The sequence below is a fragment of the Phragmites australis genome, chromosome 2, assembly GCF_958298935.1.
Source record: "Phragmites australis chromosome 2, lpPhrAust1.1, whole genome shotgun sequence".
Taxonomy (NCBI): Eukaryota; Viridiplantae; Streptophyta; class Magnoliopsida; order Poales; family Poaceae; genus Phragmites; species Phragmites australis.
In genome coordinates, this window is record NC_084922.1 from 9,578,719 (window position 1) to 9,719,426 (window position 140,708).

The window sequence follows — 140,708 nt, forward strand, 5'->3', positions numbered from 1 at the left end:
AGGAACCCAAGATCGGGGTCCGGACAGAGTGGTATCAGAGGGTCAAGGGGCCGTATGAACACACAAACGAGCACATACTGGACACAGGAGTTTTCTCGCTGCCAACAACTTCTAATGTTTATTTAAACAACAAAAAAACCAATAGCTACTAACAATCTTTATTTGGATTGAATCATTTACTGTCAACAACTTTTAATGTTTATTCAAACAAAAAAAAAAACCCTATAACTACTCACAGACTCTATTTGAATTAAAGCTCATCCAAAGGTGTGAATTACAAAAGGGTCAGCCCAATATGCAGGCACAACAATTGTCCTACTGTAGCTACAGACCTACTGTTGCTACAGTGCGAACACGGTGGTTATCCTACCAAATCCCAATGAGTAGCGTCGATCTATATCCAAAGCTGGGCTTCATATGATGAGTGTTGCTATGCGCGTGAACAAAATTTTCTAAGAAATTTTCATAGCATTTGCTGTTTAAGTGTGTGACCCATATGTTTGATTGGATTTAAAGGTGGCTTGCGTACTGGCAATTTTGGAGCTTCCTTAAAGAATTGTTCATTTGTAATGCAGAGCGATAGCAGATCCATATATGTACCTGTTCATGGTCTGCTTCAATTCAGGTAAGGTGTCTTTGCTTTTTTTCCTCTTGTTTTCACTTCTTTATCATGAATGAAGCTTGCTACTTTCCCGAGTCCAATCAATTAGAACAAATCTAACTTAGTGGAAAGGAAGATTTTGAAACATAATCCACAGATCTTCTAAAGCATAATTCCAAGTGCAGAATTAACACCTTTGCACACCCTTGTTCACCAATGGATCTGGTCAAAACCAGGAAAAGTCCAACTAAAACACAAGGTGATTTCTCTGTGGCCTTTCCTTCGTTGTTGCACTACGCTTCCTGAGTGCGAGGTTCCACCTATTAACCTAGACCAACTAACCTATCATGCCTAGATTAACCTAAGGTTGTTAAGTAGAATGGTGAACCCTGGTTTCCCCCTGAGCCAGCGAGGTACCCTAAAATTAGGTCAAGTACTGACTTGTAAGCTGCCTTAAAGCAGAATCAAAAGCTCCAATCCCTGGCCCATCCATTGGCGCATGACTGTGTTAATCAAATTACTGGTGCAAAGCTAGAAGAGTAGAACTATGCTAGAAATCTAGAGGTGGGACAGGTTGAAAGAAAAACATCATTGTTGTGATCTCACATAAGCATAGCTTAGTTCCTAAGCTTTCACAGAAGCGCCTGAACAATGTGGAGTTCAATTGGGTTCCATTGTCGAGGGTCACTTCTCGGGGGACCCCAAATCGGCATATAATGCTTTGCCAAAAGAAACGTTGAACATTCTTTGTTGTGATGCGGGCTAGCGGGGTGGCTTCGGGCCACTTTGAGAAGTAATCTACAAACACTACTGCACAGTGCAGGTCCTCTCGCTCAAGGGAAAGGACCAATGATATCAATACCCCACCGCGCTAGCTGCCACATCGGGAGAATGGACTAGAGGGGGCATTTTCGAAAGTGTGTCTGTCGTCCCAACCATTGACACCTTGGGCACGAGCGGACTAAGGCCTTCGCATCTGAAGTCGTTGTGGGCCAGTAGAAGCCCTGCCGGAAGGCCTTCTCCACTAGGGCCCTTGGTCTTGAGTGAGATCCACACAATTCTTGATGTATTTTCTTCAGGAGCTCCATTCCTTCACCCTTCGGCACACACCGGAGTAACGGTGCACAGACTCCTCCTTTGTAAAGCACTCCATCAATGACTCGGTAACTCTGTGGCCAATAGGCGATCCTTTTTGCTGCTACGTCGTCTTCAGGTTGTGCCTGCCCTTGCAGATATGCTACCAAAGGCTCCTTCCAATCTTGTTCTGCTATCACGACGACGTTGGATGACACTTCGTCCTGCCCTACCGTTGGAGTTTCGAGGACTTCGAAGAAAACTTCAGATGGCAACAGAGTGGCCTAGGTTCTGGCCTTTGCAAGGACATCAACCTCCTGGTTCTCCCCCTCGGTATGGACTTCAGCATAAAACATATGAAGTACTTTTGCATCTTGACTACCATCTGGAAGTATTTGGCTAGCTTCGAGTTCTTTGCTTAGTACGTCTTGTCCACTTGGCAAGCTACTAGCTGTTAGTCCATCTTCACTATTGCGTGCTTAGCTCCAAGGGCCCTCGCCTCTCGGAGTCCTGAAAGGTTGGCCTCGTACTCTACAATATTATTGGTGGCTTCAAAGCGATGCCGAGTCGCATAGAAAAGCTTTGACCCTTTTGGCGATGTAAGTATTGCCGCTACTCCTACACGCAAGAGTCCCCAGGCTCCATCAGTATGTATGGTCCATATCTGGTCAGGTCGTGGTTCCTCTAACTCCTTTGCTCTGGGCGTCCAATCGGCGACGAAGTCCGTCAGTGCCTGTGACTTTATGGTTGTGCAGGCTGCGAAGGTAACGCACAGTGGAGAGAGTTCGGTCGCCCACTTACTGATGCGCCTGGTGGATTCGCGGTTCGAGAAGATCTCCCTAGGGGATACAGGGACCGTATTCATGATAAGGTGAGTTGTGAAATAGTGTTTTATCTTTCTAGAGGCCATGACCACTGCATACTTCAGAGTACTGCTCCTTCGTGTCACTCAGCGCCTCGAAGTCGAAGTAGACCGGTACCTGCTGAAGTCCTCCTTTGTCCTTCTTCTCTTGGACCAAAACGATGCTCACTGCTAATGGTGACGTAGCTACATATAGCAACAATCTGCTCCTAGGATTTGGGCAGGCCAGAGTGGTCAACTTTACCAAATAGCTTTTTGGAGCTTTGAAGGCTCGTTTCTTTTCATATGTCCAATTAAAGGGGTTCGACCCTCGGAGAATCCGAAGGAAGTGCATGCTCTTTTCTGCAGATTTTGCGATGAAACGATTCAACAAGGTCATTCTTCCTACCAAGCATTGTGTGTCCTTGATTGACTTCTGAGGCTTCATATCGACGATAGCTTGAATTTCCACCATGTTTGCTTTGATGTCTCTGGTGGACACCAAGCATCCTAGCAATTGGCCTGAGCGAATGTCAAAAATACACTTTTTCTAGATTCAGCATCACACCTACCTTCCAAAGGTTGGCAAATGTCTCATCCAAATCTGTTCTATGGTCCTCTTCGCATCGACTTCGGACCACAATGTCATCCACACACGCGACTACATTGCGGTATAGCTGGATTTGAAGTACTTTGCTTACCAATCTTGCGAAGGTGTGATGAAGTGGCATCGACCAGCTGGTCTATTCTGGCCAATGGGAAGTCATCCTTCGAGCACACCTTGTTCAAGTCTGTGAAGTCAACATACATGCGCCATTTGCCATGTGCTTCTTCACCAACACAGGATTCGCCAGCCACTTCGGGTGCATGACCTCGCAAATTACCCCTCCTTCTAGAAGTTTCTTAACCTCCTCCTTCGCAGCGTCCTGACGATTAGCGGACATCTTTTGAAGCTTCTGCTTCCGTGCCTTCACACTTGGGTCACATTTATGTGGTGCTCCATTAGCTCTCTTGGCACCCCTAGGAGGTCCCTCAGTGACCATGCAAATATATCTTTGTTAGTCCGAAGGGTAGCCATCAACTTTACTTCTTGCTCGAGCGGCAACTCCCGCCTATGCGTACACACTTATCCTCGTCTTCCGAGCGCAGTGGAACTCGCTTGATCTTGCCTTTGGGTTTGGCCCTCAGTGACGCGCTCTCTTGCTCCTTTATGTCCATCTCAGATAGTATGCTCACCTTTCGCTAACCTAGGGCATAGCCATGTTCTATCTGGCAAGCCATGCTTTGATCGCTCCAGACATCTATAACACCCTCCGGGCCGGGCATCTTCATACATAGGTAACCATGATGCACCACTGCATCAAACATGGGCAACACTCCTCGCTAGAAAATGGCATTGTACTAGTAAGGAACATCGACCACATCAAATAGGATATCCTCTATCCGAACTCCTCTTCCTTCGCTGAAGGACACCAGGAGTGAGATCCTTCCAAGAGCTTCAATGGACATTCCTCTGAATCCTTGCAATTGGGTTCTAGCCGGTCGCATGCAGCTTCTAGGAATTCCCACTTGTCAAATGCCTGGACAAAAAAGAGATCAGCTGAACTTCCTCCATCGATTAATACCCAGTGTATCTATGACCTGGACAAATCCACGAAAATAACGAAGGCGCCTGTATGAGGATAGTTGTGAACTTGGAGGTCATCCTGAGAGAAGGTGATTCGCTGGTGCGACCACAGAGACCTGACCACTAGCGAGATGGTTTCCACGTGATTAATTTTGCGTACACACTCCATATGTTGCCTCTTGGACTCGTAGTCATAGCTGGCGCCCCCGGAGATAGACCTCGCTCTAGTTGGGGGGGGGGGCTTCAATAGCCATTCTCAGCCAGGGGGGCAGTTCAGGTGCCTGTGACTGGAGCGAGGGAGGGGCTCCAATCCATGATGTGGGGTAGTAAGATGGGTGGGTGTACACAGGGATTGGCCCAAAGCTAGGCCCATTCTCACATCTTTACAAGGTGCACTGTCTGAGGATCATGTGAAGACCCCCCCCCCAGGGTCTAAAAGATTGCTGGTTTAGCCCTTCCTTCAGAGCCACCACGTGAGGGTGCAGCTTGGTCGTGTAACCTGCATCTTCGATGTGCACTGCGTAGTGGCCGGGATCGCCCAAAGTTGTGGCCCTGACCCCTCGTTGAACCTCCACCTCTTTGCCTACTCTTATCTAGGCTCTCTCCGATGTTGTGCACCCTTCGCTTATGGGCCCTTGGTTGGTGAAAATGATGATGGTTGGTTTTCTGCTTGTCTGAAGATCCGTGGGCTTCCCTCAGACGTTTTCCCTTGTCCTTTCCTTGAGGTGTTTTTCCTTCACCTGTCCTTTTGCTCTTGGTCTCGGAGGTTGACCTATCTGTGTGTCTCCAAAGCTCACCCTCCTCAGCCCTTGAGTACTCTTCCATCTTGGTGAACAACTCATCCACGTCCCTGACCATTTTACGCGCCAGGCGCAAGGCCAGGACCTCTGGACGAAGGCCATGCCTTGCAGCATCTATCACTGTATCATCTCCGAGACCCTACACCTAACACTTCACCCGCATGAAGTGTCAGGTGAAGTCCTTCGGCATCTCGCCCTCCTGTTGCTTGACTACAAACAGATCTCCTACGGTGACCGGAGCCGCATAATGATCCTGGAAGTGTGAGAAAAGTGCTTCCTGAAGCTGCTCCTAGGAGAATATCGTTCTCGTCGGCAGAGATGTGTACCATGAGAGCGTGATTCCCTTGATGGCTAGGACGAAAGCCCTAGCCATGGTGGCTTCGTCTCCCCTACGGACTCTATCTCGGCCTCGAAGCTTATTACAAATTCCTCCGGGTCAATTTCTCCGTTATATTGGTGCAATCAAAGCATTTTGACCCCAAGGTCACGATCGCATATGTAGACTCGTAGCCAATAGGGAGGCTTAATCTACCGCCCGTAGTCGATGGGGTTCCTCCGACCCTCGCTGACGAAGTAGCTCCAGGTCTCCATTGCTGCCGAGGTCTCACGGCGGCCCTTGCTGAGATGAAAGGGATTGGTAGATGGACTTGAGTTTCTCGCGTAGCTCTTGGATTTGTTTGTTACCTTCATCCACCTAGCTCTTGTGCTGCGTGTCATTACCATCGTGATCCCTTGCTCCATGGTCCCTTAGGAAATGTGGGGGGAACCCGATGATGCTTCAGAGCGTCCGACACGGTCATCCGATCCTCGTGGATGTTCGGACCGATTGCCTCGAATCCCCCTGTTTCGCACGGGACAACCACGCCAACTTCGGGAATTTCAACCTCGGGGGCCTCGACCGAAGCCCTAGCCCCCTCGACCGCCGCTACTCCTTGTCGTGAAGGGACCTCAGAGCCTCCATCACTGTCCATAGACACTTGTGCCTTCTCTCTCCTGGTCTTCAGTGGCATGAGACCACCACGTGGTTGTGGGTTTGATTCTCATGGACGACGCCAAATATTGTGATCATGGTCGCAACACAGTGATCAATGTCATAACCGTCTATGTAATAATTGTTTCTTTTTTCCCTTTATTACACCAAGTGGGTGGGGATATTTATAGGCATACCTCAACCACTCATGTCGTCTTTACATCTTTACTCCTTATCCACAGGAATATTCCAGCTAACACTAGGGAATATCATGTAATATCCTAGGGGTATTACAATCATTGTCTACTTATATTGCCCTAAGCAACCAAATCTCGACATGTGTCTTGGGGACCTATATTGGATCCTCCGTCGAGATTACTAGTGATCTCTCTTCAGCCTTCTCCTCCTCAGGTTCCAGCTAAATTGCGGGTTCCATTTAGGTTAGCCTTCGCTCTATCACCGAAGACCCTCGTGTCGCCTCCCTTTGGCCTCGAGGCTTCGCTGGACTCTTAGTCCTTCGGGCTTCGTCGCACCCTTTCGGCCTCAGGGCTTCGTTGGATTCTTCGTCTTTGGGCTAAGTCGCACCCCTTCAGCTTCTGGGCTTCTCCTCTGAGCTTCATTCATTGAGTTTACTACATCTTCTCAAGCCTAACGCCTACAGAGCATAAAAGGAATTATTCCTACCTTAACGTTAGCCTCTCTATTTTGGTTTTTAAGATTTGACCATTGTAGCCAAAATCAACGAACGGGCCCAAGCGATACTATTCCCTCAACAATCATTAAGCAAGTGATTGGAGTGTGATGTGCATTGCATCGTTTTGGTAGCGTGGGGTTTGGGTTTGGTCACATCCTTACTTGATACCGCACTGCCCAAGAATTTATGCTCTTTTCACATTTTCTGATGGCAAAAAATAGCAAGCTGTGGGCTATGGTTCCAGATCGGGCGGTAATCGGTTGTTTTGAACCAAAACCAGAAATTGCAGTTGGTATTGAGGGATCATGGTGAGAGTATGTCATTTTGATTCGAAGTTTTTTTGTTTTGTTATGGACTCTACATTGCTAATTAGACACAACGTTAGAAGCTGAAATATGTTAAAAGCTTAAAGAAAAATTAGATAAAATTTGAAATGTATCGGGATTGGATCAGTTCATGGCTCGGTCAGGAGCTGCACTCTTGCACTCTCACCACCGGGCACTTACCCAGCCACCTCAAAGATTAGGAACACCCTTTAGTTTTCATCTAGAACACGGGAAACAATCATCCTTTGGAAGCTGAATTGTTTCCTGTGATATCTGCAATAATTCCTATCGGCCTCCATCGCCCCAAACAAACCATTGATTTCGCTTCGCCACCTATTGCCTAGTCACCTCGAAGTTTTTGCAACTTCGGTGGTGAAATGCTGTGAGTGACCTGATATTTCCGAGAGGATCTTGCTTTCGGTTCTCTTTGACCTCCCTTAAAAAATCTCGTCGGAAGCAAGAGTACCACTACGCTTAGATGCAACTCCTTTCCATCTGTGGGTTTCCTTCCACTGCACTCGAAGTTTCTTTACTTCTTTTTGGAAAGTGGTTTTCCTTCCATTTGTGGGTCTTACTGTTTTCATTGCATTAGATTCTAGAGCGAATTATCTCTGTGCCATCAAAAAAACGTAGCTCTTCTCTCTATGCCATCAAAAATTTCAAACGTAAGTCATCGTTTTTACACAAGACAGGGTACTGTTCACAAGGTGCAACAGCCTCCGGTTCCTTCAAAATTAGTGACCTTTTGTTTCTCTAAAAATCTTAAATTTTTTTTATATATATTGTAATCTATGTGCGATCCATTTTAATTGGATTCACTAAAAAAATCTGCGTAGAATTTAAATTAAAATTCTAAAAAAAACTATTTTTATAACTTGTAACAATTGTTACAGCCTTAAGTAAAATCCTAAAAATCTTGTAAAATTCACTAATATTTTTCTTATATGATGAACTAATTTTCAATGAATCAAAATAAAATTCATTGCACATGAATTATAGAACATGTATAAATTTTTTAAAGAAATAAAAGACCACTGATTTTTTAAAATAGAAGGCGGATGTGTCTTATGAGCAGTAACACCTATGAACAGTGATTTTTATGGGAGTTCTACACGGGTTGACGGAGCGGAAGGAGGGGAAAAAAAGATAAAAATGATGGTAAATAAGAAAGTTCGAAAAGAGCTTTTTTTTTTATGGCACAGAGGGAATTCGCGCTAAATTCTTCGTGGGTCCCTATTCGTTTGCTTTTCTGATTTCTAATGCTATTCATATATGTAATCAACTGCAAAGCCGCCTCAATCAAATCAACCCGCCACTCATGCATGATGCTAGTGATATCCATGATCACGCCTCATTCTTTTGTATTGGTCGGTTGTGTGCATCGACCTTTGATCACCTTGAAGTTTATAAATTTATACTTTCCGCTGTTCTTGATTGCGTCAACGGCATCTCTGTTTGTTTTAGATCAGAGGCATAATGGCATATGGATCTTATCATCGTAAGGGGTTAACTGCAATTTAAACTGTTCTGCCGTCATTTTTTTTTCACGAGTCGGCAGCCTGCATAAAGAAAACGATATCACATACACATAGTGGATCAACTGTGAAGCAATGGGCACCACATGACATGCGTCGTTATCTAAGGTGGACCAAATGCTAGATTACAACCGGCGAGACAAACACATGCTGAGCAGTGGTGGATCGGGTGTTAGGATTCCCTTTTAAATCCTTGCAAATTGCAAAGGTCTGTTCATCGTTGTTGTTTGTTAATTTTTTCTTTCAAAATCAAGTAGAGCTCTTAGCAGCAGATAGGGATAAGCACTGGTTGCATTCGCAAGTCTTTACAAAGCACACGTGTGCACAGATTTGTCGTGGGACGTACTTGTACTGTGGTATAATCCATCAAGACTTGCTAAGTCTGCCACATCACAAAGTGCTAAATTTCATTTTCCTCTCCAATGTGTAACACCTCTTTTCTCTCAAGATGAGTCCTACAACATACTATAAAAATTCCTCCAATAACCCTTCTCTCTGCTCCGAATTCTCTTCTCTCATTTCAATTATTTATTTAATGCTAACACTTGTGCCTAAACAAGCACCTCTTCCAAGATGTTGCTTGCTAGCACCCTCAAGAATTCAAAGCTGTAGCTCCTCTTAGCCAGCGCTCCCACACACACTAGGAATCTTTTTGCTAACGTAGCTTAGCTCAGGCTCACTCTATTCAAGAACTTGGCCTCAACTCCCGGTGCCAAAAAAATTTCAGTAGCAGTGCTGTGCACCGATCAATAGATGTGCTACCGCCCCCGGATTGACCAGTGGTCCAGCATCCGAGATGATGGGCCCTTTCAAAAGAGTCAAATATCGTTTTGAACATTTTCTTTCAAAATTCCTTCTTATCCTGTCGAATTCAGGAGGAATTTTCGGCGTATTGACCAGAAGTTTTCGTCAAAAAAGAAAAAAGAAAACGGCATGGGGTCTTTTATGTGTGTGGACCCCACGCGTGTGCACGAGGAGGTGAGCTTCGGCCATCACTCATCAGCAGCTGAGCCCTGTCGCCTCACCTCTGCTCGGGACTCTCAATTCTCAATCCTCAAGAAACAACAAAAAAAAAACAGAAAAAAAGTAACAGTAGGACTGTGCCACGACACACAATCATAGACGTGGGGACTATACACAAAGAAAAATTAAACTACTACTGTAAATCATCAGAAAAATTAAACTACTACTGTAAATCATCAAAAAACTATTAAAAAATAAATTATCACGACATACTAGTTTAAAAATTCCCTCGCCTCCTCTTCTGTAGTAGTACTTTGCACTTGCCGATTCCATCCCCTTCACATTCGCGGCATATAAAGTGCCTCTCCTCCCTCGCCCTCTCGTAGCTTCACTCGCTGCTCGGTGGGTGCAAACACACGCGAACACATATCTTCTTGCCATGTCGACCACCGCCGTTCCCTGGCCGGCGCCGGCGTGCTTGGCCGGCGTCGCGCTGCCCCTGCTTGTCATGGCCACGGCCCTGTGGGTGCTGCTGTCACGCAAGCTCCTGCCGGCCATGGCGTGGCCGAGAGAGCGTCCCGGCAAGGAGGCCCGGCTTCCGCCCGGCAGCTTCGGGTGGCCGCTCGTCGGCGAGACGCTGGACTTCGTGTCCTGCGCCTACTCCTCCAGCCCGGAGGCCTTCGTCGACAAGCGCCGCCTCTTGTAAGCATCTAAACTTGGCTCGCTTGCAGTGCTTGTCTCTTCTCTCTCCGGCGCCACACGTGCGCGCACAGCTAGGTACTAGTAGCTGATAAGCGAACACCGCACGTGAGGTGAGGTGAGTTAGTACGTGACATGACGGGCATGGCATGCGCACGTGCGCGCGCAGGTACGGGAGCTCGGTGTTCCGGTCGCACCTGTTCGGGTCGGCGACGGTGGTGACGGCGGACGCGGAGGTGAGCCGGTTCGTGCTCCAGAGCGACGCGCGGGCGTTCGTTCCGTGGTACCCGCGGTCGCTGACGGAGCTCATGGGCAAGTCCTCCATCCTCCTCATCAACGGCAGCCTGCAGCGCCGCGTCCACGGCCTCGTCGGCTCCTTCTTCAAGTCGCCGCAGCTCAAGGCGCAGGTCACCGCCGACATGCAGCGGCGCCTCGCGCCCGCCCTCGCTGCCTGGCGCGCCCAGGGCCCCGGCGCGCTCCTCCGCATCCAGGACCACGCTAAGACGGTACGTGTACTCCCTTCTCTCTGCCACCTACAGGCTATATATACGACTTGGGACGCTACTCTGCTGATTAGTGATTACTCCCCTCCTCCATGGCTGCCTCTTTGGCTTCTTGATTTCACAAGGATTACGATTAATTGGATTAGCAGGAGCCTTGAAGAGAGAGAGAGAGAGAGAGAGAGATGGCATGGCGCGCAGACCAAGGGTGAGGCCGGCGTGCACACGTGCGCGGCCGTGTCACCACATGGAAGTAGCTATCGAAGGCCGGGAAAGGGGGTCCTCCCCGCCCCTCCTTCTCTCTCCCTCTCTCTCTCTCTCTCTGATCTCAGTCATACCACCACATACTTGTATGTGACTGTGTGAGCGTGGTATCTTAATGAGATCGGGGGGAGTTGGGGCACTGCTGGTGCCTACCTTTTGTTCTCCCCCATTCAATTCCGCACGCGCACACCTTAAATACATCCGATGGGGCCCACGTACCGGATCGAATTACCGGCAAACCTTACATTTTCAGACCAAATGTACAGTACTACCACAACTACTATGTTCTGTCTACGAACCATTACAAGCGGCTCTTCTTGCACTCATTACTGTCAGTCATACGGTCTTGTATAGTCGTCGTGCATTCTAGGAGGCCTGTATACATGGTCTGCAGGCTGCTAGTGATGGCTTACAGTTACAGAAAAGTCCAGCTGAATCAGTAGTACTCCAGCAGTCTATTGAATTCTGGCATTTCAAGTAATATGAATTAATGAAATGATAGTCTAGTAGGAGTAGCATTGGTGCAGAATAGAGAGAGAGATAAAAAGAAATGGAAGAAAGTGTGTGTGTGTGTGTCACTATGTTGTACTCAATAGCAGTGAGTAATGAATGAATGTGTTGTGGCAGCAGATAGTGTTCCAAATCCTGGTGAGGGGTCTGATCGGGCTTGAGGCAGGGCCAGAGATGATTCAGCTCAAGCAGCAATTTCAGGAATTTATTGTCGGCCTCATGTCCCTTCCTATTAAACTGCCAGGGAGTAGGCTCTACAGATCCCTTCAGGTATATACTAGTACTACTACTACTACTACTACTACTACTACTACACTGCACGCGCGCAGACTGTAGCAGCATTAGTGTCACTGCTAACATTATCAGCCTCCCTTTGTTCTTTCTATTTGACTCGCTTATGGGGCGTACATGTACCTTCTGTTGCCAGGCCAAGAAGAGGATGGCGAGGCTGATACAGAGGATCATACAGGACAAGAGGAGGAGCATCCTTGAGGGGCGGCGCGCACCTCCGCGTGACGCCATCGACGTGCTCATATGCGACGGTAGTGACGAGCTCACGGACGAGCTGATATCGGACAACATGATTGACCTGATGATCCCGGCGGAGGACTCTGTGCCCGTGCTCATCACGCTTGCCATCAAGTATCTCAGCGAGTGCCCTCTGGCTCTGCAACAATTAGAGGTAAGTAGTGTATGTGCTGTGCGCATCTTTGTTTAGATTTTTAGCCTTTTCCTTTTGTGAGAATTCCCGCAAAACATTCTAACGAGTAACGACCAGGCACTTGCAATTACATCGAGCATAGCTGCATACTATGGTTGGTTTCCTCCTAATATAGAGAAGCTGGAGCTAGATTAAGAATCATGCCAACCTTGGTCCATGCCTTTCCTGTTGGCATCTTAAGCATTGTTATTGTTGTTATACGAGTTCAAAGAAGAAGAAAAAAGAAAGCCTAGTCTTTGCGAAAGTCATGCGCTATTGTTAAGGTCAGGTGCATACATATCATTTGGCTCCAAAAAGAAGGTTCAGTACCATGATGTGCCATCTACTTGGTGGATTAATAGTCATGTCGTTGTGCATTTAGTCACTTCAAATAGACATTGCCATGCCACCTAATTCTTGTTACCTAGCTTTTGGAACTGGGTTGTATGATGACAAATCTAATTTGTCCAGTTAGTGCATTTGATAGTGATGCACACCTAAATTCGAACACATGTACCATGATTGTTGTCCCGGAGGCTAGGCCATTTTTCTAGTAGGGATGCATTTTGGACATATAGCTCATCAACTGAACAGTGGTAAAAACTCGTTCTTTTTCCCTATGGAAATTAGAGGACATAGTATTCGACTAGCTAGCAAGCATGGCCTCTTACTGCAACCCAAGCAGCATCATGTCATTTACTAGTTTCAATTTACAGCGCTACAGTGCTAAGAAAGTACTCTTCTGTTTTTGATGCCACGTGAAACAATGAACTCACTGAAATCTCTGCTTGCCTGTTACTGTTAGAGAACATGCCTATCTATTTTGATTTTTTTTCCCAGCAAAAAGAAATGAAATTAACTTCAATGATCATTAGCTACAATAATGACACCGACTAAAATTGCGATGGTACCAGGAGGAGAACATGCAACTCAAGAGGCGAAAAACTGACATGGGCGAGACCTTGCAATGGACGGACTACATGTCCTTGTCATTCACACAACATGTAAGTATACCCAATTGTCCTAATAACTTCTAAATTTCTGTGTCATCAATGGTCATGTACCTTTGGAATGTCCAGTTTTCTTTCCTAATCAAACCTTGCCTGGATCAAACATTTGATCATAGGTGATAACCGAGACACTGCGGATGGGCAACATCATCAGCGGTATCATGCGCAAGGCAGTGCGGGACGTCGAGGTGAAGGGGCACCTCATCCCCAAAGGTTGGTGCATGTTTGTGTACTTCCGATCGGTCCACCTTGACGACACGCTCTATGATGAGCCCTACAAGTTCAATCCATGGAGGTGGAAGGTAAGAATGAGCCCCACATTGTGTAGAGATGTTCATCCAATTTCTACTCCTTTAGGCAACACCAGCATAATAGGGATTTGATGATCGTGGGGTTTGTGGGACCCCTAACATGTGGATTTACTCCTGTATGGGGTAAGCTCATCATGGAATTGCCCTGTACTAACACCTAGTATGGCAGGAAAATAACAGAGACCCTTTTACATAAAGTTTTCAGTGCTGTTATTAGGCTCAATTTTGTTCAGTTTTCAAAAATGACAGCGCTGGATATTTAGTATTGAACTGGAAACTTGGATCAATGCGTTGGCCGAGGAAATGAATACACATTTTCACTGACAATTGCTTAAGGTCTCAAATGTTATGTGCTAGATCAATCTAACCAGATATTGTTGACAATGATGTGGGGCAACTCGTGAAGCTTTATCATCATTGCGATTTGATTTAGAAACCTAATAATGTGTTAATTTGGTCAACAATCTAATCATGCAGGAGAAGGACACGAGCACCAGCAGCTTCACTCCTTTTGGTGGTGGGCAGAGGCTGTGCCCAGGCCTGGATCTGGCCAGGCTGGAAGCTTCCATCTTTCTCCATCACTTGGTCACCAGCTTCAGGTATGGATCAATCTCTTCCATCCATACACAACCAAATGAAAAACATTTTCTCTAACCCTTCATTTCCTTGCATACATGATCACATCACTCACAAAATCATACCAATACTTGTTCATGCATGACTAGTCGAGCTCTCGTCTTACCAAACCGATGATAAAGACATGGATTTCACCTATAAGTGAATGGAAAGTAAGCTAGGATGGAGTCTCCAATAATTTGTGAGTTGAGGTTTGGATCTTCAGTTTTTGCCGGAACAGGCGGATGAGATACCTAGGGAGGTCCAAGCCTAGCCCAAAGGAAGGGGACCCCTACACTACACACTTGCACAGCTTAGTCGTAGAGGGGGGGCTCGGCTTGTCCTGTGTGGGGCCGCACGTGCGACATGGCCGCCAAGTACTACCAACTCATACGTGCACGTAATCTAGGGCGCGCCTATGCTGCAGCATTGGCTGCCGCACGCGTGCGGGAGAGCTGGTGGTGTGCACGCAGCGACAGGTCGCACGTGTGTGCATTGCGATTGCGTAGCTGTGGGCTGTCCGGCGTAGACATGGGCACCCCTACGAGCACGTGTAGGGGCGCCTTGTGCTGCTACAGAGCCAGCAGTCGCACGTGTCGGCCCCTGCTACAGGAACTTCGTGCGTAGTAGGGCGCCAATCTGGAGAAGAGAGAAGGAAGCCGTCGTCTTGTAGGTGAACGGTCTTGCATGCCTTCGCCAAGAATGTACCGTCGGACTCTTGGGCGTAAGCCTGTTGACGATGATGACCACAGCGGCGGAGGCAGCCATGACTGCTCGAACCATCCGTAGCATACTAAATTTGCACATCAGTGGCTCGGATCCCGGTAAAATCCAGCCTGGGATGCATGGTGCGGAGACTGTGTCCATGGATGCATGGCCAGCGTGCTTTCATGACGATGCAAGTGGTGGCGGGGAGGGAGAGGGGCGGTGGTCGGAGGACATGACCGTGACTCCGCGACGGTTGCCCTCCCGACCCATCCATCCAGACGGGCTCGACCAGTTCGATCAGATCGGTGACATGCTCTGTGCCTGGTCCGGCCCGTGATTGAGCTGAATCCCACGAGACGCAATAAGATAGTAGTATTGTGCTCTCGCCAGTTTGACACTTTGACCAGTCAGTCAGTGCCTCAGCGCGACAGGGTATGGCCGCTGTCGAGAAGAATAAACATATCGCCATAGTGCTACTGCTTACTCTGCTATGAAAAGAAACCACAATAGTAGTACTGTTTTTAGAGCAGAAATTCGTGTCTGTAATATGGCAACTTTTTGTAAAGCGTATGCAGTTGCATTTGCATGCATTGGTTGCATAAACAGTTGCACATAGCAAGCTACATATGCATACATCCACATCACATATATATTATTACTGCTCATGCGTGCAAGTGGTCATTGAGAACCAAAACTTGAGCAGTGCACACATGCGGATGCACAAGCACGGGTCTTTTTCATTGTGATGAATCACGACATGGCATCGCCATCGTGTTGTTATTTGTTGCCTGAACGATGACTTTGAATGGGTACCCTGCACTTGTAGGTGGGTGGCGGAGGAGGACCACATCGTCAACTTCCCAACCGTGCGGCTCAAGCGAGGCATGCCCATCCGGGTCACCAGCAAAGACTAGGGCAAATTCCCCAATGCAACTCAACAACCTACATAAGTGGAGTATACACTATCATAGGCTCATAGCAAGGATGGAGAATCCTTCAAGGTGGCAACCTCAGAACGTACATCTAAACATCGATCCCGGCAAAAGGCGTTGCGGTTCTACATTGCTATATATGCAGTGGATACGAAGGTGTACAGGGAGAGGTAGCGTATTAAGATTGATCAGACACTACTAAATATAAATACTAGTATCAGTGGAGCAGTAGTTTATTATACCAGCCATGGATGGACCTTGATGGTGTTTATAGTAGTACTGTATGTGACAAGGGATTGGGCTGGTCCACAATGCCCAACTAAAATGAAATGAATCAAGGCAAAAATGCAAAAAAAAAACCCCAAAAGTCACTTGGATTTTGACTTTTCCCACCAAAAGTCACTTGGATTTTGACTTTTCTCACCAAAAGTTGTTTTGTTGAAAAAAACCCCTAAAGGTTTGGTTTTGTTGAAAAACATCCTAAAATTTTAAAAAGTTTTTAAAAAAATCATAATTTTTTTTTAAAAAAACTAGAGACAATTCTAAGATTTTTGTTAAAAAAAATTAAAAATAATATCCTTTGCATCATATTTTATGGAGAGGAAGTTTGAAAAAAAACGTGTAGCTCATTTATTAATTCGAGTTAAATGTATAGTTAATTATTTACTAATCCAAAAACCATGAAATCATTTTTTTAGTCTTCTTACATGATCCTCTATTTTCTAAAAATACGTGAAATCTTGAAATAATTATTGTAATATGCAGGATTGAGTAAATGTGTTGCAGATAAATTAAATCATAACTAATTTTATAACACCCCAAAATTAGTGAAACCACTTTTGTTAGTTTACTTAAACAATTATTTGTGTAAAAAAATAATGGTAGATATGACAGTTAAAATAACATGAGTTAATAAATGAGCTGCATATTTTTTTTCTAAACTTCTTCTCCATGAAATATGATGCAGAGGATATTATTTAAAAAAACCATAGAAGGTCTTAGAATTATCTCTAGTTTTTTTAGAAATTTTTTGTGATTTTTTTGTTTTTTAAATTTTTTTAGGGATTTTTTGCAACGAAATCAAATTTTAGAGTTTTTTTTAACAAAATAACTTTTAGGAGAAAAGTCAAATACAAATGACTTTTAGGAGGATTTTTGCGTTTTTTCCATGAATAAAAGATGTGCACAAAGGAATGGGTCCTATCCTAGTATAGTACTATATGCTGATAGGAAGCCGGGGTTTTGTCTCTGGGACTGGGGTGGGCATTCTTCTGCGACTGCACCTGCATGCTTCTGCTTGCTTTGTGGCAGGGGAAGAATATACTATATAGGACCTAGAGAGAGAGGTCCAAGAAGAAAATGACGCATATGTACAGGAGGAGAGAGGATGGAAATGGATGGATGGACACCGCTGAGTTCCTTGGGAACTCCATCCAGCCCGATTCCTGCAAGCTGCAGCTGAAGAAAACGTTGGCCCTCCCCTGCAGTGGAAGAAAGGGAATGCTTTCATGAGGCAAGCGGTATGGCATTGAAGAACAGATGCAGTGCCTCCAGGGACCCAACTCAAGTTGCCAAACCATAAACCGTGGCTAATCCACCATTTCAATATCACCTGTTCATTTCTTTTTACCTGTTGTTTCTAGGATAATTTCTTCTCACGAGGCAAAGCCAGCCATATGTCGTACAAGGTAGATTCGACGAGGAATCTATGTGTTGTACAAAGTTCGATTGGACGAGGAATTGTGTTGTTCCTTGAAGAACATTGTACATAGGTATCCCACTGAGGTAACGTTTGTAGGCTATCAGGAGCATGCGTGTCGGCCTGGTGATGTGAAGGCTGTTTAGCCTCCCAACCCATCTGAGTTTGAGTACTAGGACTGACTTGGTGCTCATGGCCCATTTCCTGCATTAGCCTGTGCTACTGTAAAGCTTCTTGATCTCATTTCAAGCCTCGCCACGATGATAAGTCTTGATGCCCCTTGCAAGGCAATAATGCCGGTCCAAGCTCGAACGGTAACTGCAACTTCAATCTAACACAATATCTGACCTGGACCTTGGCAGGGTGAGATTAATGACACTAGCTTTTGGGAACACCAAAGACGGAGCATGCCCGCACGCCTGCTCAGCCTTAACCATCTCCAACCATATTACTTATCATTTCAATTTCCTTTCTAATTCCTTTTTTTTTCCTCATATCTTTTATTTTTCCTCATCTACAATAGGTTCACTTTAAATGAATTCGTAAAAAAAAACTCAAACAGAGAAAATGAGATAGGAACCTTTCGTAAAAAGAACCGTAAAAAGAAGTTATTAAAGCACTGAAAAAAACAAAAATCTCCTCACGAAACAAACATGACTCATCAAGAAAAGCCGTTAGAGATAATGCCTGATTGATGGTCCAGCCACATGTGGGCGTGTTTGCTCCGTATGCTTTCCACTAAAGCTGCACATTTCAAAGGCCTGCATCTCTCTCCCTCGATCTTGGAAACTGCTAGGTTTTAACATGGATTCCGGAGCAATCAAAAGATGGCTCCAGAAAGATGAGGATGATCTTAACAAGGTCAGAAAAGTAGGTGTATCATTTCTACCCGTAAGCCCAAGTTTTGCTAGCTTCACCTCCAGCTTTTGCGAACTCGCAGCAGCAGCAGCAACAGGAGCTCACGGGCAACCAGAGCCATCTCTGACGAACCAAAGACATGCCCCACTACCAAGTCACGAGACGATTCTGCAACACCGATTGTCATCCCCGCAGTACCAACAGAGCAACGAAATATCTGCAGAAAGTCTGAGCTAGATCACAGATAAAATGGCGTGTGCAGTATTAGGTGAATAGCAGATCGAATCTCCATGTTTACTTCTACCTTTCACATTCACATTGTACTGAGGTAATGTTCAGATAAAAGAAAACTTGCAAGGACGATTAAACCCTGCAGATTTGTGCAACTCTAGCAGATCGAGAGGTATATTACTCCAGCAGCTAAACATCGCATCATATTCAATGACTCCGCAACCAAATCTTGAGCTTTACTCCGTTTTTTTCCTTCTCGAAGTAGATGTAATACCAAAAGCAAATGGGAGACAAAAGCAATCAACAGCACAGAATATGTAAAAACTCAGCTAATGGCTTCTTTAGCAGTTACTTGTTTAACAATATACTCAAATGAACCCATCTCTAACTTATTTCTAAATATGAACCCTTTCTAAGTACACCAAAAAAAATCCACTTGTGGAAATAAGTCCGAATATACAAGCAGTGCGGCAAGGTTTATAATAAAGGATTTCCAGCTATAGCAAGAAAATTGTACACAGATGGTATCACCCAGATAACAATGGATTGCTGTATCCAGATAACAAATAAGATTCACCCGATCGGGCAGGGAGGATTCTAAACAAGTATCCATGGACCACACCGCAAGTCTGCAACCATCAACTGAACAAGTCCCTCCATACAAACAAAATTTAAATTTTTCAGGTAGCATGGCAGATAGCTCCAATTGATAGATGTATTAGATACGCGACAGCAGTGATGACCACAAACCCATCTTCTGCCATATCCTTGTTTACCACTTGCTCGTTGGTTAGTACATAATACAGCAAAAGCTGGTGAGAAGCTGAAGGCCGTACTAAGATGTGGATATATCGGTAGCAACCACTACAAAGAGAGCCAAATGCCAAACAGAGCTATTAATTTCAGTCTGCAACGCCCCAAATGAACATTGATTTGTGCTGCATCAAAGTAAAAGAGAAGCAGAAGAGGCTATTGGGACAAAGTTTAAAAGTTACTGTCTTTCTGAAGTTCACAGTCCCAGCAGACAGGGACGTTTCTTAGATCTTGTGAAGAAATTTAAGTCAGTAATATGCACATCAAAAGCATCCTATGTTGGGCGGACAGCAAATCACACGACCTGTATGGCTGTCCAGCAGGAACCATGTTCATGACCACAACATATTTCACATAGACAGAAAACCCCTCAGAGAAAGGGCCATAGCATACCCTCTCCTTGCCATACCAGACAACCTACAAGTTACCTGTACTACCATAACGAGGTGTGCATGACCTGTTGGGCTTGACTATCAGAGAAAGGGGAAAAAATACTGCTAAACCAGAAGAAAAACCATTCCATCTGACAACCACGACATGGTAACAAAAGGAAGAAGAAAAAGGGAAAAAAAACTATGTGCAGCAGAGATACTTTATTTTGCAAAACTACATAGCATGTTAAACTTATCAACATTGTTCTGGTAACCAAAAGAACAGGATAAAGCGGCAGAAAACTAATTGATGTTTGCTATAAATTCATCTCTGGAACCAAAACTAATAGAAAACAAACAGGTTCCATGCTGACACTGCTGGAACCAAAACTATGACCTACGCTGTCACTCTGAAAACTACAAAACCGAAAGAAAAAAAAACTAATGAATTTGTAGGCATCATATCATGCCACATTTCTCATACCGAGAGATTGGTGAAAATGGCTTAAGTCAAAATGCGACATGGTATTCAAAAGTATATGAATCCATCTTTACTGGATACTAGTCAAAACATTAAGTGAGCATACATAGCTGATGGCAAAAGAAAAGTAAATATTACTCCTGGCATTAATTAAACATGCCTGTCAGCTCCACAAACGGCCACCCCCATACCCCCTATATCTATCACGGTAACCTGCAAAATGTGTTAATAGTCCAACTCATTTAGAATGACGACTGAGTCAATAATACCTCAGGACTAACAAATCTTGCTTAGGCAAAACTTAAACAAAAATGGATGATCCAATGGCAAACTTACCTGAAGAAGGGGGTGGCGCACCATGACCCATTGCAGCTAATTCAGAGCTGACCTTTTGTCCAGCTTCTTCTAAAATATTGATAAGTTCCTTGGCAAATCTGGCATTAGCTGCAGTGAAAAAGGTGTAAGCTGTTCCTTTTGCTCCAGCCCTGCCAGTTCGACCAATACGATGGACATAATCCTCCAGTGAACCCGGAAAGTCATAATTAATGACATATTTCACATCCTTGACATCTGTTTCCCATGGGAATGAAACATGTATCAGTTTCTCCAGACAACATAACCTGTATCACATCTGAGAGAAGTTCTGCATACCTAAGCCCCGAGCAGCTACATCAGTAGCTGTCATAATAGGACTTTTCCCAGATTTAAATTCAGAAAGAACCCAATCCCGTTCTGCTTGGCTCTTGTCACCATGGATAGACAAAGCAGGCCAACCATCCATTCGAAGCTGTCTAGTGATCTGATCACATCCCTTCTTGGTGTCCATAAATACTAAAATTCGGCTGCCATCCATTATATCTTCCAACAAATTAACCAACCTTGTACACATCAAAGTAATTCATCATTAAGACATATTGTTTGAATTATGTTACTGTGGCATGCAATGAAAAATGCTATGGAAATCCTACTTGTTATACTTCTGACTCTCAGATAAAATTTCCACATGCTGAACAATGGCATGGTTAGCTTTCAACTCTTCAGAACCAATAATCACCTGCATCACATTAAATTCAGTTAAGTTGATGTGCAGTAGAAAGGCAAAATGCAACCAAGTCCACCTGTAAAATGTTGGGTGGGCAATGGTGTGTACCTTGTACGGGTCAAAAAGGAAATTCCTTGCTAGATGCTCAACTTCCTTTGGCCAGGTAGCACTCCAGTAAAGTGTTTGGCGGTCTGGACGAATCTAAAATTTTGACATCAAGTAAACCAATATTCATTGTTTATTTGCCATACTTGATTAATGAAACTTCACAACACCCTAAACATAATAAATACAACCATCCAGTTATTGACAATGTGCAAGATACTGAACATGCAGCAAAAGTTTCCTGAAGTAGCAGAGGATTCAGAGAATGTAGACTCAACAGGGAACAGGGATCCATTATGAAATGCAACATTTCATGTAGTAGCAAAGGAAGGAGGTATACCTGAGAAACAATTTTCTTAATCTGAGGTTCAAAGCCCATGTCTAGCATCCGATCTGCTTCATCTAAAACAAGATATGTGACCCTTCGCAAGTTTGTATGATGTGATTCTATCATATCAATTAGTCGTCCTGGTGTGGCTATGACAATTTCAACACCTGGCATAAAAAACATAAAGCAAAATTAATATGATTACTGAAAGGCACATAGCCCAGGTAAAGTTACCATTAACCTCCTCCTTCCCTACCCCAAACACTCAGTTACACCTCATCCAAGAATCTGTAGTATGATATGTTCATTATTGTGATGACATGCTTGACAGCTATATCTATCCTGAAGAAACCGCAAGCAAAAAGAAGGCTATTATACAATGAACACTTTGACCTATAGACCAACAGAAGTTTCCTTTGAACATAGATAGAGAGGGAGGGAGCGAGAGAGAACCTTTTTGAAGATCACGAACTTGTGGACCTTTGGGAACACCACCATATATGCAAGTATTTTTTATCTTTGACGATGCACCAAACTTGGTTGCCTCTTGCTGTATCTGAACAGCAAGTTCACGTGTAGGAGCTAACACCAGAACAATTGGACCATCACCAGGAGCTTCAACAACAAGAGATTCAAAAGTGTTCAAATTTTCGGCCAGGATGTTCCCAAAAGATGTCTGAGAAGGAAAAGCATCAATGCAATGTATTCTCACCAAGAATAGGCTGAGCATTCACATGAACAATGGCAGGTAAAAGATAAGCAAGAGTTTTCCCTGATCCTGTCTCTGCGATGCCAATAAGGTCACGACCCCTCAGTGCCATTGGCCAACCTTGCGATTGGATAGGAGTAGGTTCTACAAAGCCAGCTTTTGTGATTTCTTGCAATACGTATTCTGCAAAATGAAAGTGAAGCCACTAAGGTGAACCTTCAAAGCAATAAATATGCAAAATATGAAGTTCCCAAAGCAGAAAAGTGTACTGACTGCTACATGTGAAAGGAGCACTGCCTGATTTAGAGGGTCCTATTATGGACAACACAAATGTACAGTATCTTAAATATAGGAACTAATAAGGGAATTTCATACAAGATAATTAGCGCTGGGAGATGCTAAGCACCAGCTAGCTACAAGACTACACATGATCCAGTCAGTACAATCAAGTCAACTCGAAAGCTGTATCGCTGATTTTTTTCCCCAAGCTAGGTTATCTTCTTTGTTGTACAGTTCTCTCTCTTTTTAATATATTTTATGCAGTAGGGGTCTCCCCTACTGTTTTCCCCCGTCAAAAAAAAAAGCTAGGTTACCCATTTTCACACAATCCAATTCCGGTGCTTCCCTAACGTAAGACAAAGATTGCTTTGAGCAATTTGTGTTCGCAACTCGTTAAAACTGCAGAATCTAATAAATAAGGAGTCCTTCAGTTGTCAGTATGTCAAAAAGAATCCCGCCTCCAAACGGGTTTGCCCTCGTCCCGCCTCCAAACGCCCCCTCGCTGCAACACAAGCGGAATCACAACAAGAGGCATGGCATGGCCGGGGCTTAGGGTTTAGAGCACGGGCGCGGGCACGGGCAGGGCGCGGCGAGTTACCTGCGGCGGTCACGGTAGGAGCCCGGGTCCGCGGCGCGGCCGTCGAAGCGGCTCATGGCGGCGGTCGCCGGCGGCGAGGAGGACGGCTAGGGTTTAGGAGCGGGACGATACGGCTCGAATTGGGAGTCCGCGAGGCGATGGGGTTTAGCTCGGTGCGTGGCGTTCTCGTCCCGAAGAAGGAGCAACCAAACGGCGGAGGTGAAATGGTGGATCAAGTTGAAGGTTGAAGCCAATCGGTGGCGGCGAGCGGAGGGGACAGGGGAGCCGTGTGCCTTTGCGTGGAAGCGCTCGGCTCGAAAACGTATTCTATGGAATACGCAAACCTGCTAACTTAACGTATTCAACGTAATACGCTAACCCATTAACTTTACGTATTTATTGTAGTATGCAAACCCGTTTACTTAACGTATTCCAAAACAGTATGCTTCGCTTGCGTTGGTAGCTACTAGTACTACACGAGAAAGCGGGAAGTGGGGCTGACCGGCTGAGGGCTGAAACTGACAGGTGGGGCGGGCTGGGGCCACCCAGAAAAGGGAGAAAGATCTACGGTGGGAGGCCGTGTTATCCGGTCTCTTCCGTTACCGCTCGACGCCGGCTCGGTGCAGTGATGGCCATCGCCGCGGCTACCATGGCGGTCCACCACCCCTGCGCCCGCCTCCGCGTGTGCGCCGCCTGGGACATGAACCCCGGCGCGGCAACCGTGGCCGTGCCCAAGCCCTCCAAGGCCAAGCCCATGCCGCCGGCGACCGAGACCACCCCGACCCGGCCGCCTCCTCCAACCCACGCCGACCTCTTCGCGCGCGGCAGCGACGGCCAAGGTACTACCCTCCCCCCCCCCCCCCCTTGCGCCCAAAGCTTGATGCTTTGTCTAGCCACAAGCCTTTGCGGCTCGCTGTGCTTGTTTCTGTAGTACGAGAACAGCGTCGAATACATTCGGCCCCCTTGCCCCCTCACCTTGTTCAAGAACCTCGAGGATGGCGCCTCCGCATCCTCACGATAGGGCTAAGGCGGCGGGAACCTGCAGAGGCTTTGACCGCCGTAGGCTACCTGCATCGCGCGCGCGGTCGCGTTGCGGAGCCTGTGTCCTGCAGAGCCACGAAGGCGTCCATCGTCCATCCTCGTCACCGGTTGGAACGACGCCTCTAACAGTTCATTCTCCTGTTGTGTTAGTCTATGGCCGGCACTAACTAATTCCCATTCCTCGCAAAGGGCCGCCGGAGCACGAAGGGGGCTTGCACTCAAATTAATTTGGTTCCTTTGGAAGCCAGGGGTACAAATGCCCATTTCACCTTCTAGTTTTGCAAAGAAAAAAAGAGAGAACAGTAACGGAAGTGGATGGAATAGTATATAACTGAACGGTATTAAAGTGAACCTGGAAACTGCAGTGGTATATTTCGGGATCTTTTGATGCTACCAAACCAATTTTCCCAATCTGAAACGCAATCACATACAGCTCTTGAGTTTGAAATGAAAGTTCGATCGGACAGTTGGGTCATTGGGAAAGAAGAACATAATTTGATTGGTTGCATTTGATGGAACTAACTAATTCAATGGTTCACGCTTCTGGTGCAGTGTATTGAACTGTTGATGGTGTGTGTTTCTAGCAATAATTCCTCACCAAAGTTTGGCGTTTGATCAATGATTTCTTCTGTATGATACAGGAGGAATAAAGAGCACATATATGGGCTTTGAGAAGTGGTGGTTACCACCGCCGCCAGCTGTGAAGAAACCCCGATCGCTCTACAGCGCAGCATCGTTGGCTTACTTGGGAGACTGCATATATGAAGTGAGGATTTGGTCCAATCATGTGCATGATTTTTTACATTCCAATTACTGTTATTGTATTTTGTATTTTATGATATATAAAATGTACTGCTTGTCAAGCTCAAGCTTTCTTGCTGTTGGAAGATCTGATCCTTTCTCTTTTTATGTACAGCTTTATGCTCGGAGGCACTTCTTCTTCCCACCTCTGAGCATCAATGAGTACAACAAGCGTGTGATGGAGGTTGTAAAGTGCGAATCACAGGTCTGGATTTCGCTCTACTTTATCTTATAACCAGGCATCCTTGATAGCCAAATTCTACACATGCTACTCATTGTGATGTAATGTAAAATTAAAACTCATGAATGCCGATGCTGTATTGTGGGTTTCCTCGCTAACATGCTCTTTCCTATATTTTGTTTCACTTACTAACTTGTGATTTAGAGGCTAGAATTCCAGATTTCTGAAAGGTGTTTATTTTTTTGTTGTTTTTCATTTCTGCTTTCTAAGTATGGGTAGTTCCATTTAAAATTACATTGTAATCATAACTGACGCTTTTCCTTGCTTCAGGATCTTTTGTTGAACAAGCTTCTTGGAGAGGATTTTCTAAATCAAGAAGAAAGGTGAAGCATTAATTATAACCTCAGTGCCATTTATACAAGAATGTTCTTTTTTCACGATACCATTTCTATCAGGAAATGGTGTGTTTGTAGCCTTCACATACACGATTGAACTTATATGAGGTCTTAGTTCTTTGCTATTTGTCAAGATTAGTATAGCCGTTTGTGAAGTATCATTTGTGATTTGGGGCAAATAGTGTATCTTTTTTACTTTATCTCCCCTATTCATTGTTCAATTGCCTGGACCTATGCAAAGTGAGTCCTCAACAAGTACTCTTAACTTAATGATCATGTTTTGTAGGGACATACTTCGTTGGGGAAGAAATATTGTTAGCAGCAAAACTCGCACCAGAAAGCGTGCAGGAATTGCAGTCTACAATCGGGCATCTTCACTTGAAACATTGGTGTGTGGTACTCTACAAATGTGTATTCTTCTATTATATGTGGCAATTTGTGTTCTACTCCTCAGTAGTAAGGGCTAATCCTCACGTTTTTTTTTGTGTTGTCTTTTGTTAGATTGGATACCTTTACCTCACAAATTTCAAGCGATTGGAGCAGTTGATGTTTCAATTAGGCTTCACGAGTGGTGCTTCTTCACAACATATTGCAGATGAGCTGCGCTCGAGTTTCCAGTAAAGCATTTGTTGATCTATACTATGTTTTTAGCCTTTTAAGAGGAGCTGCCATTACTAATGGATGATCTTTGGCAGGAAAACAACCTCCACATCCTCCTAATCTCCGCAACCTGCAACGCAGTGAATAGTTTCAAGGTGTAATGAACTTGATAGCACTTGCGCAAGGATCTCTTATGACTCAGCGACCGATTCGAGCATGCATGACTTGTGGAAATTCAGATCCAAGAGTGAGACAAGAATCACATGGTTGGCATATGCTGTACATTTATCAACAAGTTTCAGATAATGGAGCAACGTGAGTCATGAGTCACACTAGAGTCCGTGCACCAAAAGAGATAAAGGACTGAATGTGGGGGTGGATTTTGGGCTTGTGTGGCTATGATAAAAGAAACTCCAATTTGGGAGAACTAAGCCTTTTGTGAATGACAAATTCATTAAGGCCCGGTTTGGGGCGATGGAATCTACCTAAATTCATGTAGGAAATGAACTGGTTCGTGGGAAATTGTTTGCAAAAACTTTGAAAATACTGCTTCCTTGCATGCCTTATGTTCTTTAATCTCTTTAGACAAATCAAGCTGTGAGTTCTAAGATACCGCGAGAGTAGTCTAGGCAATAGGGCGGTTTTACGCACTAGGCATGGTTTGTGGCCCATATGTGTGATCAGGCCTTGTTCATGTGGTTGAAGCGACTGGGTGTTCCTTTTATGACTCGAGTCATTTCATCCCTATGATGGTTTTTTTTTTAAGTCGGATTCTCTTCCCAAGGCCTACATTAAAGATCTTAAATAAGGATACACGTCTGGAGTAGAACTATAGACCAACTAGATCGCACTTATGTGTCTTACCAGTGAGCGGTTCGTTCGCATGCAAAAACTTAACCAAACCTTCTTGCAAGCTGGATGTCCCCCCTAATGGCCGGCCAGCCCGTATGAGCCAACATCTCCTAAATACAAAGACTCGGGAAGAGAGTCAGTGGCTCAATGTAATCGTCTGATCGCAGCCCAGATGCATCCACCGTGAGTGATCTACTTGAAACCGGGGTCAACTGGTACCAAAAGCCACGAGGGCCTGTTTGAAATCTATAGGATTTACTAGTTAAAATTTAAACGAAAAGATTCAAATCCCCATTTCTATACAAACCATTTCTGTGAAGTTGTCATCCTTATCCAAAGGCACGGAAGCAGTTGTGCACGTGCGCGGGTAGTCCGCCGCAACCACTCCCCTCACGCACAGGGATTTCAAATTCGTTTTACAATTTTTTTTTATCAGCAAAAGGATCAAAATTTACAAAATTTCAATTATTTTTCATCTTTGCTCTGCAAGTCCAACATGTCTGTAAAAGAATCCGAAAATAGATATTTCATTCTCCTCCAAAATACTCAAAATTCATAAAATTTAATCAAATTTTGAACGAATTTTGCTCACGCATGCCCACGCCTCCTCCCGGTTCCCAAGGGCGTGTTCGGATGCTTGCATCCGCCCGTGCTTGCGTCGGTCCGTGCCTTCCTCAGCGTATACGCTCTCGGAGATGAGTGTTTGGTTTCCAGGACAGAGCGTGCAGGCGTGCATCCGCTCGTGCAAAAATACCAGCAGCTACGGGCGTGTTTGGTTGCCTGCATGGGGTTTTGTAGAGCTGCATCGTATATCTTGGATGAGGGGAAACAGGCTGAGAGGATCCGTATTCTAGAAAAGAAGTGTGTTTGGTTGGCTGCAGCTGTGGATGCAAGCTGAGCTGAGATTCAGTTTGGTTGGTTGTACCTGAGGCTGTATGAGCAGGTGCAAAGTGCTAAGATTGTGATTGGTTGCCCACATGAGTGAAGTATGGTGACCCTGCATCTGAGGAGTGGTGTGCTTACCCTCCTGAGGTTGAGTTTGTTCGTATTGGATTTGACTAAGTCCTAAAGCTATTGTGTGTAGGTTGTGTAGGTCAAATTTGTGTAAATTTGAATGTGGCTTAAATTTCTAGAAATTTTGAAGTGTTGTTCGGGTAATGTACTTGAATGAGGTAAGTTTGGATGAAGTGTTATAGGTTATCTGTGCTTGAGCCGAATTTTGCCAAGTCCTCCCGATGATGAGCATATTTTGTTGTATTATCTCTTGGAGACCGCATTTAGGCATAAGGCTGATGTGCAATATAGAAACAAAAAATAACCTAGAATAAGACATTACATATGTTCAGTTCATTCTTAACAAAGACAAGAATCAAATTGAACGAAAGCTGGCCAACTAACTTGATTTGCACAATAAACACATGTCCATATTGCACCTAAGCATGAACCCCCCAACATATACACAAAATAATCACATGAGCAGCCAACAGTTTATAAGTTTTAGAGCGTTTCATCATCACAACCCATAGTGCCACCTCCTGTAGAGGAATGTCCATCAACCACCAACTAAGTAGGCAAAAGGTTAGTGGTTAGATGAGAAGCACACTAATCACTGAAGTAGTGCTTGGCGATCCAACGATTCATCCACTTACAACGATGCTCAGCACTCATCTGCACAAAACCAATGCTCTGTGGCTTGTGGTTGTAGAGCCAATCGAGAGCGGCCAGCAATGCATCCCCGGAGAAGCCATGGAGGTTCATGACCGCATTGTACACATCGGGATGTGCCTCAGCATGGACGGTTGCCTTGATTGCACCTGCCATATCCTTGACAGCATCGGTCATGCCGTTGAAGATGATGGCCTCATCCTCTGTGATCATGACCCTCTTCCTCTTCGAACTAGCCCCACTGGAGGAGTCCTTTCCCTCCCCCCCCCCCCTCCCACCGATCCAACAGCAACCTCCTCAGAGGCATTCGGGGGAGGGGTGTTGGTGTTGGTGTCGTCATCCGCGGACTCTCCAATAACCTCAGGAAAGATAATCCTCGCATTGGTGACAATCGAAATCGGGTCCGCCTCGCCTTCGCTCTCCACCTCATCAGGAGGAGGTCCCAAAGGCTCATTGGAGCCCATAGCATACCTTCCAGTGGCCTATCCAATAGAGAAGATGGCAACCATTTGCTCATAGTTCTCGAGAGGAACGTTGAGGTAGTCAACATCAGCAGGGTGATCCTATAATAGAAGAGGTATTTGTCAGAAAATAGATTAAAGTGTTTGACACTGAAGTCAGTTGTGATGCATCAACCTTGATGTGGCCTTTGTAGTGCTCATCCTCTAGTACGATGGAGTGTGTGTTGTCATCCCACAAGGCACCGCTGATGTCCCGCAGCTTGCATATTTTCACCCACCTTGATCTCCACTTGCGGAGGTGGTTGTACACCTGACTCCCGCTTACTTCTACACCGCACTGCTCAGTTACTTTTCTTGCAACTGTGTTTAGGTGCGCCTCCTTGAAGCCCTTATCAGTCCGCACTCCACCCTCAATCAGCGCAACCAAATGGCGCAGCATCATGTTGGACATGTGGGCTGTCCACCTCAATTGATTCCTTGCCCCACCGACACCCCCATGCTCAGCCATCACCTGCAAAACTCAGCAAGTATTGCACTTAAATGAGCTTCAAATTCAGCTGAAAACAGCACTAAAAACTGCACTTAAATTCAGCTCAAAATAGCACTAAAAAATACACTTAAATTCAGCTCAAAACAGCACTAAAAACTGCACTTAAATTCACCTCAAAACAGCACTAAAATCTGCACTTAAATGGGCTGCAAACAGGACTACACACTGCACTTTAATGAGCTGAAAACAGGACTACAAACTACACTTAAATGGGCTGAAAACAGTACAAACAACTGCAATTAAATTACCAATAATACATAGTCAGTTACATATGAAATTAGTCTACAAACCATTGCAAAATTGGAAGTACCAATTATTACACGATGCCATTCATACACGCATGTTACACATATTGTTCTACATAGCTAGTGCTCACTCGTCCCTCTTTGCTACCCAAGAGTTATTGTCATATGCAATATCATTATGTGCTTCGGGCTCCACAGGGTTTAGAGTCCAGTCTTGTTCCCCAGGGACACACTCATCAGGGCCGTGTGTTAGGATCCAGTTGTGCAAAATACAGCAAGCTAGCACTAACTTCACATGGATTTTGTACGGGTGAAACGGCTTGTTGTACAGAATTTTGAAACGATTTTTCAATGCACCAAAAGCCCGTTCTACTGTGACTCTAAGCGACGAGTGCCTCAGATTGAATAATTCCCTATGGTCACGAGGGTTGTTCCTTTGACCACACTCCTTTAAGTGGTATCGGCAGCCACAATATGGTGGAAGGAACCTAGGACGAACAGCATATCCTACATCGACCAAGTAGAATTTACCTGAGAAGGGGGAAATTGTGTCCAAGTAAGCATATTTTTACGTTAACTTAAACTTTTATTGTTACCTAATGACCAACACTTACCCGGGGGGACTCTTAAGCCATCATCCCTCTCTAATGCGTCTGCTAGAATGATGGCATCATGAGCAAATCTCTCCCAGCCAGCTAAGACAAAGGTGAACTTAAGATCAAAATCAACAGCAGCCATAATATTTTTGTGTGGTCGCCCCCTTTCTACCCCGAAAGGCGGCTGCCATGCTAGTTGGGACTCTAGCTAGCACATGAGTTACATCTATAGCACCAATGCAATCCTACACAAGAGTAAGAAATAATGATAGTTAACCACTACGGCAGGCACAAATGGAACCAACAACTACGCAACCTAACACTAGTACCTTGAAATATGGGTTGAACCTGCGGCTGTTTGCAATTTTTGGGTGCACATCGTTGGACGGTGGCCGAATCATCTCTCCACGTAGCTCCCCAATAGCATACAAGACTTCTCGGAAGTAACAACTAATTGTTTTCAAACCCCTTCTAAAATTCAACTTTATCAACCTAAATCTACAATTGTGGCCAACCACTTGCAGGAATATGGCAACTTATTCCTCAATGGAGCTATGAATTGTATCTTTAAGCAACCGCCTTGTCCTGAGTAATGTGCATAAGTGAAAAAAGGGGGCTCTCCTCATACGAAGCTGTTCTACACAGTGCCGATCATCATTGTGGAAAATGAATCTAAGGTTTTCCATTCTAATTTGATCTCTTTCAGCTAAAGGACCATAGGTAATGGGTGCTTCACGACCTGCACGTCTATAAAAAACGACGTGTACGCACACATTGTAGCAACTACTCCCGCAGCATGAGCAATTATTTTTCGTCGCTTGACAGCCAACTCATCCATCTAACCATTATAAACAAGAACAAATTGTAATTATATTTAGAAATATTCATATGACCAGCAGTAGCCTTTCAGCTTCATCTCATACAGCAACATCTCAAACCACATATACAAATTACCTCGTTTCTTGACAGAGACAAGCAGCAAGATCCACTCTTTCACCTTCAGAATTCCCTTTTGTAGATGTTACTCCACCAAGATTACCTGAAATTTACAGGCGTATTAAGAACCTAGTTGTGCAGCAAAATTACAATAAAATGCATTCATTCCACAAGATAGCAGGCTACACAAATTTTGCTGCCTCTCTCGGATCCCCCTCCTCCATTTCCCGGCCTCTCTCTAAACCCCTCGCGCTCCCCCGGCCTCTCTCGGATCCTGCCTCCATTTCCCCTCCCACTTACCTCGGAGCCGAGCTCCCCCGACGCCCCGCGCTCCCCCGGCGACGCGCCCACCCGGCGGCCCGCGCTCCCCCGGCCCTGCGCTCCCTCGGCGACGCGCTCCCCCGGCCCTGTGCCCCCCCGGCTCCCCGCGCTCCCCCGGTGACACGCCCCCCAGGCGACGCGGCCCCCCGGCACCACGACCCCCCGGAGCTGACCTCCCCCGGTGGTCTCGCCCCCCCCCCCCCCGGCGACGCGACCCCCAGAAGCCGACCTCCCCCGGCGGTGTCGCCCCCCCGGTGACGCCCCCCCGGAGCTACGCTCCACTGGCGACGCCCCCCCGGCGACGCGCCCCCAGAGCCGCGCTCCCTCGGCCGCCGCCCTCGACCCGCGCCGCTATGCTCCCCCGGCGGCCGCACTCGCTCCGCTGCGCTGTGGATCGAGCCTGGACTTACCATAATCCGCTCGTAGCGGTGGAGGCAGTGCCGGGGAGGGGGTCCATCTGCTCCTAGTGGATTCGCTTGTGGGAGGCGGCGCAGGGGAAGGTGCGCGAGACAGGTGGTTGGGAGGGGGTAATGGGAGCCTCGTTCTGACTGGTGGACCTCCCGTGGTGGTGCTGCATCCCACCTACGCTCGACCTGGCCTGGGAGCTATGGGTTGTGATGACGAAGCTCTCTAAAACTTATAAACTGTTGGTTGCTCATGTGATTATTTTGTGTATATGTTGGGGGGTTCATGCTTAGGTGCAATATGGACATGTGTTTATTGTGCAAATCAAGTTAGTTGGCTAGCTTTCGTTCAACTTGATTCTTTTCTTTGTTAAGAATGAACTGAACATATGTAGTGTCTTATTCTAGGTTATTTTTTGTTTCTATATTGCACATCAGCCTTATGCCTAAATGCGGTCTGCAAGAGATAATACAACAAAATATGCTCATCATCGGGAGGACTTGGCAAAATTCGGCTCAAGCACAGATAACCTATAACACTTCATCCAAACTTACCTCATTCAAGTACATTACCCGAACAACACTTCAAAATTTATAGAAGTTTAAGCCACATTCAAATTTACACAAATTTAACCTACACAACCTACACACAACAGATTTAGGACTTAGTCAAATCCAATACGAGCAAACTCAACCTCAGAGGGGTAAGCATACCACTCCTTAGGTACAGGGTCACCATATTTCACTCATGCGGACAAACAATCACAATCTCAGCATTTTGCACCTGCTCATACAGCCTCAGGTATAGCCAACCAAACAGAATCTCAGCTCAGCTTGCATCCACAGCTGCAGCCAACTAAATACACTTCTTTTCTAAAATATAGACCCTCTCAATTTATTTTTTCTCATTTAAAATATACAATACAAATCTATAAAACCTCGTACAGTAAACCAAACTCGCCCCCGAGCGACTAGTATCGGCACAGAGACGGAGGACTGTGCCGCCCAGAGAACCAGAGCTTTTAATCCAAGTCGTCCTCTCTTTCCTCGCACCGCGCGCGTACCAACGAAAAGAAAAAGGGCAAAACGCGAGCAAAAAGTAGGGAGGCCAAGCACTCGCAGCACGCCCGCCGGGGGATGACGCGCGCCCGCCCCCGATGGCCGTACCGCTGCAGACGCTAGTCCTCGCCGCGATCCTCATCCTCTGCTTCCTCCTCTCCGCGGCCGCGCTCTACCTCCGCGTCCGCCGCAGGCCCCAGCAGCGGCAGCGGCAGCAGGCACTCCCGCCGCCCGAGCACGAGCTTGCGGGGGCGTCCCTCGAGCCGCCCGCCCTAGAGGGGGAGGAGGAGCCGGCGGACGAGGGCGGCAGGGAGAGGCGGCGGCGGCGGCGGAGGGCGCGGAGGAAGCGGCAGCAGCAGCAGGGGGAAGGGGAGGGCGCGGAGGGTGGTGGCGGAGACGCTGCGGCGCCCTCCGCGAAGGCGGGTAGGGAGGGGAAGGGGGAGGCACAGAAGGAGGCGCTGCTGCCCCGGCGGCCGCAGTTCCCGCTCGCGTCGGTGGCCGGCGCGCTGCAGCGGCGGATCAACGCGCGCTACGACGACCTCGCGCGGGCGAGTGAGGCACGGTGCCTCACAATTGAACAGGTCGGTGCGTGCGTACCTTCCACTCTCTTCTTCCAGAGCTCTACTTGCAGCGTCAGTGTGTTTGCGTGCTAAACGTAGCCTCGCTGCTTAGGCGACAAGTGTCGCTACAATGTGGGGGCATTGGACTGCATAACACAAATACCTTACTTGTCGTTTAGGACATTGATGCGCATCGACACGACCCCAATACATATGTTTTAATATTACTTTTTATAATTACCTTTATTAAACATATAATGATATGAAAGTATGTTTCATGGCGGATCCATTCATATCATTTGCATATGTCGAATCCTAACAATTTTGTGTCCATTAATGGTCAGAGTTTTCAAAGTTTGAATGTGCGCATTCTAAATGACATCTATTTGAGAACGGATGTAGTATTAATTTCTAGAGCTGTTTTTTGCTCTGATTGCAAGCTAGGGATAGAGTTAGTATTTCAATTGACGATGTTTCATGACAAAGCTGCTCCTTGGTAGGCTGGTAAGCGCTTGATTTGTAACCGGATGGCTAGAGGATTTTACTAAGTGCTTTGACTTTCACGTTTTTGCGGCTATAGCAGTTAAATGAGTGGGGATTTTTACGACGCTAAATGGCACAAATATTCCATTCTGGACGGCAAGAACTGAGTCCAATTCTAGTATAGGCTAATTGTCATCACTAGCAGACTGGCTAACTTTTATCATGAATTGTTATGATTCTTTTCGCAACTAACAGCTTGTTGCAATTCAAGTAGCTTCCATAAGCGTGGAATCAGTGGTTTTGTTCGATCTATATTTAAGGTTTGAAATTACACAAAAAGTAAAAAATAATTGTTTCCTGGTTGTACCGATGCTCATATATAGAACTGCTCTCCAAAATCACTGTGTATCTTGCTAAGAAACAACCCATGTTAAGGAGATTTGTTTTTCCACATGTACATGCTGCCACATGCACCATCAGAACCATTAGATATGCCTCGAGATTGATGAACTTTCAAAATAAAAAGAACTGACCCATCTTCTGTTCATCGGAATTGCGTTTCTTCAAACTAGTAGTTTTCTGATTGTAGGGGTGTATACGTAACCAAGGTTAGATGTTGAATGACAATAGACAATACAAATTGGACTTTCTTTACTTTGAAAGACTTTGGCATATTTTAAATTCTTCTTAGGGGTAAGTTTTCTGTAAATACAAAATTCCATCAGAATAAAAGGACATAGTTATTTCCCATTAAAAAAAATAGGGCCACTTTCCCTCAAGTAGATCTTCCCCTGCTTTTATATTCTTGATTTCTACATTAGCTAGAAGAGATTAGTACAAAGTGTCACTGCTTGACTTATGTGTTCTTTGTCAACTCTGGGGGCATGTGGAATTGCTATAGATGGCACCCACAGTTTAATATTGGCGTTGGGAGTTTTTAGAAAGAAACGGAACCCACAAGCTTCACCCCCGTTCGCTTAAACATGCCCACCCCCCCCCCACCCCCCTCCTCTTCCATGCCTCCTTCCCTTTTTCCCCTTCAATAGATAACCTACAAGAAAAAAAAAACTAGCCCTAGCTTGGCCAACGAGTTCCCGGCAACAAGGGTTCCATCCCAAACCTTCCACCGCAACCTGCAGCCATGGAAGTTTCCTATGTTTGCATCCTCCTTGCTATCACTGTGGCTCAGTTTCTTGAGCGCCGCCACCAGAATCCTTACTCCCCACCATCTGAATCATCCCAACCTTCAACTCCATCTGCTAGTGAGAGTGGAAAGAAGAGAAGAAGGGCGAGGAAGTAGGAGGGAGGTGGAGACAAGGCGGTGATTGTTGAGAAGAAAAGGATGCCAGAAAAGCCACCTCTCCCCCTCTCACTGTTGAGCTGTGCCATGAAACAACGGATCAAAGCGATTTATGAGAAGATCAGCCATCATAAGACTACAATTGAAGAAAAGGTTGGGAAAATTTTCTTGTAGTTTTTGCGATGTGACTACCTTGATATATTAGTTTAATATTTTAGGTTCCAATTGAGTTGGGAGGTTGGTGTGAGTTGGGTATCTGCAAAAGCAATTCTAGGAAATTTTGGTAATTGTGTGAAGTGTGTACGACACTTAATGGTGCACCAAAATGGAGTTTTGTGCAATCCGAGCAGAAGCTAAAAGAAGTGGTCTTTCTAATCTGTGATTTTGATGAGAATTTAAGTTGTTGCATTTGTTGGCTGATGAGCATGATTTAAATATTTTCATTTTTCTCCTTGGAGAATTTTGTCCAACTGGGTTAACTCTAATGCTCCTCACCAACTTGGTGTAGATTGAGCCCACAATTTGCAGCATAAAAACAAGCAAACTTAGCCCCCGGACAGTGACATAATTCGACAATGCCATTTTTTGTGCTTTTTTGGTTAAGGATTTAGGATGTCCAATGTTCAATTTGTAACAATTTGTTGTGTTTAATAAGATTGCAGAACTGGTGTTCTCTTGATAGCTTTGTCGGCATTCGAATTGTCAATGTAAATGCCTGTTGTTTGCTTGTTATTTTGATTTTTGTTGAGACCTAAGACCGTATATGATGCTTCAGTTGACAGAGAGGTGCACTGTGACCATTGCAGTGGGTGATTTGAGATTTTGAGTGAGTAATCATCTATATTGTAATTAGAATCTGAAGTACAGTACGGAAACCTATTTTCTGGTTCTTGAGTGTGCATTGAAGCACAGTTTTCTGCTATATCTTTGCTTGGTGAGTTGAGTTGCAAAACATAACATTCAACATTGCTCCATTCACTAATGGCAAGAGAAAAAATTTATATTCCTTTCCTTGACAATATTATTTGCTATTCTGAACTGACAGCAATTGTTGTATACCTTTATGGATTACATTTGCTCGTTCCTATGTACTCAGTACTACCCTTTGTTTTTAGATGATGATATGCCGACTGAAAGATCAACATTTGCTTAAGATCTAATAAATTTACAATATTGTGAAACTATTTTGTATGAATGTTTGGCCAATCCTATGAAGATATTGTAGGTCAGATTAAAATAAGTTGACTACACGTATTCGAAAACGTCACTTACATTTGACTGTAGCATTTCTTTGATTGATTAAAATATTTCAACTTGCTGGAGGTTGTTTCATAGAACTAAGGGGAATGAAAGGGTAAAGTGTAGCATGTTGTGAAAATGAAAGACCTAGGAATGAAAGTGTAGAGTGCAGCGTTCTGTTGAAGATGAAAGACCTAGTTGTAAGTTCATAACTAATTGTTGTGTGTTTTTTCAGCTTTATTCATTGCTTGCTAAAGGTAAGTTTCTTTTAGTTCCCTTTGTCTTCTAGCACTCAGAAGCTTCTAAAAAAACTATTCAAAATTTGCAATTCCTGTTCTACATGATGGCCTTAGCATATGCTGTATGCTCACGGCTGCAATTAGGACCATGTAAATCTTATTAAATGGCCAGTTCCCCAGCACTATTTTTGTTCGTTTGTATTTTGCAGTCTGAACTGGATGCAAATACCTAAATTTGGACCGACTAATCGTTACTGTGGAATGTGAATTGGTCTTTTATAATAAGCTCTTTTGACAACTTTATGATTCCATTGAGAAAGGGGAGTTGATGTGCTATCTAGCTTACATCTAAGCTCTAGCTATATCTAAAATAGGATTATCTACTCACCAACAACCTAGTTTATGGGAGTTCATCGAGGGCCTGTTTGGATAAGGGTGATTGGGATGCAAATCCTTACAATTTAGTTCTGGACTAAATCTCAAAATTCCTTGGGCAATTCTCTATATCCAAATGGGCCTTAAGACTTGTGAATGGTATGTGGACTAAAATTGGGACACACAGGACAAAATACAAATATAACTCTAGTTTCTCTATTCTGCCTCAGTCACAACCATGTAGTAAAGGCTTTAGCTAATGCTGACTGGCTGAAAATAAAACTGTAGCTAGGTTCTAAAACATAAGAATTTACTTGCAGCAGATATTTGCTGACACATGTCATGCTATTAGAATGCTGCAATATGAATCATCAAAAAAGAAAAAAAGAAAGCTGGAATACATTGTAAAATTGCATCACTAACTCAAATTGGTAAGTAACTTTAGAAAAAGGAAACATGTCCACTATAATCATAAATTTTGCTCCTAATATTTTTAGGGGCGCAACTAGTTCCAGAGCAATAAAAAGTAATGTCCCTAACATGGACAAAAGGAACAACCATAAATTTCAATTCTGCCAAGTTTGCTATCACAACCATAAATCTCAATTCTACTAAGTTTGCAGTCATTCTCATGTTTTGTTCTCTTCAGGCTTTCTATCAGATTCAGAGTTTACTTACAAAGATACGTGCTTTCTACCTTGTTTTTCAGGTTCATGAGTTTGTTAACTGTCTGGTAGATGCAAGAAACGAACTGCTGCAGAGGTGTGTTGTTATTTGCTTGAAAATTACCTTCTGACATACATGCTCCAAATGTTTTACGAACCCTTTGCAATGTCTTATTCCTCCCAGGTCTGAGAACGTACAGAGAAGCTTCAAAATCAAGAAGGCCATGCTATCTAACCCTCGTAATTATAGATCTTCGTATGATTGCCTCTTTGAACAGGTTAGGCATTTGAGGAAAAAACATGTACTGATGCAACTTGGAAACATTATGAGCAGTATATTGCCTGTGCTGACTTCAGCTTTTGTCTTCTCTTTGTACCCTTGGGTATTGTCATAGGTATGTAGATTGGAAACTGAACGTGATAACCTAAAGAAAGATGCTGCCATTTACAATTATCTTCAAGAGCGGCTTCAGAAGTCAGCTCCATACAAACTGGTACTTCCCTTTCTGTTCTACTTGTAACCACTGCTGCTCTGTGATACAATACCATGAAGATTGTAACACTGTAGCGTTTACCATGGCAGATCATGGAGCTTGGTGCTCTGGAGAACGAAGCCCCAGAAATATCATTTGATGAGTTGCTGGCTCGGGAGAAGGAGGATACTGCATTTTGGCAGCCTAACGGAAAGCTGAGATCAATCTCGTCCAAGTAGGACTGCAACATCCTCAACATCAGTAGTCGAAACTTAAACCGAATTTGTTCCTGGGAGAACAAAAACATCCGGACCATGGTGTAATCTGGATCTTGCCGTGTGCCTTTCAGTCCTGACCTCAATCTGGGGCTCTGGGCAGATTAACAATTGTGCTGTGCTCTTCCAGCGTGGTCTTCCATATATGTATCGCGAGGGTTCCGTTTGTGCTGCGAGATCTGCAGGTGATGGCTCACTGCTGCTGGACCTGTGGTCATCTCTACTGTTTTTTGCCGGAACGACAGGAGCTCTACCGGAATCAATTAAGAGAGGGAACAGAGGGTATTTACAGAAGTATTTACGTGAGTTTCAAGCACGGCCTATGCCATCTCTATTGTGATGTGCCAGAGTTATCAGCTGAAGCATTCAATCAGGCCCGGTCGACTAATGTCACCTGATGGGGAAAACGAAGAATTTTTCTATGAAGTCTACACCTGAGAGGTAGTGATTGCCCCTTCGAATTCAAAACACCACATTAAACACTTTCAGATAGACAACGTAATTAGTTCATTTTCCCTTCCAATCTGAAGGATAGGATCCAAGATTTCTCTTTTAACTACGCCTGCAAGCGAGTCCTGAACCGTGATGGCAAATAGTCAATTTCCTCAAACCGCAGACAGCAGCGGTAATTGATACATAATTTCTCTTTAACTACGGCACGGCCTTCTTGCCTCCTTAAGCTGCCAAGATTTGAATGCCTTGTTCTCCTCTTCTAGCGGTCCTCGTAGTCAGTTTTGCTGTCTCTTCCCTTCACCTCACGGCGATGGCCAGCGAGAGCCGTCGCCGTCTGAGCGCGACGCCGCTCAGCCTCGAAGGCTCCGCGGCCTCCGGTAGCGTCGCGGCCATCAAGTTCGAGGTCCTCTGCCGCAGCGTCGCCGAGTGGGCCGACGTCCGGTCGGTGGCGACCGAGTCCTCCCTGCACTTCATCGACAGGGCGTCCTTCCCGAGCGGCGTCGCCCTCGACACTGACGACGACGAGTGCTCGCGCTGGAGGAAGGTCGGCGACGAGGTCCTGCACATCGAGCTCCGCAAGTGGGCCGACGCCATGCCATGGTCATCGCCCCGCTCTCGGCCAACACACTGGCCAAGGTACAGAACCAATGTGCAGTTCTTGTCTGATTCTTCGTCCCCCGTGGTAACCACTTCGAATTCTGCTGCTCAGCTCGCCTGTGGGCTGTGCGACAACCTCCTGACGCGCGTGGTACGCGCGTGGGACTACAGCAAGCCCGTCTACGTCGCGCCGGCCATGAACACCTTCATGTGGAACAACACATTCACGGTGCGCCACCTTGACGTCGTGCGCGAGCTCGGTATGTCCCTCATTCCGTTACCAAGCGGCTGGCCTGCGGGGAGAACTGCAACAGCGCAATGGCGGAGCCGTCGGAGATCTGCAGGATTGTGAGGCTCTTCTTCGGACCACAACATATTTAGTAGCACTGGGAGCCTAATACAACTCTTCAGTTCTGTTTGCTTTCTGTATGAGATGTGTGACTTTGCTTGATCTGATAATCTTCTTGTGGCAATTGTTCTATCCAATGGTTGCGATGGCACCAAACGTTTCTTTCTCGTCTTCCATTTCTCGATAAAGATCATCGAGCACTCTGAAAATCTCCTCAGCTCCAGGGAACGGCGCGTTTCCGGCTGTGAAAGCAAACACCTTGTTCGTCAATTCAATCCAGCTCTGCCCTGGATTCTTCTTCAAGCCTGCCTCCTTCGTCATCACCCTCACCCTCTTCGAGTCATCCCACATCCCACATGCGGCGTACAGGTTTGTGATCAGCATGTGGTTGCCGGTAGTCTCTGTTTCGGCCTGCAAAACCTTGGCGACGGTAGCTTCAGCCATGGCTGCATTCCCATGAATCCTGCAAGAGTTTAGTAATGCTCCCCAGACGCACAGATCAGGCCTCATCGGCATCGTCTTGATGAGCTCAGATGCATCTTTGAGCAAGCCGGCACGCCCAAGGAGGTCTACCATGCATGTGTAATGCTCCATGGATGGGAAAATCTTGTGCCCCTGCACCATCTGATCGAACAAGCGGCGGCCCTCCAACACACGCCCTGCGTGACTGCACGCGGAGAGAACAGCAACAAAAGTGACGCTATCAGGCTCAACCATAGCTCCGGCCATGTCTGCAAACATTGCAAGGGCTTCATCACACAAGCCATGCATGCCATAACCCGCAATCATCGAGTTCCACGAAATCAGGTCCCTGGTCTTCATCCGGTTGAACACCTTGCGAGCTGCAGCCACCCTCCCGCACTTTGCATACATGTTGGTGAGCCCGTTCTCGACCAGCGAGTGCTGGTCTAGGACGGATTTGATTGCGTGACCATGGACCTCCCGACCCAACTGCAAACCCAGTAGTTCGGCACAAGCAGAAAGAACAGTGGCCAATGTCACCACATTTGGCAAAATCTGCTGCCGCTGCATTTGCCGGAACAGCTCCAGTGCCCGCTGCATGTCCCCAGAGGCCGCAAACCCGCCAATCACAGCGCTCCAGCTCACGACATTGGGCAGAGCACCGCAGTGTTCCATCCGGGCAAGCACATCAAACGCCTCGTCAGACAGCCCAGCCGCGGCGTAGCTAGTGATGAGCGCGTTCCATGTCACGGCATTCTTCTCTCTGGCGTCCCGGAACACCTTCTCGGCCTCCTCCATCTCTCCGAGCTTGCCGTACATGCAGACCAATGAGTTGGCGACGAAAAGGTAGCCATGGACGATGCCCTTCACGATGCCGTAGGCATGTATTGCCCTCCCTTTTGCCAGTGCAGGGCCGCTGGCGTAAGGGCACGCCGAGAGTGCCACGGCGACGGCCTCGGCGTTGCCCTCACACCCTCCGTCATGCATGTCCCTGAAAAGTTCAAGAACCTCCGGATGCTTCCCACACCTCGCGTGCGCCGAGAGCAGAGCCGTCCACGTCACGGCGTCCGGCCGGGCCCCGCCTGCGACCATGCGCGCGAACGCGGCCCTCGCTGCGTCGGGGTCGCAGCCGGTCGAATACGCGGAGATGAGCGTGTTCCAGGAGAGGGTGCTCCTCCTCACCGGCAATGCATCGAACACGTGGCGGGCCTCAGACGCGCGGCCGAGCCTGGCGTAGGCGGCGAGGATCTGGCCGGCGACGTCCGGGTGGCCGTTGAGACCGAGGTGGAGAGCATGGGCGTGTATAGCAGAGGCGAGGCGCGGGGACGGCGCGGCGCGGAGGACGAGGGGGAGAGTGTAGGAGTTGGGGAGCGCAGGGCAGAGCGCGCGCATGCGGCGGTAAAGCGCGAGGGCGAGGTCCTGGCGGGATCGGGCGAGGTATTCCCGGAGGAGCCGGTTCCATGGGACGGCGCGGTCGGTAGGCGGGTGGTGGCGAATTGGTTGCTCGGCGGCGAAGGTTGAGAGGAGACGGGGAGGAGAGGGGAAGGCGCGAAGGAGACGGTGCATCCGCGAGTGGGTCCCACCGGTCAGTGTTCCAATAACCAGAGATCGTTTGCAAGTCCCGGTCACAGGTCACTTTTAAAGAACCTCTACAGGGCCACCGGATCTACAGGGCCTTGTGCGTGAGCTTGAGGACTGTTACAACCAGTAATGATCAACATCATGGATCATCAAACAACTATCCCTTTGGCCAATAGACACCTGATTCGAAGGAATATCTCAGGAACGGATATGATTATTCAACATATATAAATATGTATAGCAACGATTCCTATTCTACTGTGTTCAATCATTCAATCTCTCTTTACTTTTAACAAGGACCACATCCCCATCGGTGAGCCAGTTCGTGCTCATTACAGTATTAACTGAATATGGATACGGGTGTTAGAATACTTCAAATATACAATCCGGTAAAGAAAATTTGAACACAGGATTATCTAGGTATTAGCTGAGTCTCTTCAGGTCTTCCTAGATAGAGCCGTCTTCAAAACGTTTAAATTTTTCACGGTATTTCTACACATGTTACAATTAGAGATGGGTCAGAGTCCATGCGGAGAAGATGCAAAACCAATATTAGTGGGTGATATGTATCACTTGCAATTCGTAGAAATGGTTTCAAGCGCGATGAACCCGCTCACAACGTATGAACACATGCTTGAATAGATATCTCGAGTGAATAAATCGTTTGCTATCACAATGTACAATCATTTTTTTAGAAAGAAAAGAGCAACATGTAAAAGTAATCAAGCCTGCCAGATTCCTAATTGCTGCATGAAACTAAGCAGAATAATCATTTGTTCATAACATTTCAAAGACTACAAGTATCATAAACATATGTTAATCTGGGTACCTGGCAATCTTAATATTTCTGAAGGACAACATCACAGTTAGTATCAACGTCACCACGGCAAAGCAAAGGTGCTCCAAGGAATGGCCGCTAATGAAGTACCGGTTCACGCTGTAAACCTTTCTGTCAGCAAGGCCTTCGAATCTTGCCAGAAGGTAAAAACCTGCATCAGGACGTCAATCAAATAAGTGTTTCTTAAGGATTAACAGATTTGAATCCAGTGGATCAGTTAAGTTACCTGTAGCAAGGAACCAAAATCTTGAATGTGTATACTTGGGAGGAAACAAGAATAGCATTGCAGGAATTGCAATGCAAGGAACAAAACTCATAATCACCCATAAACGCATATCATCAAGAACCCTGAACAGCCAGAACAACATATTGAAGAGCACTCATTTTCAGGATTTATTTTGAGATCAACCATAAGAGACACAAGCTGAAGGAGTGTAGCACATGTTTATACCTTTCACATGCACTGCTCACTAATAGAAGAGATAAGAGTGAGATCAAACAATATAGCCCAGCCCTCTCATCAACTCTTTCAATTGCTAATATAGACAAAAGTGAGGAGGCTGATATCATCATCTGCACCACAAGAGCATTCAGTGAACATCATACCCAGAAAAGTTTACTCGGTAATCATTAATACGGAGTACCTTCTTTACAGATATATTAAATCTTTTTTTGGTTCTTGTTGGGTTTCATCTCTAGCGTACCCAATTTGCTTGGGAAAAAAAAACTTGTTATTGTGGTTAGGCACCAAAGAAATATTTAGATCAGATGCTTAAGCACAATAGCATCCCTCACTAACATTCTCGACACATAGAGACCAGAATGGAGAGTTTTCACCTCACACTTTGACTTGGATAAAAGAACAGTTTAAAGTACATAAAATGCACTTTTCTGAACATGAACTCAGCAGCAATTCCTCCAAATACACTCAAAATTATGGAAAGTGCAATCCAAACTAACAAAATTCTTCAGAATCCAAAACTATGCCAAAACGAACAAGTAATTAGTAAACAGCAGAGGGAAAGATGGCAGAAAGAAAGTAATATTTAGATACCGGCAACCTGTCCCAAGTTAAGCGGTCATCATCTTGCTTGAGGTGATAGTAAGCTGAGCCAAATGCTGCTGCTACATTCCCAGCAAAGAAGAGGAACCATCCCAAGGCCTCCCACCTCAAACTACACAATTCCATAAAGTAACACTATCATTTTTGTGAAGTTTAATCTAATGCAAGGCACATATCGTTTTCTTATGGCAAAACCAAATTAGTTGTACATTAAGTGGCAGATTCCAGAAAACAGGAACGTCACACGCATCTTAACTAATCAGTTTTCAGCTTTGACTCATGCATTTTAAACAAATACTCACAACTCAAATACAGTTATCTTGCCCATTACATCATGTACCAAGATTGGAGAGCAAGTGCGCAATAGCTAGGAAGATAAGGCCATGCAGTTACTCCAACCTAACAGCTAATCATCTTAATCTGATTGACCACTGATACTCATTTAACTCGGGCATCCTCTCAATTAGTGGAACCTCATTGGGGCCATGCAAGGTGGTCATGGGCATCTCTTAAATTCTACAAATCCTTGATAAAGTAGTGCTTGGGAGTTAGCTCATCTAAATTTTCAAGACTTTCAAGCATAACTGAACAGATTGCACTCGGATTGTGACTTTCAAGACTCCCAATTCAAGTGATTAAGGGTCCGTTTGTTTCGGTTTCAGAGTGTGACTTTCGATTTTTACAATCCGAAGCTGAAATAAATAGACAGTTTTTTGTCATAGCTTTTTACAATCCCGGTGTTGGATTGTAGGAATCAAAGAAACTATTTTCTCTCAGTTTTTCACAGATTGTGAAAGTTCATTTTACTGAACTGCTATCAATTTTTTTTTAAATCTATAATTTTAAAAAAATTACAATTCACAATCTATAATCTGTTTCTCATAATATCCGGCCAAAACAAATAGGTCTTAAGCACTCTTATCCTGATTCTGGGTTATACAAAAAATGTAGGTAAAAGGTTATACGTATGGCGGTGCACATAGATGATAGGCTAACAAATCTACAGCTTTTTTCTTCCAAAAATGATCAAGAGAATCTATCCAGAATGGTCCGGTCCTGCTGCAAATCGTGACGTGGGATCATCCATCCATATCCATGCCCTACATCATACACTCCTACTGTTCTGACTAGCTCAACTTTAATTTTTACGTACGAGCAGTGGGGAGCTTGGCCGAATATCAGCAGAGGCCGCTGAAGTTAACTGGGTCGCAAAGGGGCCGAACTCAGGAAAAAAACTTAAAAAATTGATAGATTGGACTTAAAATAAACTACAAAATAAAAAAATGTTGGGCCAAGGAACCGCAGCCCACCTTAGTCACCAAGAAGCTCCACCCCTGCGTGCGTACATGCATGCAATAGCTACTAGCTAGACAGCTAGTACGTAGTAACTGTACTCCCCATTGCCATGCTAAGGCTGACTCCAACGAAAACTTCTTTTTTTCCCGTATCCCTGCGCATCCGTACAATTGCTGCTCTCCAACGCCAGCAAACCACTTCAACAGAGACTGTATTTTTGCTTTTGCCGGTGCTACAGGGATATGGCATCGGCATTTGATCGACAAATTTGCCGCTGAGTTGGAGGCTCCCGTATCACTGTTCCTGAGTATGCGTGTGGATCCGGGGAGGAGGAGATGAATAAAAGGTAGGAAATAGGGTGTCCGTTAGAGATGAAAAAAATAGAGGATACTGTAATAGTGTTAGGAGATGTTGTAATAGTATTATAGAGGATAAATTTTTAGAGTTTCTGTTAGAGATGATCTAATACACACATATCGGTATCCGACATGAATATTATAGGTAAACCTCTTGCTCTAGCCATGCATTTCATGCATCGATCGTGCAAGTAGGTATGTGAAGATTCTCTGCCCGCGCGACAGGATCGCCTCGGGGTCGTCCTTTGCCCTTGCGCTCGACGAACCTGCCCCACCTGCCGGGCCCAAAGTTTCAATAAACTCATGCCTAGCATATCCGACGTTTTCGTGTTGAACAAAATGTTCGAAACTGTAGTTTGGTACAGCAGGCCCGGATGGAATTTTTTTTAGCCTTTTTAAAATTAATATTTTAATAATAGCCCGCCGGAACTTATATTTTCAGAAACTGGCCCCTTTTGTCACGCCACAGGCTTTGGCGTGACTCACCACTTGGTCATGCCAAAGAGCCTGGTGTGACTCCGGTGCCACGTCGGCGGGCGGTCCGCCCCGTGCCACGTGGGCGTGCCGACGTGGCAGCCTGAGTCACGCCAGAGCGCGTGGCGCGACTGGAGTCGCACCAGGCCCCATGGCGCGACAGAGGCCCATACAGGCGCGCCGGCTGTGTCCCTCTGTCACGCCAAGGACGCTGGCGCGACTCCAGTCACGCCAACCCCTTTGGCGTGACAAAGGAGTATACAGGCCGAGCGCCGGCCCTCTCTCCCGCACGCGAACCATTTCTTCCTCAACCGGCCGCGAGCAGGAGAGTTCTCAAGCGCCGGGTCGCCCTCCTCCACCCCATTCTCCACCGATTTGAGCCCGATTTGAAGGGGATTTGAAGGAAAAGAGTGCTACGAAGATATCTCCTCCAATCCCCCTAATTTTTCCGGTTAAATCGGTTTGCATTTCTAGTTTTTGGAATGTTAGGGTTTAGAACTTGATTCGATTGATCTACGAAATTTCAACGTTTCGGTCTAGATCGGTGGTCATATATCGTGCTATGTATGTAAACCAACGCCTATCTATCATGTGGAATTTGTTGCATGCAATCGGTTGAACATAGGAAATTGAAATTCGTATATATATACGAAATGTATATGAGCAACGCAAGTTTTTGCATTTGTACACTTGCGGAGGATGTTTTGCATTGTAGAGATGTAATGTAGTCGAATTGAAATGTTTAATGTGTAGGTTTTTAACGTGCTATAGCGATGATACACATGTAATGTTTGGATAGTTTGTGTAGATGGAACGCATTGTCCGTGTTTTTTATGGTGGCACGATTAGTACAACTGGGGAGATCGATAAGACGAGGGAGGAAGTGTTGAAATTTGGGAACGCTCCTTGCTTTGATGAAATTGTTGCTCGGGTTAGGGAAGTTTTGAATGTTGATGTGGATGGAAGTAATGTTACCGTACGGGGAAGGTTGGATGCCGACAGGGGTGGTAAGGCTCACTATATTGTTATGGTTGGAAGTTGTATAAGGATTGTTTGAATGGTTCTCAAGTCTGTTGCGCGGAGTTGGTAGTTGATGTGGTTGTAGGCGGAAGCTCGATGCCATCGGTTGATGATGTACCGGGCAATACTAGCCAGGAAGTTGAGCCTGTTGAGCAATTGACCCAGAAAATTCCATGTATTGTCGCAGAGGGTGCCGGTACCACCATACTCGCGGATGGTACAGTTGCAGAGTTAACCCGGGCATCTGTTGAGGAGCCACATGCTGGTGGTTCAAATAAATTTGACATGGCTGTTGTATGTAATGATTTCGATGATGATTATTTTGAGGATGAGGAGGCTCAGGAAAATGTTGAGGAAATTGAAACAATTTCCTTGGACAGTGAGGATGATGTCGAAGATGATGAGACAAAAGAAGTGGAACATGTTAGTTGTGATAGAAATCGGATATTTTATACTTTTAATCTTATTTACCGAAGGTCATTAGTGACACATCATAACCATGATTCATCATTAATGACTAATTTTACCAAATTTTATCAAGGGTTATAATTTGATAGGTGACCCAGAGTGCATTCGGTAAAACGAGCATAACTTTTGTATACAGACTCTGATTTTGACGTTTTTTACTATACGAACATCTAAAAAAAGGTACATCTGTTTCTGCTTGACTTTGTTGGGTTTGAAGAATTGTTTGAGGCCAAAAATCGCTTAGAAGATTTAGTGCTAGTCCTAGAAGTTTCTGTACCGTTTTCAGAACATGCGTTTGTGTTTATAGCCGCCACACTTTACATCAAACTTGAGTAGAAATGTATAATGGTTACTATTCTAGTGCTGTTGAAGTGAGAAAAAATAAGAGAAAAATAAAATAAAAATAAAAAATATTTGCGAATATCACCATTAGTGACTTGAGTTGGTAGTGACAGATTACAAGTGGACCAGTCACTAATAACTGACCTAGGACGACCCGTCACTGATGACTTTATCATTAGTGACTGGTCACAACTTGACCCGTCACTCATGACCTAGTCATTTTCTTGACCCGTCACTATTATCATAAGTGATAAGTCATATTACGAGTCGTCACTAATGACCACTCATTAGTGACGGGTCTATATCTAGTACCGATCAGAAGAAACATTAGTGATGTGTCCTTATTCGACCCATCACTAATAGGATATTAGTGATGCCTGTTGAGCAACCGCCACTAATATGGTGTCTCATTTGCTAGTTTCTTACGTAGTGTGGCGTCTCTAGATATACACACGCCATCAGCCACCCATGCGAAGATGTGGTTCTCCTCGCAGGAGAGGTAGAGGGATACTGAACTGTGTCAACTCGATCAACTTTTCGATGGGTGACCTATGAGAACTATTATGTATATATGTGTGTTTGTCAATGCATATGACTTGTAATATATGTTCACTCGAATATGACATGAATTACTATGTATTAATAAATGTGTCTTTATTACTGATTTATATTAAATATATGTATCATTGTATGCATGTATTGAGATGTAGAGAGATGGAAAGATCGAGGAGACAGAGAGAGGACAGAGAGAGGGAGCACGGAGAGGTAAAACACTATTGGCTGAAACTACCAGCCAACAGTGATTCCCCTATCATCGCTGCCGGCTGAAGTCTTCAACCGACAGTGATAACTCCTTCACCGCTGATCCCTCAAGGTGACAGTGATAGTCCCCGTCTATCATTGTACGTTACCTACTGTTTGGTTCAAAACTGGTAGTGAAGAGAATTTTAGAGTCGTCAATGATATGTTATTATGTAATATTGATATGACATCAACCACAGATAGAATTAGGTCTATTCAACTCGATCTTCTAGAAGATAAAACCGAATCAAACTAATCTATCTCCTAAAACCGGTAGCCAAATATATTCTAAACATAGAGATTATTTCTATCTCCAACAGTAGGGACCGTGATAAGATTAACGTACTACATGCAAGACACACATCCACCCCTTCGTCAATCTTGCATCGTGTGTCTCCTTCATTTTCAGAACAAATCTTGCATCATGTGTCTCCTTTATTTCCAGAACAATGTGTTCCCCTGTTTCTGACTAGTCACTTGACTATAGGCTAAAAAGCACAGTTCTCCAACACCGTATTCGTCCCAAGATAAGGTTCTTACCAAGTCTATGGGTAAAATCTAAAAATAGATAATATATATGAATATATTTGTAATAATAGGTAATATATTGAAGTATTTATAATTTTAGTATCGGTATTCGACACATCATTTACCGGAAAACGATTTTCGGTACACATTTCCCCAAAAATACGCGGGCATGGCCATATTCGGCACACTGTGTGCTAAATATCAACCGTATTTAGCACATAGTGTGCCATATATGTATATTCGGTACACGGTGTGCCGAATGTGGGCTATAGTGCATAATACAAAGTATTAAATATCATAATTAATATATAAAAATGCATAATAAATAACTAAAAAATAAATTTAGGTGTCATAATTATTTGATAAATATTAAATAAATTATAAATAATTATGTTAACAATACAGTGTATAAGACATATTAGAGATGACTACGACAATATACGGAATAATACATATGTAAGCGTCTGGCGGGTACTCAATAACAAGTACAAGTGCACCGAATAACTATATTGGCTACTCAATGATGACGACGCCGCACACAATCTTCATGAGTGTAAGCGTATAGCGGGTCTGTGACCCTCATCCCAGCGGCTTACGCTGGCTCGTGCCACGTGTGCCTTTGCTTGTCATCATCATAGTCTTTCCCTGTTGGATCCCCACCGAACGTGTATTTAGACCCATTAACTCAGCCTTGCATGTATAATGATGAGGGATACTCATGCAAAAGTGTGGACGACTGTAGTACGTGCTCCGAAGGAGTCAGGTGTGCTAAAGTCTCACCATGCTGGTATCATTATGAACCCCCAGGTGTATCGGCATATTAGGGGTACTAGCCGCTTAGGAGCTCGGTGAAGCTACCGGCCTGCATTGTAGCAGCCCAATCAAAATCATCTGTGCTGCTCCAGTTAGACGTTTGCTCCATGCGGTCAATGACGTCCTCGTTATGAGTCGATACTGCAGGTGGAGGTGTCATCGTGGTCTGAGGAGGTCGTGTCCACTGCGGGAACTGTGAACCCAGTGTACACTGCTCGGGCTCAGGAGCCTCCGTGCACTCCTCGGCTTTAGCACCGGAACATGACACATGATGCTCTGCAGCCGAAGATGCCTCTCGTGACTGTGCTCGAACGGGTTCATCACGGGTACTGGATGAGCGCCTGTTGTGGGAGGCACGACTTGGGTCCATGGATGTTAGGTCGTACCCCCTCGAACGGGGGACACAACAGCCTAGACCACGTAACGCGGACAACAAACGAGACCCTATCATCCTCATGTAGTCCCGGAGAGGGTTCTGATCCCTCAGCGTTGATGACCCGCTTACTCCCCTACAAGCTTGCTGTCTGTGTATGTATTTTATACGCCGCTTCAGTCTGTATAAAATGAGGGTCATGTCAGTAATACAGATGTAATACTAATGAAAATCGTTAGAAGTACCACATCACTTACCACAACATGAAGAAGGCGAGCACGATCCTCGGGGATCTGGGAGCCGGCTCTACAAGTCCGCACAGTAAGGTGGCATGCGTGCGGGAATAGTACCACGAAAGGTACTCCCAGTATGTGCCATCGTCGTATTATCCAGCAGGAACGATAACATCCACCACGGCTAACTCCGTCCACATGTTTATGTGCTCAGCATTAATGGATGACCAGTCCTGCTTGCCTGCGGTCCCCTGTGCGCTCCTCCTGTACGTGACATAAACAGTTATAATTTCTTAACATGGATCATGTAACGTAATAATGGTATGTGCAATAACACACTTACTTGTGCGCCTGTCCAGCGTCTCGTGGGGGAGATATTGGCACCAATTATCGGTGCTCGAACTGCCTCTGTACACGCTCAGGAGAATATACTTTCACGTTGTTCATGTGCAAGAAGAATAATCTATATCTATAAGAGGATGCGATGAGACCTCCGGTCGCAATTTCGACAACTCATGCCATACGGCATGGATCCCACTCCACAAGATCGGCGCTAAGGACGTCCAGATTACTGATCATCCGGGAGTAGTTACTATGGTCTTGCTGGTGAGTCCATCTCAGCCTGGCATAAAACCACCGATACCCCATCGTAGGTCTCATGTCATCTACAACGCCATCGGAGATGGGGACTGGATATTAGCTCTTTCTCAACCATGGTCGACAAACCGGGAGGTACTCCTAGCTCTATAGCTGTAAGAGGTGTAGACAGCCTGAAATAGATCGTTTTATTTGACCGCTGGGTTGCGGCACACAATCCTTTGTACGTAGCAGTCAGCACAGCAGATCCCTAACTATAAGATGTCGGCTTATAAGGACGTACGTGAGCTGACCCGCTAACCATAAAATATAAGGGAGAACATAATTGTATGCCGTGTTGCAGAACATGATGCCTCCCAACATGATATACAAGTATACCTCATAATGCTATATAATTGTAGCCTCGTCCGCATCTGATGGACATGAACCGAACTATGGTAACCCATGAATCCAAGACATGTAGAGACCAACATCCTTCATATCATATTGCATACTAAACCTACAAAATGTAGAGGCTCAATGAATCATGAATAATACAAGAACATATGAAGTGCATACATAACAAATAATTACATGTCCTGAATGTAAATCTTCCACTGCTCCTTTCCTGGTCACAAAAGTACTAACGGGGCGCCCCTGATCGGCAGCCCAGTCAGCATGGCCACATCCCTCAAAGTTATGGTCATCTCGCCAAAAGAAAAGTGGAATGTGTGCGTATACATTTCGTATATATATACAAATTTCAATTTCCTACGCTCAACCAATTGCATGCAACAAATTTCACACGATTGATAGGCGTTGGTATACATACATAGCACGATATATGACCACCGATCTAGACCGAAACGTTGAAATTTCGTAGATCAACCGAATCAAGTTCTAAACCCTAACAACCCAAAAACTTGCAATGCAAACCGATTTAACCGAAAAAAATGGAGGGATTGGATGAGATACCTTTCTTCGACTCTTCCCGCTCAAATCCCTTTCTATTCAGGCACCAAATCGGTGGGAATGTAGAGAGGAGGGACCAGCGAGGTTTTGGGGTTCTGCCTCTGTTGCGTGCCTCTGGCTCTGCTGCGTGCGGGAGAGAGAGCCGGTGCCTAGCCTGTATACTCCTCTGTCACGCTAAAGGGGTTGGCGTGACTGGAGTCGCACCAGCGTCCTTGGCGTGACAGAGGGACACAGCCAGCGCGCCTGTATGGGCCTCTGTCGCGCCATGGGGCCTGGCGCGACTCCAGTCGTGCCACGCGCTCTGGCGCGACTCAGGCTGCCACGTCGGCACGCCCACGTGGCACCAGGCGGACCGTCCGCCGACGTGGCACCGGAGTCACGCCAGGCTCTTTGGCGTAACCAAGTGGTGAGTCACGCCAAAGCCTATAGCGTGATAAAAGGGACTAGTTTCTGAAAATATAAGTCTCGGCGAATTATTATTAAAATATTAATTTTAAAAAGACTAAAAAAAATCGCCCCGATGGGAGAGAGCAACAGGAAAGGGTTTTCTGTCATCCTGTTCTATGGCAATGGTACTGTACCAATCCAAGGCTAAGAATTCTCTGACACTATCAACTCGATTTTACGGCACCAAAATCACTGTTGCATGGGCTACTCTACGGCTATGATGTACGAACATCGAACAAGATTGACGCGCCCAAAGGAACGCGACTCATGCGTCAACGCGAAGAGAAGGCTTCAGCATGGCACGGTACGCCGGTACGGTGCTATGCTGGATTCCCTCGTCTGCGCTCCAAGCTCTGACTCATGCGTCAACTCAAAGTCATAAATAAAAGGCTACAAGATTAGGCGTCTGTCCAACCGTGATTACCATACAGTAACTCAGTAAAATTCGATAAAAATCGGTCAAATTTTATTAAATTTTTTAAATTTTAAATTTAATTTTGATCGATAGCCACTTGATTTATAAAAACGATACAGACCGAATCGTCTGGTAACCACGATAAACGAGCTGACGATATTTGTAACCGTGGTAGCCACAGCAGCGCGAACAACAAAAGGCAGCAGATTTTGGGAGCCAACAGTCTTGTGAAACACTGCTGCGATGGGCTATCTCAAGGTACAGGTCGAATTTAACTTTCTATACATGACAATTAAACAGGTACACTTCTACATTCTTTACAACATGCTCTAACGCTTTGGATAATTTATACACAACCAAACCACATAAACAGAGCACACTGTTCTTAGCTCCATGCAAGCGAAACACAACAGGCTTTGCTTTTTCTAGTATAGGTTACCTTTTGTTAGCTACGGGTAAGTTAGATAGCAAAGTTTGCCCTTCAAAATCCCCATCTTATCATAAAACCTGTGTTTGATATTAGTAGATCTTTCAGCAACAATCTCAAGAGAATGAGCTTCAGGATACCGATCTTCCGTAGCAAATGGAAGCTAAGTAGAGGTTCTTTGACCATTTGTCCTGCAAACAGATTGGTCAGCAGGTGGAAACAAATATCCCTATCTGGAGTTTATTTACAGTACAAAAGAGGAGAAGAAGAAAGTGAGAAAGGCCAAGGCACCTTCACATGCTGACTGGGGAAAGCAGATGTTCTCAGGGTCTCCTGCGTTTCATCAGTAGGCTTTCTCCTAGGGATGCTCAGGATAAAAGCCGCCTGGTCCCATGTGGCAGCTGTTGCCGTGATACGATAGCCATTGTCCCAACGCATGTGGATGCCCTCACTCGGATATAAGAAATCAAGCTCCACTACCTACACGGTTCAGGTATTTGCTTCAGGAGTGGGTCCTCAAAATTCTCAATAGACATTCGTACAATCTTAAATTCTTCGAAGTTTCACTTCGCCAAACGGAGAATCAAGCAAACATAATTCGTTCCATTGTAAGGTTTTGTGGACACTCAAAATCAAGGACACAGTAACACATACCTGAGCACTGAACCCAGCATTACGGGACATGACAACAGCCCATCGGCTTCCTGCTGTCGCCATAGCAGTGACATAGAAGCCCTCCTTCCACTTTTTGTTTATCCATTTGAAAGGAAATGAATCGCTTACTTTGTAGGACTGCTGCGCATATTGTGTTCCTAGAGAATATCACTTAGTCATTACTTGCCCATTTATACCAACAGCAACTATTATAAGATCCTAGTGTTCCCACTTTGGACAGCATCCAACCAAAAACTTATACAACCCTAGTACATATTCCTAGATATAGCTTATTGGGGTGAAAGCTTATTCTCGTCTCCATTCCGGGCATCAGGGAGCTGCGAACATGGCTATTACAGTAGATGCTAAAGGATTGAAAAAATAAACAATTTGGTATTAAAAAAAGAAGCTTGATCTTTTTAGGGCTACTCCACCAAAGAACTGTCAAACAATCAATGTTAGCCTATAATCAGGCTATTTTGCATATTTTCAGGAAAAAGCAAAGGTGAGGGAGAAACATGTAATGTGCCATATTTGTCCAGGAGATTTCTGAGATGATTCTTGAAACTAGGTCATACAATGATATGATCCTGTCACCAAGTTCTGGAGTGCAGGCATCAAGCTGAAACATTGATATTACCTCTTGACATTATCACCAAAGAGCTACCATTATTCGCACCAGCCAATGCAGTGATATAGTAATTTTTCTCCCATTGCTCCATTATCCATTCCTAACACAGCACAAGCAAGTTAAAAGCTGTAACAGCACAAAACAACACCATGCAAATGGCAAGCGAGGTATCATTGAGAATGCTTAATCAGTAAAGATTGATATCCAGTCATAAATAGAGAAGTAAATTCTGAAAGGTAAGACAAGTCAAAATTGCTTACCTTGTGAAGAAAGTAAGGAGAAAGTTCATACAGTTGAGAAGTAAAACCGGTGCCAGCATCCATAATTAAAGCCCACAGATTCGAGCACGAGGCAACTGAACTAATAAACAAGCCATCTTCATTTCCTTTTTGAATATGTTGTAGTAATCTATTATCCGCTACATTGTAGTGGTACCTGACAAATAAATGTGTTTAGATAAAGGAAAATTCTCTTTGCTGCTATTAAGCAAATTTATGTTTCATGCAGACCTTTGTTTCATAGGTCGACGGGCATTGTAGACACTAATCCACTGAGTCGCCGGCATCCCCATTCTAATCTTCTTCTTAGGTTGCTCATCATCATTTTCATCCACTATTAAGCGGCCTCTCTTCTGGCCAACCTGATATATTAGCTGGCAGCAACCGGATCAAGCATTAGTTATTAGGAAGATAACTTATATTACATAAATGCAAAAGGAGATAATTTGGGATCAACTACTGTACTTTCGTCAATTCACTATTTTTTCCCACTGCATGGCCTGATAGGAAATGAATTATGTCATTGCCCTTACTCTAAAAGACAAATGCCTTCATGTGGCCTATAATAGCATAGCACTATATTTTATTGTCATGTAATGATGTAAGCCATTGTCAATATTTAGCGTTTCACAGAATGGAAATGAGATCAAAATTGAGTTAATTTCTACGACATAGCAAATTCCCCCAAAAATAAAATCATCAGGTTAACCCAATGCAGTGAACAATAGCTTCTAACATAAGCAATGGCTCCAAAGCCAATGGAATTGGAAATTACTTCGCGAACACAGAGGACATGGCCACAAGTCAGCTAACGAAAATAGTAAAAGTAAAGAGATAGTGGAGGAATGATGTACCTTCTGAGCACCATCTGTGTTTATCGGTCTTATGTCTGGATTTGGACCAACAATGCCATCAAAAAGAGAGATGCACTTTGCGTAGTTTGGTTCTTCGTCAAATTTCAAGTTCACGACATGCTCAACAAAATGCCGGAAAGGTTGTGGACAAATACCACACAAAGACTCTGGAGAGGTTGACATCTTTTTCTTGCAGACAAGAAAACCTTTGGTCTCTCCCTGAATTAATTGAAGAATGGAATCAAAAAATAAAAAAGGAGTAAGAATAAAAGGATATAAACATCAGCTAAAATAACCTGGTATCCTTGCCAAGGGAGGCGGCCACGGAGAAGAAAAATTAGTGTGTATGCAAGGGATTCAAGATCATCTCTCCTGCTCCCAGTTCTTCCCAAGTGGGCATGCGCACTAGCATAACGAACAGTTCCCCTGTTTATGTAGAAAAAACAAATGACAAAAGCATTCCAATGAAGTAATGTGTTTGGTAAAGGATATCATAAGAAAATTTCCAACCGAACCTAAAGATATCAGGTCTCTGATCATATTCAACATGCTGCCCCGTACCAGCATCCTTCCATTTAGTAGCTGCATTATTACAGAATAATAAATAAAAAGAAGCAACGTAAATTTCTGACACCAAATAGACATGATACAGGAGTTGGATCTTATTACAACTTACCCAACCCAAGGTCAACAAGAAAAAGTTTCTTCTCTTCTGGGGTACCAGGAGGACCAAGCAAGAAGTTCTCAGGTTTCACATCACCATGGACATAACTGTCATATACGCATCTTGTGAGATATAGTTTCAAGATGATCACACAAGACACAATGAGAGTTCCATTTCAACAACAGAAGACGTCAAATTACCCTTTAGAGTGCATCTTCTCCAGAATGGAGATTGCCTCGATACCTATGCAAGCAACCATCTCAACAGACATCCTGTAAAGGACAAGACAAGAAATAATTGAAAGAGTTAAATACGAACAGTAAGGATTAATTACAAAGAATATGCAGATACCCACGAGTGAGAATTATTGTTCCAAACATCCCACAGGCTTGGTCCCAACATATCCATAACCTGCATGCAAACCAAGTAAGAACAAGAAGCAAATTTGTTGATAGTTCTTATGAAAAGAAGAACAAAAAGAGATTTCCACAAAGCAATGGAACTACATATGAGAAACCAAACTACAAAAGATTCTGGTGCATATCATATCTATGTGTGCAAGTGAAACAAATAGTAAATTGGTATGTTCCATCCCCCTATAAACATAAAAGGTGCATTGTCCAATACCATGATGTAAAACTCGCCCTGCTTTCCTTTGTAGTGTACCCGTGGGACGCCATGGTTTCCACTAAGAGTGCTGCCAAAGGGAGGTTTCACATAAGCAAGCAAGGTTAAATGTACCCGAGAAATATCTATCACCAAAAAGAATTACGGAGAAGGGGGGAGTAAAAAATAATTGTTTTCACTACTCAGTACTCACTTGTATACTTGCCACTCATAAGGAGCTCCATAGTTGCAACCTTTGCTGGTTTGATGTTCAAATTTCAGTGCAACCTGACAGATATGTAAGCATGAAGATTGATGGAACTACACTAGTTTCAGTTCCAACACTATGAAGCATTTATGGAGATATAGTGACCTCTAAAGCATTTGCACCGGGGCTCCGGTCACCGAGACGAGGAGAGGAAATACGTCGGCCAACATATACTTGTCCAAACCCTCCCTTTCCAAGCTTCCTTTCAAGCTTATAGGTTGGTGAATTCCCGATTTGTACCTGTTTCAAGCGTGCGTGTGCGCACCCACGTCCGAAATAATAAGCAGATAGTAGAACAAATCATGCAGACACAAACACTACACATATATGACTGCATTCTGTACCGCGGATTTAAAGGCAGCAAACATTATAATAGCATGATGTGAAATGTAATAAAGATGCACAGAAGGAATCAATCGAGCATATATTATATAGATCATTGGAATGCTGAAAAAATATATTCAATCTGTGCCTACAGGAACAGGTATAGTATGGCTTAACGCGGCACACAATAAAGCCAAACACATTTAGACCCTCTCAACACCAAAGATGTCTTCTAAGTTCTACCAGCATACTAAGGTCTTGTATGAAACGCAGGAATTTCACAGGATGGTATAGTTCTGGCACGAACCATAGGAATTCCACTGGAAACAGGATAAAATAATACAACAACACAGCACTTAATTCAAGTGCTACTAGAATTGAACCATAACTCTGAAAATGTGTATTAAGAAACATGACAGTACATAGCAAAGAAAAATCGGCAATTTGAGACGGGGGAACCCAGGCTCCAAAACAAGTGCAAACTGCTTATATATTGTAATAGTAGTACATAGTAACAAATTTTCAAAGGCTTAGCCTGAAGACCAAATAATGCCCAGTGTGTCAAGGGACATAGCATTTCTATGTTTTCATTTTCTAAAATGTTAAATACCCAATGGCGTGTGGACAAATACATTATTGATGTTGTATGCATATAAACTCTGCTAACGTCGGCATACATGGCAATTAAGAATATTCAGTTAACCAATATAGTTTTACACCAAAATATATGTGTGAGTTCAGCTAGGCAAGGCAGAAACACTGCAAAAGAAACAAAAGTTAAAAACACAAATGAACAAATTGCACTCACTACCAAAAATCTAAATAGCAGAAACATCCATTCAACCATGTTTATGCTGCATGAACAACGTGTCAAAACTATGAATAATAAGAAGCAATTATTGTTAAGACATTAATAGCTGGAGCCTACTAGTTATTAGTCACTTCGTCAATCATCTCCTTGAAAGTCATGACCAACGCTAAACTCCATAATCCATATATGTCCACAGAAAGCAGCAAGCCGACAATACTAAAATAGTGACATTTTAGGACAATAACAAAGCAGAAATCGTCTCACTCAGAACGCGCTAAAAACACCAAGTAACGACACAAAAAAAAGGTCCATGCACCAAATGTCATACATATTCGCTTCCAATATAACAAAGTCCAGCATAACTAAATATCCCCAACACTGCAATTGGCCAAACACCAAATATGACGGCATGTCCCCCTTCATGCTAGCAAATACATGCGGCGATGAATCCGACAGTTCCAGTAGCAACTCTTGCGATACATCATATCTCACTGGTCAGCACTCTAGTCTAGTACACATACCTGAACCACAGCCTAGGTTTAGATATGTTCCATTTGGGATAGAAAATTTTCATGTCAACGGAAGAGATCCTACATATAAACGGTTGTGCTCTTTGCAATTATGTGTGCTTCTCTCCTGATGTTTCATACCACGTGGTTTCGGAGCTAATTTGCCGTGACAACAACCACTAGCACAACTCAGAGTACCCCTAGCGTACAATTTCACCACCATTTGGTTACATATTACCCAATTCAGCAGCAATCACGATTGGCAGCGTTTAATCAAGCAACAGAACACTACGGGCCACCAAATTTCCACAGGCACCTAAATTACGCAGGGAGAGACCAGGAGACATCTCGAGCTTACCGTATGAGGCAGCGGAGGGGCACCCCCGTCGTCGCCCGCGCCGGCGCCTCCCTTGTCACCGCTCCGCCCACCGCTGTCGAACTCGTCCATCCCTTTGCCCCCACCCATCCTCCTGCTGCTCCTCTTCGCGCTGCTGCTACTGCTCCGGAGACCTCGCAGCTCGCGGCTCAGCTACTGGATTCGACTGCTGCTGCTCTCCACGGCCTCGGCACGCGCAACCGCGGGGCGCTGGCATCCGTCACGGGCTCAGCCCCATGGCTCGCGTGGGGAGGGGAGATCGGACGGGGAGGCGAGCGGGTATCGGCTGAGACGCAGTTGCGCTGGGTTAGGGTTTGGTACTCGGCGGCGGATGAGGTGGTCGGCGACGACGGGAGCGGAGGTCGAGAACGAGAGGAGAGGGCACGCCAGCACGGGGAAAGATAGAAATTCCACAGTTGCCTGCGAAGTATTCATCGCCCCGTTCCTGCTTCGGAACACGCCTTCCGTCAGAGCTTACGGATAACCTATCTTTACGTCTTTTAAAAGGAATTACGTATTACAAGGAACGGCAACTACAGATGAATGACAGAATGAGTGATAGACTGATAGCTCTGCTGGAGCCATCTTAAGAGATAAGAGTACTGTTGGTCAGAGGCATAAGATAAGCGCGAGAAACGTGGTAGTGTGTGGGCATTGCTGTTATATCCTTTTTATTATCTATGCTTTGAGTCATAAAATTGTCCAGCTTAGCATAAGCACATCATGATTAGATAAAAAACAGACAAAACTGCCAGGCCTATGATTGTTGTGTGATTCTGGTCTATGCTTCTAGGTGTAATATTGGCAGACACGGCCTAGGCACCTAGCTATTAAGAACAAGAATGAACACAAGATCTAATTTATAACCTCTAAGCTTAAATGGTTTCAACTTGTGTCTTTACAAGAAGTTGTAAACTTAAGCTTACACCTGATCCTTTAGACTTTAGGTTTTCTATAGGGTGAAGACCTAAGTTAATATACACACAAGGGGCTAGAAACATCTTCATCGCTTACGAATGTACATCAGCCAGCTTACAAAAATACCCTTACAAGAGTTAGGAACTATGTATAGGTCCTTTGAAAAAAGCTAGTAGGGTATAAAAGTAAGTAAAAATTACATTTGAGTCCTCTAGGGAACTCTGCCACCGATGACAAGGAAGACACTTCTACACTGCCGCAAAAGCTTCCCACACACAAAGACAGGGATTTACCATGGCTCCAACACAAGAACTCTAATCAAAGACACCACCATCCACGGTGGGATCAAGTGATGTGAACAGCATGAAGCCTTCGGGACGTGGATGGAAAAGGGGCCTCACGGTGTAGACCAATTGAGTCATCCGCAATCCACCCAACGGTCGCCTCAGATCAAGCGTCCACAGAAGAGGTTGAAGAGGTCATAGCTGTAGATTTGGAGAGACCTTCACCATGCTCGACTAATTGGAGGTACCCCAGTTGAATCTGGGGATTGATGGGCAAAAGTGATCAACCCGAGCAGGAGAACCTTGGTGACCTTAGAGGAGCTTAGTGCTAGAAGCACAACAACAAACACTGCATCTCCCTTACACTAGATCTATAGAAGAGGAAGAAGGGGGCGGGGCGAGGAAGCCAGCGAGGACATCAAAAGACATCATGCCTACCTCCACAAGAGACATCAAGGAGCAAGATCCAAGCCGACGCCAGAGAAGACAATTCGTATGTTGTGGTGATGACGATGGGCGACAAAACCGGAGAGGAAGCACCAACTACAACTAAAAACTAAAGAAGCCTAACTACAACTGTACAAGGATGATGGGTCCCTCGCCCAAGCTCACACTGGTGGCAAGCCAAAGAAGGAGGGGAGGAGCCGGATCTGGCCGATGTATGTGGAGCTAGGAGAAAGGCATTGTTTGAGAGTGGATACTCGAGAGGGGGATTGCTAGTGCTCTATCATAGGCCTTTTTTGTTCTTTTGTTTCTTGAGGTAACATTACTCATTATTTAGTTAAAACTTATCTTCAGTTCAAAATATTTTCCTATTCTTTTGCGAAGTTCAGTTCAAAGCTGATATCAGACTCTTCTTCAAAAAGTATAATCCAACAAAAAAAATGCAGTGTATGTCACGACTCGTGCTATGTAGGGATGAAATCCGTTCAAAAAACGATCGGAAAAAGGCCTAAACTACTTCAGTTTCATATTTTCGCTCGGGAACAAAATCGATAACGATAATACCGGAAACGAATACTACGTCGATAATACGAGAAAATCAAAGATGTTGTTATCAAGACGAAAACATGGCGGTATCGATCAGGAATCGATAATTCAAACCTGAAAGCTCTACTCACTCCATGGATCCATCCATAGCAAGCTCAAAATTGTTCTGAAGACCAGATCATCACCGAGCATCGCAATGCGCATTTGAATTTGCCATCTCAACCTGTCAGATCGATTTCAATTTAAACTAACAGATCTTTGCTTATTCTTCATGTGTAGAAGAGTTGGATCCACCAGTGTTTCCCACACACAAGAACCAAAGCTATTATCTACACCAGCACAATTACACAACCACTAGAGTCGAGCTCGTAATTTTGAGAGCAATAATATATATATATATATATATATATATATATATATATATATATATATATATATAACTAATAGATCAGGCTAAGGCTACGACAGCTGCCGGCTCAGGCTGAGGCCTGGGATGAAATAGTTGAATTCTCACGTTCCGAACAAGTTTTAGTCTTTTCTTGTTCCCTCCGACCAATTTTATGAGCTGTTGGATGTGCCACGTCGAAGCACAAGGTGCACCAGGCTCATGTGGTGGAGATTCATATCACCACCTCTCTCTGGAGCTCTCTGGAGTCTAGGTAGCAGCAGCACGTCGTTCACAGCTCAGCACTTCACAGCCGAGCCGAGGACGATGGCAACCAACAGGCGATGCTCCTCCTACTGCTACTCATCCCTCACCCTCTCGCTCCACCGACGGCACGGTCTCCTGCCGCAACAACCACAAGTCGCATGAAGAGGATGGTTGCCGAGGATGCAGATCATCGCAGTAGCCGCGCAGCGCATGGGCGAAAGTCCATGAAGGCGGCCACGGACGCTGAGTTCTTCCAGCCCTCCGACACCAAGCCCATCATGCTCTTCGATGGTGCCCACCGGAACCCTCCTCCACTCCCCTTCCCCTCCACGATTCATTGATTCACCTCTCATATTGGGAAACCTCTTTTCTGCAAGTGCGTGCTCTGTGTGCAGGCGTGTGTAACCTCTGCAATGGGGGGCGTCTGATTCGTGCGGGAGCAAGACCCTAACATGGCCTGAGACACAACCTGCACACACGGTTGAGGCCTGTTGGGTGGTTGTTGGCCCGTTGCTTGGAGCCCTAGACTGTTGGGCTGTGGGTCAAAGCAATTTGAGAATTAACAATGGAAATTACTGACCAAAAACAGAAAAACTCAAAAATGTTCAAAAGTGGCCTAAATCATTTTTTCTAGTGTTTCCGTATAGTTTTATCGTTTCTATTTCCATTTTTTCGAAATACCGTTTTCGGCTTCTAGTCGGATAAGTTCGAAAATGATATCTAGAATTATGAGTTTTACTGTTTTCGTTTTCATCCCTAGTGCTATGCGTTGTTCTTGCGCACTTCCATACCATCGCTATGGCAATTGCTACCTAGCTTGATGAATAGAACAAAGACTTGCCAGAACTTCATTTGATATATGACTAATCTGGAAGGCTTGGATGCCACCAAAGTGCAAATCGTTCGCCTCGCTTGCCATCCAAAATCTATGGACCTCGGACCGGCTGGCGACAAGAGGATGGCCGCACATCGCACAGTGTCCCTTGTGCCATAGGGAGCTGGAATTAGCGTATCACCTATTCACAACAACATGCAGATACACACTTGGGGGTGATTGGTTGCCCGCATCCAGGTATCCCGGCTCCGCGGATGCGTAAAATCTTAGAGAAAAGCGTGTTTAGTTGCTAGTATACACTGTTACAGCCTGGTCACGAGTCCCTGTGGAGAAGATGCAGAACCAACATTAGTGGGTGATTTGTATCCCTTGCAATTCATAGAAATGGTTTCAAGCGCGATGAACCGACTCATAACATATGGACACATGCTTGAATAGATATCTCGAGTGAATAAATTGTTCGCTATCACAATGTACAATCAGTTTTTTTAAGAAAGAAAAGAGCAACATGTAAAAGTAATCAAGTCTGCCAGATTACTAATTGCTGCATGAAACTAAGCAGAATAATCATTTGTCCATAACATTTCAAAGAGTACAAGTATCATAAACATCTGTTAATCTAGGTACCTGGCAATCTTAATATTTCTGAAGGACAACATCACAGTTAGTATCAACGTCACCACGGCAAAGCAAAGGTGCTCCAGGGAATGGCCGCTGATGAAGTACCGGTTCACGCTGTAAACCTTCCTGTCAGCAAGGCCTTCGAATCTTGCCAGAAGGTAAAAACCTGCATCAGGACGTCAATCAAATAAGTGTTTCTTAAGGGAGTAACATATTTGAGACCAGGCTTGCAGGATGTCGTCTAGCAGCGGCCGTCGGATTTTGCTGGGAGAAACTTGGGCCGTCCGTTGGTAGCGCCTGAGGGTGGGATGGCTTCCCAGGTGACCTAGACCCCGCTCCTCTTGGTATAAACTAGTGGCTTGCGCACGCCTTGGCGCGCGAGCGAAAATTTACAAGTTGATGGAGATAGAAAAAAAAAGTGTTTTGGTTTGAGTATGGGAATAGTTGAGGGTTGTAAGCTGGAGGCTTTGGTTTTTATGATTGGTATTACAGTTGTTTGGAATATCGTATGATATAATCGTTTAAAGAGTTTTGGTGGTGTATGGTTTGACATGTTCAAGTTTGAAGTGTAGTATATGATGTTATGTCATATGAAATATACACAGCAGCAGGTTCTGTGATGTTGTGGTTACAACCTGCCGCATTTGTCAAACAGGGATGCTTATCATATTTTTTTAGCACGCATGTGTCTAAGTGTAGGGTGCAGACACTTAGCACTCTAGATAATACTGACACTGATATCATTCTATACAGGAGGCAGTTATGCATAGTATGTAACATGGTTTTCTACATTCTGATTTGTCATGAGGCTGGGCAACATATGGTCAAAAGCAGTCCAAAAGAAAAACTGGCTTCTTTTCATGGCAAAAGGCAAATACTTCTTCAGCGTGTGAATGCTGCAGCTACATTGGTTAGCTGCAAATGAAAGGTGGAGCAATGGTCAGCTTTTTTTTAATTTTGTTTGATTTGTTGGTGGCGGAGAAGTAATGTTTGTACCAGTGTTGTGCAGGTGACGTGAAGCAGCTACTGAGCTTCATCAACCTTTGGTTCAGACGGCTTTGAGTCAGGAGAGGTGACCTGGTGAGAAGAGGTTCTATATAGACAGAATAATGCAATAGTGTTAATATTGTGATTATCTATGAGAGGCAGTATGGGTATTTTTGTAGAGGAGAGATTCTGGCCTGTACTTTTTGCTTGTTGATTGTGGTTGTGGGTCATCTGTCAATCTGGCATTGCTGGTTTTGCTCTTCTTATAGCTTATATTGGTTTCCTACACAGATAAAAAAAGTGTAAGGTTCAAAGTAGGTGTATGGGTTTTAGTGGTTTGAAATACATGTATGTATATAGAGGGTTTATAATGAGTGTCAAAGAGGACAATGTATATTTACCTTTGTTGCATCTGGGCTTTCTCGAAAGAGCTTTCTTTTAGCACCAGAGTGGCTAGAGGCATCAGCAGCATCCCTGTTTGACATGCGAATAAACATTTGGTTGAATATGTGGTGTAGTGACAATAATAATATTTTGGTATATGTTGTTGTTTTATACTTACCAAAGTTGAGATTTCTTGGATACTGATTCAGTATAGTCTAGTAAAGGGGGAAGTGTCTGAAACAATAGTGTAATATAGTTAGAATTTATGTCATTAAGAGGATATTATATGCTGTATGAGATTCCAAGTGTATCATAAAGGGAAGTGGAAGCTTATATTGTCTAGCAATACCATTTCCAGTGGCTGTTCTTTGAGTATCTGATGGTGTAGAAGTCGTGGTAGACTTTGATGCAGATGGAGGAGTAGCAGCAAGTGGAGAGGCATAGGGGTCAATGTGATGTGTGTCAGCATGGATGCTTGGTTTAGACATCAATGATTCTTGTTGGGTGCTTGAGTGAATTGTCATTTGAGGATTTAATAGCCCTTTGTTTTGATTGTTTCTTAGTTGTGGGAGTGTATGTTGCCTCCCATAGGCAGCGATGATAGAGTTCACCTGGTATGATTTTTCCGGGCTGTAGTAACTTTGATTCGTCAGGGTAATTGCAAAGGTGAATTTCAGTGAAACTATAGCTGCAATGTCCGGTGGGATATCATTTCCAATTCTTGTGGCTCTCAGGACCTGCTGAACTGGTTTACCAACTATGCGCCGTCCAACTTCACCAAAAGCAACCATTTCAGCTTCAACAGTGCCGTCATTTGCTACAAAGCATAATTTGTACCTGCAGTAATAGTAATTGTGTTCTTTAGTGATTGTTGTAAATGTGATTCAGGAAAAAATACATGAAGTAAGAATAGGTGTCAAGTACTTGAAGCGATAGCCTGTGCAAGAACATGTGGTGCATTTATATCCTGGGCCATCTGGAGTGCAAGCACGACTGCATTTGTTGCATGATGCAAACCACCATGCTGTGGTTTGAACCAAGCGAGTAATTGTCACAGTGCAGCGGCATCCATTTTCCTATAATCAAATTTTGTCGATAATTGTCATGCAACAGATATAAGGGAGAATAGCTAATTAACTATGATGCATTATTCTAAGGCATTATGGTTTAGTATTGTAGGAGGAATAATCATTGGGATAAATAATAGCAGCAGTTGCATATATGATCCATACCGGAAAGTCGTATGGATTCATTGTTTCTAAATCTTGGAGCTGCTTATCTTCAACTTGAATTGGTTTTAGTGTGGATGGAGGTTGCTGTGTGGAGGCAGCAGTGCGTTTGATCACCAGTTGTTGGTTTTGGATACTGTGCATAGATGTTTGTAGGGTGAAAAAATAACAAGGAACATATTAATGTTTAGTGTTATAACAGAGAACCTCAAAAGGATATAAATTATTGTATGACAGTATCGATTTACGTACGTGTTATAGAATGGTTCAGCTTCTGGGATTGAAGGATTGAAATACCAGTGACATGCTGCGTTTCCACTTAGGTATTCTTCACCTTTTAAAGTGGAATAGTTAGAGTTGATGATGTATGTTTGTTAGTAAAAAGTATTTGTTGCAAGAGTTGTTATTACCTGCAAAAGTTTTCATGAGATTGCCAACAACAAGAATAACAACCGGTGTAGCTTGTTGTTCATTATAAATTTCATCAATGGTAAACTGCGTGGCTCGCTGTCCCCACAGTGTCAGTTTAACCTCAACATTGCTGTGTGCGAATAAAGTAGTTTATTCATTTGATTCTATTGATTGCATGTATAGCAAACTGGTAGAAATATTAGTGTATAAGTTTGCAAGGAATAGATTGCTTACTTTAGGTCTTTAAGCATGATGTGTCTGCTTACAGTAGGAGTTGACCGATTTGCAAGTTGTATGAGAGATGTGTCTGAAACTTCAGTGACGATGCCAATCACATCTGGAATATGCAACATGCAGTTATTTGAGGAACTTAAAAAGGAATGATTATATAGAGTTAGTAAATAATGGTTAGCAATGATACAAACCCAGGAAATTCTTGTTTTCACCAGTATAATGAGGTAGTTCAAGAAAAGGTGTGAGTTTGTAGACATATCTTGGGAATGTTTCTGGTGGATCTCTCGCTGGAGTTATCTTAGTGTAGCAAGTAAATTCAATCATATATGGTGCATCAACTGGCCTGTACAGGGTTTTGGAATTTGAGACTCTGAAGCGGCTCATAACGTAGATACCACCTTCTTGGAGCAAAGGATCTTTCCTTTCTATTTCTGAGTTTGGTATTTCAGCATATATTGCATTACCCTGTGGTTAAAATTTTGATATAAGTATTCTAAATTATCAAGTAAGTATTCTACATATATGCATGGGAGTTGAATTAGTATTTTAGGTTGGAGACTGAGTATTGTAGAGGTATCCATGTAAGCTGAATAATGGTTATATAGCTGCAAGGTAAGTAAGAAATTATGGCAGTACCTGTTCATCTATAAGAACAAGGTCAATGTGGGCTATTGGTCCATCGTCGGTGCCACCACGATACTCCCACTTGCGTGAGACACGCGCACATATTGTCCAATGTTTGGACTTTGGATGCAACGTTGGGAGAAGATCAAACGGCATATCGCAATCCTGCACATGTGTTATTCAGAGTTGTGAGCTTATAAGAATTAGCATGTGTTACAGAATAGGAATAAAGTGTCTGAAGCAACCAAATTTCAGAAACATTCATGTATATAGCCCTGTGAGCTGTAAATAGCCATTGGAGTTTTTGCTCACCATGTGGATCATTGTATCCAAGTAGCACTGATTTCTCAATATGTAGCAATATAATATAGTGCAATGTGATTTTGGACAGCAACATATGGAGCTTTGTGATGTGACAGGAGGATTGAATCTTCTTCAAAAAGCTGACATTGTAAGGCACATTCACATAGAAATTTTCTACGTGTGCATAGATATAGGAAGAATAGACTGTAGGGCTTCTTTATAAACTATATTCCGTGTAGTATCGGTACAACTGCCATCATCATCCTCTATCAATATCTTGAGACCATGTCTAGAAGTCACACGCGAAACAGCCACATATAGCTGACCATGGCTAAAAACTGGATTTTTTAAATAGATGCCTACTCTATCAAGTGTTTGACCCTGACTTTTATTAATGGTCATGCAATAGCATATCTTTATAGGAAATTGACGGCGCTCAAGAACAAAAGGAAGCTTAGAGTTTTTCAGAGTTAAACAGATACGAGGAATGAATATATTTTGTCCTGTGTGTGTGCCGGTGATTATTTGTGCTTCAATAATTGTATCACCCATGGCTGCCACTATCAAGCGTGTTCCGTTGCATAAGCCACTAGATTGATTCAAATTGCGTAGCAGCATTATTGGAACTCCTATTTTAAGGATCAGTCTATGTTGGGGAAAATTGTTCCCGTTTAACGAATTCAAAAACTCAACAGGGTATAGGAGGTCATATGAATCATGGACACCCTGTGCCTTAGATATTTTGTCGCAACTTAGATACTCTTTTTCATCACCAGGTATAAGAGATACCATATGCCAGTTAATTTGATCAGCTACTTCATTAGTCGGTGTTAATATAGCTCTTGCACGGAGATATGAAACATCGGAGAACTTTACTTCTAAATCTGGGTATGTAGCATTGATTAAGCATGCAATTTTGTCATGGTCAGTCATAAGAAGTAGATCATGCGGTATTTTTATCCATGTAGGTTCTAATTCACCTTCTTTTGCTATTGCGTGTAATTTTCCCTCACCTAAATCTAACACCCATTGGCTAAATTCTGCAATTTCTCGTTGAGCTTGTGTGTTTAAATTTGGGCAGCAAAGCCTCATATTTTTACTCAATGTTAAAACTGTGACATTTTTCCAAAGAGGTGAGTTTATTATTGCTGCATTTACAATTTGTGCCCTTGTACCACCCTCAATAACAGGTAGTATTTGTCTCAAATCGCCTCCCAGAACAACAACTTTGCCACCAAAAGGAGTGTCTTTTGCATGGGGTGTCTGAGTTGACAATAAATCACGAAAAGTTCTATCTAGTGTTTCAAATGCTATTCTGTGTGTCATGACAGCTTCATCCCAAATTACTAATGATGTTGCCTCAATAAGTTCAGCTAGCATAGTTCCTCGTTTAATATCACACACAGTGGCATTATCTATGTCACAGGGGATTTTGAATCTAGAATGCGCTGTTCTGCCACCCGGCAATAGCAAGGATGCAACACCAGAAGAGGCAACTGTGAGAACAATTTTCTTTTGTGCTCGTAGGTATGCAACTATAGCATTCCATAAATAGGTTTTACCAGTGCCTCCATAACCAGAAACAAAAAAGAAGCCGCATGTATTATTTAGTACTGCATTTGTTATAGTATCAAAAGCTTGACGTTGTTCGTCATTAAGATTTGAAAGTAGGGGATCAGATTCAAGCAACAAATGTTCATTGTCGTATGAAAGTTCTTCATCAATAAGTCGATTTCCATATGCTACATGAGATGGATTTGATCTATGTGGTAAGTTATAATCTCTCATTCTCCCTCCATTCTTTGCAAATAGTGTAGATAGGTCATCAAGTAAATAGTCTCTTAATTCATTGTCAGATAGTTGATAGCTTGGGTTGCCAACAACTTGTCTGAATCTATATTGGATATCATCAACTAATGCTCGCCAAACTTTTTCAAAGAATGTATGTTCGTCGTTAACCTCGCAAAAAAGAAGCATTGTAACAAACAATTGCCTAAGTTGTGCAGAAGTAGCCCATGATGCTGCTTCGTCAAAAGCATTATACCATTCTTGGTCATCACCAAGGAGGCCACGAGCATTGCATGCTTCTTTAAATGTTGCATATGTGACACCGTTGTGTGTTTTGACATCATCATAATTCTGAGCGCCTTTAACAACCATTAACAACATTCTAAGGTAATATCGTTCGCCAACAGATGGATGTACATAATATAGCCGTCCTATTTTTGTTCCTATTTGCCTTGGTTTCCATGCTCTTGATGTTTCATCCCAACACCATTTTGAGGGGAATTCACAGTATGTTAGCTGTCTTGCTTGAGGATGTATTTGATTGGCTGTGAACCATTCAGTTAGCATGGTTCTACGCAGGAATTCTACAGAGATGATATCTGCTAAATTAGCATTAGCATTGTATGTTATATTATTTTCATTTGGCAAATGTACAGGCAATCTCTCCACAGATGGAAAGTGTCTATGTATGTCAAAGCCAAAAATACGCCAGCATGCATCTTGTTCACAGATGTAGCGGCAATCTAGGTATTCTTTAACCTCATTTGTAGTTTGTGTTTCATTATCATATGGTACATTCTGCCCATTCCTTATTTTTTCAATATAAACTTTGCCGCAGTCTGGACCCTTTGTCACATACTTGAATAGGTATTTGATGAAAATGCTTTTGTTGCACCATTCTACATTGATGTGCGCTTGAAATTTCTTAAGTAAATGCATATTGTAAGGCACTATCCATCTGTTGTTGAACTTTACATTTCCTTTTTGGATGTACATGTTATTATCAGATCTTTTGTATATTGCAAAGCCATTTTCATCAATAGTGGTCTCAGCATGAAAAGGTTTTGGGTATCGTTTTGAACATTTATTGTTTTTCATGCAGGGGCTGTCCTGATGGGTCTCACCGCATGGGCCATGCGTCATATGTTCAGCAACCAATACATAACCCAGGGGATCAAGTTTTGGATCAGGAATTTCTGCGCTTATGTACGTATCAATGAATGTAGATGATGGCTGTGTGGTGTCGTGGGACACCCATGTAATAATGTGTGCGTGAGGGAGGCCGCGTTTCTGGAATTCGATAGTATGCAAGACTGAGAATGGGTGAAGGAATCCCAGGTAACAGAGGGGGTGGAGGAAAGAGAAAGGAAGTCAGTATAAGTATATTTGGAATAAACATAGCCTAATTTCGGGAAATTATGTTATAATAATTACAAATGCATACCTGCGTTAATCGGCCCAAAAACCACACCTTTTTTTATGTCCTCTAGAAGTTCTTCAAGCTTCATATGATACACTCGCACAACGATGTCGGCCCTATCCGTGGATTTTTGGCCAGGCTCAAAAACCAATGTTTCAGAGATCTCTGGCCATTTGGAATCACATGTAAACGTTGTGAAGAAGTCTGGTGGTCCATACACTCTACATATCGCTATTCTATCATGGTAATTTTGGATCATGTAGCGTCTTCCACCAGTGTGTGAAGCCGGCAATATGGTTTTCCCAATGTGATTCCCGTCTATGCACCCATGGCTTACAGCATCGGTTATACCTTGTAAGTTTTCTACTCTGAGTTTAGCTTGGTTTTTTAGTATGAACCAGAGTCTTATTTCATCTATGCAAGCACGAGCATCAACTTTAGCTTGACTGGATAGTGTGCTGCAACATAAATATGGGTTTGGCTGATTCTTTCTATAGTGGAACATGTAACGGAAATAGTCCTGCATTGTCATTGTAGAGCGTATTTTTTCATGAAGTGGATCAATACCGCTATAAGGTATACCAATCTGGTAACCACGTTCACCATATGGAAAAAGCAGAGGGTATTGGAGCGGCATGAAAGCAGGATGCAAAGCAGATATTTGATGAAGTTGGTCATCATGAGTTTGTATCACTATGTCTCTTTTGAATGTGTCTAGTGTGAAATCACCAACAACAAGCATAGCAAGTTCATCAGTTGTAGGCAAGTTATATTGTACTGGATCACCTTCTTTTGCCCCTATTATTCTAATAATGAATTCCTCATTGTTATGATGTGTGAGTCTATCTCTTGCAAGCTTAAATTTTTTTGCGAATGGATTGTGCATGTAAAGCATCCGCATTAGCTCTTCAACTATTAATGGATCTAGTGGGTCAATAGGCCTTTCTTCTGGGTTCAAAGCATGTATTCTATTTCTAACTTCGTTGGCAGTATCGTATATATATAGTTGTATAAATTTAGGAGGGTTGCCATCTTGTGGAAGCAAAGATCCAATACGGTGGTAGACTTGACCATTAATTTTGAAAACTGGTGGGCCTCGACCATCGTTCATAGAGCGATCTATGTTTGCTCCCATTGATGTAAAAGCAAATAGACAATTGTATTGGCGTATATTCTTCAAAAACTTTTTGCAACGAGCATCGCCGTTAAATCTACTTAAGTTGGCCAGGGGCTCAGGTCGTTGTTTAAAAGGTGGTATTCTAATCTTGCCTCCTCTGCAGCAAGAATTGTAAATGATTGTATTGTTTCTTATGGATGAATCAGATTTAACCCTTTCTCCAAGCCAAAATAGGGCATGGCAATATCTACATTCGTATTCAGGTGGCCCAAAATAAGAACGATGGGGATAAGAAGCTGTGTAACATAATGTTTAAATTAGGATATGCGAACCGAGTGTAGTATTGTAGGTAAGCAAAGGTGGCAACAATCGAAGAGGAAGCAACAGAAGCTTAATCAGTCAGCAAAAAGATGTAGCTAAGTAAATTCGGTTGTAAAATGTTTATTTTTTTATTTTTTTCCATTATAAAAAAAATTGGAAAATTGTATTCTACAATGGGATTATGGTGGGCACAAGTGCAATATGGCAACCGCACATACCTTTTAGAGCATCGATGTAATCTTGGCTGAAGTGGCCACATTCTAATGATATTCTATTACCATCTAGCGTTGCTACAACAACAAAGCAACAATAACAGTTTAGACACTAAAAGTATATATTATTGTAGGTAGCTTATAAAATCTAGTGATTCTACAAGGTGGTACTAAACACCTGTCTGCGCCAATCTCTGTTGATCTAATAATCTCCGCCGTTTGCGTCGACATTCAGCTGCGCTCATAGTTAAAGGTGAGTGATGTGCAGCATCACTTGCTACATCACCTGGTACCAGTAATAGATAGTAACACTACTTTTTGTAGCAACTCATCATATGAGCTTAAGATATATGGGAAATAAACATACTTCGCTCTCTGCGAGCTCCACGCCTAGATCGCGCGCGATGTGTGGATGAAGATGCTGTATGTTATAGAAATAGTAGGGGGAAAGATGGTAACCAAGGTTTCAATTTTGTAAGCATATTCTAAACGCAAGAAACAAGAGTAGCACCAAAGGAAAGAAGCGATGAACATACATGTTGAAGGATCAGTTTCTTGGTACGCCTGAACTGCATGCGGCTGCATTGACTATCGAAGCAAATAGGAATATGCATGAAATGCCAGTAGCATAGTAAATAATAGCTGTTACAGCTTATCATGTTATAATTTGGACAACCATACGTGGACAGGAGGGGGGGGAGGAGGGGAGAGAAATGGAGGGAGTTTGATACCAGTGGATAATATAACCCACATTCATTAATAAACATACTGCAATATTTAACAAGGAACACATACAACAACAGGAAGAAAATGTACATAGTGCACTCAACAAAAAATTAGACAAACAAATATAGGGATGCAATCTCTTTTAAGAAAGAGTGGTATTCTGCCTCTAGGCTATCATTGAATTGCAGACTACGCTTTCTGACAGATGCACCCATACCAGCTAAATGGACAACTTTAGTAGCTATACTAAGTGCAGCTTGAGCAATTCTTCTATGCAGAACTAACCCCTGAAAATTATAATCAACCACTAGGAAACCATATATGGCTTGCAGGTAAGCAACGGCCTGAAGAGCAGATTGCTCATAAGCTGCTGTGCATCTTGCTTCAGCACATGACCAGAAAAAAACCTGACGCGAGGTACCTTGTGTACTCATAAAGGGTAACTCTATTTCTACCCCACAAAGAACACTTCCATCACCAGCAATCTCAGAGAGTAATGAAGCATATGGTAGATGGCACTTATCCACAACAGCTTGCAGGAGGGAAACATATGACGCTCCAACGACAAACATATGGGTTGCTTGATTTGTTCTGGTGGGCCTAGTTTTTTTTAAAAAAAAAGGAGGAAAGAAAAGGAAAATAAAAGAGGGAAAATGCCAGTAAGGCAAGCAAGGAGAAAAACGGGGAGAAGGGTAAAAAAAAAAGGGAAAAAAGATTTAAGCGCATTAGTAGGCACGTATGTAGTCAAGCATAGTGTAACATTCGAAGTTAAATACAGCACACACATATACATTCATAGATATATATGCGTGTATACACATGCGCATTTATATATTTCTCCATAAATGGTCAGTAAGATCCAGTGAGGGAATTAGCAGCATGTGAACACGCGCACAAGAATAAGCATCAATGTATTTCAAAGGCAGCTCATAACAAAAAGGGTGTATGGAACTTACTGTGATGGCACAATGGAAGTCTGCGGGCTACTTCACGTTGATCAAGCGACGTAAAAAGCTGCAACAACGATTAACCTGGAGGGAAAATTTTAAATAAAATAATTCTGAATTAAAGTAGTAGCCTCATTGGTAGGACAGTTAAACAATGGTAGACATATATATATATATGTATATGTATATGTATATGTATATGTATATGTATATGTATATGTATGTATGTGTATGTATATGTATATATATATGCATTTACATATCTGTCTATGTATCCTACACACATATACATTCATACATATATATACGTGTATACACATGCGCATTTATATATTTCTCCATGTATGGTCAGTAAGATTCAGTGAGAGAATTAGCAGCATGCAAACACGCGCACAAGAATAAGCATCGATGTATTTCAAAGGCAGGCATTTATATATTTCTCCATGTATGGTCACTGACATCCAGTGAGAGAATTAGCAGCATGTGAACACAAATACAAATGATACAGATCAATGCATTTCAAAAGCACGTCATAACAAAAAGGGTTCGTAACATTTGACGTTAAATACAACACACACATATACATTCATAGATATATATGCGTGTATACACATGCGCATTTATATATTTCTCCATTTATGGTCAGTAAGATCCAGTGAGGGAATTAGCAGCATATGAACACGCGCACAAGAATAAGCATCAATGTATTTCAAAGGCAGGTCATAACAAAAAGGGTTTATGGAACTTACTGTGGCGGCACAATGAAAGTCTGCAGGCTACTTTACGTTGATCAAGCGACGTAAAAAACTGCGACAGCGACTAACCTGGAGGGAAAATTTTAAATAAAATAATTCTGAATTAAAGTAGTAGCCTCACATTGGTAGGACAGTTAAACAATGGCAGATATATATATATATACATATACATATACATATATATGTATATGTATATGTATATATATATATATATATATGCATTTACATATCTGTCTATTGAAAATAAAATAATTCTGAATTAAAGTAGTAGCCTCACATTAGTAGGACAGATAATCAATGGCAGTATATATATGCATTTACATATCTCTCTATATATAGTAAGTAAGATCTGGTGACAGAATTAGCAGTATGTGAACACAAATACAAACGATATATATCAATGTATTTCAAAGGCAGATCAGTAGAAGAAGAGCTCCTGGATCTTACAGTGATAGCACAATGGGACTCCGTGGATCACTTCACGTTGATGAAGCAACGTAACAAGCCAGGACAGCAAATAACCTGGAGCAAAAAAATTAAAAATTAAAAACCTTTGAGCTAAACACTAATCTAACATGACTTGCGTGTGGGGTATAGGGACCAAAACACCAATGATGCTGTACCAAACCTGTGTAACGGAAGAACCCTGTAAGCAATTCCTTCAACTTGTTCTCCGCTGCAAGCAAAATACAAGGAAACCAACAAATCATAGATTATCATCGAATAAAAAAAATCAAGTAAACAAATACATTATACGTTAACGCTAAATTTGGTTCATTTTTTCCTGTACCAAACCTGTGTAACGGAAGAACCCTATAAGCAATTCCTTCAACTTGTTCTCCGCTGCAAGCAAAATACAAGGAAACCAACAAATCATAGATTATCATCGAATAAAAAAAAATCAAGTAAACAAATACATTATACGTTAACGTTAAATTCGGTTCATTTTTTCCCCTCTCCTTTTGCACAGACGATGAAGTTAATAATAACCCGAGACAAAACCAATGAATCACAGATTAGGGGCGTAGAAAAGAAGCAGAAGAAGCAAATGATGCTGTACCAAATGTGTCTAACGGAAGCACGCTGTAAGCAATTCCTTCAGCTTGTTCTTCGCTGCAAGCAAAATACAAGGAAACCAACAAATCATAGATTATCATCGAATAAAAAAATCAAGTAAACAAATAGATTATAAGTTAAGGCTAAATTCGGTTCATTTTCTCCCCTCTTCTTCTTTTGCGCAGACGATGAAGTTAATAATAACCCGAGACAAAACCAATGTATCACATATTAGGGGCGTAGGAAAGCAGCAAAAGAAGCAAACGATGGCGGCGTCGCCGGCGAAGGAACCAGGGGGAAAAAAGGACGACGAAGAAGAAGGAAAAGAACAACAACAAGAAGAAGAAGAGGTGGTGGGGAGAAGGCATCCATAGATCCAGACAGGCAAAAGCAGGAGAGAACAATAATCAGCCGGGGTAGCAGAGAAGAAAAAGAGGGGAAGATATAAAGAGCAGCGTGTGGAAAGTGCTGAGGTAACTAAAGTATAACTGCGGTAAAGTTCTCTCTTATCACGCGAGGAAAACGATCATGGGTAAAAACCAAAATCCTAAACAGGAAAAACCGCACGAATCAAAGAACCCTAGGAGACCGAGGAGCTGGAGGCGTACCATGGAGGCCACAGCGAGCTGAAAGCGAACGGCGAAGACAGACGACAGAAAAATCTTTCTTCGTGTTTTCCGTCCCCTTATCTCTATCTCCTCCCTTTTTTTTCACGTGGCCGATCGCTGCAAAGCAAGCACAGCAAACACTAAGCTCAAATCGTCTCTTGAATCGACGTGTGCACTTCCACGAGAACCTTCCCCGCCACTCCAGCGCTATCGCGCGACGCGGGCGCGGGAGGCTCCGCCAACGAGGCAAGCCACACGCCAGTCTAGCGCCATCGTGCGGCGCGCGCGGCACGACCTCGAAAAACGCGACACGACCTCGGGAAGCCCCGCACACGAGCTGAGCCTAGCGCAGCGCGGAACGCGAGTGCGGGAGGCTCCGCCAACGAAGCCAGTCCAGCGCCATCTCCGCACACGAGCCGAGCCAAACGATACACATCAAGCGGTGGAATCAATTTTGGCCGACGTGCATAGCCTACGTAGCCACCGACACTCCCTGCTTTCATAAGTAGTAATATGGCCAGCCGCCGCAATCCCCAATTTCTCCCAAACGCCGCCTCAGGTTGTCAGGTAAGGGATACCTTTGCGCGGATCGGAGATGGCGCGTGGATATCCGGAGGTCGGAAGGAAGCTGCTTACACTGTGGCCAGGTTTGTGGCCGCCGTGATTGATCGACGCCAGACGGGCGGGCGGAGGTGAGCAAAATCTTTCTTGTTGTTGGTACGGTTAGCATGTCTCTGATTCCTGGCACAGATCCATTGATAGACCCTCGCGATTTTTGGCCCGTTGTTTGTCTCTCGCCTCTCGGCAACAGATCCATTGCAGAGAGCAAGAGATCTGGCCGGTTGGGGAAAAAAGCTGCATGCAAACCCAATCTTGGGAGAGGGACGAGTTTGCGTGTAGGAGAGAACTTTGCTTTTTATTGGACTGGTTACCTCACCTGCTCAGCTCTGTAGACAGCCTCTGACAAAGACGGGACGGGACGGCTTAGTTCATGAGTGAAAATACTACTAGTGCATAATCACATAAATTACTAGTGCATAATCACGTAAATTACTTAGTGTATAATCATCATAAATAAATATGAAGATTACAATTCTAGTGACAAAAATTACTTAAATTAGTAAAAGATATGTAATAAAATATTAATTAAAAAATCTTGAAAATATTGTTTACCGGATATTCTGGGTTGAATTTGGAATATCTGATTTCAGAGCTGATTGTACAGTATCCGGAGTATCCAGGTGAAAGCTAGAACATTCGGGTTCAACATAATTGATCTGAAAAACAGCGATAACTTTTGATACTAAAGTCCAATTTCGATAATTTTGGACTCTATAGAAAGTTTATTCAGAGGATTATACATCTCAACTGAATTCATGACATTAAACATATTTGATCAAACTAGTAACACTCCGAAACCTAATTCGGACATTTTCACATTTTTCGCACCGGGTCTCTTAAGCTAACTCTCACTTTGGGTTGGTTAGAAAACTCTTGAGCACTGAGACACGACAATTAGCCCTACGTTGCAATCCTTTTAATAGTGCGACATATCTATACTCAAATTTAAATATAAAACTTATTTAAACCAATTTAAACATTTGAATATTTTCAAGTACCGTTTCTTTCTTTAAAACCTTAAAGGTTGCCAACTTTTATATAATCTTTACTCTATCTTTTCTTGATTTTTTATATGATTGATGTGAGTTATCCATAGCTTTTAATGACCTTACACGGTCTATTGGCATAAAATCTTCACTCGCTCTTTAACATCGCTTTAGTTCTTCGACTTCAAGCCATTTGCTTGTCCTTCACCACCGGATAGTCCATCGCAGTAAAGTCTTACTTGACCTTCACCGTTTTGCCATAGAAAATTATTTTATATCCGATATCTTCAATAAATTCACTTTATCATATATGGAATCCAATCTTTTTCTTCACTCTTGGCATATATAATTTCAATTCAACTTATGTCTTTTTATGTATCCTAACTCCAACTCATTTTTAAACTCAAAGCACATGGGTTAGTCTATAAAACTCTATTGACGATGGCATATCTTTAGTTACTTGATCTCCACAAGTAACTTAACCTTCATTTTTTTCAAACTTCTTATTCTTCTTATGAACATCACTAAGACCTCAATGATTTTGAATTTGATGTAATTCTTTGAATTCATAGCATTTCTCAATAAATTCATACTTTATTTCTTATGCATCTCATATGGAATAGACTAATAACAATTATCAACATCATTGTTAGCTCATAAGTATTGTCATCATTTACCCGAGTGTCCTCCATTTTTAGTAATTGATAACAATTTCACTAGATGATTATATTTGATAAAATTGAGCTCTAATTTGCTCATAAAAATATTTAAAATTTTTAGACCACTAATTAACTTTGAATAAAATCGAGAGTTAAATAAAAAAATAAACACAACCCAAAAAAAAAAGAAGGACCGAACGAACATAGATGGATCGATCCGGCCATTTTCGGTTAAATCAGCTCATCCAAATTTCAGGGAATATTCTCTAGTGGTGACCACCCCTCCACTCTATCCAGCCAACCAAACACTTTTAAAATTGGGATCACCATATCTCATCCATTGTCATCTCTTCATCCAAACACATCCTAAAATATGTTTAGTTAGATGGGATGGGGCGAGGATGGATGAGAGATGCCCATCCACTTTTTAAGGCATTTGTTGAATGACGAGTGGACAGGGTCATATCCAGTTTTAAAGAATATTCTTCACATATGCTCAATAGACTGAGCCAATTTTTTTTTTTACTGGATAAGCCACCACCTTCTCTAGATGTGATCATTAATAAAATAATCAGTGGTAATTAGTATGTTGTATTGCTAATTGTTATTTATTATTATGATATTATAGTTGATATGTGTTAGTGTATTGATTAGTGTACTATTAGTATATCGATTAGAGTATGATTATTGTTACTTAGCATGTTTTGTTATTAATTAGTAATCACTACGACAAGATTAATATTGATAAGTGTTAGTGCATGTTGATAAATATATGATTAATTATTATTATTTTAAATTAAGAGCTATAATTTAGTTAATTGTTTTCATCCTATCCGTCCTTGTACCTCCAACGAAACATAAAATTGGACCATCACATCCACCAAATCAAACATACAACTTTGCTGATCATATCTAAAATGGATAAATGCAAACCCCCAAAGTCACTTGGATTTTGATTATAGATAGATGATTACAGGAGACAATCTAATAGAAGAAAAAACGTGCTTAGTGGATAGCTATACTACAAACTCTATATTAAGGGAGACTAAATATTTCCAAACTCTGAAAAAGAGTCAAGAAAATGTTTTGATAATCGCAAGACGCGATGCTATGATTGTTGGCTCTGGTCGCACCATAATCACTCTCCCTATAGATGCTCAAATTACAATCGACGATGCACTCTTGTATCCCGATTTAACATGTATCATACTAAGTTATAGAGATATTCGTTAAAATGGTTTTCATATCGAAACACATGATGACAAAGAGAAATATCTCCTCATTACCAAAAATAACAGATATATCAAACAAATACCAGAGAAAATTCCTTCTTTATCTTCAGGATTGTACTATACATACATCAAACCCGTACCATATGTTACGTAAAAGGTAATTTTTCAAAATGTTGATACATTCCAAATATGACATGTTCACCTTGGTCATCCCGGTATCGGGATGATGCGAAAAATTATCTGCAATTCAATTAGTCATATCATGAATACTGCCAAATTCTCACAATCTTCGGATTTTGTGTGCACCACATGCGCCATAGAGAAATTAATTTTAAGACCCTCTTATCTTAAAATTAGAGCTGAATCACTCAAATTCATTGAACGCATTTAAGGCGATATATGTGGTCATATCCAACCATTAACTGAACCATTCAGGTACTTTATGATTCTCATTGACACATCTACATAATGGTCACACATGTGTCTATTGTTCACACGAAATCATGCTTTTGCTAAAATAATTGCTCAAATTATTAAATTACGAGCACATTATCCTGAACATAGGATGCAATCCATTCGAATGGACAATACGGCTGAATTCACGTCACGTGCCTTCAATGATTATTGTATGGCCCTAGGAATTCAAGACCTGCATTCAATACCTTACGTCCATTTGGCCAAATCTCTCATCAAGAGAATCAAGCTCATTACACGACCATTGTTACATAATTGCAATCTACCAACTTCATGTTGAGGTCACGCAGTCTTACACGCTGCTGATTTAATACAATTGCGACCAACTGCATATCACACTGCTTCTTCACTGCAGTTAGTACGTGAAAAATCCTCCGAGCATTTCCCATCTGCGAAAGTTCAGTTACGCTATATACGTATCGATCTCACCGCCGCAGCGTACATCAAAGAGCCAACACAGGAAATTGGGAATACACGTGAAGTATAACTCTCCGTCGATCATAAAATACCTCAAAACCCTAATAGAGGATCTATTTACAGCTCGATACGCTAATTGTATATTTTATAAGGAGCATTTCACGGTATTAGAGGGAGATTTCAAATACTAGAAAGAATGTTAGGAAACCAATTGGAACACCACAGATATTTCCTCCTCAGATCCACGTACTTACGAATCTGAACTCCAAATTCAGAGAATTATAAATTTGTAAAATATTACAAATAACCTGCCAGATGCATTTACTGACAATAAAGATGTCACTAAATCATGTATTACTGCTCAGAATATGCCGAAAAGAGTGGAAGTAACAAATAAAATCACTCAACTCCCAAATCAAAATAAAAGGGAAAAAATAAGAACACAAAAGATAAAATTTCTTATAAACTACCACGAAAAACGAGAAATTCTTCTTCTAAAACAGTAAATGCAAGCCGTGAGTGCTATCTGGAATGGCAAGTTCCAGGTTGCCACGGCAGCTCTTGAGGCAGCAGCATGACCAAGCGCCAAAAAAAAGCTTTGGAGGTTGCGATTTGTGCACACATGTACCTACGGCATGTTTAAGATGTTTGCCAGTCACCTAAACATATACTACTCCACAAAGAGAAATACTAGGATAAATAGGACCAACAAGCTAGGCAACCGCGAAAGTGCAATCAATCCAGAATTTGTCGATAGATGTCCACTGTAAACTTAACCATATAGACTCCCACCGTCTCTCCAGTAAAAACTGAATACACAAAGAGAGCTCTGCTCCTCTCTTCTATATCAGCATTTTTCACACGGTATTTAACCCTATCAAAAGAGGGGGAGGTTGCACTTGTTAGAATTAGTAAACAAATTGTACAGATACAAGTACTTCCAAAAAAATTAGTGTGATAAATACTAAACGCCACCATGATAATGAATTATGATTAGTTTCACAGAGAGTACCCCTAGCAGTGATTTCTACCCCCGTACCGTGATTTCTCTTCAAATATTGATTAATTTCACCAAATTTACAACTACATATGGTGCTCAATATTAATCAATATATGAAGAGAAATTAATCAGTATATGAAGAGAAATCACGGTACAGAGTAGAAAATCTACTGTATCAAGTTGTTTTTTTTATACACTACGTGGTATGTGCAAATATGAAGGTATTATTACAATTGGCTAAAAACTATGGACTCCTTCGAAAATCTTTTGTGTAGTTCGCATAATAAGCACTTGAACATACTCAAAGCGATGTATGTAGGGGAGAGTAACAATCTATCTACCATCAACAACAAAAAAGTGATTGAATAAGCAGAGAAGAACTCAAAACAAAAATTGTGATTCTGCAACGTGAAACAACCAACAATGTTGCATCATATTCTTGTGCACTCACCGTTGCCACCACGTATCAGCTTTGTCTGCCGGCTCCCTACCCCCAGTTGAGAAATGTCGCTGGCTCTGCAACAATCACTATGATTAATAAAAGTTTATAAGACAATCTAAGTATATAACAAGCAGGTGGACTGTGAACCAGAATATTGCACCTATTCCTCAAGTTCTATTCTGCAGCCGAACTCACAATACGAGATCAAATGGAAGTTGTGTTCATTGCAAATGTGCATGCCAATGATGCTAATCCATAAATTTAAATTATATCATGGTACAACATTGCGTTGTTATTGATCAAACGATTTTACCTCTACAGTCCACATGATTGTTGAGTAAAACTTTGTAAGAATAAAGACAAACCAAAAAGGAAAAATGAGAAAAGGATGAGTTGTTCCCTAGTTCATGGGATGGTTAACCATGTGAAACTGAAAATAGAAAAACTTTACAAAATGATATTAGGGCAACCACAGAGTTACTATTGCTACTTAAAGTGGCAAACGCAACTCAATTTTCAGGCCTGTTGGTGGAATTTGTCACAGGCAAGTGTGTCAAGTGTCAAAAGTGTCAACTACAATGGATGTAAAATGACTCTAGAGTTAAGGATGCACCTACAATTTCACCAAAACACAGTTTGCGACTAGATGTCATGCATGGGCTGCAGAGTAATGGAAGAAAATGTAATTTGTAAAAAGGTCAAGACACAGATGTCAAATTGTAGAATAGAACAAACCAATTTCAAGTACTCAAGTCATCAAATTCACCAGTGGGCATATTTAGGGGAGTACAGATATACAATCCCCTTCTACACTGCTCAGGTATTAAAATATATAGCAAAGGAACTTTGTGATGAGCATGCATCCAGTATATATTAAAGCAATTGTATAACTCACTAACTATGATGCGTTGGATACACAACAGCCACAACGACCAGGCAAATAGAAAGAAATACGGTTCATAAGACATAGATGAAACATAAGCATTCAATGCGCATTAGGGCTTTGGTTGTGGATGGTAAAGCAAGGAAACAGAAGAGAGCCATTTTTTCATTGTGAGGTTAGATAGTCTAGAAATGGAGTGGGTTTGATAAGAGGCATTTGAGATCGGTTTTCTCGATGTGCCTAAGGTATTGGGAAATAGTCAAATCAGGACCCAGTATGTATTAAATGACACCAGTATGGCAGTTGACTGAAGTATCGGGCCATCGCAGCTCACTATCAGCTGTGATACAGAATACATAGGCGAGGAGCCGAGGATGCATCATAACAACTAAGTATGGCAGTTAACTGATGTATCGGAGCATTAGAGCTCACTATCAGCTGTGATACAGAATACATAGACAAACATGTATCACAACGGATGCATCATAACAACTAAAAACAGTAATTCTGGCTATATAAGAAATATATTACCAGATTTGTGTTTACAAATTTTTTACTTAAAGTACAAATTTCTTAGCATATTTTAATATAAAAGCTTTCAAAAGTAGTCCTAAGACATCAAAAAGTTAACGAGGATAAATAAAAAAGAACAGAGGGACTTAGATCCAGCACATTTTGTACACAACTAGACCATTCGAATTTTGAAGTTGATTTAGCTAATAAATATATAGCACGCAAGCATATTACCAACAAGTAGAAGTTACTTTAAGAGCTACACAACAGACAAACAGAAGCCAGCTCTCAAGAACTCGATTAGATAGAATATATGATCCCCAGGCAAAGAACTCAATTTCCATACTTAGCGCTGATTGTGGCAAATTGGTACCAAATCCCGCATCAATTATGAAATTTGCTTCCATTTTATGCAACTGAGAGACATCAAACCTCAGAAAAACGATTACACTAATTCAAAGTTGTTAAATTGGAAAATCATATCCAAGGCAACAAATTCAGTGCTATTTTTTTTATAAGGGTTGGTGTCGGAGGATTAACTCCTGTCGCAGAGATTCCGAGAGACCCCTTTTTAGAGATTCGGCCGGGGGATGATCCTGAATAAGTTCGTCGGAAAAATGAATGAGAATAAATGCAACGGCCGGTGGTGGGGGACTACCTAGTGCAGAAAGAAGTAAATGCACCGGAGTTTTAACAGGTTCAGGCCGCACGGGGGCGTAACACCCTACTCCTGTATGGATGCAATAACTATCCCCGGGGAGATCCCTCAGGGATGTAGCTGGTTACAAAGAATATGATCTATCTAAGAGCTTGAGCCTCCTTGTTCTTCGGCGGGAGCTTTGCTCAAGCTTGTTCACAATGTCTCTGTCTGCTGGCTTGGTTCGTCGTGGGGTTGGTCTTCTTCGTGAGTCAACTCGTGTCCAGCCCAGAGCTCTCCTTTTTTCTTTTGCTTCTGTGTTGCCGGTTCTTTTAAGCACTTGCCGGCTACGCCATGCCTCGAATGGGAAGGAGGGGGGCACAAGTTCCAAGGCGCCATCATTTCTCTGGGCGAAGTGACCGGAGGGTGGAAAAAATACCGCCCGCCCGGTCACCTGTCACTGCGGACGCCCTGGCAATGGGAGCCATGGAGGGGGGCCCACCGGGCAGCCGCAGAGCAACCCGGCGTGCCCGCCCTGTATTGTTCCTCTGCCACAGCAGGGCGGCAGACGGAACGCAATCTTCGTGATGAAACCGGCAATACGGGACGGAACCCGTGCGATTAATAGCCCCACGCCCCCCTGCCAAAGCATGGCAGGGACTGACACTGCGGCGGGAGCAGTTGGATGTGTCAGACCACGCACGCTCATTAAATGCGGTTTCGGCCTCTGACTAGCGGACACCTCATCGGTGGGCCCCTCGGGGGCCTTTCTGGGTCGTCGGGGAACCGAGTGCTCAGGGGTACTGTTCACCTCCCCAAGCACTCTCTCCCGAGCACTCTTGCTCGATCCTTCGGGGAACCGAACGCTCGAGGGCCGCCACGCGCAGCCCCGAGCATTCTCCCCCGAGCACTCTTTGTGTGGAACCTTCAAGGAACCGAGCGCTCGGGGACTGCCGCTCGCAGCCCCGAGCACTCTCTCTCCCGGAACTTTAGCTCTTCTGGTCATCGGGGAACTAGGGTTCTCGGGGATGACCTGGCACCGGCCCGAGCACTTTTCTTCCCGGGACTCGAACTCTCCTTACCTAGCGGGAGGGACCTCGCGGGATGGCGATACGTGACGGATGGCTGGCCTGGCCTCGGGACTCAGGGACCCCCGGTTCCTGATACACCGACAGTTGGGGAACAGCCCCCGCTATTTTAGGATAAAAAATCCATATGAATAGCATTAGTGATGGGAGAGCGTGGTTAACTCCCTACTGATCTCATGTATCCCAATCAGTGCAAGCGACGGTCCACTTAAGGGCGTGTTTGGACAGTGGAGATAAGATCGTATCCTTTCGAATTAGGAGGCGAAATTAACTAACATCCCCATCAATACCCACCAATCTGATGGGATTTTTGCATATCCAAACAAACCCTAACGAGCAAAAATTCCAGGTCAAGTAGTTGGTTGCACAAAGGAGGGAGCCTATGGAGGGATGGTTTGCGTAAACTGCGCGAGAGTATTGGTCTGATTAGAGGGGCTGGCTTACGCATGAATATTTAGGGTTTCGCATGGTTTATGAGCCCAAATCTATGCAAAGATCAAGGCGATAAGCACCTAAGATGTGATGTCTCCTCACCTCAAGGTTACGGAAGGCCGCAGGCCGGAGCGGCGGCGTCCTTGGCGCCGCGGGCCGGAAAACTTGGTGGATCTCAAGCCCTCTTCCGCCCATGGACGCGGCTGCCGAGGATCCAGAGGAGCCGCAAGTACGGCGGGAGAGCATCGCCAGCGCCGATCGCATCGCCGCCATCCCAATCCTCTCTCTCTCTCTCTCTCTCCGGCCTTTTGGCGGGTGTGTTGCGTGGGTGCCTTGTGTGCTCAGGCTGAGGACCGCGGGGGGTTCGTGGCTAGGCGTGCGGTGCGGGACGAGTGGCGGGGGGCTCACCGCAAATTTATAACCGGCGGTTTCTCCAAAAGTGACTCGGATTCTGAACTTTTTCGTCTTCGTGGTTAAATTACGGGGACATTAGGGGGCTGGTTGAAACAAAAACGAACGCGGTCACTTTTTTTCGTCTTCGTCAGGAATGGGATCAGGGTGCCGTGAGGCGATCAGGATGAAGTCAGAGGATTTGAATCCCGTAGCTTACGGCTTACGGGTGGCTCTGGACCTAGAGTTGATTTCCGAAAACGATCAGGGTGTTTTTGAAACAAAAACGGGACGTGTATAGGGACTTCACTACAGATGGGGTCGTTGGAGTAGGACATGACCCGTCCGATTCCGATCCTCCCTCCAACTCGGTTCCGTTCCACCGATTTTCTTACAACCAATCGATCTTGGAGATTCTCTTTCCAGAAAAGAAATTTCTACTCAACTAAATATCTTTTTTAAGAAAACAGCTTTTTTATTATGCCCCGACTTTCGTTGAAGCCAGACAAGCCAGAAAAGCCAGAAAGCAAAGTTCGTTTACAAAGGCAAAATAAAACCAAGCAATAATCCAAATACGATCACACATCATATCTTACCGATCTGAACTAACACTTGCTCTTTTGACATCCAGGCCACCTTCACCCTGATAGTCTTCTTCTACCGTCCTCCTCCATCATCGCCTTGTTCCTGGTCAATGCTCTACGCACGCTCCAGATTCTCCACACTTGCTATGTACCGGACACTACACACCTCCAAAAAGATAAACCCAGGTATTTCCAGCACATTTTTGCTACCACCATCATACCGATCTTCTCATTATGTGAAGCAAGGACAAAAAGAATAAAGACCCATAGTGTTATCTTACGCCCAATCACATTCATCATCCTAATTTCAAATATGTACCTTTCTTTTCGTACATATCTCAGACTACAAGTTTTTCCAGATAATATCATATCAAACATTCAATCCTACATATAAATCCGACCACATCACAATTTGATTTTGATTAATCTCCATTGTAAACTGCTAAGGTCAATGCATCCTTCCTACGAACCTCCATGTACATCTTCAGCTCACCGTGTACTTGTTCAATCTGCAACTTATCTCCTGGATTCAAAAGAACAGCCCATAAGCTCATATACCCCATGGTAGACATAATCACTTGATCTTAATGAACTTATTTTTTAGAAGTAGTATTATTGTGCCACTTCCATATGGGCCACAACAAAGCTATACAACAGTATCTCCCATTCTGCTTTTGTTTTACCATTTCTGCCCCCAATTCAATCATCTAGACCCCTCAGCATGTAAGAACAAGCCCCTACTGCAACCAATGGAGCCAACCCATGCACAACAAAAGGGCAGCAAAAGAAAAGATGTTCAATAGACTCATTTACCTCACAAAAACTACGCCTATTATCTCCAACCCAACCTCTTTTTAATAATTGATCTCTAGTCAGTTTTTTTCAATTGTAAATGATCCACTTAAAACTTTAATTCTATAGGGTATCTTATATTTCCATAGTTCTATTTTTTTCTCTAGAAATTGTCACTGTCCCATTTTTAACCACCTGTACCCTTCACTAGCGGAGTATTGACCATTATTACCTTTCTACTTAAAGCATGTATAATGGGATATTTATAGGAGGTGTTTATGGGGAAAAAAATCAGGGTTTTTTCTCAACTGCATTGTCACGTGTGCTTAGACGGAGGACAAGTTGCTTATTTAAGCATCACTGCTTATATTAGTGCTATCAAGATAGTTAACTATGTTTAAGCATATGTAATCTTTGTTTGTATTGAAAATTACAATTTTTATGTAGATACTTAACACTCTATTTTCTTAAGCACCTAGCATTGTTCATGCCCTTAAGAATGTCTTTAGTATCATATGGAGCATAAGTGAATTGCCAATTGCCCACCTTTTCCTATCAGTTTAGGTTTTTTGGTGAATTGATTGGTGCATACAGCTCAATATAGTATCAGAGTTAGATGTCTCGAGTTCGAGTCCTGACAGACGCAATTAAATAGAAAATTATAGTCGACTCCTATTTCTACGTATGAGGCCTGAGTGAACCTCCACATGAGGGGGAGTGTTGTAAGTATACGTGAATTGCCCACATTTCTCCATCAACTTAGTCTTTTGGTGAACTAGTTGGTACATGCAGCTCAATATGGTATCAGAGACAAATGTCTTGAGTTTGAGTCTTGACGGATGCAATTAAACAAAAAATCTCATCTAACTCATATTTCTACGTTTGAGGTCTGAGTGAGCCTCACACGTGAGTGAGAGTGTTGAAGTATAAGTTAATTGACCATATTTCCCCGTTAGATTAGGCTTTTGAGTGAACTGGTCGGTGTATACAACTCAATAGTATCAGATAATCTGAACCCATCTAGAACAACAGCCAGTCAGTCAGTCGGTCTATCTGATTCCTCTCCCAAGTTATCATGTAAATATTTTCTAAAGTTGATCTTGTATGGTCTACACCTAAGCACTTCCCCACAATGATTTTTTGGTCAGTAGTTGCCCATATAACTCTAGAAATTTGAATTTCAAAGGACACTCATTCACCTAGCAATCAGCCCAGAACATAATTTTTCTCACATCTCCCAATTGAAAACACGAAAAGCCATGCATTTCCTTTATGGAATCAATAACCCCCCCCCCCCTCCAAAATTCTGAATCATCCCTTCTATGAGGGACATGAAAAATATTAGTATTATTTGCTTTTACATATTTCTTTTGAAGAATTTCTACCCACATATCTTCCCCATCTGTATTCTGAATTTTGAAACCCTATTTACCCAAAAGAGCAGTATTAAAAGCTTCTAAATCTTCGCTCCTAGTCCAGGTGTGGTTCCAAGTTCCCAATTGACCCATGGTATCCTTTCTGTTCAGATGTATTATCCCATAAAAATCATGTACTTTTTGTCTCAATTTCTTTGATCTATTCTTTACTTGCTTTGTAAAACCCTATCATATATCAATGGAGACTACAAAGGACTACTTTGAGCAAAATCACCCTCCCTCAATAGACATATCATTACTTCTCCAGATCCGCAACTTGGCATCAAATTTGTTTAAAATCGGTTCCCAATCATCTATACTTATTCTTTCTTCTGCTAAAGGTATACCCAGATATTTGAAAGGAAAAAAAAATCTTGTTTGCAACCCAAAATCTCAACTAGGTTAGGAAAAATATATGAATGTTGATCCAATTCAAATATTTCAATTTTATCATAGTTAATTTTCAAACCAGATGACAACTCAAAACAATACATAATCAACTTAAAGGTCTTCATCATCCCAACATCTTTCTTTAGGAAAATTAGAGTGGCATCAGCGTATTGCAAACACACAGGCCCACCAAAAATTGACGGTAGTAGTCTAGTCTACCCAAACAATAAATCACAAATTCTGGTTCAAAATTATGAGTCCAAAGTCTAAATCACACTTCTTTTTGTTGATTTAAGAATTGAAATTAATCAATTACGAATGAAAATGAATAACACTAATTAGGCTCAAATCAGATCATTAAGTTTCTTCTAGATTTCGATCGAATAGGATGATAATAGATCAAAATAAATCAATTTAGGTATATAGGCTCGAATGCTCAATAGCCCACTGCATAGGTGGTGGTGATCATGCGAAAAAGTTGTTCTTCAATTGGGAATTGAAGGCCCACTTTGTTCTATGCTAATCACCGAAGTTGCTAGCGCATGAGAACTGAGAAATTACCTCTGTTTTTTTTTCTGTCACTCGAGGATAGAAGCTCTAGTATTTCAAGAAGCAAATGTGCAACGTCAAAGACGAAGCACCATGGGCATCAAAGCATCAGCCCGGGGAGGAACAACACCTGAACAAGGAAACTAAATCTCATAACAATGAAACAAGCGGGTGAAGAAGAAGCCACCACAACAATGATATGACACACTACGCAGGATGGCTCTGATACCTCTGTTGGGAAACGGGTAGGCTACGCTAGCACAAAATAAACGGGTAGGCATACGCTTCTCATTTATATGACCTAATCGATAATGCCAAACAAAAATGGGATTCAAATCATCAAGCCGAGGCTTCTTTGTATCAATGTTATAAATAGTTATATCCTCAAGATCCAATATATATAATCCATTTACTAATGGACAATTACCATAGAGCATACCATTCAAAAATATCGAACAACACTTGTTCTTTATTATGAATTCATAACCATCTTCTTCCAAACATGAAGAAGAGATAATGTTTTTGCCCAAGGCAGGAATATAATAACAATTATTTAATTCCAAAACTAATCCTGAGGGTAGCGATAAGGAGTAAACGCCAACGGCCAACGCAGCAACTTTTGCACCATTGCCGACGCGAGCATCCAATTCGCCTCTTGCACACTTCCTAGTCCTTTTCAGTCCCTGCAACGATTTGCAAGTATGAATCATTGATCCGGTATCAAATACCCATGAATCATCAGGACGAGTAGCAAGATTAATTTCAATAACATTTATACCTGAAGAGAAAGTCTTACTTCCCTTCTTCCTTTTGAGTTCTTCCAAGTACAATTTGCAGTTCCTCCGTTAATGACCAGTCTTATGGCAGTGGTGGCAAGTGTCAGAAGCCGCAGGGCTAGGCTTGGTTTTTCTAACAGGTTTAGGCTTAGAACTCGAGATCTCATCCGAAGTTTTAGCCTTGCCCTTGCGCTTTCTCTTCTTGCTATCCTTTTGAACTATCATCACATGACTAGAGCTCTTCTTAATGCTTTCCTCAGCAGTTTTTAGCATCCCATGCAATTCAGCCATGCTTTTCTCCATGCTGTTCTTATGAAAGTTCAAAATGAACGGCTCGAAGCTCGCAGGGAGCGACTGGAGAATTACATTCGTAGCCAACTCAGGGCTAAGGGGAAAACCAAGTTTTTCCAGGCTCTCAATGTAACCAATCATTTTGATCACATGAGGACTGACTGGACTGCCTTCTGTTAACCTGCACGCAAACAAGGACTTTGAGGTGTTGTACCTCTCGGCCCGAGCTTGGTTTTCAAACATACCTCGGAGTCCCACAATCATATCATGGGCATCCCTGTTCTCATATTGCTTCTGAAGCTCAGAGGACATACAGGCAAGCATGAGGCAGCTAACATCCAATGAATCGTTGGTGTGCTTCTCATAAGCCCTCCGATCCGCGGCAGGTGCATTATCAGCTGGTTCATTAGGATAGGGGACCTCTAGAACATATTCCTTTTTCTCTTGTTTGAGAACAATTCTCAGATTTCTATACCAATCAATAAAGTTTGTTCTAGAAAGCTTCTCTTTTTCAAGAATCGATCGCAAATTAAAACTGGAAGTGTTACTAGCAGCCGGTGCCATAATCTACAATAGAAAATGCAGGTTCAGCACTATGCCTATGTGAATCTTCTATTAAATAATTTAACAAAAGATACTCCACTATATGTGTTTTCCCTCTAACAACATATAGAGGATCAAGATCCATATTCAACTAAGTTTTAGTGAGCTTTGACATCACTGCTAGAAACTTAGTGACATAGGTAAGCAACGCCTTGCTAATCACATCCCTATGTGACTCTTGTTTGTTGGGTGGCATCGAATGCCCCGGCGCCCAACACCATGCCCCAAAGCCCAAAACCGTTTTGATAGTTTTATCAAGTAAACCAATACTATGGGTGTGGATGTCCGACATCCACTCTAACTGGTTAAGATAAATGATGGCACCCTACTTTGGCAGACCTACCACACAATGATCAAAACCTTTGTAGGTGCAGCTATTGAAAGGGCATCAATTACTCTTGATTTTTCTGAGGGAAACTACTCTATCATGAAAATCATATCCACCACATATAAAACATGAAAGAATAGTATGACAGAAACATAAAAACATCACAGGAAATCATATTAACTGTGACATAGTATGGCCCCTGCACATGGTGATCTCCATCGCCACGGTTCCTGTCCTCCGGGTCATCATGCTTCAAATCTCCATGATCTTGTTCTAGTCTATTACATCTAATAGCACTAGATAAATTACATGAGAAGAAGCATCACAAGTCGACACGCAGGCCGTTATACAATAACATGACAGCCTTGGGCTGCAATTAACCATGACACGCAGGCCATGAAAAATTACACACATGCATCACATATCACAAGGCCATACCAGTCACAACATTCTCTGCAAAAATGAGTTAAGCGTAGAATCGAATTCTAATGTCGTGATGGGATCATGTTATTACAACAATCTATGCGTGTACGCGACGGCGGTCCAATTCCGAGCCATTCATAATGCCTCAATTTCCATTAGATCAATCTCATTGATCATCGCGTGAGGTTTTTCCAGAAACGATGACAGCACACACGACCTTGATCTGCTGTTCTCCCGACCATGTCGCGATGCACGTAGTTAGCCCCGATGGTGATTCCAGCCGGTAGGGGCAAGTCGCACGCAAGACCAGGTGGGAGATCGAGCTAATCTTTTTGGCTATGTGGTTTCATCGACTGGCATCTCATCCGATCTCTAATTCACCTAACCAACCGTGCATTGATCAATCCATCATATGAACTGATCAAAAACAATAGATCTAATCTATTTCTATCACATATCTTCTATATGTGACTGATCCAGATCGAAAACTACGCAGGATGGCTCTGATACCACTGTTGGGAAACGAGTAGGCTACGCTAGCACAAAATGAAGCCTTTTTATAGTTGTTAAGGGACGTGGCGCTCTGCAAATAGCACCCTTTTAGCAACAACATCCATTCACATGGACCAATTAACTGTGTACCTGTTTATAGTTGCTGGAGGGGCGTGGAGCCTTCTGCAAATAGACATCCTTTTAGCAACAATATACATTCATGTGAACCAATTAACCGTGATGTGCAGTTACTTGCAACTGCATGCAAGGCACATGCATGTTCACGGGTAAATGCAAACAGACCTTCACGATGTGACGTGACCAAGTTCCAATGCCCTTGCATTTTATTTTATACGTTGCATCAGCACTAGTACATGCATAGCTAGCAACACACTCCAAAGCATATACACTAATAAGCATCCAATTTAGTAAGGGACATAAAAGGGAATTGAAACCTTTGTTTCTAAATATATTATGTTTAGTAACCATCATACTAGATCATTTAATATTAGAATCAATCTAATAATTACATTGGCCTTTTAAAGATTAATATAATCTTATAGATAATACAATAGTAGAGGCAATCTGGCACACCTCCTCTCACTGCCTCATTAACATTTCCCCTACACATCTTCTAAAGGTGCATTTTTTGTCAACCCCATACCATTAATTTGCAACAGTACCAGAATTGTCATTAACAATTATATACAGTTCTCAAAACTGGATTGCTAAGCTAGAAGAGCCTAACCGATTGTCCTCCCAAAACTTAATTTTTCTACCATTTTTTATTTCCCACCTATAACCCATCTTCTAAGTTTATCAAAATATAGATGTACCACTAAATATTTTAGAGGTAGCCCACCAAGAGGAAATCCAAATATATGAGCTATCATATGTGTGTGATCTACATCCAGATGCGTGAGAATCAGCTCACTTTTGTGAAAGTTGATTCCCATACCTGATAGCCTCTCAAAAAAGGCGAACACACATTTCAAATTTCTAAGGCGACTCTCACTAGCAGAGGAAAAAATAACAGTATCGTCAGCATATTGCAAAGAGGTAATACCCTCAAGTCTAACCTAGTAAGCAATTCTTGAATCAAGTTACCATTAGCTGCTCTAGATAATATTCTAGTAAGAACATCTCCAACTAAATTAAATAGAAGGGGAGACAAGGGATCCCTTTGTCTTAGCCCTTTTCCAGTTTTAAAGAAACTAATCTCCTCCCATTTATGTTGACACCAACAAATCCTCCTGTCACAATCTGTTTGATCTATTTCATCCAAACTGACCCAAAACTCCTAGTCTCATAGGCTTTCTTTATTTTTATGCGTTCTATGGACTACCTCGTGGGCGACTACAACATTTTCTAAAATATACTTACCCTGAATGAAAGCACTCAACCTTTGGCATACCTTACCTAACCTCATAGTTAGAACTTTTCAAAAAATCTTGAAGTACAATTCAACAAACTAATAGGCCTAAACCTTTTCATACTTCTAGCCTCATTGTCCTTAAGACTCAGAGTTAGCATAGAAAAGTTTAGTCTATATAAGTCTTGTTTCCCCTGATGGAAATCTACAAACATATTCATCAAGTTGGTTTTAATCATATTCCAGAATTTCTGATAAAATAAAAAGGCAGCCCATTTGGGCCTGGAGCTCCATCAGAACAGCAGCTGAACACAACTTCTCTAACCCCTTCCCCAAAGAAAGGTGAGTGCAAGCTGTCATTTTTAGTGTGAGTTACCATCTCATCTTCAGTCCAAAAGCTAGACTCTAAGGAAACATTGCCTCTATCCTCATACCCAAATAAACCTTTGTAAAAATCTATAGCTATTTCCAACATACTAGCAGTATCATTTATAGGACCATGATGACCATCCAAAACAATAATATGTTTCTTCCTATTCCTTTGGTTAGCCACAGCTTGAAAGTAGGAAGTGTTTCTGTCACCTTTTAACATATTCCTATCTCTAGACAGGGTGAACGATCAAGGTCACACCATCATGTATTGCCACCAACGAAGGCAAGAAAACACCACCATGCATTGTTTGTTGGGCGACCAGCAGTACGAAAGGTTGGGGCGAGTTTGGAGTTGTTGGAGCAAAGACGGGAGGAGGCATATATTGATGCATCCAAAATATACATCATATTTCCTAGTGATTTCATTGTTGTTTTTTTAGTAATTATTGCTCGGCTAACCATTGATTAACTTTGATTTTCACAAGATATATTCTTTTTTGTTAAACCCGCAGGACAAGGGAAAAATTTCCTAATTAGTGAAGAAGAATGTGAAGATCTCACGAAAAAGAAGCCAACTGTACCAGCCGTGCCTCAAATATAGATTTCAGAAGGTTTGGAGGAGGGGTGTAGTATGGTCAGCAGTGACCGTATCACCTAACCGTACCCCCTCCCCCACCGGGTACATCTTGTCAAACCCAATAACTTTCATGAAGGCAGCAGGGTCAAAAGACTTCCAGAGACGGTGCAAAACTTTATCCCAGCGGTTATTTAAAGACAACATCGATTCACATCAAAGAGAGCAACCACATAACCATCACAAGACACTGAAGGGCCACCGGGAGACCTAGCCACCACCATTTCCACCATAGTTCCTCCATTTTCCATCTATTAGATCCGTTGTAATATGTCACATCTATCATTTATCGATGTAGACATTTATCACATCAAGGAAGTTATTAATCTTTGTCTTTAATTATTTCCATTGCGATAAACGAGTAGTCCCCTTAGCGATATAGGGTGTTTAGGAGTCATGTAGCACACCATTAGTGTAGATCTGAAGTAATCTTAACGTAATATTTTCCCGTACAAATCATTTTATTTTTCTCTCACCTTTGCCAGTCTTGTTTGGCCACAAATACGAGGATTAGATCTACAAAAGGAGGCAACAATTGTGTGGATGACCAAGTTATAGATCGAGGCTTCGTGACAGGGACTATACTTGGTTGCAGCGAAGAAGTTCCATAGAGGATCAATGGTACAACCACAGGACGTAAGAAGTTATTCCGGGATCTATCCCTTAATAGACGTGTATGGCGACAATATTGTGTGGATTGAAGGATGATTGTTCTTGTCCAATGGCCCACAAGAGACTGGCGAGCAAGAGATACTAGGGTGTGCCACCCAAGTGACAAGCATACTTAGTTCCTATGATTAATCTTTATTTATTTATCTATCATCTGACTTGTAGATCATTTTCTGATCTATGCGACCAACTAGTTATATGGTCCCGACATGTCCTATACATTACTTTTAATCATTGTTGTCTTCCTTGTTAATTTTAGCACTACTTATTTCTTTCTATTAGTACTAGATTTATTATATTTACAAATATTTATTCCCCCTGCATTACAACCAAAGGATTTAGTAGTTGTAGGGCCAATATCCGGTGCAAGCTTGATCCAACTGCCTCCCCAAGGGGTCTATATTTAAATCTAGATTCACTATTTAAATCTAGATTCACTCTAGGATTCTAGGTTGTAGTGATATTGGAAGAACAACTACGTATAATAAAGACGTGTCACCGGCAAGCAGATATATGGTGGGTCCTGCATCCGAGAAGCGGCAATGATGTTGGCGGTCATCAATGGTAACTGCGGCGATGGAGCAGGTGCTGACAAGGAGGAAGATGGCCAAGGGGTGGGTGGTCGAGGTGACTGTGGAAGTGCTACAGGTTTTAGCAATAACATATTAGCGATGTTATTACTGTTAACTCATGCATTATACATAGACATTATAGAGTGATTATTTTTACAAAGTAATTTAATTCTCTCTCTTCTCTAGGAATTTATCTTGGATACTTATGCATTGGGATTGACTTGCCAAGTCACCAGTCACATAGTTCGGGGACTATCTGGAAAAGAAAAGAAAAAAAACTAGTGCTGGTGCTGGGACTGGTTGGGCTATGGATTCCAGGTCGCGTCATGGTCCAGTTCCGTGGGGCCTGATAGGTCGAGTCGCCTCCAACTAAAGGTAGACTACCCAAAAGGCAGAAAGCAACCCAACCCGCTGCGTGCTTTACCGCTTTCCCACTCCCTCCTTCGAAAGCAACCCAACCCGCTGCGACGCGACGCAGAAGAGGAACCCTTGCGTCCGTCCCGTTCTCGTGCCAAGCAAGTTCTCTCTTCCGCACCGCAGCGCGCAGCTACCTTTGTCCTCTCTCGTGCTCTCGCTCTTCGGCAAATCGGCAGGCAACGCACGCCGGCATCGCCCGACCCCGCGCGTTCGTCGACCACCTGTCAGTTGCTTTCTCTCTCTGCACGGGAAGGGTGGTACTGGGACGTACTACTAGACGTACAGGCGAGAAAAGCGGCCGGGGTTGCTTGCATGCCGGCCTCGGCGCCGGCGCGTGATAGAATACTAGCGCGCGCGCGGTGTACAGCACGGGTCACCAAAAAGGCAGCACGTTTGCTTAGCATGGGAGGCAATCGCCTCGCCCTCGCCCCCGCCCTCGCCCTCGCCTGCCGGTGGTGGTTTGGCGGGGTGGGGACGACAGGGCACGGCAGGGCAGGGTCCATCGGCGTCAGGAGGGTCCTCGAGCCGTTGCCGTTTGCTTGTTCGTTTCTGAGCCAACCAATCATGGCACGGTGGCTGCCTACCTGGCACTGTTAATCCATGCACGTGTCAGTGCTCGACCTGTGGAGTTCCGGCGACAGTTTCGTCCGGCCTTTTCTTCTTCTTTTGCAACGACTTCCATTTTACTAGTTTCTAGGTTTTCGACGAAGAGTAAAAGGCTCTGAAATTTGTTGAACGCGTGAAATCGTTGTCACTTCTGTATAAACATTGCAATGAGATCTCGTAATGCATCACCCCTTATATATCCGGCGATAAGGCACTATGACGTGTCGGACACTGGCATGGGTTAGTTACCAACGGCACTTAAATTTTGCGTTAGCTTGCGTGTCCACTCAAATATACAATTTCCACGACGGCAGATTGGCAATCTAGATATATTCAACTTTTATCTGCATACGTGAACTGGGCCAGGCAATTCATACGTGAAAATACCTAACGCCGGAGGGGCCAAGAAATTTGAGATAACAGAGATATTGTTCATCGTACATAGTGGTATATTCCTACGTGTGCGGATATATATATATATATATATATCAATCATGATTGATCTCTGGATATTCTCAAGTCTCAACACCAAGGGGCTTGGCACAATTCCTTTCAAGAGGACAGTCGGGACATAAAAAGTGTACTACTAGTACTCAGATATTCAACGATGATGTACCGAAATTAAGATGCAATAACAAGATCGAATTGCATTAAAGAATTGTTGCTGATCATGCATATGGCCTATTATTGGGCTGCAACAAAACACATGTTTTTGTCTTTATTAGCAACTGCACATGTATTTTACACACGTGTAGTTAATATAGAATATAGTAATTTTACGAAATATGAAAGACAAATAATAGAAGATTGAATATATTTTTAGAATTTATGGAAGAAAAATATTTGATGTCTATGTATAAAAGATTAAATGTATTTTTAAAGGAGAAATAGGGTCCAACTTTACATGATAACCGTTTAATCAACTCGAATGAATGGTAAAAATTGATTAAATCTATCACAACTTGTGCATTTTATAGAATTATAAATATAGATTGTTGGTAACCATACATATATAGGCCGATTGGATGTCTGAATTTGAAGGTCATAGCGTGCAAGTAAGACAACATACACGCATATACTTATCGCAAGTAAGACAACATACACGCATATACTTATCGTACGCACGTATTCGTACTCTCATGTATATCTGTATCCAAGTTATAGATTAATTTGCATTTAGTTGTGCAAATAGTTTTTTGTCCCAAATATCATGCATCTAGTCAGCACGTTACTTCTTTTAGCAAAGAACAAATAATAACAGGTAATACATGCCAAAGCAAAATAGAGAGAACGACACGGGCAGATGATTAACCTTTTCTAAAGGAAACAATAGTGGTCATATATTCCATCCAATTATGAATACATATCATTTTGAATAAAATATGATTTCTAATACATAACTTTAATCGCTAATTTCTATTAAAATATATTTATAAAATCTATTAAATTTGTAATATTATAAAATTATTTTTCAAAATAAATTTAAATATATAATTTTAAGGTTTTCAAACTAAATATTTTAAAAGCTATAATTAGTCAAAGTTTAAAATTTTAACTGATCATTTTATAAAATAACATGTATTTACAATCGGAGTGAGTAAGCCGTTAGCCCGTTGCATACATGTTCATTGAAATGTGCAAAATTTACCATTTCATCTCATACGCATATGCAGATAGTACGACAGATACACATGCCCGGGCTCCAACAAGCCCGTCTTTTATCTCGTCTCCTCGCCGACCCTGTTGAGCTTATCACAAACGAGGAAAGGGAAAAGGAAAAAAAAATTACACATGCAGGTAGAAAAACTAGAAACCCACATGACAGTGAAGTAATCGACACTATGGCCGGCCACATATTTATAGCTCCCCATGCCCCGGAATACGCGCCCATGCACCCACGCAGGCACCGTGGCATGTACGCACGCACGCTTGCGCGTGCCTAGCCACGGCGGCGGACACAGTTGTCCGGCGTGGCGAACGCCTGCTGCAGCTGGAGCTGCTCGTAGAACTTCTTTATGAAGTCGTCGGCGTGAGCGTCCACGCGCTCGTCGACGCCCTCCGGCTCGATGGGGAACGGCGAGTCGGTGACGCGCAGCTGCCGGACCCCGGCCGGGCTGCGGCCGAGGCTGAGAGCGAGCATGGGCGACGGCGTGGCCCCGGCCTCCGACGACGTCTCCCCTCCCGCGCCGGCCTCCTCGGAGTTCATCATCTGGAACACGCGCGCCACCTCGGCGGAGTCGATCCCGCCGAACTGGCCGCCGCCGCCCCGTCCGGCCCCGCGGCCGCGGATCCTGAACGGGAACAGGGCGCCCCCCCGCACGTAGGATGGTGTGGTGGTGCAGCTGAACTCCACGTCCCTGGGGTCGTGGCTGAACGACAGCGCCGAGGAGGACGACGACGCCCCGGCCCCGGAGCCGAAGCCGACGACGGCGAGGTGAGCGGCGCCGTGCGCGTGGTTCACCGCGGCGACGAGGTTGCGGAACACCTTCCCCGCGAGCTTGCCCCGGCCGAGCAGCTGGTGGAGGTCTATCATGAGGCGCTTGCGGCAGAGGCCGCGGCGCAGCATGTGGTAGACGGTGCGCAGGACGTGCATGAGGCGCTTCCCGAACCCGGGCTCCATGCTGCCGCCGCCGCCGGCGGCCGGCTGGATCCTCTTTCCGGTCTCGACGGCGAGATCCGTGGTGCCGAACTGGATTACACGCAAATGCACAAGAGATTTACTCCTTGCGTGACCCGAGCTGTGCTCTGCTTTCGCTTTGAGAGAAATTGAAGTGGGCCGGTTGGCTTTGCTTGATGCTGAGCGCTTAGAGCAAGGCTTGCTTGATTAGCTAGGTTGTGGATGGAACGAATGTGACGAGGAGGGAGGGGCGGTATTTAAAGGCGAGGGGTAGACGGGGAGGAGCTGGCTGTCGATGGGGTGGGGCCCACTGGCAGACGGGACTTAGGAACTAAGGAAATGGGAGGGTGTGATTAGGGTGTGAATAATGACAGGTGTTTAAGAAAAGAGAGCGTTAAATATCTATATAAAAATTATAATTTTAATGTAAATAAAGACTATATATATTTAAATATAGTTAATTATATTATTAACACTAATATAATCAATCTTATTTAAGTAAGTATTTTGCTCTCCATCTAAGTACTTTGCTAGTTTTTCTCATAAGCATCAATTATACATGCCCTTAGAGCTATTTTACTCGCTTCGCTTGGTGCGCCTGTTAGACATGCACTAGTGAAAAAAAAATTATTCTAGTCGGTTTTCTAACCAACTAAAACAAAGTGATGTGATATAAATTATCATTGTCGGTTTCGGAGCATGTGTGATAAAACGATTTTGTTCCAGTAGTGAGGGCAAGTGGTGGTGTGGTTTTGGAGCACGCTACGTACGCTGTTGCTGGTGCTTCAACCGCCATTAGCCCGTGCCTATCTAGCTAACACTTTCTTCTTCGCGACTAAGAAACTCCAGGTTAATCTCATGATTGTCGTGTTGGAAGATTGCACTCATGAAAAGGCCGGCCGGGGTAACTAAAGGTGTTTTCCACCATTTGGAAAGGTGGCTGGCTAGCAACAAGGCGTGCCAATTATTTACATGGCAGGGCAAGTGTTGGGAGAAGGTTAATTACTTTAGTGCTGATTAGGTACTATTAATAGTGATCACGTCGCCTTCGAGGAAGGTTCCAAGCAAGGCAGTAGGTATATGCTACGTACGTGCGGCGAAGCTGCAGGTTTTTGCAAGGTTCCAAGCAAGGCAGTAGGTATATGCATGCGTGTGAGGTATAGATGTAGGCGGTGGCTAAACCAGACTTTGGAGATCTAGCTTCGCAGACAGCATATTACCAGAGCACTGTATGCTTGGACTGCAGTGCAGAGCTTCGCTCGGTAGGATTTTCCCGTGAATTTTACTTTGTATCAACGAGCTTTTTTTGCGAAATTCTTACGTCCAAACAGGTCTTGAATGCCTTGCCCTTTTCAGTTTCCATAGCTCACATCTTCACTAGTATTCAATGAAAACAATTTGGATCTTACCCCTTCGAAAAAACAATTTGGATCTTCTCATTTTCATATATGCACAAGTGTGTAGTAAATTAATTAAGGACTAAGATCACTCATACGGCAACTAGAGCTATATGTTCTTTTTTTAACGAAGGAGCTATATTCCCTCCAATTTCATATTTCCTATCATTTTAGACACAATCTTGCACTACTGGAGACGGTTTCTTTGCCGAGTGTCCTAGACTTTGCCGCGTGCTTTTTATCGGGCACTCGGCAAAGAGGCTATTTGCCGAGTGCCAGAGAGAAAGAACTCGGCAAAATCTGGCACTCGGCAAAGAGGCTATTTGCCGAGTGCCAGAGAGAAAGAACTCGGCAAACATCTGGCACTCGGCAAAGAGGCTCCTTTCCCGAGTGTCATTTTTTGACACTCGGCAAACCCTATTTTTTTTCACTTTTGACCTCCAAACTTTTTCTGCAGTCCTCATATAATACCTGGTGGTCAAACTTTTTCTGCAGTCCTCATACAATACCTGGTGCTCCAAGTTCGTGGAGGCTATTTGCCGAGTGCCAGAGAGAAAGAACTCGGCAAACATCTGGCACTCGGCAAAGAGGCTCCTTTCCCGAGTGTCATTTTTTGACATTCGGCAAACCCTATTTTTTTTCACTTTTGACCTCCAAACTTTTTCTGTAGTCCTCATACAATACCTGGTACTCCATGTTCCAATGTAGCACATTTCTCGGACTTTTTCTATATTTCTTTAATTTATTTCAATTAATTGAATTTTCTTGGATAATTCAAATTATAACTGCTAGTCATTCGAATAATGAAAAAAATGAATGGAAAAATGATATTCATGTTATTTAGTATAATGTGAGGCCGTATCCAGGAACAGACCACCAATTTCGAACATCTTGTTCACGAAACATGACCACGAACTTGCGATCGAGTTGTTTTTAAATTGTATAAAAAGCAAACGAAGTCCGAAAATCATGAAACTTGTCAAGATGTCATGATATCATATGTGGAGGCTGTGATAAAAATTTGAGAAGGTTTTGCGTAAGTTGTCACGTACGATGCTTGCAAACCGAAGATGCAACGAAGAAGGTTACCACAAGTTCGTGGTCATGTTTCGTGAACAAGATGTTCGAAATTTGTGATCTGTTCCTGGATACGGCCTCACATTATACTAAATAACATGAATATCATTTTTTCATTCATTTTTTTTCATTATTCGAATGACTAGCAGTTATAATTTGAATTATCCAAGAAAATTCAATTAATTGAAATAAATTAAAGAAATATAGAAAAAGTCCGAGAAATGTGCTACATTGGAACATGGAGTACCAGGTATTGTATGAGGACTACAGAAAAAGTTTGGAGGTCAAAAGTGAAAAAAATAGGGTTTGCCGAGTGTCAAAACATGACACTCGGCAAAGGAACCTCTTTGCCGAGTGCCAGGACGTCTGGCACTCGGCAAAGAATTTTAAATTTTTTTTAAAAAACCCCCTCAACAAAGAATTTTAAATTTTTTTAAAAAAAACCCCTCTTTGCCGAGTGCCAGATCGGGGGCACTCGGCAAAGGGGGGATTTAACCCCCAGCCCAGCCGGCCCACACACACCGCACACACGCACCCGCCCCCGCCCGCGCCAGCGCCAGCGCCGCCGCCGCCCGCGCCCGCGCCGTCGCCGCCCCCGCGCCAGCGCCGCCGCCGCCCACTCCCGCGCCCGCGCCGCGCCGCCGGAGGAGGAGGAGAAAGAGAGGAGGAGGAGGAGAGGAGGAAGAAGGAGGAAGAGAAGGAGGAGGAGGAAGAAGGAGGAAGGAGGAAGAAGGAGGAGGAGGAGGAGGCGCCCCGGCCGCCGTTGCCACGTCCCCGACGCTTCCCCAGCCGTCGCCTTGTCCACCGGCGCCCTGGCCCCTTCACCACTGCCGCCCTACGACGCCCACTAGGTATGCCATACCGTCGTCGTCGTCGTAGTATTACTAGTAGTTGCGGTAGTAGTAGTGGTAGAGTAGCAGTGGTGGTAGTCTAAGTAGTCGTAGGAGTGGTTGTGACATTGTTATATATATGTGGTTGGATATAATCTTGTGCATGTCAGCCATTATGCCGTTCATATATATGTGCATGTCGGCCATCGTGCCGTTGGTTTTCTTGCAGGTTTTGGAAACCTCACCGTGCAGGGGAGGTGCTGCCGAAATTTTGTATTGACAGTTTTATGTTTCTTTTTTTGCAGAGAAGAGCTAGTCGGAGCGGCGCCGGAGTACCTCGGCGACCCCGATCGCCTTCCTTGCCGCTGCGGGTCTGCCTGCACCGCGTCGCCTCGCCACTGCACCGACCCGCCACGGCCCCGCTAGCCTGACTCCACCGCCACCCTAGGTATAACCCCTCTTTCCGTATCATGGTCGTAGATCACGTAACCCAGTTAGGCGTCTCCCGTTCGAAAGAGATACGGTTGGAAATATGCAAATATTTCCATATCTAAAACCGTATCTGTTTCGAATTGTCCACGTTTTTTGGACAGCCCGCGGATGCGTAGGTGGGGTTAGTTTCCATGGTCTGCTCCGATCCGAAACAGAGTTTCGGCATCATCTCCCTGTTGTTCTCCGGATACACACTCTCCCTAGCAGGACGTGTATTTGGAGAACAGCGGGGAGGTGCTGCCGAAATTCTGTCTCGAATAGGAGTAGAGCATGGAAACTAACCTCATCTACGGATCCTCGCGTGGGATTAGGACCTATCCTCACCTATTAGATAGTAGGAACGTCGTGTAGATGCAATTGATGTTTATATTACTCGCCACTATATATGTTAGAGGATGGAGGACCGTGAGTGGATGTACACGGGCCGCGCAAGTCAGGGTCAGGTCACCAATGAATGGATCGACAAGACCGATGCTTTTTTGGAACGGGCATTTGGCGTGGCTGCTAAAGGAGCGAGTAAAATTTGCTGTCCCTGCAGCAAATGTGCAAACAGGAAAAGACAAACGAAGAAGGTCATGGGGGAACATCTTTGGAAGAATGGATTTACGGCAGACTATACCCGGTGGGTCTACCATGGTGAAGCCGATCGTATGAGAGAGGAGGTGGTGAGACCACGCGTCGAGGATTATGATGCTGATGCCGGGGTAGCAAACATGTTAAATGACTATCACGAGGCACAGTTCGCTGAAGGACGTACGGAGGAGGAGCCAGAGGCAACCGCAAAGGCGTTCTACGACATGTTTGCCGCGGCACAGAAACCCCTTCACGGCCAGACAAAGGTTTCTCAACTGGATGCCATTGGACGCATAATGGCGTTAAAGTCCCAGTATAGCCTGAGTCGAGACGCCTTCGATGGTATGTTGACAGTTATTGGCAGCCTGCTTCCGGAGGGTCACCTTCTGCCAAAGAGCATGCACGAGTCACAGAAACTCCTTCGTGCACTTAAGATGCCGTATGAGCAGATACATGCTTGCCCGAAGGGGTGCGTCCTATTTAGGAAAGAATACGTGGAAGCAAAGTACTGTCCAAAGTGTAAATCATCTAGGTTCCTGGAGGTAGATTCTGGTGATGGCCAGAAGAGGCAGCTTGACATTCCCGTGACAATCCTACGGCACCTTCCGTTCATACCGAGGATCCAACGGCTATACATGACCGAGGAATCCGCGAAACAGATGACATGGCACAAAAATGGCAAACGATACAATCCTGACAGGATGGTACATGCATCCGATGGTGAAGCATGGACCCACTTTGATGGCATTCATCATGAGAAAGCTAAAGAGGCTCGTAATGTACGTGTTGCGCTGGCAACATATGGGTTCAATCCTTATGGAATGATGGCTGCCCCATACACATGTTGGCCCGTGTTCGTTATCCCCCTCAATCTCTCCCCCGGCATATGCTTTCAACGACAGAACGTATTCTTGTCGTTGATAATTCCTGGACACCCGGGGAATAATATGGGTGTGTTCATGGAGCCTGTGATTGATGAATTGGTCTGTGCTTGGGAGGAAGGGGTATGGACATACGACCGAGCTACAAAGAAAAACTTCAAAATGCATGTTTGGTACCACTACTCCCTGCATGACTTCCTGGCGTATGGGATATTCTGCGCCTGGTGTGTTCACGGGAAGTTCCCATGCCCAGTATGCAAGGAAGGTCTGAGGTTCATTTGGTTGCAGAAGGGTGGCAAGTATTCATCGTTCGACAAACATCGGCAATTCCTCCCTCTTGACCATGCATTCAGACGAGACATCAAGAACTTTACGAAAGGTGTCGTAGTGACAGACCCTGCACCACCGATAATGACTGGTGCCACGGTTCGTGAACAGATAGATGGTCTCGTGGTCAATCCAGAAGGTGGTTTTGTGGGATATGGTGAGCAACATATGTGGACTCATAAGTCGGGCTTGACTCGGCTCCCCTATTTTGATGACCTTCTCCTTCCACACAACATTGATGTAATGCACACTGAAAAGAATGTTGCCGAGGCACTTTGGGCAACAATCATGGACATTCCTGACAAGTTAAAGGACAACGTTAAGGCTAGAGTGGATCTGGCAACGATATGCGATAGACCAAACCAACATATGAAGCCTCCTAGTCGCGGCAAGACATGGAGAAGGCCTAAGGCCGATTTTGTCTTGAGCAAGCCCCAAAGGAGGGAAGTACTAGAATGGATCCAGACGTTAATGTTCCCTGATGGGTATGCAGCTAATCTGAGGAGGGGAGTGAACTTATCTACTATGCGAGTCTTAGGGATGAAGAGTCATGACTACCACATATGGATTGAGCGGCTTCTTCCGGCGATGGTTCGAGGCTATGTCCCTGAGCATGTCTGGCTAGTGCTGGCAGAGTTGAGCTATTTCTTTCGCCAGCTTTGTGCCAAGGAGTTATCTCGGACCGTGATTGCTGACTTGGAAAGAATGGCACCTGTGTTGCTTTGTAAGTTGGAGAAGATCTTTTCACCCGGCTTCTTCAATCCGATGCAGCATTTGATTTTGCACCTCCCGTACGAGGCACGAATGGGGGGGGGCGTGCAGGGCCGTTGGTGCTATCCAATCGAGAGATGTCTAAAGGTTCTTCGAAAGAAATGTAGAAATAAATGCAAAATCGAGGCTTCCATTGCAGAGGCATACATTCTGGAGGAGGTGGCGAACTTCACAACAACATACTATGGTGACAACCTCCCTAGCGTGCATAATCCACCCCCTCGTTACAATGCTGGCGAAAATGAATCGAACCTCAGCCTTTTCCGAGGGCAACTCGGAAGCGCAAGTGCATCGACCCCCAAGACCTTGAATCATGAAGAGTGGCGCCATATCATGCTATACGTGTTGACCAACCTTGACGAAGTGGCGCCGTACATGCAGTAAGTTCTCAACGAACTTGTTAAATACGCCGTCACTATTCTGCATCCAACCCCCTTGTTTCTCGTTGGTACAGGGAATTTCTTCATGAATTCTGGCGTCAATCAAGGGATCCTACCCCGCAGCAGGTAGATACCCTTCTTAGACAGGGTGCGGGAAATGGAATGCCCGATTTCATTTCTTGGTTCAAACGAAAGGTACCGTCCAATTTAGCTCGTACTTAGTTTGACATTCCAAGTTACTCGTACGTGCGAATAATATAACGATGTATCCTGCTTGAGCTTGCAGGGCCAGAGGGATGCGTCTATGTGTGCCGAGTTGAGACAGGTTGCCGATGGCTTTGCCTATAGGGTCAGGTCATTTTCTGGTTATAACGTGAATGGATATCGCTTTCGCACAACAAGCTACGAGCAGAGTCGGCCCAATCGAAGAACCACAAGTTTCGGAGTTTTTACGCCCGGCGTTGATGAGGTCGAGTATTATGGAAGAATTGAAGAAATATACGAACTCAAGTTTCATGGTTCCAAACCTTTTAATCCCGTCATATTAAAATGCCATTGGTTTGATCCTGAAGTAACGAGACGGACATATTGTAATCTTGGGCTAGTCGAAATTCGACAGGATTCCGTCTTACCAGGAGACGATGTCTATATTGTGGCCCAACAGGCCACGCAAGTTTATTATCTCCCATATGCGTGTCAAACCATAAGGCATCTTAAGGGTTGGGATATTGTGCACAGGGTATTGCCACACGGTAAAGTGCATGTCCCAAACGATGAAGATTACAACTTAGACCCAAACACATATGACGGAGAGTTCTTTCAAGAAGAGGGACTAGAAGGGAGGTTTGAGATAGACTTAACCGAAGCGATCGGAATGGAAGTAGACAATGAAATGGTTATTGAAGAGGACGCTGGAGATGAGGTGCAAAATGTGAAGGACTTACAAATGCTTGAGCGATTACATTTAGACAATGACAATGGCAACATTGCTCATTCGGATAGTGTTGATTATTTCGACATGATTGATAGTGATGATGAGACTTATGATCCAGCTAATCCCGATCATGAAGATTATTTCTAATACATGTAATACTATGTTATTTTGTAATTACGTTTTGTTTATTTTGCATCTCTTTCTAAGTACTTCTTGTTTATCTGTGCTTATTGGTTTACTCTTTTTAATTGCAGGTGATTGAACAAAGATGGTGGGCGGTGGGATGAGGAAGCTAACGTCCTTGTACCGAAGGACAATGACCGCTGCACCGGGGGAGAGTAGGAGGAGGAGCAGCCGCAGGAGGGAGTCATCGCCTGCCGCCCCGTCGCGTGAGGAGGAGGAGGAGGAGCAGGTGCCCCAGGAGGACGCCGAGGAGGCGCAGGAGGACGCGCAGGAGGACGAGGAGGAGGCGACAGCAGGGGGTTCCGCTTCCTCTAGTTCGTCGAGCGTCTACTTGCGAGGTCCCGCGAGCCTCCCTCAGCGACCGATACCTCGTGAGAGACGCCCGCTGATTCGACCCGAGGGGGAAAAGTAAGTAACTTTAGATGTTATCACTACTTTATATGATATGTTGAAAATCAAAATAGAAATTAATAATTTTTCTTAATCACTTGGGCAGGAACTGGACGATTGTGGCGAGTGGAGGTGCTCACACACGCCAAGTCAATGGCATCCTCGGTCTTCTGTGCAAGGAGCACTTCCCTGGCCTGGTTGAGTACGCCGGAGTGACGGGGCCGGCCTACTCGTTTGACCACTACGCCGCCGCCCCCGATGCTGTAGATCGGGCCCGCAGGGTATTCAACAACAAGGCGGAGCGGGTGAAGCAAGAGCTGTGGGTAAGTCTTCCTCGCACTACATTGCTCAATACATCGTATTCATTGGACATTCTTGAAATAATGCATGGATACATCCTGTTTGTATGCAGGATTTCTTTAGATGCCAGGACGGACATGAGGCGAGGGCGGATGCGGTGGCTACCAAATGCTGCAAAAAACTCGTCGTGGACATGCATTACGAGGCGCGCATCCAGGCCGTCGTAACTTACCACGGGACCGTCCTTGGAACTAAGGTCACCAAAAGGGACGCAAGAACCATGACACTGACCCGGGACCAGTACCTGCAGGTAAATACAGAACATTAATACTGATTCCTTTTGAGATTAAGTAGGCTTAATTTCATCTTCTGATATGTCATGTACTTGATGGCCTGTAGATGATTCCTTATTGGTGCGCCGCGCATCCCCAGTGCTGGGAATAGATGGTGGACAAGTGGTGCTCACGCGAGTGGGAGGAGACGCACAACTTGTGCCGGGAGCGGCGTTTGATGATGCCAGGTGTAGCACACCATCAAGGCAGCCACAACCTCAGCGGATACGCAGAAACATGGGTACGCGAATTCATTTATTTATTCTAACGCTCAATTCTGCATGATTTCTAATCATCTTGCTGTTTTTCTCGCAGTCGGCGTCACATGGTGGCCAGCCTTGCTCCATCTTCAAGGCATTTGCTATGGCCCACAAGGGCAAGGCGACATCCGACGTCGACTACAACCCGGAGGACGGGCCCGAGGCGTACAGCAATGCGACCGTCCACAACCGCCTTAGTGAGTACACATCGATGGCAAGGGAGGTCCATGGGCCAGAGTACGATCCGAGCACCGAGGACCTTGATGGAGAAGTCGTCATGAGGGTGGGAGGAGGCAAGAAGCATGGGCGATACTGGATTGGCGACGGCGCAATCGACTCGGCCGCTACTCCCAGTCTCTCCCAGATTCGAGCAAGCAGCACGAGCACGAGCCCGGCCATACGACCTCAGAAGGACACTTCACACCACCGGGTGGAGGCACTCGAGGTTATTCCTGGTTTATTCGTCGTTCATTGATTTTTTCATACCTTTCCTTTGCATTATTGTAACATTGGGGTGAATATATTGTAGGCCCAGCTGGAACAAGAGAGGAGGATACGGGAGCAAATGCAGGCGACGATGGAGAGGGTGGAGGCCCAGCGGGAGGCCGAGCAGCGGAGGATGGTGGAGATTCTTCAGTACATACAAAGTCTTGGCGCCACTACGGGTGTAGCTCCGCCACCTTCGCTATTCGCTCCACCTCCACCTCCACCTCCCCACTATTCTACTCCTGTGAGTATAAATGTTTTAGTTTGTATGTTCATGCTTACGGTCAAACCTAGTGGAGTATGAAAGTTTTATTCATGTATGGTATATATTTATCTTGTCTCACACATGCAATCTCTTCTCCTTTGTGCAGAATCAATCGGCGGCATCGAACGATCCTCATGCTTCAACGAATCCTTCACCAAATCAGTCTCATTGACCATCTTGGTGATGATACTTGTGGTTGTTAATGGTACTTCTATTTGCAATTATGGTTGTAGATGATGGAGCACTTGGATTACTTGTGAACTTATTTGTGATATATTGTGAGACATGTGACGTTTGTGATATATATGTGGTGTTGATGATATATATGTGCTGTTGATGATATATATGTGATGTTGGTGATGTTTGTTATATATATATATATATATCTTCTGTTTGTTTGGATGGGATGTAAAAAACAAATAAAAAGGCTGTTTTCAGTCACTTTGCCGAGTGCAATGGCCATGACACTCGGCAAAGTGACAACATGCTTTGCCGAGTGCAAAGGCCATTGCAGTCGGCAAACATCACAGATTTGCCGAGAGCCACGGTCCAGGCACTCGGCACAGACGCCACCTTTGCCGAGTGTTTGATTCACTGGCGCTCGGCAAAGCGGAGACGTTTGCCGAGTGTCAGATTAGCACTCGGCAAAGCCTTTGCCGAGTGCCCGATAAAGTGCACTCGGCAAAGAGGTCTTTGCCGACAAACTGTTTACCGATCGCCCTTTGCCGAGTGTAGCACTCGGCAAAGCCTTTGCCGAGTGTATATCGTCCTTTGCCGAGTGCCTCAGGCACTCGGCAAAGAAGCTGTCTCCGGTTGTGTCGCATACCAATGAGTGATTAATTAATATGCTAAATTCCTATTATGTCGATATTAAATAACGGAGTGCTACTTCTAGTTAGTAAATACTTGCACTCCACGTGGTTTGCTCCCAATTCCTGATTCTTGAAGGTAGGATTCATGGTTTGAGTCTTGGTACTCACGGGGTTTTTTATGTCATGTTTTACCATATTTTTTCTGTCATTTTTTTGCCATGTTTTGCCGCACTCGTTCGCTCGCGCCTGCGTTTTTTGGCTTGCACTGCACACGTGTTTTGCCGCCATGCACCACAGCAGGTTTTTTTCTTTGCAGTCACGCACGTGTTTTGCCGCGTGGTCGAGTACTTGAACGCATGCAGCTGAAGCTTCCCACATGCGTGCACCTGAAGCGTCCCGTGTACACGCCATCCCGAAGCTAGCTGAAGCATCACACTGCAGAATACCTGAAGCGTCCCGAAGCCTAGGCAACGAATACATGCAGCGGCAGTTTTGGAAAAAATCACGGCGCCATTAAGTACTACAGCGGTAAACTCGTCCAAAACCATCGGCATACTCTCCTGCAACAGAAATTTTCATACATCCTGCAAAACGATCCAGCGACTAGAATTATGAAACTGGAGGGAGTATGTTTTATGCTCTGGATAGACTAACCCTGTGTGCGTGTGATTCGAAGTGCATGTCTCTGTTTCATAAAAAAAGATTCAAAGTACATGTCTTAATTTAACAGTGTCAACTGGTGAGTATTCCTACTACAAATTTAACAACACAGTAGTAGGTAGTCGGACCATGTCATAAGCTGGACCAGACAGAATGCATCTAGCTAGGCCGATTGCGGCGGCTGCAATGCAAATTAAGCCAAACCACACAATCAAGCGTTCTAATCAACAACGGCACAGGTCAATGCGTGAGGAAGGCGGAAAGCTGCTACAGCTAAAGAAATGCACTCAGGGCGAAGAAGCAAAGAGCTACAGGTTAAACAATGGCGCCCCAAGTGGCGATGAAGAACGGAATGCCATCAGCTGGTCGAACAGGCATTAGAAAAGGTTAACCTAGCGAGCATATCAAAAGCGGCTGAGCCAAAACGAAGCACGCACGCACCAGCGTGCCCGCTTTGGCTTGGCCTGGCCTGGCCTCATCAGTGGCCTGGCGGCCCTGGCCAGCTCGAAGCAGCACCCAGGAAAACTGAAAAAGCGCTTTGATACGCCGCGAAATTACCACCGGGATACGGCACTTCAGACTTTCAGTTCTTCTCATACATGCCGTATAAACAGAGAATTATTCTCTCCGTTTATAAATACACAACATTTTAGATAAGATTTAAACAAACTTTGGAAAGTTTGATCATCTATACTTTTAAAATATTTAGTGTTAAAATATAAAAATTATATGTGGATTTGACTTAAAAAATAATATCATAATCTCATAAGGTTATTAGATTTTATAAGTACATTCTAGTTGGAAATAGTGGTTAAGGAAACATCAAATACCGTGTCGTATCTAAAACATTAGGTATTTTTTTATCGGAGGGAGTATAAAGCAGGTGGGATCAAATCCTAAAAAAGAAAAAGAAAGGATGCGTGTACAAAGTACGTGCAAACTGATTAACAATACTGGCGTATGTAGTTTGGAGTAAACTAGTGTAGTGTGCAGCTGTACAAGCCGATAAGACCGAGATTTGGGTCGTACAAACAGAATTGTCTTGTACTCGTACGTATACGGAAGCTTCCATGTGTTTGATACTTTAACTGTCGTTGCAAACATGGTGATTTAATTAGTAAAGCAAAAATGGTAAGGAAAAGAAAATGAGAATTTTATCTGGCAAACAGAAAGAAGCATGGCCTTGTCGGTGACATGTGAACCAGGGTCCCCGAGGTCTGGACAGCATAATGCCACATGGCGCTTTCCCTCGGGGATTACCTCCCCGAGGTTCGAGAAGATCCAGTTCCGGGAGAGGACGCTCGGGGCTATGAATAGTGGTCCCCGAGTACCCAAGTTCCCCGAAGATCCGAGAAGACAGTTCCGGAAGAGGGCGCTCGGGGCCATGAACAGTGGTCCCCGAGTACCCGAGTTCCCTGAGGACCGAAAAGAGACATATCCGGGAGATGGCGCTCAGGGCCATGAACAATGGTCCCCGAGTACCCGAGTTCCCCGAGGACCGAAGAGAGACATATCCGGGAGAGGGCGCTCGGGGCTATAAACAGTAGTCCTTGAGCGCCCAGAGTTCCTCGAGGACTTAAGAAGCCCCTTGCTGGTGGACCCCGCAAGGGCTTAGCGGTGAGGTGTCAATTGGTGAGAGGCCCGATGCTGCATTTAAGAGGGAGTGCGGTCTGTCACTTCTAACCACTCCCCCCACACCTGTTGTCAGTCTATGTCAACTCCCGTCAGGGAGGCGTGGGGGCATTTAATGCGACGGGTCCCATCGTGCGTCATCCGGCGTGGCTCGGAGATATCGTCACTGGGCTCGAGGCTTATCGCCTGCCCCCCTGCTGTGTCAGACGCGCTCTGACCGAGCGGGCACGCGCGGGGGGGGGGGGGGAGGTCGGCGGTTGCCCGGTGGGCCCCCCTCCTGCGAACGGCTAAAGCCGTGCGTAATGGGCGATACGACCGGACAGGGGCGTATTTTCAATCCCCGTAACATCAAGCTGCAGCCCATGATGATTGTTTTCCATTTATGACGCCTTGGGACTCGCGCCCTCCTTTCTGGGCACGCCAAGCCGCCCCGACGGGATATAAGAATGGGTGGGCACCCCGGAGAAGAAGAGGGAAAAAAAGGTTCAAGTGAAGTTCGAGAAGAGGACAAGTTGAAGAAGTTCAACAGACAACAGACAAGCTAACGAAGCCGAGTAGAGACTCACGAAGACCGAAGCTCTAGACTTAGACAGAAATCCTTGTAACACAAGAGATCCAGATAAAGACATTCCCAGAGCATTTATAGCATACACACAGTAGTAGTGTGTTACACTCCGTACGGCCCGAACCTGTCTAAATCCCTCGAGCATTTATTTCCTCTAGCATCCAATCATCCGTCCCACCTGCATCTCCCATGTACTCTCATTTAATTCACGTACGAGGTAGATTCAGAACTATCCCCCGGTCAAATCTCAAAGGGGGTCCCTTCGGATCCCCGTTTGAGAAGTTCATCCTCCGACAGGCCTGGTTGGTGAAAAAGTGGGAGAGAAATGTTTGCCACGCCTTGTTTACAGAGGTGGTATGCCCTTATGTTGTCAGGAGTCAAGACCAAGGTTAAAAAAGTATGACGAAAACTGCTCAAAATGTGCGGTCGTCGACCGATTTGGTCCAATTCACATTTAGAAACCGAAAGGTTTTTGATCGAATTCAAATTTGAAATTTGAAAAATTAAATTCGATTGAATTTGACCAAATTCTCTGGTTTTCGAAGAATGCGCTGGGTCCGGTTTTCAGTCCCCGGTCGCATTTGTTAACCCTGGTCAGGATCCGGTTTTCTCAATGTAGCTTCCCTGGAACATACACAGAAGCATCAAACAGTGTGCCTTGAAAATTTTCAGAAACAACAGTGGAGCAGACACGAATTGCTTCAACATTTCAAACCTTGGCAAAATGCAACCAACAGGAGATCTAGCACATCCTTTTCTTCCTCACGGAGGAGGTTATTCCCGGCTCGGGAAAAAGGAAAAAAAATGCTAGCTATCAAAAAGTGAAGTATTTTTTTTTGTCGGTCGTCTTCTTTCCTTGCTGGTGTGCATACAGCTAGCTTTGGGTAAAGCTGGCACCCATGAGCTCGGAGCTCGAAGAGCAAGGAGATTAATATTCTGCTTCTGCTGCTCATTTTTTTCTCTTCTCTGTTTGGGTTTGGGAATTCATGTACCAACTTTTCTGGCCAATGAAGGAGGGAGCCCACTACTTAAATTGGAGTGGATGCTAAGGAATGCATGGTTCCTGAGTGCCTTTTGTAACTTGTTTTTTTTTCCCGACGCGGGGAGACCTCATTTCCATCACTAAGTAACGGAATCAAATATTCAAAGTACCGTTATAGCCTTTTTACATCACCCAAAGAAGGGATGGAGCGAGAGCAGAAAATGAGCAAGCAGTCCAACAACGTTTACGAAAAAGTTTACAAGTCTAAGAAAAGGTAAGAAGGCCGATCCTAACAATACTTGCAAAATAAGAACGAAGCCACAGGAAACATCATCGAAGCCCTATCGATGAGAATCTTCAGTGAGTCGCATCATCATCATCCAACGCTCGCTGCTCCCTCTCAGTAGAATGCTCTTCAGAGATTGTCAGCTGGCTACTTGGAAGAAACAATGGGCGCGACGATTGTCGCAAGGACTTTTGTTACTCGTTAATCATGTCAGGTTTCGTTTTCAGCAGCAAATGACATAAACATACGCCAGGATCAGAATACTATGATTGGTAAAGAATGAGAATTGAACAATGTATCCAAGCCGTTTAGACCACATGGATTTTTCTAGGCTCCTACTGGAAATGAGCTGAAATTTCCACGATCCAAACAGTCCTTGCTACGTATAATAACCATGTGCACTATAATCAACATCAAGAATATCCAACTATCGGTTCAAGCTCGAGTCCAACTCAAAAAAAGAAACATCATTTAAGCCATATATAATAATCCAATTGTATCTAGACAAGTGCCATTTTTGGGTGTGATGCAAAAAGATTTGGAGATATTTAGCGACCAAATTATATGTAGGGTTAGCAGGCCTGGTGGGCAAGTGGGCTGGTGCTCCCCAACATGTGTCCCCTCTTCTGATGGAAGAGAAGTCTAAAAGGCAGCAGCTCCATCAAAGACGCAAACAAAAGCAACCCTAGTAGCTTAGGACTTTAGGCACTTTGGGCCCTTTCACCAAACCAAGGCTCATTTGCCTTTTCTTCCTAGATGTGCTTTTTTTAAAAAAAAAGGGCCAACTTCCGATTTTTTGAAAGGCCTAAATAAACCACTTATATGCAGAGAAACTCCGGATATCCATTAATTGACTATGCTAAAACAGCAGAAAAATAGTAGTAGAGACGTAGGTCACTCCTCAGCACACTTGATATGACTAATAAGTTCGGTAATTCACATCTATGTCGAAACTATATCATAACCTGATAACCTACTTACCAGTGTATCAGATGTTTTCGCCTTCACCCAACCATAATATTTTTTTCCCATAGGTCCATTTGTCACACACATGGTTTGGTAAGAAAGTATCACCCAACTACAGTCTTTCTACAATTATTGAAAAGATTGAATCGTCAAACTGTAAGCCACTGTCTTCTGTATCCCTTTCTAAAAGTCGAGCAAGAAACAGCGCGAAGAGGTGATGGAGCCGACATTTTTCTTGGGCCAGCAATCGTCCACATTGCCATTCCATGGAAAACTCCAAACAATGGGCTATGACTTTGTCGTCGTTTCTCTCAAGAGACGGAAAAAAATGGGCAACACAAGCATGCCGAAATAGATAGCTTCACTGCTAAGAATGCTAGTACGTAGTCGGTGTCAGGTTTTTTTTAACGGTAAATAAAATTTACCGGATATACCAGAAAAAATTAAATAAATTCAAATAAAATTTAAATGAAATACCGGTACACATGGTTTTTTTTTTACCGGAGTTCACCCGTAAACCGGATATATCGAAAATAGCAGGCTGATTTTTTTTTTTTTCAAACTTCTGCGAGTTAGGCCTATGAGCAAACGACTCGAAGGTGTTGTTAAAGCTTAAAACTATGTGCTAATCGAAGTTATCTGGCTCTCGTCACCATTTCCTTTAAAAAACTAAATAACAGAACTGAGAGTGGAGATAAGCTAGCGTGGTTGTGCAATCAAGCTTATCCAATATACTCAAAAGTTTTGCTCGCTCTTTGGTAATAATTATATTATAACCAGCATGACTAACTAGCTTTGCTCTTTTGTACGATATGCAAGTGTGCATATTCTAGGGTGCGTTTAGTTGAAGTGTGAGCTTGAATGGGATAAAAGTATTCTTATTTTTTAAGATAAGATGATTTAACTTTCTATTTGGCTGGTCATTACAATAGATATGACATATTGCAACGAAGCCAAACTATCATGGAAAGTTGATTTTTCATAATGGAAATAAATATGTGACAAAAAATTAACGCCATGGCACTTGTTATAAAAGGTGTGTCATATAATGTCACCATGACGATTTTTCATGTGAACATCATAAAAGATTACATTTTTTAATGACAGTAGGAGTATTGTCACAAAATATCTATCACAAAATATTAACCTATGTCGTCATAGATACCTTTGTTTTCGTCACAAATACACTAGGGGGAACCTCATCTGCGACATGTCACGACGAATTCAAGCCATCACTAAAATATAGCTAGACACGTGGAGTTGCTAGCTTTTGATATAAAAACTGATCATAGCAGAATAATTTTATAGGAATATTATAATAATTTAAGACATAGATATATAATTTTTCTCGCAACCCACATATGAAGAAAACATTCACAAATCACCATTCATCTAATTCATTAGACCATATCACTTAAGGGTCTGCGACAAACACCAATGTACATGACAATTTCACCATCAGTACTGATAGGAGCATATATGTTCATGCATTAAATAGACTACAACATAAGATAACTTAAAAACATAGTATGAGTCCTACATCTCCAATGTTCCTAAAATATACTCTATATACCATATGTCACCAGTGTCCCCAAAATGAGAACCGTGTGAGATTCTTTAAGAGCTCATTTAGCCCGGACCTCAACAAAATGCACAAGACAATCAAGCATAGACTTTCTGTATAATCATAGTTCTTTCAAAATGTTTTCAAGTGTCATAATTCAGTAGAGAAATTATTCTCAAGAAATTCCCCCACCAAGTCGAGGAATGGATTTTGCATTACGCTCAGCAATCAAACCATAAACTAGTAAATCAATTTCTGCATGCTTCATTCTCATCTCCCTCGCCTCTTGCTAGGTAGACTCAAGTACTGCTTAGTTAGCACCAATTATTGCTTGCTGAGAAGCAATTTGATCACATAGTCCTTGTTGCACTTTAGTATATTATTCTTGCACTTTAGTATATTATTCTCGTTCTGCTCGCAATGTATCCTCAAACTCTTGGCGGAGTCTAGCTTTTGTAGTAGATGTAGTACACTTTTTGGATGGTAATTGGATGCCCATGTTCAGAAGAAAATTTTCTTGTGCGGCTGACTTCATTGATAGCTTCAGCAACAATTCAAGTTGGATACTTTTGTTATTCACCTTCTTCAAGCTCCCGTTGTCTCTCAGATTCCATCTTGTTCTAAAGGAAGAGTGAAAGAATCAATGGATATATATGGTTATGAATGTAAGGTGCTACTTCGTATATAAGGTTGTTGCATGTTGACATAATATTAGCATCATTAATATGCACACTAGGCAGAGAGATAAATAAAAATATCCCAAGAAAGAAGCAAGATAGTTCATGTATATAAGTACTACCATGCTTGTAGTGTACAAAGCATTTCATGAGTCAAATACAAATAACTTACATGGACTTGCTTTGCAAGATCAATAAGACCCTTTTTTGAGCTAGTCATACATTCCCCAAAAAATAGTGTCTGGATCTCTGTTTTTGAACTTCCCTCTCTGCAAGAAGAATGCATTAGGAGATACAATTTAATCCTACAACAAAATGGTTCATATAAAATTGAATGGGGGATTTTCTTACAAGATAATAGTATTTGGCAATCTAGCTCTGAGATCATGTTCTTTGGTGAAGCTTGACTTGTTCCTGATTTTCTTTATTCTTCTCACAAATTTGTTGAACTATAGATACAGCAAAGCAGTCAACATATTAAAAAATGGGGTCAAAACTTATATGTCTCATTACCAAGTCACTTTGCAAATTTCAGTAAATGCTCACCATGTGTCGCGGGTTGCTCCACTTGTCAATCAGTTCATACCAATCTTCTTCTTTTACATTTGCTGGTGGACCTCTAGACAAGAGCTGATCCACTAACTTTCCATTGATGTACTTATTTTTTTAGCAAATAGCGTTGCTACCTCAAACCCTTCTTGATTATATCTTTACATGCATTTTTGCTTGGTCCATCTTGGTTAACACCAATGTCTAATCTTGACTAATGAGCAAAAAGATAAAATAAAGAGTTATTTGGTCACATGTCAATAGGAATTAGAATAATTGAATGATAGAAAATGTCTAAATCAGCAAACCAGATGTCAGTAAAATTAACTTACCGCTACTACACTTGTATTTTTAACATAGGATCAGGTTTTGAGCGGTCTTTTTAGTCTTTCCAATGTGGATAGATAGGAATATGCTCTCTGAGGGCTACTCCACACTCTGATGCTAGTTTTGCAACTTGCGCTGGATGCTTGGGCCGTATCTTCCCTTCGTGGACAACAATAGTCAATTTTGTACTTCTTGTAGTCATCTTATCAAGCCAATGATGCATAGTCTTTTTGCATACATTGCATTCATTAGGGGTAGATGTATCTAGAAAGAAAATATGTCATACATATGTGCATGAAGAAATATATAGGGATTATATACATGGTAGAACCTAGTGAAATTGGTATTCACATAGCTTACCTGTAGCAACCAATGAAGCATTGTCACCAGAATTAACTTGTGCAGCACCCTCGTATGCATTTGTGTTCAAAAGGCTTGTCAAACTCCTCTCTAAGGCTTGTGGACAATGCAGTGAAGTTGACTATGATCTTGTGCACCTTATAGAACTAGATTGTATGGCATTTGAGCTTCTTCTTGGTGTTTTTGAGTGAGTTCTACTAGGAGCCATCGAATCAGCCTTAGAGGTTAAAAAAACAAAACATAGTAAAACAAAACTAATGTGTATTAATACTTTGTACCAGATAAGAACTAGCTAAATGGTAAAAAGTAACATCTAGTAAACTTGAGAAAATGTTTAGCACCCAAACATGTGACCTAGCAGATGTATGTGTCTCCTGTTCAAGCACCTCCTCTCCTACTCCTTCCTCGCACTCCTCTTCATCACTCTCAATATCCTCATCATGATATTGATCATATTCAGATTCAGACCCCTCATCCTCACAAACATCTCTCTTGTTCTTGTGTCCTACCACCTGTTCATCATTGTGTTGCCTCTTGGATAACAAGCTACAAGATGATGCTGCTAAGATAGGCAAACACAATGATTGCAACACTCTTTCATTCCTCTTTACATTCTGGTTCCTTTTCTTCTCATATTCCGCCAATGTCATGGCTTCCAATGATTATTAACAAATAAAAGAGAATAAGATAATACAATGAATTTCAGGATAGATATATTAATGCTTGTTGTCATATTTGCAAATGCAATTAATATAATTACTAAGCATGGAGGTAAACACAAGCAGACCAATCAGCAAAAATAAAGATATTGGCATAAACATGCAACTGATGTCAAATTCGTGGAGAATTGCTTAAAGAAGAGACATTTGAGCCATTTGTGCTACTCCAGAATACTACAGCTAAGGAAGAAAGAAGGAACTTTATTTGTGCAGTAGATGGACGGAACCAGGAGGCGTTCCAGGTGTGCATAGGCACACCCAAAATTTGGGAAAGTCAATGGGAATTAGGTTAGTAGTGATGGATTGATACTGAAATATTGCACAAGGGATTGATGTTCGCATTGGGCACACCTGGTGAAAAGTTGCTAGATCCCCCACTGTTTGTGCTACACATACCTGAATAATGTGGACTCTGAAGGACATTAGCTCGTAGGGGTCTTGAAGGAGGGCAGCACTTTAGCTCTTTAGTGTTGTGGTGGCGGAGGCTCCTCAATCTGGGTGGCTTCAGCTGCAGCTTTTGTTGACGACGACGGTGGTAGGTTAAGTGGATAGCGACTCAGAAATTAGAGACAGTGATGGCTTCTCAACCAGGGTGGCTTCAACTGCAGCTTTTGTTGAGGACAATGGTGGTAGGTCAGGTGGAGAGAAGCTCCGACATCAGAGACGACACTAGAGAGGATGTGATGAGAGGAGGATGGTGAGGGGCATGGAGAAGAGTGGCAGTGAGAGGCTCTCATGTGGATACGGATGAGGAGGCAGAAAGGCTAAGGGAGAGGGAGGATGGCACGGGGCAAGGAATTGGGGAGGCTTTTAGCTGCACGCGTGTTCGCACGCGTGCGGTATCCAGAAATTATCCCGCCCTATTTTCCGTACTTTCACACCAGAGTAGTTATGCTACGAGAACATTTTTTTTCACTTGCTCGCACTAGGGTGACCTGTGCTGCACAACCAGGCATGCCAAAGGTTGTTGTGCCGCACCACAGCTACTTGTCGCCTCGCGGCCGGACGCGGCAGAGGATGTTGTGCCACACAACCGCACCATGGGAACTTGTGTCCGCATGGCAGTCAACAACGCCGGTACATGCATTTTGAAAGAAAAAACTATGAGTTGATGACTAAAATTAATAGTACAAACTAAGTGTCAATGCGAAAGAGTAAGGTGGTTTCGATCGCAAAAGGGTCTTTGAAAACATTGGTATTGAAAATGCTTTGGGATGTGACACACAATTGAGCACATCACCGACAATCGGAGTTGGGACAAAGCGGAACGACATTAGGCTTAGGCTTGAACCGTGTGCTCTTGTGACTCAATCATTCATCACTACATGCTTCGGAGTGGGAGATAAGTTATGTTGGGACGCTAGACAAAAGTCGGGCGATACGGGTGCCTAGTGCCTAAGTGCATAGTCACATGTGGTTGGAATACAGAGGTGACTTGACGGTATAGCTGCTGACTTGACCAATGTGATTCTAAGCCAACGTTCCATCCTAGACCATCATTTCACACGTCACTACATGTTCTATTGGGACGCTAGACAAAAGGCGGGCGATATAGGTGCCCAGTGCCTAAGTGCATAGTCAAAGGTGGTTGGACGCAATATAGAGTTGACTTGACGGTATAGCCACTAACTCGACCAAGGTGATTCTAGGCCACAGTTTCATCACGAGCCATCGTTCTAGCATGGTGTATCCATCGAGTATATATCCTTAACATTCCATAAATATGAATGTGATCCTCAACTACAGATTGAAATTTGAGTCTGTGATTAAGGCATTGATGGTATGGGCATAGTATTTCCTCATTTTTGTCAAAATGATCATGTACAAGCTGCATAAATTGTGTTACACCTTGCAAACAGGCAGGAGAGAATGGTACAGTATTTATCCAACCTCTATCCATTTTCCCTTAAAGTAAAAAGGCAAATATCAATAGTGAGATTATACATAAAAATTAATTGCCTACACTGCCTTACATATGCATGTTAATTGAAAATTACTTGACAAATGTACTACAAGATGCAATATAAATCAAATCAAGTTCAAATTTCAAACGGATTGGACTATGGGGATTGATGAGAAAGAGCAAATGATCAAGAGCAACTGAACAACTTAAGGGATCTCTAGTGTGTTGTGCCTCCTGGCTCTTGGCCTGGCCTCCTGGACGCAGGGTGCTGCCGACCTGCTGCGCTGGCATGTGTCCTCTCACGTCAAGCCTGGCATGTGGTAGCACGAGCGCAACGCAAGACCACAGGGCACAAGACGCAGCTCGTAGGTGCTTAGATAATGGTGCAGCTAGTGCAGGTAGCTTGCTCCATGGAACCATGCATGAAGCCTCCGCGGGGACTCGCCGGCTCATCGCCTGTCGTCCTGGTTGTGAGCTCACAACTAGGATTTGTCCGTCCCTCGTCGAGGCCTCACGAGATGAGGGAGAGCGGAGAGGGATTGAGGCAGGCAGGCTACAAGCAGTGTGTGAGGAACTTGGGCTAAGGGAGAGACAAGAGATCGATAGACAAGAAACTGGGATACACGACAGGGGCCATCCCATGTTGCATTCGAATTGGGTCAAGAAAAAACAGGGATGGTGCTGAAAATTTGGGCCACGTCTAGGGGACTGAAGATGCATGTGGGTTAGATGATCGGATGCATGAGGAAGTAAATGCTCAGAGGATTTTAGATAGGTTCGGGCCACATGGAGCGTAATACCCTACTCCTGTGTGTATGCTATAAATGCTCTGTAAATGCCTCTCTGAGGATCTCTCGTGTTACAGGATGTTTGTCTAAGTCTAGAGCTTCATGCTTCTTGTTCTTCGTTGGCTTGTCTTCTGTGTGTCTTGATTTTCTCCGAGTTCCAGAGTCCGTCCAGAGCTCGTCCGATGTGTTTGGTCGATGTCTTCTCTGGGGAGCTCGCCCCTCGTTTATACCCGGTCAGGGCAAATAGCGTGCCCAGAAAGGATGGCGCGAGTTCCAAGGTGCCATAAATAGAAAGCAATCATCATGGGCCGCAGCTTGAGGTGACGGGGAGGGTTGAAAACGCGCCCCCATCCGGTCCTGTCGTCATCATTCCGCTTTTCAGAGGGTGCAGCGGGGAGGGCCCGCCGGGCAACCACCGAGCAGCCCCGCGTGCCCGCCCTGTCAGAGCGAGCCTGACACATCAGGGTGATAGGCGTTACGCCTCGAGCCTTGCGACGTTATCCCGAGGCGCGCCGGATGACGCGCGATAGGACCCGCACATTAAATGTCCCCACGCCTCCCTGCCAGACTGTGGCAGGGACTGACAGCCGGCGTGGGGGGAGTGGTTGGAAGTGACTGGCCACGCGCCCTCTTAAATGCAGCATCGGGCCTCTCACTAAGTGACACCTCACCGCTGGGTCCCTGTGGGGACCACCGGCGAAGGACTTCTCAGACCCTCGGAGAACTGTGAGTGCTCGGGGACTACTGTTCACAGCCCCGAGCACTCTCTCCCGAATATGCTCTTCCTTGGTCCTCGGGGAACTGTGAGTGCTCGGAGACTACTGTTCATAGCCCCGAGCACTCTCTCGGATACGCTCTTTCTTGGTCCTCGGGGAACTCGGGTGCTCAGGGACCACTGTTCATGGCCCCGAGCGTCCTCTCGCGGAACTTGACTGTTCGGGTTCTCGGGGAACTCGGGTGCTCGGGGACCACTGTTCATGGCCCCGAACACCCTCTCCCGGAACTTGATCTTCTCAGGTCATCGGGGAACTCGGGTACTCGGGGACCACTGTTCATGGCCCCGAGCACCCTCTCCTGGAACTTGGTCTTCTCGGACCTCGGGAAAATAATCCATGAGGCAAGGCGCCACGTGGCACTCTGCTGTCCTGGCCTCGGGACTCAGGGACCCTTGGTTCCCATGTCACTAGAGATGGCAATGGGGCCCCGAAACCCGAAACCCGGTGGGTAATTACTCCATTAGGGGCCGGGTATGGACCACTTTTTATACCCGCGGGTCTATTAATGGGGAAAATCATCACCCATCGGGTGGAGCGGGTACGGATCCATTCTTCTACTAGCCGTACCCGTACCCGTTCTCTTACTACCCGTACTTGTGTACCTAATCGGGCTAGTTGGGTCTAGGTGGGCTTCCGTCGCCCCTTCCAGTGGCTTCCGCCGCCGTTGCCTCCTCCTCCGTCACCCCTCCCTGCCGCCACCGTTACCTCACCCTCTGTCGCCCCTCCCGATCGTTGAGGGTGAGTTTCCGGGTGTGGGTAACTTGTTGGGTACCCGTTACCCGCACGAGTACGGGTACGGGTAAATATCGTACCCGTGTGCGGGTATGGGTATTGTAGCGGGCGTAATTTTTTCACATGGGTACGGGTACGGGATGGTACAACCTGACGGGTCTAGACCCATTGCCATCCCTACATGTCACCGACAATATGGATAAGATGATCTTGTTTTATGTTTAGTTGGTGGGATTAGAGTGGATAGGATGAGACAATTTTCTGTTTTGGTTGGATGGGTTAGATGAGCTAAGTTAGTTACGATGATCTTTTGGTGAACATATCCCTTGATTGTGTAGCATTTGTATGAATTTGTGCATGTTTAAATTTGTTTGAATTCAAATTAAATTTTTAAAGAGAATATCATATGAAATAATAAAATGCATATAAATAGAGCATTACAAAGAAACTCACTTTTTTAACAAATAACCTAGGGTTGAAACTATTTTTATAAATTAGTACACCACATGAGAAGAATATTAATGAATTTTCTCAGAATTTTAGGAATTTATTGGAGGAATTAAAAATGGCTAAATTTATAAAATTAGGCTTCTTTGTAGAATTTTAATTAATTATTGGCTCATGCTTTTTTATCAAACAAATTAAAATAGGTTACTAATGAATTTTAATTTGCTTATAAAAATATTTAGAATTTTTAAACTATTTTTATACTTTAAGATAAAATCGAGAGTTAATAAAAAGCATAAACACATGCACACAACGCAGCAACGTGGATGGCTCGGTCCAGCTATTTTCGTCCGAATCGGCTCGCCCAGAATATTCTTCAATGGTAATTACTCTATTCACATCATCTATCCAACCTCATCCATGCAGAGTAGAGGAAGACGTCAGTCTTTCAGTTGTAGATGATCATTTACCGAAAAAGATGTACATTCGAATGAAAAAAGAGGGCCTGTCCGAGAGGAAATAAAGAATATTCATCCAAACACCACCCTACCCCTAGTGCATTGCACCATGTCTTGCTTTTGAGAGTAAACCATTTCCCTGAATAATCCATCTCCTGTGTCTGGCTTGATTGTCCTACAGTGCAGAATTTCAGATTGATCGAGTTACAATAGACCTAGCCCAGCCGTTAAGATCGTGCTTCATTTTCTGTTTGACTGGCAACTAATGATTGGTAAATTAACATTCCTTAAGGATAAGCTGTAGAACGATGCTTCAGACTTGTAATCACAGCAAGTGCACTGTGCAGTTGAAGACCAAATCATTAAGCATTTGTTCAGATGTGATATATCTCTGATGCTTTTAGCTATGAACAGGCAATTCATATCCCCGACAAGTCCGATGGACACAATACAGTGGTTGTGCAATCAAGCTTATCCAAAAGCTTTAGTCGCTTTTTGGTAATATAATTATATAATAACCAGCACAACGTACTAGCTTTGCTCTTTTGTACTATATGCAAGTTTGCATATTCTAGTGCATTGCCCCCTGTCTCGCTTTTGAGAGAGAACCATTTCCCTGAATAATCCATCTCATGTGTCTGGTCTGATTGTCCTACTATGCAGAATTTTAGAACACAAAAATCTATTAGAGCATGTGAACGTATGACTTGATTGTTCATTTAATCCATTAGAGCATGTGGTTTGATTGCTCATTTATTTTAAGATTCATACTAAAGTGGTATGTACGTATAGTAAGGGCATGCGGAGTTACACTTCTCAGAATTTTGGATTGATCGAGTTACAATAGACCTAGCCCAGCCGTTAAGATCATGCTTCATTTTCTTTTTGAGTGGCAACTAATGATTGGTAAATTAAAATTCCTTAAGGATAAGCCGTAGATCGATGCTTCAGATTTGTAATCACAGCAAGTGCACTGTGCAGTTGGAGACCAAATCGTTAAGCATTTGTTCAGATGTGATATATCTCTGATGCTTTTAGCTATGAACAGGTAATTCATATCCCTGACAACTCCGATGAACACAATACAGTGCGGTGGGAATTACAGAACAAAACACCGACCAGGGTGGTGGGCGCCTGAAACTCCGACTCCGACCACTGGAGCCCCACCACCGTACCGTGGACGTACGCCATGGACACCGGCAACCTCACCTACCGATCGATCAAGGCGAACCACCTGGGCGCCGGTGCACCAGCCACCGGCGACCTGCGGCAGCGTCTTTGAGCTAGACACGTTCGTGCAAGGCAGGCATCCGTCCTCGCCGCTCGCCTGCAGCAACAAGAGATCGATTAGCTGGGTCCACTTCCACTCCCTCTCGTCCATGTAGCTACAAACAAAACCCAACAGATATAGCCTTAAGATTTCAGTAGCTCAGTGTGAAATTACTAAAAACGGAGCTCTTGGAATATAAATATTGAAATATTTATATATCAATTATAAAGACAATATTTTAGATAGAGTCCGTGAATATTTAATAAGCTAGAACAACTTAAAATATGTCTGTTACGATAAGCTAGAATAACTTAGAATGCGTCTAATTGGACGTATTGCAGGTTGTTCCAGCTGACGATTAGATGTATTCCAGCTTATCGTAAATACTTACGGAAACAAATTATCGTAAATACTCACAGGAATAAAATTACGAGGGATCAGAGTACATGTACATATGTTTACGTTAATACATACTAGCTAGGTAGAGATACTTACTCGATCAGTTGTATCTATATGTAACAGATAGCTTGCAACCATAGTATGGCTTTGGAGCTATCTGCTCGTAGGTAACAGCACCACAACACAAATGTTGCGTTGGTAGGCAGCTGCTTACTGCAAAACGGCTAGGTTCAACTACCGGTGGTTGATCGGCCACGTGCTTATGTGATTGGTAGTGTGAACATCGGGTTTTGTGATGGTGATGATTAGACGCACACGGGAGCTACCCCGTACCGTGCAACGGAGCTGGACCCATCAATCGCCAGAGCGAGCGGAGACTTTTTCATATTTCAAACATGCGATCTCAGCAAGGGTCGGATCTATTTGAGTGGAGTAGAAACTACAAAGGAGAAAAATCAGTGATGAAAACTCATATGACAATGACTGACGTATGTCCTCAATCGAAGCTGCATACATACATATGAAAAGTCTTAGAGTCGTGGTTTCACGGAATACAATAAATTGACTGTCTGGACGAAAGAAAATATGAAACAGGCAACAATCAAATAGGCTAGACGTGTAATTATGTCACTTGATTTTTTATGGGCCAAAATAATCAGATCACATGCATCATATTATACAGACTGTTAGATCTACTTGCTAGTTATATCTGTTGTCATACGAATTATTCTAGATATACACACTACATATAGAGAGGGGTATATAAAGAGGAGCCACCAAGACCGTCCAGAAAACTGAAAAGGTGGAAAGCTAGTACGCTCAAAGCTCGCCATTGCCACGGCCATGGCTGGTCAGCTTTGCAGTTCCAATAATGCAGACGGTTTCAGAATTCAGATCTTGCAGCTGCTCCTCCGTCGTCACGTGTGTGTTTGGCCCTAGAAAAGAAAGAGAAAAGGGAAAGCGGCCTGTACTCGATCTTCGTCTTTCTATCTCGGGAGGGCCATGGCGGCTCGCAAGTCACGTCAAAGTTGGGTTCTTGATCTCGTGGAATATTCCGTCGCCGACACAAGAGCTTGGTAGACGAGGTTATTCCATGTTTGCATTGCCCTAGCCACATAACATTAGCTCGACTTACAAACATAATTAAGTTCGTGGCCCGATAATCACGAGAGTTTTTTTATTTTTATATTTTTTAGTAAAAATTTAAATAAATAGATTCCCGGCAGATGTATTTGCAAAACGAGGCACCTGCAGGCCTCTCAGGGGGCTGCAGCCCTCTGTGAGGGCGGTTAGGGGTTCTAACCGCTCGGTATTTTTTCCTCTAAAAATGTATTTTTTCCATTTTATCCTCTAAAAATGTAATTTTTGTGCAATTAAAGAAATAAAAAGAAAGGGGTGTAAGGAAATTAAGAATTTAAATTTGGAGTAAGTTATGTAATAGCCGGAGAAAAAAATCAGTAATTAGTAGTCGCAGCATTTTACGTGGGTATAGGGTACGAACGAGGACAAACATAGTATTAAACATAGGGTGAAAACATTACAATACACTGTAACCGCGACGACACGATGAGAAAACAAAGGTGGCATGCACGGTTCGCACTAAGACCTATTTCTTAGTGCGCCGATCCTAATCATAATATGCCTTAGGGAGGGAAAGTATGTCGGGTTACATTAGGTAGTCTCTACTGCGTGCATCTAGGATACTTTCCCTTTCGGAGGGCATCGGGACCTACCGTCTTAGCACGGCGGGCTCTCTCCCGCTTCCTTTCCCTCTCAGCCTCCCGAGCTTGAGCCACGGTACGGTCGTGCGCCACCTTCCTCATGCGCTCTTCTTCCTCCCGCTTGAAGCGAAGTTCCTCTTGCTGTTGCTCGTACTCCTGACGTGCGTACGCTTCCCTTCTCCACCTCATGTTCATGTTGACCCACTGCTTCTATGAGTCATTTTGCTCATTGTCGAGCCACTGAATAAAATCACAGAGCGGTGGAAGGGACTGAACAAATGGAACAAGATGAGCGGTTAGTAAAAGAGGGTGCGAAATCGAAAGAGATGAGGCGGATATCTGTTACTGTACCGGTCAATAACCAGTTGTTGCATGGCGAGGCTTGTCATACTCGTAGTTGGCACACATGAAGAAGCGCAGCCCATAGGTGTATGAGATGTCCTGCGACTCGCGGAGCTTACAAAGGTCACCACAGAAGCACATTGGTGGTTCGAGACCTTCAGGTATGTTAGTCCCCTAATGTTTCTTTGTTGGGCTTGATGGAGCTGAGGAAGACATTGCACTTGAGAGATATGAAAAATGAGCGATGCTTCAACGTAAGGAGGTTCGGCTATTTATAGTTGGGGGAGGTAGGAGCATTGGATTCGCTCGTGAAGAAAGGAGTGAGGGCATGGGCGTAGCTGGTGGCAGGAGTATCGAATTCCATCTTGAAGAATGGGAAAGTTGTGTCATTGCTCATGGTCAGAGATTCTACATTTATTGGTACCCGTGTTGTCATTTATTGATTGGAAAAAGCTGGGTAGTGTTATCACATCTTGTTTAAAGCCTGCGGCAGGAGGCATGTGTTGTCAAGTCATGGTTAAAGTTTAGTGGTGTGGTCACTTCTTCATTGAACGTGTCTGAATATGAAATGCATTTACGAAATGCTAAGTCGACCATACAAAGTAAACGTGTCTTAATACATAGGAGTACATCACGAAGCGAATATGCATATGTTAGTTACATAAAATGTAAAATGCTACTCATGCCTCCCTCGTTGCCGTCGCCCGTGCGCCCCATCGTGGTCCCGATGCCGCTGGTTAACCCTCACGTGACCCCTGGAGTAGGTGAGGGGGTCGGGTGGACCGACGCGTCTGATAGGCCTAGTAAGGACCACCGGTGTCGAGGGCTCGTCCTGCGTGGGCTGTGTCCGAAGGGGAGCACTGGAAACCTGGGACTGCTGAAGGACGTCGTAGGCAGGTGTGCCCCAGAAGAAGTCACGGACGATGTCGTATGCGGCGTCGGGGCCAGCCTCATCCTCCTGACTAGGGTAGGAGGACTGTGAGGCGGCCCTGCTACATCTGTGGTAGATCGGCAGGAGGTGAGCTTCAAGGCGCGTGTCGTCTTGTCAAAAACCCGTTTAATGAAGCTCGCAACATCCGACGCACTTAGGTGGTGCCCTTGCCGGACACGATCCATGGCAGTAGCTGCATCCCTATTTACATCATAAAGGATATCTGTCTGCGGATACAAACAGAAGTGAACAATTACAGTATACGGTTATGTTTGTTCAATATGGAGTACGGACTTCAAAAAGTTACTTACTGCTAATGCGGCGTCCTCATCCCAATGCACCGGGTATGCCTCTGTTGTCGATGCAATGTGGGGCCGGACATCCTCAGGGGTGTAGGTGACACGGGTCCGCGTACGTGGTACATACCACTGTAGGTACTCCCTGAAGTTCCGCTCGCTGTGGGGACGAGCCTCCTCCACAACGTTCTGTAGCGCTTGGGCCCATGTTGCCACATAAGGGGCCAAGCGCTCTGCCCAGAGGTTGCCAGCTGGCTGGCCTTTTCGCGTGTACCTGCATTGAAACCACGGTAAATGTAAGTCACAGTGAAACGAAGGTTGCTAAAACTGTAATTTTGCAAATGTACCTGTGGACTTGCACGGGGACGCTACGGATGTGGACGAACGGGAATGCCTGGTGACGGCCAAACTGCCGTATGGCGCGGTTTGGTGAGTACTCTTCGACGTAGATGTCGAAGACAAGGGGCGCCTTCGTGAGCCAGTACTCCTCGTCGCGGGTGTACAAGGGTGACAAACCCAACCCTTCATGCGCCTGCACGGACGGAATGCTGTATGGCTCTCATACCACATCGTTAGGACGTAGCCTGTCAAACTGGGTACAAAAATGCTCGTACGCGCTGCGAGGCTACTTATGCGCCCAGTGTGGCTGAGTGACAAACATCAATACAAATATTTAGAGACAAACAGAATACGAAGGAAACTGTTAATGTAAAATACGTACCCGACGACGACACCACATCGAGGCCATAGTAGGCGCGTCCTCGTCCGGCTCGCCGTACCATTCCTCTGGGTACGGGGAGCGGTCCACCACCGGCCTGTCTATGGTGAAATGCTCGTACGACCACAGCTGAAGAAGAAGTGGACACCCGGTGAAAGTGGCTAGTGCGTCCTTCTTCGTGCATGCGTCGCAGAGCGCCCGATACGTCACAGCAAGAACAGCGGATGCCTAGTTGAACTGCGGTACGTCCTCCGCATCAGCGTCAGCTAACGACCGGGCGTACGGCACAAGCGTCCTGGTAACCAGGTGGCCTTGGCCACTAGTGAACATTACCCACCCAAACAACCAAAGTAGGAAGGCCTCCAAATGTCTCGAGACCGCGTATGCGTTGACGTGTGGGTGTATGTACGCCGGCTGCACATATGACTGGTGTCAGAAAGGATCATTGCGACATACTTTGTTAGTATTCGATAGGTTGTATGTTACCGTACCTGGAACTGTAGGATCCACTTCTTCGTTGGCCCTCGTGCAACTCAGGCACGTAAGGGGGTGCGTCCGCCTTTCGCTCCACCGGGCCAAAATCGCTGATGCATGTAGTTCATCCAGTTAGCCTGCATATTGATGACCCCAACCGCAGCTCCCGCACAAGGAAGGCCTAAGAGGTAGGAGACGTCCTGCAGGGTTGGGGTCATCTCTCTGCACGGGAGGTGGAACGTATGTGTCTCCGGCCTCCAACGGTCGACCAATGCTGCTATCAGCGACCGATGGAAGTAGAAACGACGGGCCGCAACCTCGGGGTTCTCCGTCGATCGGGCCTCGACCAACCGGCAAAGCGGTAGGAGTCCGGCCGCTGCCAACCTATAAGTGTTGCAGTATATCAATAATATGGAACAACAGCAGTGATATAGCAATTTCGTATCAAATTTTCGAAGTACATGTGCTTCCATCGCTCGTCTATCGTCAGCAGCTCTCCAGGGCCTCGTGGGTGAAACACTCCTAGCTCCGTCTGGTACTCGGCAGATAAGAAGCTGCAATGCTTCTTGTCCACGGCAGGGTCCAAAAGCTCAGGGGTCGCAGGGTGAGCCATATCTTCATTTGAAAGGCATGTACATTAATACATTGTTAAATAAATACAATAACAATATACTTTGAATGCAAATTAACTATATGCGAAATTAACGAATATTAAAATGGTACAAAACAAGCACAACACACATAAAACTCACCTAGACAACAGGTGCATCACCGCCTGCATTTTTGGGACAATATTTATAAGTGTGACCTACTTCATTGCACTGACTGCATCGCTTAATCCTAGGGCCAGCCTCGGATTCATCCATATCGTTGCGAATCCGACGAGTTTGTCTTCGGCCCGGTGCGTTCTTCATCTTTCCCAAATCAGGCACATATATTCTTGCAGGCCCTGGGTTACTTGTAAAAGTGTCAACAATGCCGTAACCATAAAGCTCCTGGTTTCAGGTGTTGAGTATTTGATCTTTCATAAAATACTGTGACACATATTGCCTGGGAAGCATATGGTGCTCCGCGCACGCAGCTATGACGTGTGTACAAGATTTGTGAAGTAATTGTGGCTTCTGACAACTACATATGCATGTCTCACTCCTTAGCACACACTCTTGAATATGCCGCTCACGTCAACCCCCCCCCCCCCTCCGACCCTTATCCCGACATAGGACACTGAACATGTGCTCTGCAGTGCCCTCTTGATTTGCGCGATGCATGTGGGCCTTCTTATTAGCCTTCTCCATATACTCACATAGCATCCGCCCGTAAAGCATACGATTGTCCTCCATTACAATCTTAGCAGCTGCATACCGATCAATAAAGTACTTACAGGTTCCATTCAAAATGCCTTCTACAATTTCAACTAGTGGTAGGGACCTCATTCCTCGCATGACCCAGTTATAAACCTCTGCAAGGTTTGTAGTCATTACTCCATACCTTGCGCCACCATTGTTGTACAACAGAGCCCATTTTTCATTCAGCTCATTGCGTATCCACTGTGAGAAGCTCCTAATAGATGAGCCTGATCTCCTTACAATCTGCGGAGTATCGGTTGGGAGAGGACCGAGAGCTATTGGTTCATCACCGTTAGGTGCAGCCTCCGCAGTTTGTTTTAGAGTCAGTTCATCAAGTCTTGCCCATAATGCATTGAACTTACGTTGCTGGTTCTGACTGCACAACTTTTTGAAGAGCTTCATTAACTCTTTATTTTTAAACTGTCTGTAGAAGTTCGCACCCATATGGCGCATGCACCACCTGCTTTTGAGATCGGGCCACTATACTGCTACACCCCGTCGCACGCTACCATGTTGCATATCCAGCAAAGCCTGCAACAATCCTGCATGTCTATCATGAATGAGACACACATCTGGTCGGTCAAGAACAATTGCATGTTTAACCCACTCTAGGAACCAATACCAGCTGTCCCCGTTCTCACTCTCCACGAAAGCAAACCCTAGTGGCAGGACTTGGTTGTTACCGTCGACCCCTATTGCAGACAAAATCTGCCCCTTGTACTTCCCAGTCAGGAATGTTCCATCTAGGCATATGATGGGTCGGCAATATCTAAACGCTTTGATAGCTGCAGCGAATGCAAAGAAAGCACGCTGCAACACTCTTTTTCCGCTGTACTCTGCATCAGTAGAGGGGTAATGCTTGATATCATAGTAGCTGCCTGGATTTCTTGCACAAATTGTGGCTAATTGACGAGGTAGATTGTGATATGAATCTTCATATGTACCGAACCTCATCTTAGTAGCCATTTGTTTCGTCCTCTATGCCTTCGCATAGTTTATTGTGTACTGGAACCTTTGCTCAATAGCACGGATTATTGATCGTGGCTCATACCTTAGGTTGTCCACAATCTCTCCGTACATAACATTTGCAATGAAAGCAGAAGACAGGTTCCGGTGGGCGAACTTTATTTCCTCAATGTGACAATTATGTTCCTTAACTATTGAGCATTGCCAGTAGTCTACCCATTTTCCTCTGAATGCATGCACCCACCAAGGGCACTGAGGCACCAAGCACTTCACATCGTACTCTCTTTTACTTGATTTAACAACCTTGAATTGCTTACGAAAAGACAACGACCAGAATTTTACTGCATCAATAACTGTCTCTTTTGTAGGGTACATAGCACCCTGTGACACCTCATTCTCATGGTACTGCCATGGTGTCTGGTCAGCCTCGCTAACCACCAACTTCGAAAATTCATGATCCCGCCACTCTACAGGAACTGGAGCATTACCCTCCTCATTAGACGAATCCCCATCGGCAAGGCCTTCCTTCAACTCTTCATCCTCCAAATCCATATCTTCAATGATGCTAGGGATGTGCTCCCCTTCATCAGCTATACCCATCGGTTGCAGCTCTGGAACATCACCAACTTCCTTCCTGGACCCTACATTAGGCGCCTCTGACTCATCTTCCACTTCCTCACTTGGTCATGCTACTGCTTCTACAGAGTTCACCTCATTTTGATCTTTCAGGTACGCCTCAGCTAACAAAACAAACGGCAGGCCACGTTCACAGCATATATCTACATACTGCCTCCAAGTTGATGTGGCTTCGATGGGAGCAAGCTCACCAAAGTATCCATGACTAGCACAGCTCAGGACAGCTTTCAACTTCAGCTCATATTGCTGCGGATCCAGTTGGAAAAACCGCATGAGCTATTTGCACATACCCACAATAGTCCTCTCATTAGCTTTACTAAGCCCCTTCATGACATGACGAAATCCAGACAGATCTACACCGTTAGGACCGTACCTAATTTCACCCTCACCATAATATATCTGAAAAATTAATTTATCTGTCATCCCTGAAAACACCCGCAAACATAACCCATGTTAAGACAACAAACTATATTTCTGATTATCGGATAAAATAATTTCTAAATGCTACCCTAGGTTCGCAAATTATCATCTACTGTTGCCTCCTACGTCCACAGGTACAAATAATATACTAAAAATAATATACTACAAATAACATACTAAAAATAATATACTAAAAATAATATTCTATATTGAACTGCTATCGTACCATTTTCTAAATAAATTTGATAATTTTTTAAACCCTAGGTCATAAATGTCTAAAATCTATATCATATACTACCACTGCACTAATTAACAACAATAAAAAGGAAAAAAAAAACTTACCCGAAATTTTTCTTCAAATCCACGGCCCAAATGCAGCAGGGCTTCGCCGACCTCTCTTCCTCCCCTCTCCTCTCCTCTCTTCTCCTCTCTCTTCTCAACTTTTCCTTTTTTTCAGATTTTTTTGATTTTTTGGCCAATTTTCAGCCTTTTTATAGCAGAGGCGGCCGGGCGGGCACTGCGGCGCGGCAGGCGGGGAGGACCCCTGGGGGGCGGTAAGGACCTCTACCCGCCCCCTCAGGGGGCAATAAGGCGTCGGGCCAGGCGGGGAGGCCGTACCCGCCCTCTGAGGGGGCGGTTAGGTCTACCGCCCTCTTATGAGGCGGTTAGGACCCATAACCACCCTCTCAGAGGGCTGCAACCTCCTGAGAGGGCTGCAGGCGCCTAGTTTTGCAAATACATCTGCCGGGAATCTATTTATTTAAATTTTTACTAAGAAAATATAAAAAAAAAACTCTAATCACGATGGCCTTTATGGGCCTCTATTATTCTTGAAAGGTTCATGGCCTTTATGGGCCCCAACTCATCAAAGACGTGTGATGTATGGTCCAGCATCCGTCAGGTTGGGCTGGGATGTGTGAGGATTCGTGGGCCGTGGCTATCGTTGGGCTGCAACTGGCCCAATAGCGCAGTACAAAAGAAGCGGCCGCACTGGAGGCACCGGAGGAACCACAACCTGCAGCGTGCAGACAAGTTCTCTTGGCTCCCCTGTTCGTCTTCCCCTTGCTCGCTCATCTCCTTCTTCTACCTTGAATCTTCCAGCTCCTCGCATCCTTTCCAGTTCCTCCTTGGCTCCTTTCCAATCCTGCCAGTCAGTGGTGGGTTTAAGATTTTGAACTTGGGTGTGCATACTACATTATACGAGTTTATAGCTAAAAAAATCGAACAAATACACAAATAGACAGAAACAGTATGTCGGCTATAATGTATGGCAAAAGTCATTTTTGTCAGCTAAGTAAGACTCTGATCTTTAAGCATCCATTTGCTAGTCAAAAGTCCAGTCACTGAAATCGCCAGTTATTCAATCTCACAAACATTTCTCTGTTCGTGCTGGTCAAAACAATTCTAGTGGACTGAAGCCTCAACATCTTTGTTCTTCACGAATCAAGATCACGAAACAAACTCGCTCGAATAGTCAGTATAAACAAATGGACATAGAATTTTTTGAACAGGCTGAACAGTCAGTATAAATCACCAGTACCAGGCTGGAGCTCAATGTGACAAGTAAACAAGCATTCTAGCTCCAGCAAGGTATGCTTCTTCCCCTGGTTTTGCTTGGACTAAGCTCTACATGATATTTCACATATGAATGTCAATTGTCACAGGCATTTTATGTCAAATCTATTAAACCACTCAGGAAGTTAGAAGTTCAGAACATTTGTCTGGTGATTGAATCATTGGATGCTGATGATTGATGAACTTCTGTGATGAATCATTGAAGTTCAGAACGTAGAATAACCCCTGTTGAATGCTGATGATTTATTTATGAATTTATCAATATTTTTAACACATTCACTTAATTATAGTGAAAACAGTAGCACTTCTATGCATGCACATAATTTTAACATGTAGACGACAGTAATACAAACCTAACAAAATTAGTTTCATTTTTTTGAGCATTTAGATATTTTTCTTTGCATTTTAGATTATTTTATACGATTTATCAACACAACTAATATTCCTTTCGGTATTTTCTGGAATTTCTCAAAAATCAAAATACCCTAAAATACTTTTTGTACCCGGATCAACCTAGCTATGGTCTGGATGGGTGGGTCTAGGACCCACTGGACCATGTCAAAATGTTCAACCTCGGTCAAAATCGACCGCGCGGGGGGAGGGGGTGGTGGCGGACGACGGTTTGCCTGATGTTTGACCGAGAGGACGATGAAGCTCATGGTGGCTCGGTCAGGGTCAGGGAGACTCCGCTGCCTGGAGGTCGGCGTCGAGGTGTGGTGCTCGGTTGACGTGGAGGAAGATAGGTGCGCGGGAGATCCAGTTGGGGAAGCGGCTTGGGAAGATGGGGATCTGGTGAAGGAGCCGCCCCGCAGGCAACGTTGTGCGCCTAGCGCGCGTGGCCACCGCCACCACTGACCGCGAGGAAGAGGGTAGAAGCCGGACATCATTGGAAGGGTCTGGAAGGGCGTAACACGACATCATCACCCATCTGAAAGAAAAAAAAAACACAAAAGGGAGGTGACCCGCTCATCAGCATGAACGGTAGCTACAGGAACTTCGTGGCCTGGGAGGATGCCAATTCTTGGTGTGTTAAGATATGTAATAGATACATAAATACCCGATCAAACAAAGTAAAATATGACATGCTTATCCATGAAACACTAAAAAATCTTAGTCTTCAGCAGCAGCATCCTCGTGTTCAGATTCTGTAACATCCCAATTTTTTGCAAATAAAACCTTGTAAAGAAAATAATTAAATAAATATGTATAAAACCCTTTTATGCATAGCCAAATAAATGGACTAAGAAAAATGTTTTAGAAATGAGAAAAAGAATAAAAAAGAAAACCCCTCTCTCTCCCGGGCCCTCTTTTATCTCTTTACCCAGACCAACCCATCCGGCCTCTCGTTCTTCCCCTGTTTGGCCCGCCTCTCCCTCCCTCTCCCGCACGCTCCCGGCCCTCTTTTCCTGCGCGCACCCCGCCTCCGGGCCGAAGCCGTGCCGGCGCAGCTACTCCCGCTCCCCGAGCCAGCCCACGCGCCACGCTCCCGTGCCAGCCCACCCGCACCTCTCGCGCCGGCCTGCCCGCCCGCCGCACACTGCCCCCTCTCTCCCTCGCTGCCATGCCGACCCCACCTGTCGGATTCTTTTTCCTCCTCCCGCTCTCCCCTTCCTTTTCTGTCTCTATAGCCCGATCGACCCGTCGCCCAGATTCGCGCCGAGGAAAAGGAAAGGAGCACCCCGAGTACTTGGATAGAAAGCCCGAAGCTAGATGAATTCAAGGTATCAATCAATTGACGGTAATGGAGAACCGAGACCCAAAATCACCTGTGGATTTCTCGCCGGCCGCCGGACCCAAACCGACCTCGATTCCGCTCGCACGACCTATAAAACGCCCCAAGACCCCATAATATGCTCCACAAACTTCCCCGCATTCAATTCCCCCGCTCCTCGCAGCACCAGAGCCTCCCGAGAGCCTCTCCACCGAGCTCGAGCAGCCGCCGTACCTGCTCGCCGTCGCCGCGCCGCTACAGACCACCCCAACTCCCACCCGTGCCTCAAAATGGGTTCTACATAGCCCCTAGGTGCTTCTACGCCGCTCTACCGCAGCGCCCATCCAAGCCTCATCCGGCGAAGCTCCGCATTCCCGAGCCTCTGCCGCCGTGCCAGGGCGCTAGGACCTAACCAGGAAGATTCTCCGCTGTTCCCGAAAGCCTGCCACCGGAGCACGATTACGGCGACCACCCGAGCCGTGCCGCCGTGGGAGCCCGTCGTCGTCACTGTGCGCCACCGAAGCAACCCGAGGTAAGCCACCTATCGTCCGATCTCCATCGAACGGCTACAATTAGATAGTAAAAATACCCCTTCGGCTCGGCCTAGTCAGCGCACATAACCCCGTCAGCAGACACGTCATCGTACCGTTCCAGCAGATCTGTCCTACGTTGAAGCCTCGTCAGCAGTACGAGCACAGTCAGTAGCCACGTCAGCATTTCCTTTCCCGTTTTCTTTTAATCCTCTGCTGTCATCAGCTTTGCGTCATAAACCGGTTTTCCTCTAGAAAATAATTCCCGAAAATCCTAAATTCCAAAATAGGTTTTCTTTAATTTGGTAAATTATTTAATAAATTTGATAAATGTTTTCAAATGATTTATCATTCGAATAAATTTTAGAAAATTTTAATTCTTTTTATGTGTTTAAATATTTTTTAGGGTTAAAAATAATAAATAAAATACTAGAAAATATTTTAATAATTTTTTAAGGTTTAAATAATGTTTCTAATTCTGGAAAATTAGTAATTAATTATGAGAAAGGTTTTTATTTAGTAAAATAATTTTGAATTATCTGTTTTAATCCTTTCTAATGTTTCTTTAATTCCCAAAAATCCTTTTAATTCCAAATAAATTCCAAAAAATACCAGAAAATCCTAGATAAATTCCTACACTCCTTTCACCCTTCCAAGCCATATCTCCACTCCTTTGCTAATAATTCACCAAAAATCCTAAAATAATCAATTAAGTTGTTTGTTGTGATTTGGCTCTTTCTTGGTGTTTATTGCCTTGTTTTCTTTTTCGATTGGACGCCACTATCACATAGGAAGACTTTGCAGGTTTCTAGGACTAGGAATTGGAAAACCCCGCTGAGTAACAAGGTGAAGGCAAGTTATCCTTGATGCATTGATCTTATATTTCTAAATGTTTTCGTTTACGAAATTGTATACTTATAGTTGTAAGTGGGAAACCTATGATAGGAAATTCCTTAGCTTCTCATATGTACCTTGTCTCCTCGGTTTTGATGGGATCAAGGGTAATACTATTTAGCCTTGCTTGAGAAAAACAATGATTTAGATAAAGGTTTTATGCAATGAGATAAATTTGTGTTTTTAGCAACATGGACTAGTGAATTGAGCAAGAGTTTGGGTTGGCTACCAGAGGCTATATTCGATTAAAGACTGGTTCATGTTGTGATCGGATCAAACTTTACATTACAACCACAAGCCTCCTATGGGACAAGTCTAGCTGAATAATTAGTTTTTTCTCCCAATATAGTGTAGACCAAGTAGAGAAACGGGAAATTGGTGAGATTTCCTTGGAACCGTCTTGCGCAAGGGGAGGCTTCCGTTGTTAAGGATATTTGTGTCACTTCGGTAGTGAAACCTCAGCGGGTAGACATTTATTGGGAGAAGACTATGTAAAGGCCTTGCAGTGAGAATGCTAGCCTCACACCTCGGAAATGTATAAGTATTTATATG

The 140,708-nt window shown here is 43.9% G+C and overlaps 11 protein-coding genes, 1 long non-coding RNA gene and 1 pseudogene across 23 annotated transcripts; 6 read left to right on the forward strand and 7 right to left on the reverse strand.

Moving 5' to 3' along the window:
• The first annotated feature begins 9,612 nt into the window (after positions 1–9,612).
• On the forward strand, positions 9,613–15,928 carry LOC133898681 (cytochrome P450 90D2-like). Of its 3 annotated transcripts, none has more exons than XM_062339366.1 (8): positions 9,613–10,133; positions 10,300–10,636; positions 11,522–11,674; positions 11,832–12,086; positions 13,019–13,108; positions 13,231–13,327; positions 13,903–14,024; positions 15,575–15,928. In XM_062339366.1, exons 1-8 carry the CDS (start codon positions 9,871–9,873, stop codon positions 15,725–15,727), a joined length of 1,470 nt encoding a protein of 489 aa, XP_062195350.1. In that variant the 5' UTR covers positions 9,613–9,870; the 3' UTR covers positions 15,728–15,928. The 3 variants fall into 3 exon arrangements, with proteins under 3 accessions (XP_062195350.1, XP_062195339.1, XP_062195345.1); XM_062339355.1 differs by having other exon boundaries at positions 9,621–10,133; positions 13,231–13,416; XM_062339361.1 differs by having other exon boundaries at positions 9,627–10,133; positions 11,525–11,674; positions 13,231–13,416.
• Positions 15,929–19,952: 4,024 nt separating this feature from the next.
• LOC133898699 (DEAD-box ATP-dependent RNA helicase 20-like) lies at positions 19,953–22,516 on the reverse strand. The gene is made up of 8 exons (XM_062339376.1): positions 22,321–22,516; positions 22,062–22,223; positions 21,621–21,775; positions 21,284–21,376; positions 21,102–21,187; positions 20,785–21,011; positions 20,470–20,703; positions 19,953–20,346 (listed from the first exon to the last, which is right to left on the reverse strand). The coding sequence occupies exons 1-8, from the start codon at positions 22,427–22,429 to the stop codon at positions 20,297–20,299; spliced, it is 1,116 nt and encodes a 371-aa protein (XP_062195360.1). The 5' UTR covers positions 22,430–22,516; the 3' UTR covers positions 19,953–20,296.
• Positions 22,517–23,730: 1,214 nt separating this feature from the next.
• On the forward strand, positions 23,731–26,750 carry LOC133898709 (uncharacterized). 2 transcript variants are annotated; one of them, XM_062339396.1, is made up of 7 exons: positions 23,731–24,012; positions 24,859–24,980; positions 25,131–25,220; positions 25,527–25,579; positions 25,878–25,980; positions 26,093–26,208; positions 26,287–26,750. In XM_062339396.1, exons 1-7 carry the CDS (start codon positions 23,802–23,804, stop codon positions 26,309–26,311), a joined length of 720 nt encoding a protein of 239 aa, XP_062195380.1. In that variant the 5' UTR covers positions 23,731–23,801; the 3' UTR covers positions 26,312–26,750. The 2 variants fall into 2 exon arrangements, with proteins under 2 accessions (XP_062195380.1, XP_062195371.1); XM_062339387.1 differs by having other exon boundaries at positions 23,732–24,012; positions 24,856–24,980.
• A 6,490-nt stretch (positions 26,751–33,240) lies between these two features.
• Positions 33,241–39,065, forward strand: LOC133898729 (uncharacterized). The gene is made up of 5 exons (XM_062339418.1): positions 33,241–33,861; positions 38,186–38,238; positions 38,326–38,419; positions 38,537–38,635; positions 38,725–39,065. The coding sequence occupies exons 1-5, from the start codon at positions 33,379–33,381 to the stop codon at positions 38,851–38,853; spliced, it is 858 nt and encodes a 285-aa protein (XP_062195402.1). The 5' UTR covers positions 33,241–33,378; the 3' UTR covers positions 38,854–39,065.
• A 130-nt stretch (positions 39,066–39,195) lies between these two features.
• On the forward strand, positions 39,196–40,358 carry LOC133898739 (phosphopantothenoylcysteine decarboxylase-like; annotated as a pseudogene).
• A 59-nt stretch (positions 40,359–40,417) lies between these two features.
• LOC133898722 (putative pentatricopeptide repeat-containing protein At1g17630) lies at positions 40,418–42,347 on the reverse strand. The gene has a single exon (XM_062339406.1). It carries the CDS (start codon positions 42,314–42,316, stop codon positions 40,418–40,420), a length of 1,899 nt encoding a protein of 632 aa, XP_062195390.1. The 5' UTR covers positions 42,317–42,347.
• A 789-nt stretch (positions 42,348–43,136) lies between these two features.
• LOC133902461 (uncharacterized) lies at positions 43,137–44,482 on the reverse strand. The gene is made up of 5 exons (XM_062344059.1): positions 44,442–44,482; positions 44,182–44,344; positions 43,621–43,742; positions 43,396–43,517; positions 43,137–43,320 (listed from the first exon to the last, which is right to left on the reverse strand). Exons 1-5 carry the CDS (start codon positions 44,480–44,482, stop codon positions 43,148–43,150), a joined length of 621 nt encoding a protein of 206 aa, XP_062200043.1. The 3' UTR covers positions 43,137–43,147.
• Positions 44,483–53,605: 9,123 nt separating this feature from the next.
• On the reverse strand, positions 53,606–60,180 carry LOC133898748 (casein kinase 1-like protein HD16). Its single transcript, XM_062339437.1, has 16 exons — positions 59,731–60,180; positions 57,834–57,968; positions 57,675–57,748; positions 57,482–57,551; positions 57,210–57,265; positions 57,055–57,126; positions 56,867–56,961; positions 56,706–56,772; positions 56,487–56,616; positions 56,191–56,409; positions 55,568–55,710; positions 55,319–55,493; positions 55,068–55,158; positions 54,428–54,585; positions 54,065–54,253; positions 53,606–53,964 (listed from the first exon to the last, which is right to left on the reverse strand). Exons 1-16 carry the CDS (start codon positions 59,836–59,838, stop codon positions 53,905–53,907), a joined length of 1,842 nt encoding a protein of 613 aa, XP_062195421.1. The 5' UTR covers positions 59,839–60,180; the 3' UTR covers positions 53,606–53,904.
• Positions 60,181–64,744: 4,564 nt separating this feature from the next.
• On the reverse strand, positions 64,745–77,247 carry LOC133898753 (replication protein A 70 kDa DNA-binding subunit D-like). 3 transcript variants are annotated; one of them, XM_062339460.1, is made up of 22 exons: positions 76,567–77,109; positions 76,135–76,182; positions 75,954–76,028; positions 75,501–75,575; positions 74,761–74,835; positions 73,615–73,666; positions 73,446–73,499; positions 73,257–73,313; positions 73,085–73,156; positions 67,930–68,082; positions 67,485–67,758; positions 67,294–67,396; positions 67,059–67,189; positions 66,901–66,982; positions 66,652–66,784; positions 66,344–66,495; positions 66,031–66,256; positions 65,598–65,653; positions 65,437–65,509; positions 65,236–65,318; positions 65,045–65,125; positions 64,745–64,963 (listed from the first exon to the last, which is right to left on the reverse strand). In XM_062339460.1, exons 10-22 carry the CDS (start codon positions 68,071–68,073, stop codon positions 64,960–64,962), a joined length of 1,542 nt encoding a protein of 513 aa, XP_062195444.1. In that variant the 5' UTR covers positions 68,074–68,082; positions 73,085–73,156; positions 73,257–73,313; positions 73,446–73,499; positions 73,615–73,666; positions 74,761–74,835; positions 75,501–75,575; positions 75,954–76,028; positions 76,135–76,182; positions 76,567–77,109; the 3' UTR covers positions 64,745–64,959. The 3 variants fall into 3 exon arrangements, with proteins under 3 accessions (XP_062195444.1, XP_062195435.1, XP_062195451.1); XM_062339451.1 differs by lacking the exons at positions 73,085–73,156; positions 73,257–73,313; positions 73,446–73,499; positions 73,615–73,666 and adding an exon at positions 77,171–77,247 and having other exon boundaries at positions 76,567–76,619; XM_062339467.1 differs by lacking the exons at positions 73,085–73,156; positions 73,257–73,313; positions 73,446–73,499; positions 73,615–73,666 and having other exon boundaries at positions 65,045–65,141.
• Positions 77,248–77,681: 434 nt separating this feature from the next.
• Positions 77,682–96,304, forward strand: LOC133898768 (uncharacterized). 7 transcript variants are annotated; one of them, XR_009906268.1, is made up of 4 exons: positions 77,682–77,862; positions 87,576–87,714; positions 95,206–95,301; positions 95,566–96,304. XR_009906268.1 is itself a non-coding variant. In XM_062339480.1 (3 exons), exons 1-3 carry the CDS (start codon positions 77,684–77,686, stop codon positions 95,798–95,800), a joined length of 510 nt encoding a protein of 169 aa, XP_062195464.1. In that variant the 5' UTR covers positions 77,682–77,683; the 3' UTR covers positions 95,801–96,304. The 7 variants fall into 7 exon arrangements, 1 of the variants encoding a protein (XP_062195464.1); XR_009906270.1 differs by having other exon boundaries at positions 95,570–96,304; XR_009906269.1 differs by lacking the exon at positions 95,206–95,301.
• Positions 82,032–86,849, reverse strand: LOC133898784 (uncharacterized). Its single transcript, XM_062339518.1, has 3 exons — positions 86,657–86,849; positions 83,011–83,075; positions 82,032–82,433 (listed from the first exon to the last, which is right to left on the reverse strand). The coding sequence occupies exons 1-3, from the start codon at positions 86,825–86,827 to the stop codon at positions 82,295–82,297; spliced, it is 375 nt and encodes a 124-aa protein (XP_062195502.1). The 5' UTR covers positions 86,828–86,849; the 3' UTR covers positions 82,032–82,294.
• A 3,553-nt stretch (positions 96,305–99,857) lies between the features above and the next one.
• Positions 99,858–101,062, reverse strand: LOC133909841 (uncharacterized). Its single transcript, XM_062352389.1, has one exon. It carries the CDS (start codon positions 100,847–100,849, stop codon positions 100,169–100,171), a length of 681 nt encoding a protein of 226 aa, XP_062208373.1. The 5' UTR covers positions 100,850–101,062; the 3' UTR covers positions 99,858–100,168.
• A 7,909-nt stretch (positions 101,063–108,971) lies between these two features.
• On the forward strand, positions 108,972–109,525 carry LOC133909842 (uncharacterized). The gene is made up of 3 exons (XR_009908444.1): positions 108,972–109,099; positions 109,188–109,404; positions 109,494–109,525. It is a non-coding gene; the product is annotated as an uncharacterized LOC133909842 (long non-coding RNA).
• Positions 109,526–140,708: the final 31,183 nt, after the last annotated feature.

Excerpts from the sequence above, each read along its gene's own strand:
- LOC133898681 (XM_062339355.1), top strand. The coding sequence starts at position 9,871 with ATGTCGACCACCGCCGTTCCCTGGCCGGCGCCGGCGTGCTTGGCCGGC. Across the intron at positions 11,675-11,831 it reads GGCTCTACAGATCCCTTCAG|GCCAAGAAGAGGATGGCGAG; the intron begins GTATATACTAGT and ends TTCTGTTGCCAG. Across the intron at positions 13,109-13,230 it reads CCTTGTCATTCACACAACAT|GTGATAACCGAGACACTGCG; the intron begins GTAAGTATACCC and ends ATTTGATCATAG.
- LOC133898699 (XM_062339376.1), bottom strand. The coding sequence starts at position 22,429 with ATGGCACTGAGGGGTCGTGACCTTATTGGCATCGCAGAGACAGGATCA. Across the intron at positions 21,776-22,061 it reads AGTTCGTGATCTTCAAAAAG|GTGTTGAAATTGTCATAGCC; the intron begins GTTCTCTCTCGC and ends TTTTTATGCCAG. Across the intron at positions 21,012-21,101 it reads GAGAGTCAGAAGTATAACAA|GTTGGTTAATTTGTTGGAAG; the intron begins GTAGGATTTCCA and ends GATGTGTACAAG.
- LOC133898709 (XM_062339387.1), top strand. The coding sequence starts at position 23,802 with ATGGCCATCGCCGCGGCTACCATGGCGGTCCACCACCCCTGCGCCCGC. Across the intron at positions 24,013-24,855 it reads GCGCGGCAGCGACGGCCAAG|GAGGAATAAAGAGCACATAT; the intron begins GTACTACCCTCC and ends TGTATGATACAG. Across the intron at positions 26,209-26,286 it reads GAGCTGCGCTCGAGTTTCCA|GAAAACAACCTCCACATCCT; the intron begins GTAAAGCATTTG and ends GATCTTTGGCAG.
- LOC133898729 (XM_062339418.1), top strand. The coding sequence starts at position 33,379 with ATGGCCGTACCGCTGCAGACGCTAGTCCTCGCCGCGATCCTCATCCTC. Across the intron at positions 33,862-38,185 it reads GGTGCCTCACAATTGAACAG|GTTCATGAGTTTGTTAACTG; the intron begins GTCGGTGCGTGC and ends CTTGTTTTTCAG. Across the intron at positions 38,239-38,325 it reads AGAAACGAACTGCTGCAGAG|GTCTGAGAACGTACAGAGAA; the intron begins GTGTGTTGTTAT and ends TATTCCTCCCAG.
- LOC133898722 (XM_062339406.1), bottom strand. The coding sequence starts at position 42,316 with ATGCACCGTCTCCTTCGCGCCTTCCCCTCTCCTCCCCGTCTCCTCTCA.
- LOC133902461 (XM_062344059.1), bottom strand. The coding sequence starts at position 44,482 with ATGCGTGTGACGTTCCTGTTTTCTGGAATCTGCCACTTAAT. Across the intron at positions 44,345-44,441 it reads TCTGGAATCTGCCACTTAAT|TTTGAGGTGGGAGGCCTTGG; the intron begins GTACAACTAATT and ends GGAATTGTGTAG. Across the intron at positions 43,743-44,181 it reads CTGCCATCTTTCCCTCTGCT|ATGATGATATCAGCCTCCTC; the intron begins GTTTACTAATTA and ends CTTGTGGTGCAG.
- LOC133898748 (XM_062339437.1), bottom strand. The coding sequence starts at position 59,838 with ATGGGTGGGGGCAAAGGGATGGACGAGTTCGACAGCGGTGGGCGGAGC. Across the intron at positions 57,749-57,833 it reads CCGGTGCAAATGCTTTAGAG|GTTGCACTGAAATTTGAACA; the intron begins GTCACTATATCT and ends CATATCTGTCAG. Across the intron at positions 55,494-55,567 it reads CGTCGACCTATGAAACAAAG|GTACCACTACAATGTAGCGG; the intron begins GTCTGCATGAAA and ends TTTATTTGTCAG.
- LOC133898753 (XM_062339451.1), bottom strand. The coding sequence starts at position 68,073 with ATGCCGTTTGATCTTCTCCCAACGTTGCATCCAAAGTCCAAACATTGG. Across the intron at positions 65,654-66,030 it reads GCCCGGAAAAATCATACCAG|ACACTTCCCCCTTTACTAGA; the intron begins GTGAACTCTATC and ends CTATTGTTTCAG. Across the intron at positions 65,510-65,597 it reads TCCAAGAAATCTCAACTTTG|GGATGCTGCTGATGCCTCTA; the intron begins GTAAGTATAAAA and ends CATGTCAAACAG.
- LOC133898768 (XM_062339480.1), top strand. The coding sequence starts at position 77,684 with ATGGCCAGCCGCCGCAATCCCCAATTTCTCCCAAACGCCGCCTCAGGT. Across the intron at positions 77,863-95,205 it reads CGCCAGACGGGCGGGCGGAG|AATTTCTGATAAAATAAAAA; the intron begins GTGAGCAAAATC and ends ATCATATTCCAG. Across the intron at positions 95,302-95,565 it reads AACCCCTTCCCCAAAGAAAG|ACAGGGTGAACGATCAAGGT; the intron begins GTGAGTGCAAGC and ends TCCTATCTCTAG.
- LOC133898784 (XM_062339518.1), bottom strand. The coding sequence starts at position 86,827 with ATGGCGGCGATGCGATCGGCGCTGGCGATGCTCTCCCGCCGTACTTGC. Across the intron at positions 83,076-86,656 it reads CGGCCTTCCGTAACCTTGAG|AGCCAGCGACATTTCTCAAC; the intron begins GTGAGGAGACAT and ends TGATTGTTGCAG. Across the intron at positions 82,434-83,010 it reads GCTGATACGTGGTGGCAACG|GGTTAAATACCGTGTGAAAA; the intron begins GTGAGTGCACAA and ends CTCTTTTGATAG.
- LOC133909841 (XM_062352389.1), bottom strand. The coding sequence starts at position 100,849 with ATGGAGCCCGGGTTCGGGAAGCGCCTCATGCACGTCCTGCGCACCGTC.